General features: G+C 36.7%; 3 protein-coding genes across 9 annotated transcripts in view; all 3 read right to left on the bottom strand.

Annotated features, from left to right (window-relative positions):
• LOC139149024 (cyclic nucleotide-gated channel rod photoreceptor subunit alpha-like) overlaps positions 1 to 30,125 on the bottom strand; it is a 69,110-nt gene extending 38,985 nt beyond the window's left edge. Inside the window, exons 1-4 of one of the 5 annotated variants that reach the window (XM_070720520.1) lie at positions 29,716 to 30,125; positions 17,216 to 17,333; positions 14,731 to 14,796; positions 2,891 to 2,968 (exon numbers count right to left, since the gene is read on the bottom strand). In XM_070720520.1, the coding sequence (XP_070576621.1) occupies positions 2,891 to 2,968; positions 14,731 to 14,796; positions 17,216 to 17,333; positions 29,716 to 29,729 (276 nt within the window). In that variant the 5' untranslated portion in view covers positions 29,730 to 30,125. The remainder of the gene's footprint in view (positions 1 to 2,890; positions 2,969 to 14,730; positions 14,797 to 17,215; positions 17,334 to 29,715) is intronic. The other 4 variants (XM_070720518.1, XM_070720519.1, XM_070720517.1 and 1 more) reach the window with 4 other exon arrangements.
• Positions 30,126 to 53,809: 23,684 nt separating this feature from the next.
• LOC139149023 (cyclic nucleotide-gated channel rod photoreceptor subunit alpha-like) lies at positions 53,810 to 119,855 on the bottom strand. Of its 2 annotated transcripts, XM_070720515.1 has the most exons (27): positions 119,718 to 119,855; positions 103,792 to 103,858; positions 103,540 to 103,573; positions 76,045 to 76,070; positions 75,391 to 75,700; positions 75,078 to 75,146; positions 73,451 to 73,528; positions 72,202 to 72,309; positions 69,606 to 69,711; positions 67,053 to 67,094; positions 66,710 to 66,791; positions 66,106 to 66,205; positions 65,694 to 65,758; positions 64,837 to 64,915; positions 64,543 to 64,661; positions 62,303 to 62,395; positions 61,610 to 61,706; positions 61,388 to 61,496; positions 61,101 to 61,138; positions 60,251 to 60,360; positions 59,270 to 59,339; positions 59,112 to 59,167; positions 57,944 to 57,967; positions 57,417 to 57,568; positions 56,926 to 56,984; positions 56,453 to 56,488; positions 53,810 to 55,139 (listed from the first exon to the last, which is right to left on the bottom strand). In XM_070720515.1, the coding sequence occupies exons 1-27, from the start codon at positions 119,740 to 119,742 to the stop codon at positions 54,546 to 54,548; spliced, it is 2,748 nt and encodes a 915-aa protein (XP_070576616.1). In that variant the 5' UTR covers positions 119,743 to 119,855; the 3' UTR covers positions 53,810 to 54,545. The 2 variants fall into 2 exon arrangements, with proteins under 2 accessions (XP_070576616.1, XP_070576615.1); XM_070720514.1 differs by lacking the exons at positions 103,540 to 103,573; positions 103,792 to 103,858; positions 119,718 to 119,855 and adding an exon at positions 90,679 to 90,970.
• A 2,465-nt stretch (positions 119,856 to 122,320) lies between these two features.
• On the bottom strand, positions 122,321 to 136,463 carry LOC139148999 (glyoxylate/hydroxypyruvate reductase A-like). 2 transcript variants are annotated; one of them, XM_070720488.1, is made up of 11 exons: positions 136,298 to 136,463; positions 134,681 to 134,824; positions 132,563 to 132,731; positions 131,084 to 131,163; positions 130,470 to 130,566; positions 129,802 to 129,922; positions 126,622 to 126,666; positions 126,243 to 126,310; positions 125,916 to 126,000; positions 124,563 to 124,607; positions 122,321 to 123,531 (listed from the first exon to the last, which is right to left on the bottom strand). In XM_070720488.1, exons 1-11 carry the CDS (start codon positions 136,428 to 136,430, stop codon positions 123,445 to 123,447), a joined length of 1,074 nt encoding a protein of 357 aa, XP_070576589.1. In that variant the 5' UTR covers positions 136,431 to 136,463; the 3' UTR covers positions 122,321 to 123,444. The 2 variants fall into 2 exon arrangements, with proteins under 2 accessions (XP_070576589.1, XP_070576590.1); XM_070720489.1 differs by lacking the exon at positions 126,622 to 126,666.
• Between the last annotated feature and the right edge of the window lie 7,716 nt (positions 136,464 to 144,179).

Genomic DNA, 144,179 nt, shown 5'->3' with positions numbered 1-144,179 from the left:
AGGAAATGCATGTCGGCATTCTGGCCGACCCCTTCAAGCGCTGATGATCCATCCCTCAGAGCACTGTTTATCATGTCCGTTGATTTACATTATCAACTCTTGCAAATATGAACGTTTATCCCTTAAAACACAATAAATACTCTTTGACAAAAAAGAATAATGAAATTATTTATAAGACGCTGCAAACATCTGTATATGCACGCTATTCAAACATTGAAAATCAGAAAGTAGTAAAGTCTGCTGTTTGAAATTATATCAACATGTGGTTTTACAGTGTATCTTCAAAGTCTTTTTCTTTGACTATTATTATCAATGCATAATGCTTGCATGAATTGAATGGGTCTTACTTGAAATGAAATGAAATCAATGCACATATCTTCGATGGCACGGTGAGTGCAAGCGAACTTTAATATATTCCGTGCACAGAAGGAAGGCGACAACATAGATCATAGAGCAACGAGTCCTAAAAATAGCATCAATTTATGACGTCAGCTGATTTCGTTTCATGAAAGCATGTTTTTTAATTCACTTGCCTTTATAACGTCAGCGTTACAGACGATAATAATGCGTAATGCATAGAGGTAGATGCAATCCCATTTTGCTAATGACGTCCATTCGTTTAATCAGATTGAAAGTAATTAGCAAATAGGTCCTTACAATCAAATGAAATTTCCTGAAATACTATAAAATGGCAGACGTCGCTGATAAAGTTGATCGGGGAATCAATATTTGACAATATCTGCCGCCATCTTGAATTCTCGTTGGGATCCAAGATGGCCACTGCTATATTTTCCTGCATAGTGCCGATGGGCTACGACAAGTATTTCGAGTAATACATTTGTTTCATAAACAATCTTATGGCAATAAGAAATAATTAAAAAAATCCTATTCAAAACTTGATGAAGAATTAAATAATCATCATGATTATCGCGGGATGCATAAACATATGTTATTACTTTGTACTTGAAGTACTATAACGCTCTACTTTTAGCATCGAGCACTGTATTTTCCCAAGAGGGCACTATATACTTATATATATACATATATATATATATATATATATATATATATATATATATATATATATATAATTTATATTTATATATAATATATGCTATACACGATATATATATATATATATATATATATATATATATATATATATATATATATATATATGAAGCACGTTCATTGTGACAAAGTTGAATCGAGAATTGTTGCTTCAAGTTTTCGATTTATGCTCATATAGTTTGAAATGACACTTCTGAGAATACTGAAAAATACTTCATCTAATGAACATTAATTTCCATTGATAATACAAACCCTCATGTTCGGTATTAGAATTGCAAGCAATTTGATAGAAAAATGTCGACGAAATGCCTTAAAGAGCTGTTGAGTGCTTGGTGAGCATAATGCTTGTACCGTCACGCTGTGATGTTTTTGTGCTTTGTTCGCTGTTGATCGAGGCTAAAATAATATATAATGAAGTTCTTTACATTGCAACTCCTTAGAGCCATGCTCTAAGAAGACTACTTTCTATTCTCATCTGACATATTGATATTCTGTCGCGGCTAATGCCGTTAGCAGGGGTAAACATTTGATATGTTAGAATTTAATGACTTCATCTTTCAAAGGACTAACAAAGGTTTTGCTTTACAATTCCATGATTTTACCCAATATTTGTTACTGTATTAAGATCTGGGGGAATACATTCAGTTCTTTACTCCAACCTATCCTAATTTTACAGAAAAAGGTTGTCCGCCTTATCACATTCTCTGCTGCGCGAGCTCATACCGCCCCTCTATTTCAGCAACTGGGAATTCTCAATGTCCATAAGCAATGTGCATTTAATACTTGTACTTTTATCTTTGACCTTAAAAATAGTCATTTCTCACATTCGGTATATCGTTACCTCGATCCAGTGCCTCATAGTTATTCAACACGTCTTAAAACTGGTGAAAATTTCTATATTCCTTAGGTTAATCTTACTTTGAGCCAACATAATTTGAAATATGCTGCAACTATGCTATGGAACAAACTTCCAGATTCTATAAAAAAGTTAAGTGAAAGAAAGCATTTCAAACGCCATTTAAAAGACTGGCTACTTGCCTGTTGATACTATATTCCCCAAAAGTCGTGGGTTTTTCTGGTCACGTTGTCTTGTTGTTTTGTGATCTGTCTCATATCATTTGTTTCCCGTAATAATGATATTTTTTGATCTGTACCTGATATGAAATATAGTTTGCAATTATTGCTATAGATTTTTCTGTCCATATCCGCAGATGTACACCTTATGTTATCTATATAGTATAAATATTAGGGGCCACAACTCGACTAGTTCAGAAGAACTATATTGTGGTCCCGTCTAGGAATACCTGCTAAATTAGAGAACATAAATTTAGCAATTGTACCAATTTTTCTATCTTTATTTTTTTTCCATGTGTCTTTTGAATGAATGTAAGTTTATATTTCTAGCAAAAAATAAACTGAACTGAAACTATATATGGTACCTTATCGTGATTTGCTGACTTTGTGTTTAACCAGGAATGGTTAGTTTTACTTTCAAAATGAAAAATAATCACCACTGTAATATTATTATTACATGGTAATTTTGCGAAAAACGAATAACACCGAATATTGAATGGTTTGTATGTCCTGAGTAAGATTAATAAGGCAAGATTTAATCTGATAAGCATTTGTGAAACTGACGACGCGCTTTAGTTATTATAAACTAATCCAATCTAGCGCTTCCTAGCAACGTGTTCCTGGCGAACGATTTCAACAGGAATCGTGACTGGATCATAAACTCCGGCATCATTTTCACGACAGCAAAGATACCAGACAACGTAAAACCTGTAGCTGATTGAAATGTAAATGAAATGATACTTACATCCTCACGCATCTCTCGGTAGGCAATGCGTAAGATGATCATCCATAGGTTGTATCCAACAGCGACGGTCACTAAACCCTGTAAAGAAAAATGACGTTTACATTCTGCGATGCACTTGTTCGCTATAGATGCTAACGGAAAACTTTTTTAAGCGTATGTAATATTTCCGCGAAATGTCACCCAAATACATCATGCTTACAAATTATGAGGAAATTTTATTAAAGCCTATATGTCCTTTAGGAGTAAGCGCTAACGATAATTGTAGGGGTTAATAAAATTTTAGACGAATGAAATAACAAGCAAAATGGTGTTCAGACATTTCTTAAAGTAGAAGTATAGGTCACAGACTCACAGCAATATCCAAGATTTTCCAGTTTTTGAAAACATACCATCAACAAATCTCGTTAAATGTTCTCTGGGGCTAATGAATGTGTATGTATAATAAATATGCCAGAAAGCAAAAGAAAAAAATGCAATGTCAAGGTTCATTTCATTAAATTAAATTTCTCTTATCTATTTAGGCGGTATATTTGACGATCTTGTCAAAAATAGTATCGTAATCTCTCGGGTGAAGGATATACTAGCGCAATCTAAAAGAGGCGTTTTAGTCTATTTAAACCGTGTCCTATAGATCGGTTGATCGGGGGAAAGTTAATAAATTGAAAAACTAAAGTGACATTTGTTTTTGTGTTTGATTTCAAAAACGTATGTGTTTACCACTTTCAAAATGAAGTGGTCTATCTCGTTGACAAGACTGGATAGCAGTGAAAACAGACAATATTTCGCATGAATCAGTGAATCAAACTTAAAGTAAGGGTTGCTTAGTTAGGGTAAACGTTAAAGTATATCGCTCCTTTAGTTCGCCTCTAAAGAGTTGTGTCTGTCAATCTTCACTTGTGCCATCCAGTTCATATAACTGACTCGTGCTATTTACCATTGATGTCTAAGAAAAGGGAAGTGTTCATCGCTCGTATAAATTTAACAATTATTCTGTACATCTTGCAAATGGATATATAGTGCGTATCATACAAGAAAACTGGAAATCATGTACGAAGGCTGAATATTAATACTTGAATCTCAAACAACACACAACAGAGAAAAAAGGGAAAAAAGGAAAAAAAGGTAGATATATCAGCAGAAAGTTCTGAACGATTAGAAAGGTTTTAAAACTTTGAAGACATACTTAAATATCCGATTTAATAAGTTGTAGCTTGAAGGTCAAATGATTTCTTCCTGTGTGTACCTGGTTAGCTGTTGTTTTTAACGTTATGGTGGCACACTGTTCATGAACACACAATGCATTGATGGGCAAGGGAGAGAAGACAGCCAAAATTAATGGGCGAGGCATAGTCCATCACGTTTATGTGGGCTTCAATGCGCAAGAGCCCATAAATAAACGTTAATTGTCGGCGTAGAATCCTCAATTTATATTATCATACCGACAAATTAAAGAAAATCTCCATTTAAGACACTTCTGTGTACGAGAAAGTGATTAGTACCAGGCGCCAAATGTAAAATAATTATTTTACACATTAGAAGAACATATTCATACGAAAAGGGTGTATTTGCATGCATTTATCAATAAAAATAAACTACTATAGCATAAGTATAAATAAATCAATACAGACATAAGTAAATACATATATGAGTGAAAAAACATACATATATGTGAACCAATTCACACAAGACATGAAGACAGACATACATACATACTTGCATACGTACGTGCATACATACATACATACATACGTACGTGCACACACACACACACACACTGCTACTCGGAAAAGTTTACATGAGGGGGAACGAAATACGCATGCGTATATCTACTCGCACACACACACACTGCTCTGAAAAGTTTACATGAGGGGGAACGAAGTACGCATGCGTATATCCACTCGCACACACACACTTACACACACACACACACACACACAACAAACACAACACACACATTGCTACTCTCTCTGAGATACACACATCACTGACGCGACGATCTGCAGGCCCGGAAGTGCCACACCGGGGAGCTCACTCCTAACTCGGACTCTACGTACCTCGCGGCGTCGAAGGCTAGTGACGATGACAAAGATGTGCGACACTTTTTCTTTTCTTGCCTTTGTGTCGTGAGTCGGGTTCGTACAGGGCTTTACACAGTGGTAAAGTGGTAGCCGGCCTGAGTAATACTACACTGCTTAGAGGCCCCGTAAGGGTTTCTGACTTAATGGTACCTGCCATGCCGGCGAAGTTCTGCTGGGGTTAACGGCCCAACCCAGGCCAATAAAACACTGGGAGTTGTGTATTACAGCTCTCTGCCATTCGGCTTATATTCTTTAATGGTTAAATACAGCATTCAACAGGAACTACAGCAACAGCTTACCGGAACTAAAGCAACAGCTTTACTGCTAAACTCTCTGCTCTCTAAACTCTCTGCTTACTTTACTCAGGATCGTACGTAGCTCCACTCAGCAGGGAATGAATGTTTGGAATGCCAAGTATGCCCACTGGAACTAGACAGCAACGGAGTACGGAGAACTGGAATTTTCAAACTAATATTAAGAGTCACTGTGTATTTTCTAATAAACTCATTTTCACGCCTACGACATTTTAGTGCCTGATGTACAAGGCAGTGGTATTTTTTTACGAATTTTCATTAGTTCTACGCGTGAATTTTTTGATCGAAAAATTGATGCTTTGTAAAGTTTGGTCAAACATCAAATGTATTCACTTTTCCCCGGACGTTTTTGATGAAAGTCATATGGTCAACCCGGTCAATGTAGTATCATTCGACTCTTAATGGTACGAAATGTGTCAAACTGTCATCCGACCCCTATCGACCCCTAGCGTTTTCACGTAATGGGGGCTTTCTTTCTGCCTACTTTTAGTGATTTTCTAAAATGTGGACGCCTTATGTAACATAGCCAGGCCGTCAGGCCTGCAGTTGAGGACCGGGGCAGCAGGTCACCTCGACCCCTGTCCGTTTCGACCCAAGTAATTCACACCCTCTTGTCGTTGTTTGTGGTCAAATCAATCCCGGTGCCTTAGTCACTTCGACCTCAGTCAGTTTTCATGTTACATGTACCTGACAACGTTTTACTGAGTACATTATGCAACTTGTTTCTGTGAGAAAAACTGCTGGCTTCGCTACAACAATCCACGGGGTAGCTGTGATATCGCAGCGGTACTTGTGGCGTGTCGAACGCGCTCGGGTCATTGGTTTGGGGTCATCGCCACAGTCCCTGTGGCAATGACCCCAATGACTCGATCGCGTTCGCCACGAGTACCGCTGCGATATCACAGCTATCCACGGGGCTGAGAACACTCTGATACTTGTGGGAGGCCTGGGGTACCCCGGCCCCATTGTCATTTACTGACTGGGGAACGTGTCTCACTGAAGTACGGATGGATAAGCATGTCATTTACTGATTTTTGGAAATAAAGCATTCGTCATTATCGCAATTGCTTGCCATATGCGGCAAGATTGGATGAGCGAGGCCGGTCCGCTCGCCTTGGTGTCTTGACGCCAAATGAGCCTATTTCCGGTTTAGGCGTTGGGCTTACAGCAATGCATTATAGGATATCTTCCAGGGCGGCGTGGATCAGTGTGTGTGTGTGCGAGTAGATATACGCATGCGTATTTCGTTCCCCCTCATGTAAACTTTTCAGAGCAGTGTGTGTGTGTGTGTGCGAGTAGATATACGCATGCGTATTTCGTTCCCCCTCATGTAAACTTTTCCGAGTAGCAGTGTGTGTGTGTGCGACTGGATATACGCATGCGTACTTCGTTCCCCTCATGTAAACTTTTCGATCCTGTATGTGTGTATATGTATGTATGTATATATGTATGTATGTATGTATATGTATGTATGTATGTATGTATGTATGTATGTATGTATGTATGTATGTATGTATATGAGTGTGTGGGTTTGTGTGTATGTGCGTGCGTGCATGAGTGCATATGGGCTATGTATGTATGTATGTATGTATGTGCGTGCGTGCGTGCATGAGTGCATATGGGCTTGTGTATGTATGTATGTATGTATGTATGTATGTATGTATGTATGTATGTATGTATGTATGTATGTATGTATGTATGTGCGTGCGTGCGTGAGTGCATGTATGTATGTATGTATGAATGTATGTATGTATGTATGTATGTATGTATGTATGTATGTATGTATGTATGTATGTATGTATGTATGTATGTATGTATGTATGTATGTATGTATGTATGTATGTATGTATGCACGTACGTATGTATGTATGTATGTATGCACGTACGTATGCACGTATGTATGTATATGTCTGTCTTCATAGGTCTTGTGTGAATTGGTTCACATATATGTATGTTTTTTCACTCATATATGTATTTACTTATGTCTGTATTGATTTATTTATACTTATGCTATAGTAGTTTTTTATTGATAAATGCATGCAAATACACCCTTTTCGTATGAATATGTTCTTCTAATGTGTAAAATAATTATTTTACATTTGGCGCCTGGTAGATTAGCCCGGAATATGAACAAGCAAAAGTGAGATACACAACTGCAACGGACGCTCATGAGACTCTCTTACTGTGCAGAGTGTGTGTGCTATAAGGTTATACTCACAGCCGTTCACTTGGGTTGTCTTTTCAGTTGTACAAGCTTAGTAGTCAATGAAACACAAATAAGTTGTCAGGTCTACCGCATCTCTGACAATTGTTTAAATTGAACAAAACAATTGGCTCATGGTCAAGATATCACAGTACGCACAATGGTGAAAGCGTTGTGATTGGTACGGTGAATGTTGATGCGTTAGGTGGTATTTGGCGACTATTTGTGAATATATTACACACGTTCCAGGGCCTGAAAACGTCTAGTAGGCTAAATTGAGTACTAAATGTCAGTCAGGTGGTCCTAATTGACCAATGAAAGTGTCTAAAATTGTTAAAGTACACAGCATGGTACTGTAATGTCATCATTGCTGCTATAATAAGCCATTAACGTTTAGAAAGACTAAAACAGTCTCAGTGGACGTTTTGTATATTTAAGTTTTTCTAGTTATAGCATACACACACGTTTGCGATCAAATAATATACAGCTATCTGAAGTTTCAGAAATTCCTTGATAGTGACGATGAGTAGGAGCAGGACCGTATTGATGCCATACAAATAGCAAGAATCTCCTCTCATAATTCCTAACCTACGGTCAAAAGCAGAGCATTCGCTGAACTTCAAACCGTTTACTAGAGTTTATGTTGTTTTTCAACGAATGAGTATTATATTGCACGTAAGTGCAGGGTGAAAATGTTATTTAAGTAAATATATGTTGCCTTTCTTCAATATACGTACGGAATAGCATTCTCTACGCTTGTTTATCATTTGCCAGCTGAGCAAAGTTTCTCGATATTGTTTTGTTTTTGTTATTTTGACATTTTTGTCAGCATTTACATTTTATGGCCCATTGATGATGATGGAAAACTAACTAAGAGATGTACAGAAAAATATGAGATAATGCTACAATTGCCAATGATGCTATTACTCAAAGTCACCATAAGGACTTCATTACAATGTCAATGCAGATGTTCAGGACATTTGCATATAACTTGTAACGGAGTTTGCAAAATTCGCTTTCGTTATTGAAGTTTGAAACAGGTAGAAATTACCTCAACAACCCAAAGTAAATAGTTTGTGAGAGTTGTATGTCTGGAAGTATATGTCAACCTGTTACTTGACCGGACCTGATCTGAAATCGAAATGTTAAATTTATAACTCATTATATATAACCGAAAATGATCGATCATAATATGGCCTGTATCGACAAACAAAGCTGTCAACTTTACTTTTCACGTTCGTATAGGTTGTGGTTTGATGTACACATAACGATGATTTATACTGTGATTAGCTGTTTAAGTGTTGACACATTTTACGTGACCGAAGACTGTGCAAACCGCACATTTTCAGTCATCCTATGATTTTTATGGACGGGCTTGGATCCACTCAGAAAACAACATTTTACATATCCTGTTATCGAGCGGACCTTTCCCTCATAAATTCTTCCTTACTACTAACTCTGAAATTTATGGTGATTACACCGCCGTTCGGTTTTTAATAGCCACAGCATTTGAGTAGTGTTGGAAGAGAAAAAACGCATGTGCAGCGTGTCCGGGCTTAAAAAGAAGTAAAATATCGAAAGATATATCTCATAAGAAATTGACATTTACCATCAAAAGAAACCGAAGATAAACGGTTTGGGATACTTAAGGCTACGTTTTCATTCCAGGGATGTTTCAATCATGATATAGTCACCAATGCTCCTTTTTGTGTGCTCAATCTCGGCTATATGGTTTAGCAGAAGGACGACATATTTGTCTACACAACCAGATGTATTGAGAATACATAGCTTTTCCATTCCACATTTCTTCATACCCGAGTTTTTTAATCACGAATCACACTTTTACTGAACACTGTCGTCTTTTATTACCTCCCCGGAAGAGCTACATAGAGCTTTATAACGATCTCCAGATGTGGATATTTTATGATTTGAATAGATCCAGCAAAATAGAAGATCAAACGTTTTCCCCAAATTACAATTCGCAAGGAATCGTCTCAGGCTGTGGACGTTGATCAAGCTGAAATATTGCATTTGTACAAGATTTAGAACACAGCAAGTTGATCGAAAATATGTCAAAACATGAATCAAAGAACTCTGGTTATAGCATTTACTTTGTTTGCCATAAATTACACATAGTATTTTCCAGCTAGTTTGATATCATTATTCAGACGTGCAAAAGTCTAAGGGATTCACCATTGCATAATCTTGGGGGGGGGGGAGTAATGGGGATGAAGTTATGTAAAATTTTGACAGATTTTATGATTTCAGAAATCATGAACACAGTGTCTTTTTGATAAATTCTCACGCTTTCTTTCAAATTACATGCATTTTAATCAAGAATTTTGACACCCCACTGGAGATGCAGCCAGGCTTAAGAACAGCCTCACAGACAAATGGAGAGCCCTGGATAACAGACGTTTTGAGTTAAACTTTATCGTACCAACATCTAATTGTCTTCATAAATCGTGACTATTTTCACAAAACGGAATTGTCACTGGGGAAATCATTATATTACCAGACCCACTATTAGCGTATTCACTGCTCTCTATCTTGCAAAACCAATACATTGCAGGCTGTGGATTTTTACATGCAAAGTTGTAAATCAAACCGCTTTATCATTAATGTGTGTCGACTCGTTTTCATATATGCAATATCATACCCCCGTAACAAAAAACTCATTATTATCTATGACACTGGCAACGCAGGAGTAATACATCACGTTCACAAAACACCTGAATTTATGTCTGACTACATAGCATCGACATGATGGAGCTGATATTGTACCGGATCATACAGTGTTCGAGGACGACAGTGCATTTGCAAAGCCCACTGAGTGCTTTGCGAATGCCATTTTAACAAACAAACATGACTTCATGCCTTTGAGTTCAAAGTCAAGAGGAAAAATGAATATGAATAACTGCTTTTAGAGTAGATAGTTGGATATACAGGCTGGCCTTTGATGAGCAGAGAGACAATGATTTTGCAGTTACTGCATATGGGACCTGCCTATTCTTGATTCAACTCCTATTTATCTTTTTATGTTAAACTGCCTCGACTGTTTCGCTTGAAATGATTCATCACTTATCGTATTCTTTGTGAACTGTGTTTAGACCGCAATGTAAGCAGTTGGTAAATAAATCTGTTTAAAATATGCTAGTTTATTATTTATACCTCATAGCAAAATTCCGTGCACTAACACAAAGACTAATATGATCCTGGCCGAATTATATGAACGTACATATGTGATATCTTTGAAAACCAATACAGGGATTCAATCACCGGTGTCCATAGAGGCAAATCAGTCAATATGGTTTGGTGGCCACACTATGCAGTAAACCACCAGAAATTACAGTGCTAATAACGGTATTTGAGCATAAAAAGCTGACACACCTCTTTTACCATATGTGTATTTATGCAAATTTGTGGGGATCGACTTAGCCACAGTCCCTCTATGACTTAGCAGAGGGTGCACAGAGAACTGCTCCGTTTATTCATTCATAAAGCTGACATCGTGTCCGCCATGTTTATATGTACCGCGACGAGGAACTCTAGAAACCCGACACAATTTTGTAATAAATAGGAATCTGCATATGTCAATTAGTCCACCATTTTCTAATTTACCATCTTTCATGTGCTTTGTCAAGAGCTGACAGACAACAGATTATTAATGACACACTAGCCGGTTATCAAAACCATTCTGGTGTGTTATCCTATAGCTGCGTTGTCTACGTGACATTCTAGCTGCTTTGTCTACGTGACATTTTTTTGTATAAAGACAGTCCACATCTTGTCTTCAGATAACTCCTCGCATTACATGCCTTATGAAGGTAATTCACGGTGTGCAAGAACAGTCTGCATTACAATCATTATTATATCGACTTTGCCATAAATTCATGTATACGTGCTGTTAGTGATAATGTACCCTTGTGGAAAGTATTAAATAAGCCAGGTTATGCTCAAGTCATGATGAATTAGCCAGAGAGAAATTCGGATGTAAGGTGACTTACATTCAGCCTTAATAAAATACTATGCTGTGTGCTTCAATAATTTGAGTCAATTCCTGTCGTTCTTTATATATATTTTACATTTGCCTATTTACTTGCATTTTCTAGAGTAAACCTGTCCCTTGCACACAAATATTTTGAAAATAAAGGAGTATTTCATCGAAAGTTTTGTACTGTTATATGTGTAAAGGGCTCGTATCGTGGGTTTACGGTTGTTATCACGACACTTTTGGTCATCAGTTTGTATAAGACACTTGGCCTGCGGCCAAGTGACGAGTTGTGATAACCGACTTATACCACGACAAACACACAAATTTAGCCAGAATTGCGATGGTTGCCTTTGCCATCATTTCGAATGTCACTTCAATGACGACCGTTCATTTACATGTGAATTAGAACCAAGTACTGAATAGAGTATCTGTGTGGAAGGAAACTGTTTTCTGATTGGTTCTTTTATACAGGCTCCCTTCTTTATTTTCTAATCGTCCCTTGCAAGCCCAGGTGGTGCTGAATGGGCTATTATTTTCTGATAGGCTTATTTGTGTTTCATACGCTTAGAGATTCATGTGATTGGTTGAAATCAATTAATTGTTCATGAAGTTCTCACCACATGCACTGCCCTCGCCAAAGTTGTCAGTTTCTATTCGGCTCCTAGAGTGCAGACATGGACGCTGCTCAATATTCTGATATTTCCGACTATGACACCGATATTGAACGTTTTGTGTCACAATAATTATGATAAAGCAGATACCAACGAGAAAATAGCGGAGGAGGAAGCATTCACCCTGACAAACATACGTTTTGCAGTTTCAGTCGGCGCGGAAAATGTCGCTAAAATTCAACGTTTACGTGTGACAGAGAACACGAGGAGAGCGATTAATTGGGGTGTTACAGTCTGCGATACCTGCGGATTAGGAATGAACGTATCAGCAAATCAGGTTGTGGAAGTAGTGAAGTGTTTACATTTGTACCTGCAGTATCGTATGATATCAAAGCGAGGGAACTCAATTCTGGCTTTGTCGTTTCGTGGTTGAAGTTCGTCGAGTGGATGGGACAGAATATCATCACAAAGTTTGAGAGCTTTGTGTCGTAGCATTCAGCGGTATTTGAGTGCAGAATGTCGTCGGCGAGACCTGAATTTTGTGAACACCAATACGCACATTTTTCAGGATTTCCAACATACAATTGACGGAATTATGAAAAACATTGATAGACGTGGTATCGGGGTCGACAAAAACAGGCACAGCCGTTCACACGAGAAGAATGTAAGTTGTGAGAGAAAGTTTTCTCAGGTAATTCTGCCAAGTGGCGCTGCGTATTTCTACGTGTCTAAAGTAATCTGCAGGTTGTATACTTATTCGCATTGGACATAGTCCAAAAAAAGATGAATATCCATTTTTAGACAGTTTTTGTCAATTATATGCTTTACAAAAATTACGTGGCTTTTTGTGTTCATTGTATATGGCTCGAAAAAGATAAATATCCATTTTTAGACAGTGTCTGTCAATTATATACCTTTCAAAAATTACGTTGCTTTTTATGTTCATTGTATATGCGTATGAATGGTTGGAATCCTGAATTTTCAGGTGGTTTCTACTTGTATGCAGAATTTGTTATCAGCCACCTTTTCTTTCATATGTTGATAAGTTATCACCACCCTTTTTTGATATGTTAATTATCTCTATTCATAAAAGTGTGGTGATATCTACAATAAATGAAAAAGAAGTGTGGCCGATAATATAATCTGCATAAATGCAATAGAAACCGTGTAAGTTTACGGGAATAAATGTACTGCAAGAACAATAGGTCACATGACCTAGAGGGGTATATATATATATATATATATATATATATATATATATATATATATATATATATATATATATATATATATATATAAGGTAGGAACTTATAATGGTTATACGCACACACATCTAGTGAGCAACTAAGCAACTGAGTTTACTTAATTTTGAATCTAAATGTACTTGACCAGAGTACGATGATACGAGTATGTACAAGAAATTTGGATTTCATCCTAAAATGTCAATTCACTATGCATTGATAATTTATGGGAGCCAACCAATATTTTTTTTCAACTCAGAACTGGCTATCTGTGCATTTTTATATGTTCGACTATTGATATAATCAAAAATGACCAATGTAAAGTTTCTAGAAGTGCATAGGCGAATACCAAATTTGATATTTTAATTTATACCAAAATGTCGATAGACATGGGTGAATTGTATTGTGATGTTTTGTCTTCCCTCACCTAGATTTTGTAAATTGTTTGGCGTTTTGATCCAATTTCACCCACCATATTTCTGAAAAAAGGATATATTTTTGTCTTGAAAAGTTGCGCAGGAGGGTATCTTGGGATTTGAAAAACGAGGTTATTACCAAATATCGCCTATTCCTTGTGTTGCATCAGATGGGTGTCATTTGTGCTGCGTTCAACACTCGACTTGGTCAGGTGTCTGACGCAGCACAAATGACACTCATGCTGATAAGCCGATGTTGGGGAAACTTTGATAAAATGTCAGGCCTTGGAAGGCCATAGTCTGTTACCCACGAGCGAGGTATCCAAATGATCTATGGAGATACAGTTCACTGGTGAGATATTCTGTCCAAATGGCTACCTGGGAGGTATTTTGGATCGCTTCGCAAAATGCCTTTCTATAAATACCATGTCATTGTGTAAATCCTACTGAAGACATACAAGTATATCATGGAAACTTTTCCCGAGTGATCAACTGAAGCCAATAGGATAGATGCGTAGCTACAGATGGGCGAACGGGCAGAAGTCGTCTTTTTAGACTTCTTGTCAAGCGTGGCTTGTATTTGAATACAACAGATTATCTAAAATGTACATTGGACAGAAGCTGGTTTTACAGTGTTCCTTGACTCGGCTCTCCGAGGATTAATAAATATGGAGTAACTGTGTTTAGTGTTTACCATTGTGTTTAGTGTTCACCACTATGTGAGGCAATGGCATTTTCCTCTATTTTTACCTGTCATGATGTAAATTTAAAAACGCAAAACACGGATTTGTACCAAAGTTAAATATTTGAAAGTTTTAAGCATTTCTCAATTTGTCCGTAGACCCTGAGGAGAGACAAAAGTCTTTGATTTGTCGAAAACAAGCAAGCTGGAAACAGGGTGTGATCCTCTAACACGAACAACTGGATTTAAGCCGACGTCTAGACAAGAAGTGCGAGAATTAAGTTACTGCTTGATCACCTACCATCCAGTAGAAGAGAAACTCGCCTTCGGGATTGATAACAAAATCTGTAATATCCAGCCATCGTTTCTGTGAAGAAGAAAGTTATTTAGGTTAGCATTTACTCTGGAAACGGATACGCAGAAGATTATAAATTATTTTCGACATGAATATGTTGCTAGGATTTGTGCCTCATTGAACAGTCAGTCGCCGAACGAAGTGACATTAAATGATGTGACTTCTACAGCCAGTAATCCAACATGATACGATAAGGTCGATGACCTATGTCTTAACCAATGTGGATTATCCGAGAAATTATTCTATTATCATTATTTCAAGAGTTCGAGAAAGATATGCCTACACGTTCCACATTCCAGGGATTTAGCCATAAAAGAACCCGTTTTATTATCGGAGAACAACCCAATTCTATGAAAAGGTTCTTGGAGAACACAAGCTCTACCGAGTGACATTAATACGTGTGGGCGTCAATTCTTCAAGGGACGAAACAGACTTAGCAGGTCTCCAGTAGATCTGTTTAATAATCTCCAAATTTCGAGATAGATCAATGTCGATTATTTATGGTGAAGTCACCGAATCAAAAACGTATCTTGTTACTTCGAGTGTCGACAATATATATCATTACTTAAACAATGGAGTGTGTACCCATGAGCAAGTGACTGTTTGCCCGACGTCAGTTAAGAGAATTGTCCCTTGTTTGAGCTATAATTTTTTGGGTTTTAAAAATGGCGATCACATACTTTATTTCCATGACAGGGTCAAATCCTTAAAATTTATCACTGAACGGCGCATTAATATATTTAAATCACTGTTGTGCGGTTTATCGAATTTTAATTTTAATTATAGGTATGCTGCCCGCCACGTCATCAACAAATTACCATAGAATCCTACATTGGCTCCCGTCCTTCAATATATAAGGCATGTAATAATAGATATGTTCACCCTTGTTGAGGACGGTGACGTCAAGGTCGGAAAGAGAACGAAATCGATCTTTTCTTTCTTTTGATATTTTAAGACAAAAATAATATTGGTCACTCCATAGAATATTAATCACGGTGATCTAGTAATTAAAAGTAGTTTTCTGAGTCATGTGGTAATCGTATGGGGCATACACCAATCATGGAAGTAATTGAACAATTATTTTTGGCGAGACAGGATCTGCTATCTAGATGGTCGGTTCGAGTAAACTAACATCAAATGAAGTCATTGAAAACGTATCTTTGAAAAAACCCGATTATTTTTTCATTGTCTATAATTAAATTTTAGCGGAGCCGACTGATTTAGATATAGTCCACTTTCGCGCATCTAATTAACTTATATTTTCTGTATATGACAAAGATGTATTGCGTTCCCTCAACGCAATGCTACTCATAAATGTCGGTTTATTGAAACGGCAACTCAGATTATGAGGGGACTAATCCAAAAGCGAAAATGATCAGTGCCAGAATCTGACATGTTCGAAGATTGTTGTATTCAATTTTCAGAGTAAGGTTCACATTTGTGAAAGATGTCAAAAGATTTGTTTTTAAAAAACTGCGTCGTAACCGCGAGACAACTTGAGTCTGCGTGCAGCGAATGAAAACGCTGTCGGCTCAAAAGTTGAACCACTGAGTTTCTCAGGTAAAAGCCATCAGCAGAACAAAATATTGTTACAAAAACGAAAGTAACTATTCTTGATATAAAATTCAAGTCATTTACGACTGCCTTTACAATACCTTCGATCAATAGAAGATACATAAACTGCTATTTAATAGTCAGCAAAAAAATATGACATGTTACGATCATGTATTTTACTAGTACAAGCTGGGGAAATTCTGTGTCATTAAATAATACCACCCATTCAATAATATATAAAATGGTAATAGTATGGTGATTCTAAAATCGTAAGGTCAGTGCACTTAGGCGTATATTTAACGATAAGTATGATGGCTTTCAATGACTTATCACATACTACGATGGGATCATTTAGTACTGCTAAAGCACTCGAAAAGCAAGATCGATGGCTGTGCGCTGGCATTCAAATATCATTGCTGCCACTTTGAATACAACTTCAAACGACAGGGTTATGATTGCTTCTGTTCCAAGTAGTCTCTGCTTGGTTCTTTTTGAGCTCCATGACGTGATATGAAAACACTCCATCGCCATCTGCATCCCGATCGATGTCTTGAAAGCGGCAAGCTTACAAAAGAGCGTTCAGAGGATTCTTAAGAACTGAATTGTGTTCTTTATAAAATATTTTACGGTTTGTTTGCACTGCTGACATTGATCGCTGCATTCTAGCATAACTAGGCTGTGATTTATGACCACTGGAAGTTAAAACAATGTGTGCTGAAACATTTTATTTGAAAGAAATAGTTTACATATTAGTTCATCGGCTTCCAATGAAATGTTTAATTTGAAATCAGTGACACGTATTTTTTTTATTCCGCCGTTTGTAAAATGCATGGTTCTTTCGCAGTTAAGTCCAAACCTCCAGTGACAATAGACTTACTTTGTCAACGTTGGCGTCCTCTTCAGTATTTATGTCATTCGAGTCTTCATTTTCTGTTGATACGACATTCTCTGCACTTGATTTGCTGTCCGTTCTTTTATCATCGTTTTTGTCCATACTAACAAACAAGAACAGATGAAAATGCTTCACAAATCAAAGGTTGATTCACTTTATAGGTAGCTGTATCACGTTCTGAACAACACATTCGCTCTGTACACTGCGTCCAAACTACAGATTTAGTCAACTTCAATTTCCTACACACAAAGGTACTGCGATGATACTTAAACTCATTGTTTACGTGACTCGGAATCTAAAACAGTTTTCCACAGCAGTGTCATGCTATTCCAGGCTTTAAACGGGCAACTGTGGTACAGAAGTTATCATGATATGGATTTGGCGCAAACTACAGTTTATTTGTGGCAAAGCTCAATTTCAATACATTTGCTTGAGGCAAGGCGAATACAATTGCTCACTCTATACTCGGATTTCATATACCCTGTTTGCAGCCCACATATTCTGCTGTGCAGGCATACCAGCAAACCAAATGTGCAGATTTCCAATAAGCAATATGGACCCGCATCACTTGTTCCATTGTTCAAATGTTGTGTGCAAAATTCGTGTCGCTGAAACTCACAAATAAAGGTTAAAGAGCAATAATTCTCGTATTTGGTTCGTTTGTTCAACACACCTAGATCTGGATCGCGTAGGTTGTGACTAGTCCTTGTGTCTTCTACAACCTGTTACGGTTGGAAGAACTTCGCCTAGGTTCTGTGTTCATTTTCGAATGAAATGAGCTTGAATGGTTAGTGGCTTCGGTCTCCACCATACAAAATATTAAATTGGCACTTAACTTTTACGAGTCATTCGGCTAATTTCAGCTGTAATTCGTTCCATGTCTTACCTGGTCATGTATATTTTATGTGGTTCAGTATATGACGTTTAATAGATTTATGGCACTATAATACTATCATATACATATCCTGAAAGATAATATACCACACGGCAGAAGTCAATGAGTGGGTAATAATGAACACTGATACCTTCCCACCTTTAACACTAGTTCTACTTGACAGTATCATCTGACAGTTCATTCTGATTACCAGATGAAATATGGAGCGAATACAGCGGAGATGAGAGAGGTGATAAGTCCTGACTGCTCACAATGGGGTACGATCAATTAACTTAAAGTGAAATAAAATATCACTATGGCGCCAATTGTACGAATGAATAAGTCTATTTAGGCGATGGGGGACTAATTATGTGCCATGAAGATATGTGAAATCTACCTCTCGCAATACTAATGACAAAGAAGATAGTGTTTTCAAGTTGACAAAAGAAGTTCCATAGACAAGATTGCACCTCTTATCTTGTAGAAAAATAAATGAACAACCAGCTCTCGTGGGCTGATAAGCTTAGTCATAAACACAGGTGATAGGTAGCTCTAGACAGTCGTGTCTTCTAAGCTTCCTCGGGGGATTCAAGGTCTGTAAGACCGTCAACGTTTGTCACTGCCTGTGTAGAATGGCTAAAAATGTATGTCGGTGACAAAAAAATCTCTGAAGAGAAATAGGAAGGAAAGTTTAAGCTGCTCGGCTATATATCTCGAAAATCTACAAATCCTATCTTCGTTATCTACCATTCGGAATCTGGAATTGAGGAGTGACTGATCTAAGTTGAACGTAGATCAAACACTCGACTTCTTTGCTAATGTTGAAAGTGATATACGAACAACACGATTTGATTTATTTGGAATAATTTCTGAATATTATAAAGGTGAAAGAAATCAACGTGTTTACTTTTCCTCCTTTATTTTATTTATTTTATTATTTTTGTTTGTACAAAAATAACAATTAATTTCTTGCTTCACACAAACGTTATCGACAAACACAAATAATATTTTGAACTCCATGCCATTATATAACAACAGTTCTAAGCCAAGTGGAAACTTTCTTGGTGATCCATAAGCATATATTCCACCCGATTTCTTCCGCTTCAAGAGTTAGATTTAATATCCGTTGTACAGTTCCATTTCGGAAACCAAGCCAGTGTCTCCTTGAGTTCTATGAATACAGAGGAGCAAAGCTGACAAGGTAAAATCTCTATTGTCCCACTCAACACTGACAGTAATTTGTAAGGTATATGAACCCAAGATTGAATTATGTAAAAACGTTTGAAACCTCCCAAAATTGGTTGAGGTAATTTGGAGGTAATGCAGTCAAGAGCCAAGAACAGGATTGGGATTGCCTATGGTGGTAGAATTGCGACGAAAGTGAAAGAAATCTAAAAAAGATGCATTTACCAAGCAAAACAAGACGTTTTATCTTTACAATTACTCCGATATATAATAGATCAAACGCGCCAAAAACGTTCTAATAAATGAAGGAAATTTAAAACTCTAGGACAATCAAGTCAACTGCATAGAAAGAGTAAAACGGCATTGTAATTATATGAAATTTATTATGCATCATCGGTCGATCCCAGTGTGAATGATACTGAACACAATTATAACTGTTTTGGGATGATTGAATCGTGATGAAATATAATAAATCTAAATATTACTTTTTGTTCTTTCTTTGTTGTTGTCATACAAAGGGGTCTTTTATATTTGAACAGAGGTTATCACTTCAGCTTGGTAATTAACAGTGTTAGCAATCGACTACAACGTTTTCCATCTAATGCAATTATCCAAAAATAGTTCTAGTCGTGTTACTGGTAGACACGCACGTTTTATACACAGCCATAAATTTCCTTTTTTACTGGAAAATCGCTGTATTTTGCCATTTGGTTTTGTGAATTTTCGATATTTGAGAATTAATGGTCAGTTATTTAGCTCAGCGCCTTGCAATGCGCAGTACGAGTATTTGTCAAACAATACCTCCCGTTCCGCTTACAAGCAAGATAGACAGAGAAACGATGGCTTGATTTCAGTAGTCAACATCTGACCAAAACTGTTTATTAATGAAAAAACGACTGCTCTTAGAAAAGAAAACTGAAAACCTTGACGTATTGTACAGTGAGGTTACAACACCCATACTCATTCTATCATTCACCGATATTAGTTAATCGGTATTTCATTTTTTCTGAGCAGTGGAAAAATCCAGAATGACAACCACTTTCACTGTTCAGCAATGCTTATAAGATCAATGAAACATTCATTCTACGAGGACGACCCGACTTACGTTTCAAACCTTACGTTATATCTGACTCGATCTCGAGGACTTAGCTGTATATATATTAGTTTGTATCATTTGGTAAGTGATTTAATTATGTCGATATAAATTGCATCGACACAATTATGATATTGATAAATCTTCAAATTATACAGTTCCAATAAAGTTTCGATATACACGCCACGGTTACTACCGTAACGGTACTTCCATTAATATTAGTATAGTAAAGCAAGTCAAAAGAAAATTATGCAATTAAGCTGTGTGCATGCGTGTTGATTGGACATCCCTCGGTATGACAAATAACAGTCGGTGCACCAAATGAAAATGACCTTTGACACATGAAATTACATGCGAGCAGCTATAAAGTTCACTTTGAAGAGCTTCGGTTGTGTGAGTTCATCAAGTAGGGATGACGAAGTACCTTGAAAAACATTCCGGGACGTTTTGAACGAAAGTTCTGGACAGGTTACTGAAAATCGATAAAGTTCAGTGACAAACGCAGGAGAATGCCAACAATTTAGTGCTTTACGGGCCCTATATAGCGGAAAGGAGCTCATCATAAGGTACAATGATTTATTATTGGATACAAAAATCATAAACTACAAGGATTTATTATTGGAGACAAACAATATTAGTTTTTGTTCCTCTAAGAAATTTGAATATGTTGTAGTGCCCTCAAACAACGTTTCCAACAGCATTTATTTTCGTCCGCAAGTAATGTCGTATTCAGCGTTTAGTAGATGAATTGAAACTTCATTCGCTTAACAATAATGCCACATACTCAATTTCTACCCTGCTAATTAAGTAGTTTTTGTAAATATCCATCTGCACTAAATGAAGTATTCCATTGAAAGAAAATGGCTAAGCATTGCCTACATTGTATTGAATACCAAACTTGCCTAGAGCCCCTTACAAAGAGAGTGTTTCACAGCAAAATCCAGCAGAATGCACAACTGAACATTTGTCACAATCATTAACTGTGACTATTATCATCCATTAAAATGCGGTCTTTTTCGATATCGTGACAAAGTTTATACAGTGAACCGGGTGTGTTGAACTAAATGTGGATGCTCGAAAAGTCAAGAGATCTGCTTCATAAAACCAAATACCAGTCTATCCGTACATTTAAATTTTCCACCCTTTACAGCACCATTCCCCATGATAAACTGAAAACAAGGCTGCCATCTCTTTGTGAGGCATGCGTTCTTGCACAATATAACATGGATGTCCAACAAAAATACATCTATGATAAAAATATTGTTTAAATTATTGATTTTTTACAGTTGGTGATATAACATTACGATAGATATTGATGATGTGTTAAGCTTTAATAATCCAGCCATACCAAATCATCTAAATCATTTCTCCTGATGAGTTAGAGACAAAGGAAACAATAAGAAAACAAGGAGTATAAACTCAGCTTCATATTTGGACCTGTTGCTCCATATTGGTATAAATGGGCCACACACTAAGCTGCATGACAAGAGGGAAGGTTTTGGTTTTGAAATCATAAATGATCCTTACTTGTCTAGTGATATTCCCTCGGCGCCACCTTAAAGTGTATGTCTCTCAGCTTCTGAGATACTGCAGGGCTTGCGATTCATATGGAGATTTCCGAGTAAGTGATGCATTTATTGTAGCATCTACATCGGTGAGAGGGGGATATTCGGAAAGTACACTGATAAGATGTTTCAAAAAGAGTCTATGATAGATATGGAGATATTGTGGGACACTTCTGTCACTCAAAATGATGAGTGACAGCATACTCAAATATGACTTGATAAAGTATTCATGACATTGCATCACTCAAACATTTGAGTTTTGGAGCAATTCCGACTGGTAAGGCATGCTAGTGAGGCGATGCTTACCTATTTCGGATATTTTATACCACCAGAGACTGTTAGTGATTCAAAGTGTTTCAACTAAATGTTGTAAATGATAAATGTCTTACGGACCTGGTAATGGATATGATAATTGGACCATTTTTGAAGTCGTATTTACTTTGTGTAATTGCTTGGCTTCGTTGACGGCCGGGGTTGATTTTTTTTCCTGAAACTTTTATTTTACGACTCTGACATCGCACATAATTATTAGATCAATGCAAAAGTCACATTCAGAGAAAAAGAGGTTTGAGTTTATCCTGCTGAGAAACATCCACCAGCACATGCAGATACCGCGCAGATGCTTCATTAACATTGTGAATATGAAATGTTTCTGGGGTGATTTGATAATTGGCTGGCGGGGATATATGACTCATTCATGTATCAGATTTCTGTGCTGGATATCGCAAATGACACCGTTAAGGCCCCGTTACAAAGATTTGGCATATAAAATAAAAAAAATGATTTGATTTGGTTTTATCTTGGCTGATTTATATCAATTTCAGACAAAAATGAAATTTAATCTTAAGAATGAGCTTTAATATGTCACAATTATTGTTTATGAACACAGCAATAACAGTTAAAATAATAGAGGCAGGATTTTGGCTTCGAAAGTATTTCATACGCTGTTAAAGATATGAAAAATGCGAAGTGCAAGTCAGATTTTCTAATACAGCTAGCTGGTGACGTGTTCTCTGTACACGACGTCAATAGTAAAATGATATATGTCGGTTGAGATAGAATTGACGATTTCTGGAAATTTAGATTGCCATGCCTAGAAGATTGATAAATAGTCCTCTTCATTTGGCATTGTGACTTTTGAGTTTGCAATCGTTGCCAGCTGCGAGTCATAGTGGTTGCTAAGGATTAAAGAGGTCTGTCTCGCCAGAATAATTTGTGGTTTTTGCACAAAATCAAACTATGTTGCTTGAGATAACACTTCCCTGCAAGAGTCAGGAGTATCACAATATCAAAAGGAAATAAAATACGTTCATCACATGCTTGGTCATGAAGCTTTACCGTAACCCCGCCAGCAGGGTCGTTACCATGGGCATCAACTTGTTGTCTTGGTTTCAATCAGCTGAAGTGACATGCGCTCTCCTTGAAGCCCGCAATTAATGGCATTCTGGTATTACATGACAGTCATCTTGCTATTTCTTGTAGCAATGTTCTTGTTGCAAAATTCTTTCCACCCGACTCAGTTGTGGTACATTCAAAGCCTAATAAATTCAAAATTGGATAGATAATGACACTGAGATCGGCATAGAAGCTAAAATACGTCATATGCCATCTTTGAAAATAATAGTGCAGCAGCAAAATATCCCCACGGACAGATCTACATGTGCCCCTAACATCAAAGCGTAGACGTCTTCGGAATGATTGCTCTTTGTAGCTAGCAGCGTTGAACTCACTTTTGGTCTCATCAAAGATACGTGAGTGCTCTCCTATTATCCTCCGTGACACGTTATCTGATATGGACTCGTAATTCTAAGTCGACTTCTTGACTCACACTAAATCCACAATGAAATTGACTCTGGAGTACGTGCAGTCTGTAAAATGAAATCTTTGCTTGTGATGAACTCCTACGAAAATGTTCAACACAGCCTCATAAAAAATTCTAAAGCCAGAATTGTAAAAGAAACAAAATACTATTTTTACTCGCCGGTATGAACACATGCGAGAATTTGAGAACACTGATAATGATGTCACCTGCCAAGAAATATCGAAGTTCACGACATACATATCATAGCATTATGGAGCCATGTTTCAGACCATAATCCTAAAGAAATTTCTATCGTTTTGTTGCTTTTAGAACAGTCCGCCCTGGCACATTTAAAGTTTTTTGATTCCACGTATATGCCTTAAAATAAAATGTTTACTGTCCTCTCTTCTTTGCGCCAATTTCTTTACGATATGCCAGTGAAGACTCATATTTGAACACAATTCCATACGTGTAAAATAATTGGCTCTCAGTTTGCCGACTGGTTCGTTTTAGACATCTACAAAATGACTCTTGGCACGTATATACAATATGATTTCCAGTAATCGCAACGCAGTCTTACAACTCATTTCTACGTTAAGATATGCTAATCGTTTGTCAATGGTATCTTATTAATATGGATACACCTCATAAAACTTATTTTACCCGCCTATTCTTATCCATGCACAGAAACAAAGCACCCCCAAACAAAACTAAATCGATTAACACAGTCACCAGTATAGAATCTGCAAACGAACCAGAGAACAATTATTCTCTGTCACCAATATTTTTATGATTAAGTGGTTTTACTGAATTTTATGAGAAACTCATTTAAAAAACAAATGAACCGGTTATAATTCTCAAAGAAGGCAGCCAGGCGGAAAAATACCTGCCGTTTAACTGTTGATTGGTCATGTAGTCGTGTTCAGCTTAACTAAGAGTATACTGCAGGTGTATACTACATCGTTATGATCAATAAAAAATAAAAAATAAATTTCATATTCGGACGCAATCAACGTTTATATCGATAGAATACCGAAAGGTACACTAGAGTAAAAGCTTTACGAGAGTGACCTCTTATCAGTAGCATTAAATGTATCTTCAGGCTGATCACAACGTGTATCCTAGGATTGTCAGAGGTATGTGTACACTTTTTAGGTACAATGTAGACAGTTGAAAGATTGTGCTGGTTCGTGAAAAAAAGAATTAAAAAAATCGCTTGCCGCCTGTGTAGTTTGCCAAAAAATTTGAGTAACAATACTTATTCCATGATTATCTCTGCAATATAAGTAACCTCGTGACCATTAAAACATATTTTGTGGATATTCTTTTGTTTTTGCTGTGGGTGTTGATGATCATGAGAGGCACATTTTACAGCATTCTCTATAATCCTTATGTAGCAATGTTGACGAGGCTAAATAACTAGGGTGATGCGAGGTTCAAATCTTATTTTGCAGTCTCGAATGACGTAGGTGTCGCTGATGATAAGGTTGTAGCATCGCATGCATGGCATCACTTTTAAGACGTTTCTCACGTAAGTCATGGCACTTGTATGCTCAGCTTGGTAAGACTATAACATTTCAAAAACCTTCGCGTGAAGCGTGTTGACTCCATCCGTAAAACGTCCACATTGTTTGAATTACATACCTGACAGGGGTCAATTATAAAGCCAGTTTGGTGAAACAGATTAGAATATTTTTAAAACAAACAGCATGGTTAGTTTTCTAATCTTAACCATAAACATTGAGTTCTTTTAGGAAAAGTGTCAGAAACCATACAATTGTTATCATAATTCCAACATGGGCAAATTTAGCTTTCCTTCTGTTGATATCGTCACTAAACTATTACAAAGGATTGAAACGTCTCCAGATAATGGTGACAAAAGACGATTTTTTTCTATTCGATATTCGATTAATGTGCAATTTTCATGAACTATTCAAAATGTTCTTATCGTCTTCCCTCCGGCCGATATCTGATTGATCCAAAGATAAAAGTCATTGACACTGGACTAGTATTATTCAGCTCGGTGTACGCTGAATTTGATTCGAACACGTATCCGACTTAAGAAAGATAGATAAGATAAATCATTCACTATCACCACCTTCAAAGCAATTTTCAAATTGAATGATCTCCCATCTTATGGTAGTCGAGGATGTCTATTTAGTCTACGGGGACATCAATAAACTTTGAGTGTTTGACAAAGCACTATAGGCGTGCGGTATAAGGGTCAATATCTGGCTTGACCCAGGCTCAACGAAGCACCGGTCATAGACTGGTACTTGCCACGTAAAATGAAAGGAACGATAAAGGAAGGCATCGCACTGAAATGTCTGTAAACTGAAGGAAGTTTACAACGCGAAGTTATAGCATCAAATGGGTCTATTTCTATTGGGGGAAAAACCCGTGAATCACACCGAACCATCCGAGTCAATCAAAGGACTCGCTTGCTTCCTCAACCTAGCGTATCCATATGTGAACTGATTTAAATAAGTGTTTTTTCACTTTTAAGTATCATTTACATATACACACGTGTCTTATCAGCTTGATCGGCTGGATGTGGCAACTAGTCATTGGAAACAATGTTATGTATTTGTACCTAGGATAAGTCCACATAGGACACTTGATAATATAGACAACAAAAAACAAAAACAACAACAATGACAGTGACTAATCAGTCAAGATACACAATCTTTTAAATTATTTCTTATCAGATCATAGGCTTGGAGACTTTATTTTGAGTACTAGGCGTCGAACGTCAATAAAATATATAATGCTGTCAAATTTAAGCTTGGATGTTTAGGCCATACAGTATTTAAATAAGAAGGTAATAAAAGTATTCCATGATACTCAGTAAAATCTTCGTTTTGATTTTCACCCAGGTCTCCAAAGCTGTACATGACACTTAACGTCAACACACTTTTACTATTTCATGTAAATAATGGAAGTTTGAAATTCATAGATGACACACTGGCAGATATGAAGGAGAACACAATGTTGACAATCCATGGCTAGCAAGATTTATGACATCTGATTTATATAGTTTTCCTGTCAATATCTTGTTCGTCTCTACTATTGTACACATGGAGAGTATTTGCCCACTTGTTAATATAGCGATAATGCAGTACATTGAGATAATTATGCACAATAGCATCGTCGTGTGTCACCGATAGTACCAAAACGACTGGCATTTACCAGGGTCGTGAAGACACGCCACAGATTCATCCTCTACTTTTCTTCACGTTTGGTGCTAAGACGTGGCTGATGTCTTTTAAAAGTGCAATGTCGGTTCCGTAACTTCCCGAGAAGTGTCGCCAAGCTAGATTAGATGTCACATTTAATCAAAGCGATCGCCACTTATTTCCCTGAAGGCCAGCGCAAAAATGACAGTGGTGTCGAAAGCGACGCGTCGCCATAGAAACGGCAAGTTGAAGAAAATTGATATTCAACTGACACTAGGTTTGGAGGTGACTAGCAGGGTAATTTGACTCTGCTTAAAAGCGAAGTGAACATCGCCGTCGCAATGGAAAGCATTCAGCTGAGATGTGCATACTGTCTGCCCGCTGCTTTCATTACTCCATTAACCCAGTCCGTTTTCCCATCGATGAAAATAAGTGTAAGATCGCAAATCCTGATTTCGGGAGAACGGACCGTCGATTTCCTTGATTTTTTTATGATTGTATCGTTAACTATTGACGACGGATAACGTATTTTAACAAGAAAATTACAAAACATTTATTGTGGCATGATAAGACAAATTACAAGATTAGCAATCCATCCGAACCACCAAGCTAGATTGAAAACCAGGTCCTATGGTAAACGTTCTAAGGCAAAGAACTTGATCATAGGTAGCGTAGGTGTACGTAAAACTGTTATATGCAGTGTCATTTCAGTTTGCTTTGATAGACTAAATGTCGCATCAGACACAAAGGGCTGATAAGGAATTGAAAGGTGAATTCGCACTCTGTGACGAAAGCAGTGTATTTAAGCCTTGTCTGAGTCAGGGCGTTGCTGCAATCCCTTTTTAAAGTTAAAATTTACACAATAAATAACTGACGATGACTGAATTAAAAAGGAAACACGCCGATCTCACATCAAGATATGAACCTAATATGACTTGACTTGGTGGCAGTTCCAACTCGCCATTACCAGACTTCTACAAACGCTGACTGCATTGTGATGCCGGCGACATTTGCCCGGAACAAAACTGAATGCATCACTAGGCTGACAAGGGCATTAAAATAGAAGGAAAGGGTGACTTAATGAAATTTTCTAGCTGTTCATGGCCCCATGTTTCCCGTTCAGAGAACTCAGGCCAATTACCGTCGCTAGGCAACTGGGTAAACAGCTTTCACGTGAGAGAATATGTAGTTATCGCGCATGGCGAAGCTCTCCGTCTTGTTCTACACTTATACACAGCGCAGTGCTTGGAGGAAAGGTAACACAACCTCTGTGCACTGTAGTGTCTGCAATGCGCTAAAATTGAATCAAATCTGTAACGGAAAATCCAACCATAATGAGACTACACGAATATAGTAGGATGAATTATTTATTGAAGCCTCGTAATGAATTATATTGCTGGAGCTATTCTCACGCACATACATTCGAACAGTATTACTTCACGTGCCGGGCAACGATGTTTTAACCGTGTACACTTGTGATCCTGAGGGTTATATGCTACTCTTTCACCCTGCAGTAAGGGTGCCACCGAATCTACAGTAAGATATCAACATGTAACGATTTCAGGATACTACACTGGGTGTAGCACCATGCTGACGTACATTTCAATATCTGGATATGTGAGATAATATTACGTAAGCTTTTAAAATACCTCAAACCTTATGTGAGTCCGCGAGCCTCGCTAAGACGACGACCTTCCATTGTGAATAAAATTCTACTCCAAAACGACTGAACTGTACTTTAGGTTGCGATAGCCAAGTGACGACAAAACTGAAATATTTGCCGCCTTGCATTGGGTTTCATACAAGGCTCATATGCATTGCTCGAAGGTACGAAGTTTGGATTAAGTTTAGATCGTTTGGATTTTCTGAGAAAGCACTGAAAGTGACGCTAGTTCACGAAGGCATAACAGATAAACGTATGTACACATGGTTGCAGGTTTCGTCATCGTTGGTGAACAAGGAACTGTTAAGCAACCTCAACATGTGGTTTTCTCTTTGTAATGATCGCCGGTTTTACTTCGCGGCAATATGAAATACTTTCTTCCCTAAAGTGATCGCAGATGATAACAATGCCTTGTGGTTCTGGCATTTGCATGCGCTGAGGAGCAAGACTTAATCCCGGATTAAAAACATGAAAATCCACTAAATATGAAATCTGACAATTTCTGCATTACCACGGCTTGTGCAAGGTCATTTTATTGACAAACGAGGCAATCATGATATCGGCAATGTTCCGTTTGAAATGGCGGTTTGGTATTTGATGTAGCCATGACATTCGCATTTTGAACCTTGAAAGGTTAGATCTTCTAATCCATATTCTATTTTTTACAAACGAGCGTTAGACACAAAAACGTCCATGACTTAGTATAATATTGTTGGTTCAGAAACTCCAAAAGATTAACATATTCTTTATATTTTGAAAACCATCACAATCCTTTCAGATCCTCGCTTGAATATTGGCTTCCACATTACAATAAAATTCGTCGAACGAACGAGAACAGTCGAGTCATATTTCGTACATCGGGACAATTTTCGCAGAAGCCTCGCGTATGCATGCACCAGGACTTGACGAGGCAAAATTTTGTCATGATAACTCCGTAACTGATATAAAATAACGATTGCATGCGCAGTTATTTTGAAGAGGGGGATTTTCCTTGAGAATCTATTTCACGACACTATACAGCATCGGTAATTATTCAACGGAGTCGCTCTGCAGATTGGGTAAGATGTTTTACGTTCTGGTGAGTACGGCGCTAATTGCCTACACAACGCAGTTCCAAATTTTCCTTACCTGTTTACTCTCATGCTTGCAAATTTTAAGACTCTCTCAGCTACATTATGAAGAGGCGAACGACAGGCATGGTCAATGATATGCAACCATCTCACCAGGATCGTAGATGCAATACACGCACCGGTTCATTTTCGTGACATAATTTCAAAGATGAATGACTCGGGTTTGCCGCTTGCCTGAATATCCGTGTACTCGCCGACACAACAAGAATCCACATGCATCTGAGGCAATATGAAAAGGCCGCTCTCAAAGAGCTTGACATGCTCCGTAGATTGCTGGGTTTTTAGTGTACCACGTGATCAAACTGCCGACCTCTCTCTTGTGCATGCAAATAAGAACATGTTTATCTTCAGTCAGAAAGTAAACTCGGTCTACTCGTGGTGCCGGTCTGTAATGACGATAGCTAGCATAATACAAGGCATCATGGGACAAATATATATGTGTCGCGCGTTGACCCGTGTCATGAACAATGAGTTCACCCGCGTTATTTGATTGGACGTTGACTGTGAAATGTCCCGAAATTTAATTTTTGCTGTGAAGAGAGAATGTGCAGGGACAGTCAATTTTCGCCTTGACATCAATTATGATTCGATTCTAAAATGTAAATTGTGTGATAAACATCAATGAGTCTGATGATTGCCATACGGGGTTTGTTAATCCTAAGAATTGAGTCGTTATAAGACAGAGCCATTTGCCTGCTATCTGTCTTAAGAGGGATGTAACTTGACCATTTTGAATTATTGCTCCTGAAAGATCGCAAGACGTGTGAAATTAAAAAATTATCTCATCGCCTAAAAGGAATATATTTAAATCGCATCCTCATCGTCACCTATGTTATCTTTCTCTTTTCTCTCCTGATTGCAATCATATGTCGCCGACAAACCAATGGTATGATTAGGCACCTATCAAGCTCTTTCAGAATATGGAAAAAGAACAGAGTGTGAGAGAATAAGAATTGTTCAGGCAACGTGACAATCAACCCCTAATGACATCCGTGACAATTGTTTATTAGATTTCGAGTCGCTGATATCGTTATTTTAATTTATTAATAGGTGAAATGCAATCGATTTTGATTTGTGGCTAAGGCCTTTCACATGGGTTTATTGGATGTATTGCGGTATAAAATGACAAGCTTTGTGACATTGTCATCTACCGTACAGCACATGAAAAAAAGGCAAAACACGTCAGGTATTGAAAACACTTCAAGCTCTTTCAGAATGTGGAATAAAGAACAGAGTGTGAAAGAAGGAGACGCAACGTGCGTTAAACATATGCCAACATATTGCATTGGACATGTCATTTACAAATCATCGACATTTGTTGGGGCAATTACTTGTAATGTTTTTCTTAGGCAGGAAGATGTTAAGACTTTACAAATAATTCAACTGAAGTGTAACATTTACGTTTCTGCCGCAAACCTTGACATGTTTTATTCGGATTAAAACTCAATTAAGATGTAATCTTAAGTGTTGCTATCTGACGACGTTATACATCAGGGATGCTTCGGTAAAAGCTAAGCGAAAAGGCAAACCATGGACTGGCATGATTATCAATTGAATACAAAAACATTGCGAATAAAAACCACAAAAATCAACTCGAAAAAGTGGGAGTAAATAGTGACACAGTATGTATGGAAGCGTTTTTATTCAGAGCAGATTCAGTGATTTTATGCAATAAATATGCATATTATATAGTTCACAAATACCAAAGCCTTTGTCTATTGATGCTATCAGACTATTTAAACATCTAAACTCTCAGCACAATTTCTCAAAGTGACCTGGTACATTAATGTAAACGAAGATAAGGAGACTTAACGCATGTATCTATGGTAACAGGTAGAGAGACGCCTGTAGACGAAGACATTTCAATTTGTTATGCACAAGATATTTGTGCGAGGAACGTATTCCATGTTGAAAGTCATGAGACGTTTGCGCGTCATTGTATTCGCACGTTCTTCTCATTCGCCCATTTTCCAAGGCCAATTATGTAATGTTAACAAAAAATTGTGAGGAGAAGTAACGGTCCACACACTGATTTGACGTCATGATAGAAAACTTGTTTCTTACTGTGTTGAGTCAGTTTCATTTTTCCTGATGTATTTTCTTTTCCGGTGGTTGCGCTGTGACGTCTTTGAGTTTCTTTGTGCACAGGCATCTCCATGTAGACATCCTTCGCTAAGTGCGTGGTGAATGCTTTGATTTGTTTTAGTTCTACTTTTTCTTAACGGCACAGTGTCTGAGATAGCTGGCCATCTATGTGAACATAATTGCATTTGAACAATATTGATAGCGCATCTACGCAACGTTTAAAAAGTAGTTATTTGTTTTCATCAGTTGGAAGTTGGTAAGCCGATCACGAGCATTAATTATTTTCCGGGGCATCGCTTGGTCGCCAATGCTATGAAATTCATCATCAACACAGTGATGTTAAATCCAGTTTGTGAGATTGTACAGGTCAAAAATACTAACTAGTCAATGTGAATAAAAAAAATGAGAGTAATTTGTTTCCAAAGCAGGAGAGCTTTGACCAACGAATAGAGTTGAGCACAACTAGATTCTTCTATTACATAATTAATTTTGCCTTTCCTTCACCTATTGGTTGATATTCGCTTCCGAATCTTCCCTGAGACAGAAATTTGACAGCGGTATCAGGTTTGGCAAGTTAATCAGTCCATGATCATTTAATCTTGTCGAGTTCGATCTTCAACTGTCTAATTATAGCAACCTAAACAAGCATGTCGTGTATATTTATTCATATATAGAAAAGGCGTGCACCCTCAAGATTGTCAAACTCGGTTACGTCTTAAAACTGTTTTGTAGCTATAGTATGTCAAGGATCAGTCTGTCTCAGCACTTACATTAAACGAACTGAGACAGTTGCTCATAGATTTTGAAAATGCGCTCATATACCCATGCACTCAAGCGAACACCTGTACTCTGCCTGTGTGGGGCTGAGTTGCCATGACAACCGCCATCCCACAACATGCCTGTTCATACTGTGAAACACGATGCCAGGTACGTTGTGTCACCTGTTGGTTTGAGTCGCTGTAGTTCAACACAGCGGGGCCGGGATATACGACGAGATCAATGTACAGAAAATATGCAAAGTGTGACGACGAAGTGGACAGTTCTCCTGCAAGGACATCTTCACCTAATATGCAAATTAGCGACGATGAAAGGCGTGCATAAGAGAACATGCCAGTGTAATACGTGCTTCAGGTACGGTATGCCCGTTTCCGCCTGTGAAGCCCAAACTATGTTTGCGCATAGGATATTTACCATACGACCTGCCATTACAAGGCGCCCAGCGCATAGTGAAGCATGGTTAATGCATATTATAAGCATAAAAGGAATGGAGTGTTTCGTGACTCTTTGGAGAAGGCAATGTATGGTAAATGACGTCCACAATTAATGTTTCACATTGTTGCTCTTTTGTTAGTGACTTTTATATTTTAAGAAACAGATTCCGAATAAGTTAATGGAATATGACACCTCTTTTGTGAAAATGCCATGCCAAACAAATTACTGATTAATTTGGCGCAAAATATAGAATCCAAACAAACTGTTGCAAAATCTTGCCTATGATTATCAGACAAATGATAAAGGTAGACAAAGATGCCTTTGTATCAACAGATATTCACACAAAACACTTCAAATCATTCAAGTCGCTAGGTATATCAGCTCTTTGCATAGGAATATCAGTGAAAGAAAGGTTGCAGACATACCTGAAAAAAGACACAAATCTTGATTTTCCCGACATCTTTGGCGACTACGCATTCACAACTAAGACGTCGAAAATAATGTAAACTTCGTCAATGAGGTTTTCTCCAGTTTCAAAGCAAGCATTTGTCGCTGTCAGAGCTTTTCCATTGTGCCCTCACGTCCTCGCAAATTAGATGAACACTAAGAATAACTTGTGCACGTTACTTTTCAGTCGTAGAATGAACAGCTGTAATAACCTTTGGCATATAACTCGCACAAACAATGAATACGTATCCTTTTTGCAACGGATTCCTTAAAAATGTGTGCCCAATGGAGACCTGTCAATCATTTTCCCCGCTCTCTATAACCTCAGCATATACACCATCTCATTTGACATGTGTTTCCCTTGCTGTCTTGTCTGCCTGACTATTGCCTAGGCTGTTCTGAACGCAGTTCTTCTATGCTTCCAGTGATATCATCTGCATTGATCTACTTTTTTGGAATAAATGAAGCTTTTGATTAATGAATGCGTGTGCTGTGACTATTCAACGCTATGCATAATTAATCAATCTGCAGAACGCACCGAAAGAAACTTTGACATCAATTTTAAACTGCTTAGCGATTTATGTACCAATCAAGAAAAATGGTGCCGTATTTGTTTGGTTGCAATGGAAAGATGCACATTTTCTGAGGACATTAAACTTTTTAGCATGGGACAAATTACAAAAAATCATAACCTATATCCCGTACTCTCCGGTCAAATGACAAGGATCTTCTTCATGTACCACAATGCAGACTGAAAACTTATGGTGAACGTGCCTTCTCGCGTGCTGCTCCACTTAACTGGAATAATTTACCCTTAGAAATACGGCAGTCTTCCAGTCTGGACAATTTCAAGAAGAGCATCAAGACCCATCTCTTCGAAAGAGCCTACTGACACCTTGCCATATCTTTGTACAGCGCCATTGAACACTACTTCGTAGTGGATACTGGCGCTCTATAAATTCTTCTGATTGATTGATTGATTGAACGACGTAAAATTTCCTTTACTGACGGTTATCTTTTATGGCAGAAGTTAATCAATTGTCTCTTGCCAGTATTTGTGACAGAGTCAGAGGTAATTTGCGGATGGCTTGAAGATGGTTTATACGTATGAAATATAAACCGCCAGTCTTCTTATTGCGCAGGAACAGTAACACTGGTGCATCCATTCGAAAAACGGGTTTTATAAATTCTTCGGTTGCGAGTCGATGTCATGCTTAAAGCTAATAACACCATTGGTTGTCAACAAAAATAAACAGTTTGGTTGATTGGATATTTCCTTAAGCACGAACATGCTGACACTGCAACCCTGCAATCTAGATTAAAGTCGTTAAATATTCACAAGGTTGATAGGTTCAGTAATTCCAAACACAACACACCCTATGACAATTATTGAACAGTTTACATGATAAGGCAAACTGACTATACATGTCCGTTCACCATTCTGTGTCGTTAAATTGATCGTGAAAAGATAACGATGACGCTGCTTAGATTGTCATATTTGGGGGATCAATATACTTTAGGAAAGTTAATTCATTCCAACACAATATAACGACATGTCAAAAGACCATTGATGCGTTTCAAGTCGTCACTGTTTAGTCAGCTAGTTGTTGCTGTGCACACAACGTTTTTAGAAAATGCAAACAATGCACGCACTGAACATTGCCACTAGGGAAGACAAGATCTGTCACAGTACAAACATAACAGTAGCTGCGTATATTACTCAATGATATATGCACCTCGAAAATGAAAGACCTTAAGTTTTGCTCAGATTTTTTGTCAATGCAACCTTCACTCGTTCTCTTACCAAATCAATAAAATAGGGGGGTCACAGTGCAAAGTTTGGAAACAGCGAAACAAATTACTCAACATTTTGCGATATTTGAAATTCAAAATGGCCGCCATCCCTGTGTTAACTCTATGGATGGGAAATAAAATTTTGGGTTTTCGAAAAAGTGAGACAATGAAAGTTTTTTCTTTCTCCAAGAGCTTTAAAATGAGCCCCACAAGTGGTAGATCAGGAAAGAATTGTAGAAATTTGAGAGTCCGAATATCTGTCCACGAGGCGCGATCTATCTGGAGAAACGGTAAGTCTGAATCATAGACATCCTCCAGAGACTGGCACCTTTGCTATTTTTTGTACTCATAAATACGAACTAATATACCTGTTTTTCGCAGAGCTCACTAAACCTACTGATCAGGTGATATTACTTTAGGAGTTTGTATGTTAACGTTAGACAATATCTCTTATCAACCACTTTCACATCTTTCCTGTGTGTAGTACCTTTCAAAGGAGAATGCCCCTGGGTCAGAGGTTTACGAACTCCCAGTCTCAAACACAAGTCCATTCTGGATTCAATTTGAAACATGTACAGAAAGTAAGGTTTCGACCTTCCTGCTTTTGTGAAATCGAAAATACATTTCTCCTCATAGTTTTAAAACAAAAAAACTCTGAGAGAAATTCTGCCGTTGAATGTTGTTCGGCTCTCACCTTTATAGTTATACCGTTTCAATGATACAGGAATCAATTCAAACTAAATTTTCCGACAGGGAAATCGTGCCATTACCCACCTCGTATCACTACACTGCAGAATTATTGCAGAAAAATACCATCGAAAGGCACTTGTCAATTAAATTCAGCTCAAACACAAGACCATCCGGACCTGATCTAATCATAAATCTCAAAGACGTACAACTGGCTGATGAAAAGTGAAGTGCTGGTAATAAAAATGACAGTCACGTCTACAGCTTTACAAACTGCGATCAACGTCTTATCAAGCATTGAAATATATGAAAATGAAAAAGGTTTATTACTTCACATATTTCGTTTCAATTCCGGGAACGTGCAACTGAGTCATATTTTTTATTAAAGCACATAAAATTCGTAAACTAACTGCAAACCCGCCAACTGGTTATGGCATGTAGACCAGTCCATCAAGACAAGTAAAAACGACCAACGGATGACCTGGTCGAAGAAGGAGCTGAGCTATTGACTGCTAGAGTAGTAAGACGAAAACTTTTCGAGAAATGGTCAAACTCAAGCTGCTGCAAACACCACACCAAAGTTTTGTTTTCCAAGCGTAAACCTGCATTATGGATCTCACACACACAAATCTAGTAACAGTTTGTCATTACTCTCCTGTCTTATTTTCACGTATTCCAACTTAGGAATTTCATGTGCATTTTGTCCTCGTGGACAGACAATCACGTAAACAGGCCGTTTGAAGAGCATTAAGGGTCGTACAGAACATTGGGTACATCAATTCTCATTTCGCCCTATGTACAGGAAAACGCATTTTTGTTGTCTTAAAGGGCATCCATAGTGGTACCCCCTAGGATTTTGGTGATTTTTAAAATTGTCTTGTTTCGACCCAGTATTATTCAATCTTGCTAATTAAGACTCGGTTATAGACAAAGTCTTTCAATAAAACTTAAATGGACCCAACTGTTAACTGTTTGAACCCGACGTCTATCCCTAAAAATCATATGTATCCAAATCCAAAGTCAAGAGCAAATGAGATTTGATGTACAAAAATGTAGGTGCACGCGTATGATAAGACGTATTTCACCGTGAACAAGGTTGGCTGGCGGAGTGAACTACACATTTCACCAATTCTGTGAACACAATCTGAAAGTACATTCTGCTTGTCCTTTCACCACCTCCTTGACGTTTTATTATATTAATTAGTCTAGATAAAATAGTTGAATTATTCAATCAACGAGATTTAGGATTTCTGTTCTAACTTTAGTCGAATGGCAAGAACAAAATTGTTGTGGACATTAAAATCTTTAAATATTTCGTCTTTTTAAAGAAAAAATGACGATAAGAAAATACTATTTATTGCAAGATGTCTACTGCTAATTATCTCGATGGTGTTTACTCATTAAAATGTAAACACCGCAGAATAAAAAAAATATTTTCCATTCAACCGTCGCATGTATATTAATATAAAGTAAAGGTATCTGCATTATACATTTCATTATTTGAACGGAAAGCGGCCTCGTGCAAAAATTATGATCGTGTCCACTTGTTTAAATTTTATAAAAGGCGTCACGGGAAACATAATGAAAACTATCACTAAAGGCACATTTACAAATGTCTGGAGGATGAACAAGATCCTAAATTTTTGAAGCCGGGTGAATTCTATAGGCCGTAGGGAATATCGATGCCTCTAAAGGACAGAAAGTCCAGCACTTGTAGCGATATCATTCTGTTATAGGCAGGCTGCGCCTTCCATAATTGATAAATGAAATGCACCTCTCGGGACACTGATAAAATGTAGGTAAGACAAATGTTTTCATATGTCTTCCCAGGGAGCTTTTAACTCATGTTTAAGTTTTTAGCTCCGCTGTCAGCGACGCGGAGCTTATCAAATAGGTTGATTTTCGTAGTCGTCCGTCGTCGTCGTCGTCGTCGTCGTCGTCGTCGTCGTCGTCGTCGTCGTCGTCCGTCGTCCGTCAACAATTACCTTCTCCTCTTAAACCGCAAGTCCAATTGCTTTGAAATTTTATATGCAGTTCACTTGGGGTGACCACACTTAAGTTTGTTCAAATCGTGGTTAAATTTGCATATTTGTATTTTTGGGGCATTTTTTGGTGTTTTTGGTAAAAAAATCTTCTTCTCTGAAACAGCTTGTCCGATTGCTTTGAAATGTGATATACAGTTTACTTAGGGTGACTTCAGTCAGATTTGTTCAAATCGTGGTGAAATTTGCATATTTGTATTTTTAAGGCAATTTTTGTCATTTTTGGTAAAAAAATCTTTAAAAATCTTCTTCAAAACTACCAGTCAGATAGCTTTGATATGTAGTACATATGTCCCTAGGGATGATCTTTTTCAGATTTGTTCAAATTGTGCAGAAATATCCAAATTTGCATTTTAAAGGCAATTTTGGCCATTTTTGGTCAAAAAATGTATTTCTCAAAAAGTACTGGTCTGATAGCTTTGAATTTGGTATGCAGGTTTCTACAGATCAGTTAAGTAATATGTATTGAATTTCTGGTGAAATCTGTAATTTTGTATTTTTGGGGCAATTTTAGCCATTTTTGGTCAAAATTATGTGTTTCTCAAAAAGTACTGGTCTAACAGCTATGAAATTTGGTATACGGGTTTCTATAGATGAACTAAATTTGGTCGTTTGAAATAATGATGAAATCTGCAATTTTTATTCTTGGACAATTGTTGCTATTTTTGGTCAGAAAATTTTATTCTCAAAAAACTACTCATCAGAGAGCTTTGGTTGACATGTTAACGTTCTTTAGGGATGATCCGATGTGATGTATTCAAAGTATGATGAAATCTTCAATTGTGTATTTTTGCAGCTTTTTTAGCCACATTTTTCTGGCCACTGCATTGAGCTATCAAATATTTCCACCTTCTTCATCAACATGTGTCAAAAATAGTTATTCTCTACATAAACACAGCGGAGCTATATCGGCCGCTAGGTCGCTTGTTTTTATATAGCTAGGGCCCAACCTTTATCGTGTACTGAGATTCGAACTTGTCAGCTTATCGATGGTAATAGCATGTGCGAATATCTTTTCCCTTCATAGGCTGCCTGCAGAGTGATGCGACAGTTGCCAAAATATCACTTTCATATCCAATATTGCCCATTTCAAGTAAAGTGAAGTAAAATAAAATTATAATTAAATTACCATGAAATAAATATTATAGCTCCTTTCATTCCCAGGTTTGACAATTGATTTACTGAATGTTCTGAAAACCTTTTTCTCGTCTTTTTGCTAGATTTTTCCATTACTCCTGAAACGCTGGCGATTTTATTTGAGGTGTGAAAAATAGTTGACAAGACCCATCTGCTACTATACAATAGATGTTTATTCTTCCTAACGTTTCGGACGTAGACGGATGACCTTCATCAGAGGCTATACACACACAACGGAGAAAAGGGAACGAAAATTACATTTTGTTCTACTCGGTCAATGAATACGACAACAAATACGTAGATATTTAGCGTATATTAGGCACTGTAGAAATGTTTTGGTAGCATGTAAAGTCTATGGTAGAAATGTGACTACTGTAAAGAAGGAACAAACAAAAAAAAAGAATAGCTGAAAACGGCAATGAAGTTGAGAAGGGAAATTGAATAATGCAATGTATTGAAAGGTGGATACTGTTAATTCCTATAAGAAACCAGAAATGAACTTACAAGTTTGTGGAACACGTCTGTTCGGTTTGAGCTGTGACAGTGAACAAAGAAAAACGAAAAGTGGGCTCCCTATGTTTCCTATGTTTCCGATGAATGGTGGGACCCCTTAGCAGGGGTCGAAGTGAACTACCAATCTTTTTTGTTAATTCCCAAAGGATGAATGGTGCCCATATTATAGATATATTTTATTTCCATTTTTTTTCTGATTTTTGTTTGTGTTGATGATATTTTGCAGATTCCAAACATTGTGAAATTGTTAATATATTGTTTGTATAGCCTCTGATGAAGGTTGTCCGTGTACGTCCGAAACGTTAGGAAGAATAAACATCAATTGTATAGTAGCAGATGGGTCTTGTCAACTATTTTTCACACCTCATGTATCCATTATCTACAAGTACCCGCTGCAAACTTCACATATTGACTATGGTTGGACTGACCCACTTGATATTCACCACTATGATTTTATTTGTTAATGAAAACAAATGCATCATGGAAGCGGTTATCGATTACGAAATAGGTGTAATGTCATTTATGATAAAGAATACAGTGTCATAAAATAGAGTCTGCGTGTATCAAAGGTGTTCGCAAGCAACGCGTAAATGTGTAAATCAGTCTGTTTACATCTGTAATAGCACGTCAACTCAGTTTGTTGTAGCCGTTGACAACTGTGTCGGCTTACCTAATTCTCTTAACCCGTACTGCTGACGTCAGGACAATCCGTGTTTACGTCATTCATTTTTTGTGAAATCAAGTGTCCTAAGGATGGAACGATGGAACAGACAATGGTAATAAAAAACTATAAATGAATTGGAGACCAATTCGAGGACAAAAGTCTTTCCGTGGACGTTGGTATCCACGCTGATCACAAACATTCAAATACTGAACAAGTTACAAATCTGTGGTCTGAATCCAGTCCACTGAAATACTACTTTCTGTTAAATGACAGCCTATGAAAGACACCTAAGGCAATAACCTGAACAGCTTTTCAATAAACTCGTTAATACGAAGTAATGTGAAGGGGTACACTCTTAATTAGTCATGGAGATTCGAGTGTACGAATGGCATAAAAACTGTGCAGAATCGTAAAGAGAGATGCAGTTTTTTAGCACTTTACGCTGCAATGTGTACGATGCTCGATTATCGTTGACTTTGAACGTTCGAATTTCAGAAAAATAGATAATTAATATAAATCATTACTTGTGAATGATATATCCATGGGTTATGTATCAACACAGTATCTGAGGACATCAAAATGTAGAAATATAAACAAGATTACACAGTCTGTCAAACATCAGTTTCTATATCCTTGTCTTCTATACCCGTGGGCTTATGGCATTACTCCATTCGTATGTCCGGAGTCATTATTCAGACACAGGAACCTATCTTTCTTGGCGAAATAGGCACTGTGCTATGGGGTACATACACGCGTTGATGGTTTCCCGATGCAATCCAATTTGCCATCGGATGGTTATTTTGTCACAAATTATCATGTCTAAAGTCATCTATCAGACACCGTCAACTTATTTTTAAGTTGCTACATAGCAACACGATAAAATTGCTTGTCTGCAGCTTTTATAATTTGATTCAATGTCTTCAATTCATATTTAGCCTATTTATCACGCCCGTTACAATCACTCATACGTCTAAAACAAATTTCTCAAAATTCACTTGAACCCAGATACTTTCAATTGCGACCAGGAACTATGTCATCGATATAACTATAGCGCGGTTGCGATTGATATGAGAGAGAGAGAGAGAGAGAGAGAGAGAGAGAGAGAGAGAGAGAGAGAGAGAGAGAGAGAGAGAGAGAGAGAGAGTGTGTGGGGGAGGGGGTAAAAGTTACGCAAGCATTCTTTACAGTCCATTGTTTGTCCCTTACAAACACGACACACGATGAAAGATAACTATAGTAAATGGTAAATGTGCACAAAAAACTGGTTGGTGACATATTCGTACTGTAAAGAAGCCATTTTGATAAAATGTCTGTTTGCATAACAGACATGCTGCTAAAAATGTGCCCAGGCATACATTAAAAGAGAAATACGACAAATCGTAAGGAGTATATACACAAATCAAAATGACCAGTAGAGGTAACAAGTTTGCTAAGTCAAAGATTATTATCCGTATGTTCATGGAGCAAACTTTTGGCACAAATCTCTGACTATGGATTCTGCGGTCTAAAAACAACAGGTTGGATTATGTACACCATGCAATGAAGGAATATTGTCCGTTGACTTAAGAGAGTTTCGTCAAAAACGTGAAAAACATATTAGGGCCTATATTGTTCCCTCAAGTATACACTTTTGATGAATTTTATGATTGCTGTTTTCTGATCAGTCGACTAATTGATAGCGTAGTGTTTCCACTTATTTATACACTTTTATTGAGCGGCCGAATTAGTTTACAGTAATTTTCATCGGGGCTCTTTCGTTAAAGAAAAAAAAAACCAGCATATCACAGACATGCGTACAAGAGACAATTACTTACCCGCAACCGTGCAATGTAGACCAATGTTCTGGTTCTTCCACAGACTATGCAATGTGTGTTGATCTATGACAGGCTGCTCAAAGTCAGAGAGGTGTCATGCTGTTACATGCTGGCTATCTGCTGATCAAACGCAGCATGTTTCGATCTTACAATAATAAATAAATGCATTTTGAAGGCTATTCCTATTGTTCGGTACAATAAAAAGGAGTTATGAAACACTGCGTGTCTGGATGGCAACCGTGTCTTTTTTCGTTTTATAATCCAATAAGTTGTGATTGAAAACATGATTAAAGTAGACCTAGAAATTATCTTTTGACCTTTTCGCCTCAACACATGTAATCATAGACAAAGTCCAAAATATTAGAATGCGCCCAAGGGACAGGTATTCCGACTCTCAAACTTTTTACAATTCGCAGTTTGGTCTACCATTTGCGGGAGTTCATTTTGGAGCCTATGACTTATATAAAGTTTTCAATTGCTTATTTTCGTGAAAATCGGAAATTTCATTTTCTCCATATAGAGTTAACACTTCGATGAGGGCCATTTTGAATTTCAAGCGTCGGGAAATATTTGGTAATATGTTTCTCTGGTACCAAAGTTTGCACGATAACCTCTGATTTGTATTCTTCCTATCGATAGGAAGTGGTTAAATGTTTCTTTACGACAGCTTTGAGCAAAAGTCTATGACTTTCAATTTCGAGATGCATGCTACCTTGAGAGAAGGAGGAGTGCTTGCATGCATTTTTTCGGGGTTTTAATTTTACCAGTCTCCCCCGGATTTTGCCTTTTGTTTGTATTTTTATCCAATATTTCCCCACGGTTAAGGCAATCATTACTTTAATTTTGATGCTTTGCCCAATTTAAAGAATTTCGAAAAAGTCAGTGTTCTGACTGCATTCTGATCATTTTCAGGACCACTATAGATGTAGACTACGTGAAGACTTATTTTCACTGAGGATCCGTCATGTTATGGAAGTGGTTGTTGACTGTTTCGCCATATGGGAGTTGCAGTTTATTTCCTTCTGCTTCACAACTAGCCAGCCCTAACCTAACAAAGTCTTTATATCACCGAGAAAGTAAGAGGGATTTTACGCTTCCATTGCTTGCAAAGTAGCGGTATTTTGAACCACAGAGTATCATAGACAGAGTGGCAACACCTATTGTTTAAGGCGTGAAGCGGTTACGTAAGCAATCCATGTTTGCCTCGCCTCACGAAGCTCTTGGCTCTCTTTTCCGAAGAGTGCCGACCATGCAACCTTCGGTAATTTTCGGATTTTCACCAATTGTTAAGCGAAAGTATGTTCGACAAAGTTTGTGTTGTTGTTGTCGTGTGGTGCTGATCGGAATTGATGTGCTGGCAAAAACGGGAGTGTTTTGAGCTTCAGGAAAGTGGGTTTTACCGTTTTAAAAATTCCTCTCATATTTTTATGAATATATAATGAGTGTGTTTGAACCAAATTTGAAAGTCTTTTATCGATACTGTCTGGTTTTACTCAATGGTTTACGGTCAGTCATACCGTCTTTGACACGTGCGTCAAGAAAGGACATGTTTATGAAACTGCTGGCGTGTTATGTTTTGATTGGCGTGAAGCAGTGTTTCTGGCCTGAGAGCTCACAAAGTAACTATGGTTGCTACGCGACTGGCAGTACGATGCCATCTCGTCGTATGTTTCGCATAATCTCGTGTAATTATCAACCACAAACAAAGCCTCCAAAAAGTTTAACACCTTTGAAGCTCATTTTAATATAAAAAGCCAATAGTCTACCGAGACGACCATGGAACAAAAGGCATGCAAGTGTTGCCACTCTGTGTATATTACTCTGTGTTTGAACACAAATGAACAGTAACCCTCTGCGTTGTCTAATCGTTTTGTACTCTCTTCGTCAAAACATGAGGGGATTTGCACACTTAAAGGAAACACGTTTGATCAAAACACACGATATATTCACCATCTCACCCGACAGAGTATCGATTTAATACAAATCTGTTTTCAAGATCTCCGCTATGACTTCTACCGGCCGTCAGTGATTCGAATACAACCCCACTACTAAATACCATTAAAATTCTTCAACCGAAACCAATTTCCTATCGCGGTTGGCTTTTGCTTCTTTCGGGCGAAATAATGCATCAATTTAACTGTGCGCATCACCGACAATATTACCCTGGAGTTACCTGAATCTTTCATTTGACTCACATGATGGCACAGACCGACGACACCCGTCACGTAAATACGCTAACATCGTTTAATCTTACGCGTTTCCTACCGCCAGTTATTAACCAAGGGCCGTCGATTTATCAAAAGCTCCGCTACGGTTAAGGAAGCAGCATATTGCTCCTGAAGAGATGACGAAAGCAATTTGCGATATTGGTTCTGACCCAAGTCACCGTTACACGTGCCTCATGCCAATTTTGCATGAAAAAATAAGATCTGTGCTTCGATGATGAAACTCTGGAAGTTCCAAAAAACAGACACGCGTTTTGTTATATCTTCAGCTGGATAGATAAGCGACATAAAACTGTATTGTGTGTGCATGGGTAATAAGTCAAGTATTTACTAGTCATAAAACATGACTTTCCATCTTAGAGTGTCAGCTGCAGATTTTGTCGACAAATACAGAGTCTTCTTTATTCGTTGACAAATAATATGAATGGCAGCTGACTTTAACAACAATGTCTCATACGTTGCAATTTGTACATTGTGAACAGATTTTTCCATAAAGCCATCATCGCATACCACTTAAGTATTTGACTCCCCATATTTGCACTGGCCTATACCGTGCAATGTAGACACTGATTGTTTGTCCGAATCTTTACAGCCCCTGCCATTTCCCAGACACTCATGGAAGCATTTCAAATGTTATCTAATGAACATAATCAACTGCTTAATAGCCAGAACAAAAATTAATCAGCTGGAAAGCATAGTGTATCCATTATAATTTTACCACCCATCCATGCTAATTCCGGGCTATATTTCACACTTACATCCCACACAACGTTTACAATCTTCAAATGTCGCCAATATCCTATGAATCACTCTTTCGATGTACGTCCTGCAAGTTACAAAATTTGGTGTGGTGACTCAACGTTTTGATCTCTTTGCTTGAGACACAGTGATGACGTACTGTGTTATTTCTGGTTATGTTCCAATATTATTCGTCCTAGTTTGTGATTTAATCTCCCGCGCAGCCAGCTTCCCATTTCATATCACTCTTCGTCTACATAGTTAAACCCATTTATTTGATGCTTGATGTTGCTGATTTCCATGGATGATTTGGTGTCTCTGTCTTAGTTTTCAATGCTGGGCCACAAATTCACTTTGAACGGGATCAAATGTCAATGTGAAGGGTTTTTTAAACATCGTCTGAATGATATAGTGATTACTCGGTGGTGCAAGACCAAAAGGGCAATCAATAAACACAAGCTTGAGTACAATGCGACCTCACTTTAAGTATCAGGTCTACATGGCATGACATGACATAACGTGAATAGGGAGGCCCGAGCAATAAAAGCAAAACATGATAAATCGCAATATTTACTGCAATACATGAAAGTTATTTGTTTCATTACAAAAGTGTTATTTTTTTGCAAAATTTCACAGTTAATATAACACAATGTCTCCCAAAATACCTGTATATTTGAGTCAAAATTATTAGTTTTAGCTTTTTAGATTATATGAAGATAACAGTTGAGCGTCTTATCATTTGAATAGAGTAATTTTGTACGGTATACAAATCTTGACAGCGTATTGTGATATTGAGATATTTCCAACGCCAGGTTGTTTAAAGTTTTTGCTGTTCTTATAGGGTATTAAAATCGTTCTTTAATATTGTGAATCAGTGAAATTAAGTAAGATGCCTGTTATACTTTGACAGAAGTCTGTGTTCCTTGGAATAAAATTCTAGCTCTTAAGAGAAGAAAAGTCTCATTTTTGTGAAAATCGAGTATTTAATTTTTACCCATAGAGGTTAAAATACGGATTGATGTCATTTTAAATTTCTATTATCCGCAAATTATGGTAATCGTTTCCCACAGTACCAAAATTTAAACGGTTATACCTTTGCTCTGTTTTAGCTTTTGAAAGACAATGTTTGAAAGTTTCCTTGAGGACAATTTGGGCAACTTTGTAAGTCATTCAATTTCGAGGCGAATTCTACCTTAATATGCAGATAATTAAATATGTGGAACATTTTGATCAAATTTGTTCAGCTCTGTTGGTGTCATCCATGATTTCATTTAAGTAATGGGTACATCAAATACACAGAGGTCGAGCAATAAACACTTCATGCCGCCCAATCGTGCAATTTGCTCATTTGATAGTCGACCAGTAACACTCAAATGTATTACCTTGAAGCAATAATTATCATAGATTAATATGACGACACAATTGCTAAGAGAACGCACAAATCCGCATTGGACAACCAGAGGCAAAATCAATTAAGGTGGAGCTGCATGTTGCCAACACAGTTTTTTTCAAAGGAATATTTCTCATCTTAGATGACAAGGAAACCCCTCATCCTGATTTATAAAGCAAGCTTCGCTTACGAAATTAATTACTTCTAGCCATTTTCTTAATACATCTAGCCACCAAGTGCCATATGATTATATGCTCTTTGGTCTCCGCTGGCAAATGCAGACATAGACAGGCACACGGGTAGACATACAGAGAAACAGACAGCAGCCAACGCTAGAGGTCAAAAGGACTAAACATGCATGGGATGGGATGTTGCTGAAATAAAACTTTTTTTCGTACTGTGTTGCTAAATAATAGATCTAAAGAACTGATGAATGTCAAAAGACAAATTTTGCCTTTTAATGTAAAAATATTACAAAAATCAGTGTAAAAATTTATTGAAAGCGAGGTTGAATGTAAGTTATTATTTGTGGATTGAAAACTAAACTGGATTGAATGAGGAGACGGAGAGGTTATTTAATTTTCGTTTGAGTAATTGACATAAAGTAGGGCAAAGACAGTTAAATTGGGCGTATTTCATTAAATATTTCAAACTTTTGGCCTAACATTGGACGATGTTTTCATTATTTGTGCGTGTATTTTGTTCTCAAGATTTTGTATTAAGGTAATCGCTACGCTGAAAGAGCTTTTGTCGATTGAATAAAAGACATACATGTTGACGTGAGTTTGTGTCAGTTTTCCTGCAACAAAGGGAAACTACAAGAAAAGCTTCGCATATTATGGACATATGAATGGAGTCGGCATCCACAAGACTGTTCCGTTTGCTTTTGGGGGGATTTATAAAGCAACAGTTGAAAATATGAAATCCTTCTTCAGAAGATGCCGAACTGTGATTACCAATGTTCTAAGAAGCCGATTGCTGTTGATGGATTTCTTTAGTCTGTAGAAGCCTTGAGCTTAAGTCACGTGACTGCGATTTTGTTTCTTTTATATGTCGCTTGAAAGGTACGTTATGTAGCCATGGGGCAATCTTTGATGTGAAGATGCACACGTATTCAACAACAATACTGTTGTCTTCCAGAGTTCATCACAAACAATAAATCTTAACTACAGTCCATTATTCCATGTGTTTTTTACTACCGTCTGAACAAACATACATAAATAATACACACCTACGCAAAAGAGGCATTGACATTCAAGTGCTGTGGAATCGTTTAAAACAGTCGAATCTTCCACTTTGAATGCCACATTGCTTCAACAATCTTCGGTTCATTTTAATTAAGGGATAATCTGTTTCATCAATCATTTTTTTGTGATATATATAATTGGTGCTCGTTTTAAACGTCACTGTCGCCTGGACGATTCATAGGATGTCAAAGTGAAATTGACTTTTACTGACAGGCGAAATATTCTGTAATATATTCTCTACCGGCTGACCTCTGAGACATTATACGAGGAATGTTTCCATGGTTAAACCGCAGCGCCGCTTTGATTACGTGATAACGTAACATGGCAAGACTGCAGCATCACCAGACGCCGCGGTCATGATTAACCTCAAGTCAAACACTCATCATGTCAGATCAGACTGTCGTCAACCAACTTATTATATTGTCATCAACCAACTTATCAAGATATTAAACAAAGAAGTCGCTAAAAGCTCAGTTTTATCATCATGTGGATTTAACATAGGGAAACATAGACACTGTGCGTCAAGTAACCGCTCTGATACAAATGTAATCTTAACCATGGGCAAGAAATGCGGATGTGCTGGGGAAAACATATAACCAAGTAATGCATTAATATACCTCCCCGCATTGAAGGGCGGATGTCGACGGGGTGCATTATCATGCCTATTTGTGAACGATTTCACGTATCTCTTGCAATGCAATTTGAATGTGTAAAATGTCAATAGAGTCGCGAATTTCTAGAGCTGCTACTTGCCGAAAGATGACAAAACGTGAGCCATGACAAGAATAGGGCAAGGGTGCATGGCTTTAATCATATTTTAATTTACACATGGCATAAATAGGTAATGTTTTCTTTCCGCCAAACCTGGAGAAATGTCATGGTCAAACTGCGAATAAAATTTCACTTGCCGTTTATCAAGTTACCGGCGTAAGGCCGTTGAAACGGCATGTTGATCAATATCTCTACGGAAGCTTGTTTCAATGGAAAAATGAACAATCATGTATTGCTCTCTTGAAGAATTCAACAATCACAACTATAACACCAAGCAATTTTGACTTTGTTTTGTCTGCAAGAATTTGGGTCAGCGACATGCACTCCAACCAAGCAAAATATATTGAAGTTTGGAACTCTGTGCTATGTTGTTTACATTGACCGTCTTCATTTTCACATTTAAGAAGCCTTCGCGCTGATAAAAATGCTGGCATTTCAGTATATGAGGCTAAACTGTACTCCTTTGTAATTTGTGTATGAAATTAAACATTTAAATAAACTAAGTGGCTAAATCGATCTTCCATTAATTTCAGGATTCGTTTAAAGGCTACATCTTCCTCCTGTAAACTGAAGACAAAAATGCGCGTGCTCCTGCATACGGGGTCAGTTACCTAGAGCTTGTTTAACGACAGCAGTTCCAACGTGCCGTTTCCATGATTGAAACAGTATGTATATTAACGAAACACAATTTTCCTTTCCTGTGGGTTATTGATGTAAATTTTATAAAAAACAACTATTTTCTCTCGATATAAAATTAAAGAGACTTTTTCTCCCTTGAGTATCAGATAACGCCATTAAAGCGTAAAGATATATCTGAGATACATTATTAATAATTTCTGTAGGCTGCGAATGATTCGTCACGATGAAGATTTCTGCCAGTTCCTTCTAACCTGCAAATGAACTTTGCTGATTTTGCAAACATATAGAGTGATGAATCATGCACTATTCAGGGAGTTGTCGTCTGGCTAAATCCGTTGTTAATCAACGAAATAATCATGGAACCTCGGCGACAACATAAAAGAAAGAGAAGTGTAAAATTCATCGGTTTTCTTGTAATTCCGAGGATTAAAATCTTTGTGAACAGACATAAAAGAATGGAACATTGATTCAATGGAAAAAATGACTCCTTCTACATCAAAGGTACCGGAATGGTAAAATCCTGTATTACTTGTGCGACAAAGATACTCTACAGAGGAATAAGGGTGATGGGATAAGGCCGGAGGGCACACGCTTTCACAGTCTTGAGATTTAATTGCTCGCCATTTGTTTCCTCACCGTTAGAAGCATCAACCTACACACTGTAAAATCAGTACGGTGGGTAAGCACATCTATGCCTTGTATTCAATCCCTGTGACGTCAGAATTTTCGTATCTCATACGCGGATGATTTACACATAGCTAAAGTGTATGCTGTTCAATAAAATAGCCTCACCCCTCTGAATTGAATTTGCATTGAGCGCGATCTCTAACAGTCTTTATCATTACATATCACATGAGACGTTAAAAATTAAGATGTATTAGTAACAGCTTTAAGTGATCGCACGTGATAACTCTTACCTTTATGTACTCACTAAGAAATCTGCCATTTGAGAATTGATCCGCGTCGTTGGTTTTTTCAGTAGCACACCATCTACACCGTTTGTTTTAGTGGGAAGGTATCACTGTAACAGGCGCACCTCTCCAAATATTTTACTGTGAGTCTTTTTTTGAAGTCTTTTTCTTGTACAAAGTACATATTTTTGCATCGACAAGCAGACAGACTAAAGTTTACATATCTGCCATAGGGGGTTGTAGGAATGTCCGTCCCCAGGGGTAGGGGTAGAGGTGTCTTGGTCTTAGCACAGGTTTCTTCCTGATATAGTTTATTTTATTTTAATACGTTTGACTATGATATGTATTGCCAATAAACATTTATATTGCCAACCTTTGGTGTCTGTTATGTTAGCACTGGTTTTGTACTTTTTTCTCCGTCCGCGGTCGCTGTGTCACTTACGCGAAGTTTTGTCACTGTGCTAGCGCTGCGCCTATTACCTGATGCGTTTGATTGCCTAATGCGCCAAAGCAAGCAAGGGTAAATTACTAATCTGTGGACGCTGTCACCAGATTATCTCAGGATTAACTTTGACAAAGTCAATAACGAACGCACCAGCAAGGGTATACCTTGCTGGTGCGTTCGTTGTTGACTTTGTCAAAGTTAATCCGGTGATAATCTGGTGACAGCGTCCACAGATTAGTAATTTACCTTTGCTTGCTTTGGCGCATTAGGCAATCAAACGCATCAGATAATAGACGCAGCACAGTGACAAAACTTCGCGTAAGATTGTCAAAGGACAAATACGTGACACAGCGAACGCGGACGGAGAAAAAACGTTACAAAACCAGTGCTAACATAAGACCAAGGCACCAAAGGTTGGCAGTTTAAATGTTTATTGGCAATACATATCATAGTCAAACGTATTAAAATAAAATAAACTATATCAAGAAGAAACCTGTGCTGAGACCAAGGCACCCCTACCCCTGCCCCTAACCCTGGGGACGGACATTTCTACAATCCCCTATGTATCTGCTTACGGTTTTGGACACGAAAGATATACCACTTGTTACGTAATAGAACCTTTACTTTGCCGATTCATTAATAACCGCAAAACACCGCTCTAGGTCATACTAACTTATGTAAATGTGTCTGACCTATAAGGACACACGCAGTCACTATGGACATGGACATTTGAATCCCTGCACACACGGGGGTCTCCTAATACTATTTGAATCCCTGCACAAACGGGGGTCTCTGAATACTATTTGAAGCGCTGCACACACGGGGGTCTCTGAATACTGTTTGTGTAATATGTATCTGTACGTTCAATTTCCATTAGAGCAAAATTAAGGAAACGTGACTAGATTCGATTTTGATTCTTTGATGACGTGGTTTGTATAATGAAAGTAAATCGACATGATTTATGTTTTTCAGAAACAAAAAGGGTGACATTTAAAAAATAGCAGTACCTAATTTGACGAAAGCTGATAGAAATATTGCATATAAAATCTCCACAACAGATGGCCTTGGCAAGTTAAAGATTCGGTTATCTGCATAATTACGTTACAATAAAAAGTTAATAAATCAATCGAATCTAGTTTCTTTCATCCTTGTGGACGTTTCTGTGTACCCTTACTTAACTTTCATAGACAGCCTAAAAGCGCCTTTGATGTCTAAAGTATTTTGGGGTCATATTCTGTTATTGCTCGAATGCATAATAACATCAATGCACCTACCTATTCTTTTCACATTTGATAATGTTCAATATCAATATACTTTATCGAATCAAATATATAATTCTATGCCTATGTGTTGAAAAATGCGATTGTTTTGTCTAGTGATAAACGTGAACACGTGACTGGTGTTGCTTTTTCAATGCATGGCGCTGAATAATATTAGAAACGCATAGAATAAAAAATGATAAAATGCAGGTTGCAGTGTGTCGGTATACATACAAAACAGTAGCCTAGGCTATAACTGTGATTGAAAACAAACAAGTGTCGTCTTCATTAGGAGGTTTCCTCTGACAAACTGCAGATGTGGAATGCCTATCAGAGAATGAGGGCGCCCATTGAACTTCCCAGAGATTCTACGTGGAGACCTAGTTATCCAAATTGAAATTCCTATTTCACACGTCTCATTGTAATACATTGTTTCAAGGTGAATACTCATTTAATCATTTTGTTAATGATTCATTTTTTCTATACCCAAAATACACTTTGTTTTAGCGTTTCTTCGAGGACATCAATATCACCATATGCGGACGACAACTTTTGACTCAGTTTTGTAATTCCCTCAGTAATTCCGTGATCCGGAAAAGCTTGGCATTTTTTATATGGGAGCCATATCAATGATGGCCGAACCTCAGATGCCTCCAATTTGCAGTCATGTTACGCTGTGTGTGGGAGCGGAAAACACAGTGCTATACCTTGGAATAGAGTCTGTGAATATTATGTCAAATACACGAAAGTTGGTATGTTTACCATAAGGGGCGGGCATAACTTGATAATGAGTGTTCATCCATTAACAAAAAGCTGGTAGTCAACTTCTTATATCACAGTTTGATTCCAAAATCTCACCTGCCTTTCATATCCTGGTAACACAGAGAATAATTTATGGCACAAATTTACTTCCATAATGATATTTAACATCCGTCTTCGTTAGCACTGACCTTGCCCCTGGGAACATGAATCTCGCAACTGTCGGCGGAACTCCTCGAAGATCGTAACGAGTTTGTCCACATTCAAGTGCTGCTTACAGGTGCATGCTACCAGTTGCATTAAGGTAGTATGCACCTAGAAAGACTTAAACCTTTGCTCAAATTTTCCAAAAGGAATCTTTCAACCATACTCTTTCAAAATCAAGATTAAAAGTCGATGGTCAGAGTGCAAACTTTGATAATAGAGAAACAAATTACCCAAGATTTACCGATTTTTAAATTCAAAATGATCGCCACCCCTTCCTTAATTCTATGACGAAAAATAAAATTTTCGATTTTCAAACAACTACTATGGTTAAAGTTTTTCTTACTCAAAGAGCTTCAAAATGAAGCCGCACGAGTGGTAGATCAGAAAAGAATTGAAAAAAATTGAGAGTCCAAATACGTGTCCCCGAGGCGCATTCTACCTAAAATACGGATGTAAAATGGCAACTATGTGCATATATCAAGCCTTTGTTGCGGGCCCCTTCTGTCCTGTATTGTGAGAGAATTTGAACAAACGTTATCGCATTACGAGTGTAGTAAATTGAATCACATTCTATTTCGTTAAATTGTTTCGTATGTTCTGCGTGGACGATGCCAAAAAATTGTGTATTTCATCCATTCTTCGGGATTACGAAACACAATTGACAATTGTTTTATAATTTCCCTCCTTGTCGTCTACGACCCTCATTGTACAGTCTGTTTCATATGAGGGCTTCTTGATAATATTAGTATGATCCCACGTGCAGACTAATGATATAACGCTATTTCAAGCCATTCATTGTCTCTACAAGTTAAGTCACTTCCATTGGATTTCTGACTGTCTTTTGACGCCAAGATGGTTGTCTGTCATATCATTAAGTCTTACGATGACAACTCTGTCTGTTCGTCCTTCCATTACATGTAGTTCCTCTCTGTCTTTCTTCTGCGGTCGAGTAGGCAAGCAAGCTTATTTGCTTGGTTGTTCCATAGACCTTACAGTCTATGGCTGTCTTTTCTAGGGTCTATGGTTGTGTCTTCTCTTAAAGACAGTGGTCTTTTCGACTGTTATTTTAATGGTATTAAAAAAAAAAAAACAAAATGACACAGAATAATGCACGATTTTGTTTTATTTCATGGAGAAATGTAAATGTTTTAAGTTGTCAGTTGAAACCTAAAATCATTTGGTACAGGGTGATGCATTGTTTTTCAAGAATAATTAAAAAGGTTACCTTGGAACTTATTGAAACGGGTGTAAACGACGGGATGGTTAGAAGACAGGAGTTTTGATTGAAATGAAACCTGACAAATCAGTGGTGTTTCACGTAATAATACTGAGGATGACCAGATGTTTTTGAAACTTGGAGGGCCGGTCACAAGCAGTGGTAGTCCTTTCAAATAAAAATAAGAGTTTGGCATTTTCTTTATGAGATCACCGATGGTTGAAAGTAAATTCAATGGATACTGAACTGTCCTGATATAACTTTCGGTTCTCGGTGGATATCACGATACCAGAGAAATACCACACAACCTTGGCAAGTTTGAGTGATGTTATCGGTAATAAGTAATTAACACAAAGTTACACCTACACACTGTATGTAGCAACGTAAGTGAAAACGTTGGTCAATAAAACATTGAACGGCTGTTGAAAGGCGAAGGCATTGCAATAACACTGTAATTGCAGTCTTAATACTGTTTTATGCTTCACTGAACGAAGGGAATTGCTCATAATTTATGAGTTTAAAGTTCAATTTGTGATATGGATATTGTACAATTTCGAACTTGTCATGAAAACATACAAAATTGATGTGGTTTTGTCTGTTTTACTTTCTATGTCACCAATCAGAATCTACCTGAAATCAAAATCACTGTCATCAAATTCACTGGTGAAATCACTAGTGTAATTGGTACTGTCACTCGCCCTTCGCTTCGTTCTCCCGGTTAAAAAATGTGATAAAATAGCTTCCTGGTGTTGAACTACTTGTCCATCCATAAAAACAAAGTTTGTGTCGTATCCTGGACTAGAAGGCGTATCCGGAGTTGAAGGTCGCGACGAATCCGATAAATAAGTATTTTCAATTGCAACATTTGTTGGTTCCTGCTCGATTATTCCATTTACGCATATTCCAGGAACATTGACCTGGCATGATGCTGTCTCCTGCCGCCTTTGGCGGTCACGTGATCTACTACACTCCCGCGAGTCTATGTGCAAGTACCTTCCATCCTTCGAGGGGAGTTTGTCATTGCGTGAGGAGTTATTTTCATTTCCTTGGTAGCTATTCCTGACAATTCTGTCAGTAATCAAGGAACATTCCTTTGCTATTCTCTTGTTCTGAGTGACATGTCGCTCTGATTCAAGAATTTTCTCAAGCTGCAGGATTCTACACATCGCTGTCCGCAGTTCCACGTCCCTGCGCCGAAGTTGGCTTTTCAGGTCATCCACCTTTACAGAATCAATCAAAACCAATCTTATGTCATCCCAATAAGTTGAATCAGTCAAATAGTTGTGTCGTAATTGCCACAGAAATGGCGTCCATTACTAAAATTGTAATCATGCATATGTGCATATTTATATTCAACACAAGTACCCCGATTTCTCCGTTCAAAGAATATTCAGAACACAGTTGATAACAACAAGCCCTGACGAATCTGTTACAAAAGGGCGTTTACAGTGCAACTTTCATCAGAGGTCGTCTGGCTTTTCGTGGGAAGTCTCGAGTGTTAAGTCATCAAACTTTTCACTGAATTTAATATTCCTTTACGTGTAATTTGTCAGTTTTTTCCTCAGGACACTGACTATACCAGGGAGTTGCAATACTCGAGTATAATGCATAGTTTTCAAATAAACATGGTTCATTTCAGGTTGCATTGCACTTAAATTACACACTTTTTAAAGCAATATTTATCATCTAAGAAGACATGAAACCGCCTAGCGCCTCACACTGTATATTTTCAATAGCAGACAATCTAAAGTTTTGTATGGAAGCAATATTGTACTCGAAGGATGAATTGTACATATTGGGGGAACTCAATAGTGGTATTGACAACAACAATTAATGTATGTCAAAAAGTTGATACTACTACATGAAGGATAATATCTCACGTAAAACTAAAGTTTATGTAGAAAAGAACTTAAGAAAATTTTTGTTGTGCATTAATATTATCATTTTTAAATGGCAGGATTTGAAAGATTGACATTCAAATCAATGTTCAAAATCATGATGTTAGGCAAAATTGAAATGACTCTAATTCCAAATATAGGAAATTTACTGCCAAACAAAGTTTCCTTTTGTTGTATAGTATTAATTAAAAGAATATTAAAATAATATTATAATAATATTATAATATTAAAAGAATAGAATATAAAAGATTTCACAAGATTTGACGAAGCCAGAGAGGAGCTACATTCTTTTGAAATGTTCAAAACGGAATAAGATTTGCATACATTTGCATAAAATATCTCTTCTTTCTTACCCAACTTTCCACTGCTTGGGCAAAGAAATTACTGACAATTTCAATGAATCTTTGCTTGATATTGATTTTGAGCAAAATACGCCGTGTTACATGTATTGCTCCTTAATGTTTACTTAGCACATGGCTGAATTTGTTATCGCAATTTAAATTGCATCGAATATGAATGCCGTGTCACTTGATATAAGATCGTAAGGTTTTATCTGTCTTTCTTTTGGGTTTTCATATTTAACATGACGTAACGAGAAGTGAAGACTTTATCGAAAAGTTATATTGGCAACTTACCCTTTCTGCCAAACGGCTTATTTTCTGCATTGTTGCCTGGAAAGAAAAAAAATCTCATTATAGGCTTTCACTGAGAGGGTTTTTGAAGTCAAGAGCAAAGATTTATCGGCGCTTTTTCTAGACATGCGCAACATCGCAGTCTTGTAAGAGAAATACCGTTACTCTGTTTTGAAAATCGCAGGATATCTCTTTCTGGTCGTTTTGCGTTACGTCTTCGTTTTATCTTTTCTAATAATAGTAAACATGGTTTGCGTCGTCTTGAATTCTGTCATCATGGATAAACATGCAGCTGCTGAACAAAAGAAAACATCGCTTTCACAAACTGTCGCCTCATTTCACATTTTCCTATAAACCCGATATCACTTAGAGTTTAGATATTACAGTACAGCCAAGTAGACCATGGTTTAGACAAAATTAAATGCAATATTTTGCTCGGAAAAATGTAATATGATGAAATGTGCAACATAACTTACATGGCTTTCCTCGTTCTTGATGGAGTGGAGTAGTTTAACAATTTCACTGAGCTCCTTTGCTGTAATTAATTGCATATTGAATGTAATTAGGACTCCATACGTATGTATGTACAAAATACATTTTTACACAGAGGCACGGAGAGACGGGGGACAGAAACACAGACACAAGGATAAACACACACCCAGAGAAAAAAGTGCTAGCAATAAATTTGATTTACACTATTAACAGAAACATGAGGAATTCAAATACCGCGATTTGTAACCTTTATCTTTTTACTAAAGCAAGAAAACAAGTGATTGATGGCCAGATCAATACGTCTTAATTGTTAAAATGTAAACTGTCCAATACAAGTGTATTTGGAAAAAAGATAAACCCATTAAGCAATTAATAAGTAAAATAGGTAACGACTTTGTTAAAAACCTCTAGCTCTGAAGAGTTGAGCTCAAATTTTCAGTGACATCGCAGTCTATTAAATTAAATCACTTCCTACCTTTTGTGTCAAAGAGTTTCTTGGCATCATCGTGTCTCATGATAGTGTATGGTGACCCTTTATGTTGTCGGATTATCGTTGCTGGCGCCATTTTACTTGCTTCTTCAGCAGCTTGCAAAGCCTCTTCTGCCTTCTCTTCAGACTGTGTTTTCCTGTTACAAATAGAAGATAAACTCGTCTTTTCGACATCCGTCTCCAAAGGTTTAGAAATTAATAACGATTGCTATGAGCTGTATCAAGCGACTATTTTCCTTTACCAGAACGATGAATAATGATTCGCGGAACCTTTCACGAGATCGGGAAAATATTTGACGACAAACAAAATTTTATGTACATAGCGTAATATCTGATCAATGTAAGCCTTATAAGCGAAAACTACCATTTGGCGCAAGAACATTCTGATTGAAGCTCAACCTATTAATATGTGAAGCAATCAAAACTGCTTAAGGGGGAGTCCTCTATTTCGACAGATTGTGCCTTATATAGCTGAAAATGAATCAGAAGAACGGATACATTTTACATCTCACCTGACCTCTTTGCTTCGTTCCATTCTGCAATGAGTGGAAGCAACAACAGAAAACAACAACAACATTATCATCATTATCATAATCATAATCGTCGTTGTCTTCGTCGTCGTCTTCGTCATTGTCATTTTAGTCGCCGTTGTCATCATCACGATCATGATCGTCATGATGATCATGATCATCATCACTTTGTCATTGTTGTCATTGTCACCGTCACTATCACTGTCATTGTTGTGGTCATCATTATGCATCGTATGGTATTATAATCAGCAATTAATCTAAACATTCTGAGTATGGCGTAATGCTTCACTGAACAAAAAAAAAAACGCCAGGACACTATTTTCAAATACAAACGAGAAGAAAATTTGTCGCTTAAACATGTAAAACTGATTGATTCGTTCGCTATAAATTTTTAACTTTCACCGATAACTATGCGATGCGGTGTGTACATAAATGTGATCGTTAGCTTCACGTTACCATCTTAATGCATTAAGTTTCTTGCAATATTCATGAAACCATTATTTCTCATGAATATTGTAAAATACTAACTGCGTTACCAGGTTTTCTGTAATTTTCATTTGGTTTCTTAAGAGTATTTACGATTTTATTAGAACTGATAATCTGCCGATCAACAGCTGACGAACGTAAAATCCTAAAGTTAAGTTAATCATTATGTTTACTTAGGAGACGGTGATAAAGGAAATGGACATCAAATAAATTTCTCTGACAAGTACATACATTCCCTTAGTGGTATCGCCAGTTGAACCTTGGCAGTCTCTCATCTATTGTTACCGTATCATATCGATTCAACTTCTTAATGCAAGTTTAACAGCTTGTAAGAAAAGTGATCTATTGTGCTTCTCGAGCAGAGAATCAGTTTATCTTTGATTGATACAGGCTTTGAAGGGTGAGGAAACCATGAAGGATTTCGAAAACAGGAAAAAGTTCAAGGCCAATGCATTTTTCAAAACTGTTCAGTTGATTGCCTCATCAGACGGTATACGATGCAGATAGTAAGTCCGCTTTACGCCCTCATGCTGTTACTACCCTGATACCATTTAACCATATTACACGTTTCTATATATATATATTCACGTACTGAGAGACGCGTACAAGAAAAAATAAGATAACGACAGCACAATATCTGCAGTTAACGTTTTCTAACACTTACCTAGCCCTTCCTTGGGCTTCTAAAACCTTCTTTGCATCCGGGTACTCGACCAACGCCTAATAGAATAATATTGAACAGGGAAACCAGTCTTTAGAGTTTGAAATAACCGTCTTAAACCCAGTGATGGTGATCTGACAAAATTAATGTGTGACACTTACACTCATGAGATCCTTCCTGGAAAGCACTAAGAGTTCAGAGTAGCCTACAGACCTGACATCAGCTGTGCGTCTGTAAAGGTCAAAAAGGCAGAAGATAGAAGGGAGCAGGTAGCAGGTAGATAGCAACCAGGAGAAGGGTCATCACCTAGTACCTGGCAATATGTATAATCATTGTATAAGAAATAAATGGTGTTAAAGTTTCCAACTTTTAAAGAGCTTGCTCTATATACCCGAATTCTCCACCATGTATTACTTATCACCGTCTCCCTCCGGGGATTAGCTAGCGAGAGGACGTCGGGATACAGAAACAGTGTATAGGCTCGTAGTCTTCAAAGATAACACCGTTTATTTCTTTTACAAAAGATGTTAAATACTGCAAAGTGCTGTCCCTTCTTTTGTCTAGTGTCTATCTGCTCCCTCTACCTTCTGTGCCTGTGGTCGTAAAGACTCTTTCTATATACAATCTGAACAATCTGTTTAGTGGTTATTTACACACATTTATCATCTCATTATTAGTGTCCTTCCCTAGCAATGACGTATTTATCACCAAGGTTCATATCAACGGCCAAGACCATAAACACGAGAACAATTATTTACTTGTTTGATTTCTCACATCCGAGGCCAAGACCATAAACACGAGAGCAAATATTTACTTGTTTGATTTCTCACATCCGTATCGCTATCGTGCATCGTTCATAATTCTGAACCTGACCATTGATTGACCTTTGTGCAGAATTGATGCAAAAGTGTAAAAGAGAATGGCCTCTGTAACAGTATTACATAAATAAGGCAGCACTTTCTTTCGCTGACTCGCTAGATGACAAGATTTTAAGGTGTTGATATCATGCCTGTCCCGGATTGTTGGCCAGACAATGTAAGGCTGCCGGATTACAATTAGTCTCATAATGTATTGACTCATTTTTAATGCTAACCCAATAAGTGTCATAAAACTGGACACCATATCATGTTAACTATACTTACTTATTGCAGCCGGCATCGAGCTTCAATAAACTGATTTCACCGAAATAGTTTCCCTCACTCATTGTAGCTACGACCATCTTTCCGCCAGTCGCCTCATCGGTAATCACAACCTGAGAAGCGAGCGGAACCGAGAAGAACTAGAACAAGATAGACGGGGAAAGTGCCGGGCAGCGTCGGGGAAACAACGTGCTGACCACTGCCTGCATGGTTCAGAGTAGTTTCTTATAGTGATACATCATAGGTCACTGATGTGTAAGTCGCAGGGTAGATTTCCTTCTGTCGCAAGGATTCCCGCTGCTGTCTCTTATTTTACGTAACTTGACAGAAGTGTACAAGGGAAACTGCACTCAAAAGCCGTATGGTACCGATGCGACACATTATAAACACTGTTTCCGAGCCACGTAGGCGAATGACGAAATTTAAAACATGCGTGTGATAAAAGACATACCTGTGATAATGTAAATAGTAAAATTTAAGTATTGTCGCTATGTTGACGTGATGCATCTAGATATTGTGCATGAAATATATTGTTTGTAAACAAGAAAGTTGCACAGGCACATTTCCTCCTCCTCCTCCTTTAACATAAAAAATTACTTAATGGCAATTCCTATGCCACACAGTAAATATTTTAGAATTCCTGTAACAACTTGATGCAGCCTCACGTCTTTACAAACATCCGAAAACGGTTTGAAGATGGACCGGATATAAATGTCGGTAATTTACTGTTAGAGAAATAATCGAGGTCATTGTTCGACTGCAATATGTCATACAACCTCCACCATCACAGAGAACCTCGAAAAGTCTCAGGCTGTAGAAAAATAGTGAAGCGAAGGTCTGTGACATTACTCACCTCAACTTTGCCGTGGTTTATTATATACATTTCTCTACCTGCAGGGTAAAATAGACGAGCTGTAAAATTCTGTGCAACGAACCACATTAAGCTTTCATGATTATAGCACAACGTTTACAGCAAGTACACAAGTACACAAATACACAAGTACACAAATCTTCAAGATTTGTGTACTTTTTTCGCAGTTGCTAAGTATAAAGAGTGAAACATCCGCTTTGCTATGAAACTCTTGTACATATGATCTATCAAAAGAAAAATTACTAATAAAGAAAACATAATAAACTGACCTATTTCGCCGGTTCTGCAAATGTAGTCACCCGGTGAATAAATCAAAGACTTTAACTTCAAAACTAATTCACACAGAAGGCCGTGTTCGCATCCTTCGAAGATATTAACCTTCGTAATCGAGGAGTACACGTGTAATGGAAAAGAACAACAGATGATTAAATAGGAGAATTCATAAAAGTGTTCACATGACATCTATATTCCGATCCTAAGGATTTCCTTACCTTTTTTAATGTCTCGAGGTGAACGTGTATGGCTATCTCCGCTCGAAGCCTTTCCGGAAGCATTTCAAGAAGATTTGATTCATCGATCATTTGGGTCCTAATGAGTGACACAAATCAAACAAACAGACTCGTTAGGGATTTCTGAACTGGCGACCACAACGTGGATGCCAGTGGTACTATAATTTGCTGGTCGTTGCTGTCTGCAGCCTGGATGAATCACAACAATGGCCAACCTCCAAATCGATATCATAAAATTGGTTTTGGTCGTGGAATTGGCAGTATCGTAAAAGAAAATATCGGCTGCTGTCAATTTCGATATTATTTTGGTGTAAACACGATCAAGACGATAGTTAATGACATTTGATAATAGTTCCATTGCCAAACTTTTACTTTAAAAATATTCAAATTTTGTTGAATGTCCAGCAATTTAGATAGGCTGCGGCCAAATGATCTATTTACTTGTTTTGCAAGAATAATAATTGTAAGTTTGTTTACAAAGTATAGAGTAGCGGCAATTATATTCAATGACTGACATGTTTGCATCTTGGATCAAGCGGATTTCTTTGCTGTCGTTTTGAAAGTTTGAAAATTTGCCTAAATTAGTAAGTCAGGCAACAGAACCTAGAAACTAAGGTCTATGGTTAAGCTCGGAAAAGACTCTTGGTAGCTATAGTTTCCTGTGTAATGACTAACCTGTGCCAAGAATAGTCTGACCACTTTTTCACTCGCTTTTGTAAATGTTCGGGCACTTTCCTGTGGTTCATGTATACTTTAATGGCATCCATCCTGGAGACAAGAAAACATCGCTGACGACGTCATTTTATTATAACTGGATGATTAATATTAAAAGTAAATTGCAATTTAAGTATAGAACAGATAACTTTACCATATTGAAGTCTTACAAATGAGATTGTCTGTCATCGCTCACTGATTGGTCGTTATAGTGGTACCCGGAGGCTATTTGAACGTGGCTGATCAGACACAGAAATGTCTAATGGTATAAAATTGATTGTGCCAAAAATGTTATCTGGAGAAGCTCTGTCGGCGAGCCGATATGTGCCTATCTATTTATCTTCAGTGGACGCAAATGAAAGTTGATTCTATCAAAGAATTTTTGCGCGATTTCAAATAAGATAACATCCGTCACAGATATTGGAAACCGCAGATAATACGGAAGATATCGCATATATTTAATTGCTACAAGACACTTAAAAAGATAACACTCAATTTGCACGGCATAAAATATCAATTATTTTCTCAGATGTTTTTCAGTACTAGCGTTTCACTTTCCTACCGCTACAAGTAAAACTGTTTAAATGCATGCAAATGAGCGATTTTGCGTCAACTAGGAGAAAACTCTAGAGAGACGTAAGTGCGATAAGTGGAGAAAACACAGCACAATATACAGTAATATACGGCGTATTAGTATGTCAACAGTCTTATTGGTCCATTACTCGATTCTTTCATCAATTTGTTAAACAAGCTCTTGCTAAACAAGCTTTCCTGCATAAAAATGGCAGTAGAAGGTACCAATACATTACCATCAAACAAAGGTCAGATTATTTCAGTAACAACATAGATGCCCAGCACAAATACACAGGCGAAGAAATTATTAAAATGCTTAATTTCTTAATCGACAACATATTTATTAAGTTTGGCGGTATGACATTTCAACAATCTATCAGCATACCAATGGGTACAAATTGTGCACCCCTTCTTGCAGACTTATTTCTGTATTCATATGAAGCAGAGTTCCTACAATCTCTCTACAAAGCAAGGTCTAAAAAACTTGCAAGGCGTTTTAACAACACGCACAGATATATCGATGATCTGATTAGTCTAGACAATCCAGACATATCAAATTACTTACGTCATATTTACCCTGGTGAGTTGGAAATCAAAGAAACAACAGAGGGTAGGAACTCTGCTTCATATCTTGATCTGTTCCTACAAGTGGGTACTAATGGGCTACACACTAAGTTGTATGACAAAAGGGATGATTTCGATTTTGAAATCATAAATTATCCCCACTTGTCAAGTAATATTCCGTCTGCACCTGCATATGGTGTGTACGTGTCTCAACTTCTCAGGTATTGTAGGGCTTGTGATTCCTACACTGATTTTCAACTGAGACACAGCTCATTGGTATCAAAATTACTGAGACAAGGATACACAACAAAAAGACTCGTTAGGACTTTCAAAAAGTTCTACGGTCGATATGACGACATTGTGGCCAAATATGACACCTCGGTCACTCAAATGATTAACGACAGCATTCCCGGCTTTGACTTATTACAGTGATTCATATCCTGTATCTTTTCATACAACATTTAGACAATTTTGGGACCAATCCTGACGGGTGTAGCATGCTAGCAGGGTACGCTTACCCATTCCGGACACCTGGTACCACCACTAACTATCAGTGGTTCAGGATGGTCCTACTTAAATTTGTAAATCACAAATGTCCCATAGATCTGGTAATGTATTACCTTGAATGGAAATCATTATTGGACCAGTTTAATGTCATATTTCATCAATTTGTTGAGGTTCAAGTTTAAGAGAGTGTGTTTAGCTAGAAGACAGGGGTCTTAAAATGGACACATCCTTTCTCGCCACGTTTCCATGTTAAACGGATGTGAGTTCAGACTTGATTGTGGCAGCTCAAGTACATGAAATTTCAGCTGTGAATTCGCTATCTCCTGAAAACTCAACGTTTTTGATATACATAAACTAAAAGGCGATAACCGTGATATCACAGTAGTAACATCGCAATGGTTTAGGTATACCCGAACTTGGTTTCGGCTCGTTGATATTTCCTTGAAAGTGTGCACGATTCATTTTGCAACAAAGCTAAGGCATTTTCTTTTTCGTTGCATCGGAGCATGTAAGAAAGCTTCTAGTCCCATTCATGGAATGAATTGACGTCAGTTTACCTGGACTGAAATTCCGCCCTCGCGGCGTTCATATTGCTTATGACGTCACCAACGTTTCCAACCACCGCAGCGAAGACGAAAACACCGATCAAAAACGTTACGCCTGTAAACATGTACTCCTGGAAAAAAGGAAAACAGCATGCGCAAAATATGTGAATGGCATATTTATAGAAAATCAAAGAAAACACATCGACAGCTTAATGGTACTATAAGGGACTATTTTACTCAACTTAAATAAGGCGTTTACGTGTACTTAAATTTAAATAGGTGGTCAAGGACTGCTTGTTTACTCACCATATTTGTCTCAGGATTCGCTGTTCCACCAATTGTTGTCAAGGTAACCAAAGACCAATAAAATGAACGGATGTATTTACTGAAAAATGAATGATTACTCAACGTCAGTTAGAACACTAAAGTATACATGCAAAGCTGTTTTCTTTTAATATTCGGAAGTGAAGCAATTTCCTTCCTACAATATGTCATTAATAAATGTCTTTCGGAGGTTTGAATATAATTTGCAGTTCTTCGTTAGGACTGAAATCGATGCATCTATTCACTAATCTCGGACAGGAAACGTGTTAGTGTGACTGCATAATTTTATTTCTTATGTTGAATAAAGCATAACAAGATTCTTCAAAACTTATAATCACTTCTCCGTCCATAATATTGCCCCTTTATCACTTGCATACGTAACACCCGTAATACGGCGTTCTTGACTGGTGTTGATGTTGCTATTAGCTTTATAGCGATGTTGACATCTATTAGTTTTATAGCACGAATTTATAACATTTTAATCAGTCACGGTTTCTTTTGACTATTTCATTGAAAATGTAATTTTGAAATGATTTAATTCACAGCATTTCCAATTTTATTGATAGTAACGAGATGAATTACTGCATTAAAAATAAACCCCCATTGCAGGGTAGTACACATGATAGGCCAAGCTCGTGCCAGTGACAGGTATGCCAGGTTGGTGGAACTGTAACAACGCCCTCATCGGGTTAAGAGAATGTTAATATGGTTCCACACGCCAATACACAGCCCGGAACATTGTATGAATATGAACGGTGAACATGAATGGAATAGACTGGACGCCTAGAGGTCACAAGTTCCGGGTAGAGTGTACAGAGATAGTAACGAGTGATCCTTACCATGTAAATGATTGGTGTCTTTTCGATAGCGGATATACCCATTCATTGCTGCCAAATCCTTCGTGCTTCAAAAAATATCATCGTGTTATTAAGAATAGAGAATGTCAAGAAACTGAAGGAGATGTATTGAAAAAATGAGGCTAGCAATGCTAGTTCAGCTCATCAATGCGAGAAGATAACGACATAGAAACATGATTTCCAAAATGCCGATGAACTAGGAGCTTTGTATATACTAATAGATGTACTGGGGAACCCTAGGCTAATTGTATGAGCTTTGATATTAATGGACCTTTAACATCGTTGATAGGTCAAACTGACAAAAAAGAAGCTCGAAACCAAAAATGGCCATGGAGTGCAGTAAAAAGCTGACGTTAACGTTGTAAACCGGTTTTTCTAATAAGGACATCCTTACCTCTGAAATCATGTAATAAAAGCAGCCAATCCAATGGATTATCACACCGAGATACAGAGAAAGCTTAAATGCACGGACGGTATTGGGATTATTTGTGCGACTGAAAAACAGAAAAGGTTGTACGTTTCATCGGCAATGAAATCCTTTTGCAGGAAGTTCATACTGGAAAAGACGTCTGTAGCTATCGCAAAAGTATAGAATTCGTTGTCGAAAGCGTAAAACTCGACAAATTTTCACAATGCATTCTCCTTAAAGTCATAGGCATCATCGCTGGTTCTTATTCATGTGCGTACAAAAGTCCTGACAGACAATGCCTAAAATTGACAGAGCGACCGACGTTTTCTTCTAGCTTGCAACAAGGAAGGTAGAATAATACATGAAATCACATAGCAGCACGTACGGTTGTAGGCATTAACGTCATCTGTGTGCTCCTACGCTGACGGGTAAAATGAACACAATGACATGCATGCTTCGTTTACTTCAGTAAGCTGCATAGCCACTTTTGGCAGAAATCAGCTATCACTTGAGGTGTTATTTGACTTTTAACGAAGCAGTGCTAAAGACTCACGTAGACTTACTTCAGGTACTCAATGGGAAATTTTACCTGTCTGTTGTCTGAAAAAACTTGGACATCGTATGAAATTTTAACAATCTTGGTAGTCTACATGCGTGCGCAGAAAGGCTGGCTGTAAAATAAAGATTACAAAAGTGTTATTGTTGATAATTTGATCGAATGGTTACTAATCAACGAATTATCTATAAGCCAGCATCTATAAAATCAAGTCATATAGACTTAATAATACAGTTCACTTACAGAGCAATTGAATTATCTGACTCATTATTTTTCTTTTATTTTGGAAATCTCAATTCCTTTTAAATTTCGAAACAAATTTAATATTGGTAGTGCATATCAATTGTTTTTAATGAAGGACTTTGAGTTTAATTACCTTCTGATACGTACGCTTGGAATCCATCAAGTGGGATGATGCCTAGCAAGAAACAATGTTTTAACTCAGTAAAGACATTAAAGTATAGAAAATGTTTTGTTGTTCAATTAGTACTATATCAAAACGTTTGGGAAATAAAGGATTCAAACTTTCTATCTAAAATACTAAGTCTTGATGTGAATTACTAAAGTTCTAAGACCACTGCAGGAACATTTGAAGTGCGGTTGAAGTGCGATAGATAATGATACTTATGGCACATTGGGCAGAGTCAACGGATCTTGAATGTTGACTTGATTTCTTTACGAACATAATCGTACGTGCTTGGAAGCACCGATTATTCATATGCAAATTTATGACGTCACAGCCTCTTGCAGGGGAAGGACTTATGAACTCGCAGATGGGAAAAGGTTCAGTGGAGGCCTCCGGCAATCTTTGACTCATGAACTGCTTTGCAAATGTTAGCGTTCTATGCTGACTCAGAATGGATAGAGTACAGTTGGTTGAAGGGACATTTGAAAAGACTTATGGAAAGGTCACGTCATGAAGGCACTTATTCAACGGTCGTTCCTTTTTCTCAAAGTACAGCGTCTACGTGGTTCCATATCGAGAACATTGATATTCATATCAAGTCATCATATCGGGATTTCATGAAGCAGACAGGAAAGCAATGTCAATCATGCGGTCTGCGGGATAAAAATATGACAGGATGTTGGCTCACACTCACTGTCGTCAGCGTGCGGCGTACGTTTCTCCGGGTACAAGGATTGAATTATTTACATTAACATTTTCAATAAACTAGATTGGTTTGTAGTTGTCATCATTGCACGATAAATTAATAGCAATTTCCACAAATGAGGTTTCTCCAGACAGAATGGTAATGTACTAGGGTCACGACCTGCATAAAACAGGGATTAATGTGATAGCGAGGGTATTCTTCCGAAGGCGAAATATAAAATACCGTACATTGCATGCAAGGAAGTTACACTTCGTTGCTGTAGTCACTAAATTATCTAAGACGGCGTATTTCAAGTACAAGGATAATTATTCAACCAACAGTAAATGTTTACGAGCAGGTAAAGATTTTTAGTTTTGGCTGAATCAATTCACATAATTGGTCCATGAATCAAACGTATTGCAAGAAAACCTTTCCAAGCCAACGCTAACAAAGCGGTAGCTGGTAATGGCATCCTGTAAGATGAATACAATGCCAAAATGGAATGTACACTTTATTAGCTGACAGGTCAAGAGAATCGTAGCTGCTTGATCAAACTGCAGTAACGACTGTAATACCAGCTTGACTACGTCATCAGAGTAAGTAATAGATGTAAAATCCAAGGATGACACATTTTCCCTGCTTATATACAGACTTAGTGTACCTATCTACCTGTCTTGACTGATAAAAATGTGACCAGAACCAGATAAAACCACCCAGAGCAGACCAATTTCAGGTAACTAAATTTTTACACATGGACAACCCGTAGACAGACAGACAGACGACCAGTACATGTGTCTGACAGTCAGCTGAGTGGTTCAGTATTAACACATTGACCTGTAGATTGGCTAAGTAGAAGAGAATTAACATCAGACCCATGGAATATTAGCTGCTTTGGGAATAAAACTTGGACTCCCACACAGCCTCACTGACAAAGTACTGACACCGATCGGATTTCACAGAGCTTAGCACTCAGCGTTTAAACGTGTTTGTGAGGGAGCTAGGGTTCGTCGCCAGTGGCCTTTAGAAATTCTCGACAAAGCTAAACACATTACAACAAATGGCGGCATCAAGGATGTGAAGGAGCTGGAAACTGCCGACGAAAGTACCGTGGAGTGTGGACAGGAAGCGTACATTTATTCAGTGTTCTCCAAATACATCATTTGACTCTCACAGAGAGTTGGCAGTTGTCACTGCCTTGCAGTGGATTTCAAGGTTTTATATACTACGATCATGTTAATTGTGCATTTCGAAAACCAAATTTTCTATAATTTTCCAACTGACTCTGATATCCTAGGTTGTTAATTTTGACAAAGGTATAAGAATTGTAAGCCTTGCAGGAGACCAAATTTGAATAGGATGGAGGGATTTTCAATTAAAACGTACATGTTTTGGAAAAGGCATCCTAAGAAATGTCAATAATCATTTCTGGATAGTGAAAAAGTAAATGTTTTAGAAACGATAAACGCGGATTTACAAATCTTTGCTATTCTTTTTGAAAATTTGATAGCTACCAGGTTTCTTCCAAAAACTGGATATGTATTACGCCTCGATCAACCAATACCCTTAATAAGATTCACATGTCACGGTTCACAGTGCAACATTAATTTACTACAATGTACTCGATGCCACTTCAATCAGATTATCCCGCTACTAAAGTCACTACGACATTACAGAAGTATATTCCCCATACCCCTGTTATTCAAATTACAACTAACAATCAAGAATTTGAACCTTTTGTAGTTACAGATGTTTTTCTCTTTTTACCTAGCAACTAAATCTGTAACCGGCCGGTTTGACAGACTAGGGAAACAACCACACGATTGACAAAAACGACTTACTGTTGAAAAACTGAACTATGCATCCCAGGGGAAACACTGACAATACATCGCGACGACATTCTTTCTTCCGTCGGTAATTAGAGCTGAGTTTTCCAGGGTCCGAAACCTGAGAACAGAAAAGTAAGCCTAGTCTTGACAACATGTTAGGGTGTAGTAAGTTAACGGACAAATATTACGTTATTCGAATGTGCTTTACATCAATCAATACAAATGCCTAATCTGTGAATTGAGATAGTCGCTGTTGTAGTTTTAGTAAATCCATGTGGCCGGCATGATTTTTAGAGGCAACCAACAATGTCGGTCGCGAATAATCAAGCAATGAAAGGCATGTCCATTATTGAGGCTGGTTTTGTATGTAGCTTCTGAATTTTGTTCATTAGGTGTTATTTTCATTTTTGGAACTCTCTAGTGACGATGAAGATGTTGTTGTTGATGTTGTTGTTATTTTTGTTGTTGTCGTAGATGATGATAATGATGATGATGACGATGATGATGATGATCCGTGTTGGTGGGCTATCAGTTTTTTGTTCCACGTTGGTGGCCTTTTTTTCTGTTCGACGTTGGTGGTCTGCCAGTAATCGACAATCCTATCACGGTGGTTTTCCAAGCAACACCGCTGATGTTGACAACCCCGTTGATGGTAAAAATTATGACGTCTCACATTTACATACCATGTTTACCAAATTGCAAAATAAAAGCGCTTTAAGGCCACTGTTATCTTGTTTTACTGTTACAAGTGACATCGTGATGTTACAGTTTGCATGCATTATTTTATTAATATCAAGCTTCTGTCTTTTTTTCATGTACCTTTCTAACAATAGTTTTCTCTTCAAAGACATTGCGAACGGTTAAAAGAGGTCTTCCACCATCTATCTCATCACGTACGGCCAAACAAGATATCGGTTGATACTAAGTGCAGCATATTGATTAGCTGAGAAGGACTCTTCTGTCGGTGTTTAATGTTGCTTTCAAAGTTTTCAGATGTTATCATAGCCTTGTCGAGAATTTGTTACTACTCTCAACCGAACAATTCTTTAAAGGTGAGAACAAGTTCAAGCCCTAGCATATATTGTCAAAGATAAGCTCGAAAATGTATATTCAAAAACACATGAATATTTCAAGGGCGTTTAAGCGAATCTTTTGGATATTTTCTGCAGGATTACATTTCTTTTTATCGCCATATGTTCAATATTCTGACACGCCAATCGACCGAAAACTACCCTTTGCAATGGACATACGATGAAAATGTAAGAATTGATACTTTAAAACGATATCCTTGGCCTTGTTGATACTTTGATATACGCTTAGGAATACACCATTATTACTCATTTCGTGAGCCTTAACAATTGCATCTGACAAATACAATTTCGTTATTCCGCTGCTAATGACTACATTAAATTTGGAATAGCGTAATTTCTCAGTGTAAAAGTACGATTATTTCAACAATAGTTTGTAAACGTAAAGCAAATCTTCTCATCGACATCTGTTGACCTGACTTTGTTGCGAAATCAAGTCAATATTTGAATTGTAATAGATAGTCCACATGAAAATGCAATTACTGAATATGGACCGCGTGTCTTATGGGGCTGTAAGAATATCCGAGGCGGCCCCTTCCACTTTGTCTAGATTGCATTATTGTATCAGATACACAATATGGAAACGACGTCACCATAACTGGTGACAAAGCAATGCGCTGCTGCAAAATCTGATTTAACCGGAGATTGGATTGGATCGGGTTTACAAATCCACCGCGTTAAATTGAAAGACTACGCCATTTGATGTGATCGGTTTGGACTCGGGCTAGGCAACAGGAAGTTGAAAACAAGTCTGATAATATGAGTAGATTACAGCGACGGTGACTATCTAACGACAGCTTTTTAGAAAACTTGAAACTCAGATGTAAAACCAGATCTAATATTTAACAGACATTTAACCTCGGAGTAATAACGTTTGAGGGCTATAGTTAGTAAAATGAAAACAAAATGCTTGTGATATATGGTCAAAGGCTCATGAAAAGAAAATGAATAGATCTACCGATATCGCAAGCTACATGCACGTCCTATCCTTTTACAATATGCACGTAAGTATCTGAACTCTGGTACGCGTTGACCACGTTTCTGAGTTGCTGTGAAGATCACTAGTATGTGAACATACAGTCTGAACAGCATGATTAACACTGCTGCTCAAGAGCCTCTAATTGCTCTCAATCGGTTTTGAAAAACCAACCTTTTTTCTTTGAACTAATGACATCATACATCTTTCCCCAAACTGATTACTTGATCTGCAACGAATTCGGTGTTGTTGACCATTGATAAACGATTCTGCGGTTGTTTGTACTACTCTTAGGCCAGGTTATTGTTGTTTTCACTCTCCCTTTATAGATTTTCTGATTTTAAGCCTTATGCCTTTCCCTTAATTCAAACATGCAGGTAGTGCTTTAACGATTTAACGCTCAACAACGAACGCTCAATATTTACATAGTCAAAGCAAAGCGATCAACGAGTGTACCTAGAGAATAACAATAAATCAGGACCGTAGACGTTGCATAGATATAGCCCTGAAGTCTTAATGCTCAAAAAACAATAAATAAACTCACCAAAATGCCGTGTTCTAGATAGGCAGTTCTTAACTGCACTACAACATCAAGCACGAATATGGAGTCGCTTAAAACGTCCATATAAGTGAATATCGTCTGGTAGACAGCCTGTAATAGAAACCCGCCAACCTTGATTACTGCTGTGCATAACTAGAAGAGGAATAAGCTTATGTATGAACCATGTCAAACTGTACAGTGTCTCACAACATGGCAGTGCGATGGAAATTTTGGATAGGAAAGATTAAAGGGACTGTAATTAAAATTACATAGATTGTAAGTGATGGAGAAATTTCCGACTGGAGTCTGGAGAGTGCAAAACGTCATATTGCATTCCGCGTTCCATTAAAGGAGTCGGGTAAAAACAACTCAATGCACGCTTTGACGATACAGCGAATTGAATGTTAATGAACACGGTGTCATGTCACCAACTGATGTTTGTGTCTGTCAACATCTACGGCGCACAAGTTCCACTGTCAATCACACGATCAAAAGAAAATAAGTACCTTTACCAAACTTGATTAAGTGAAGCGATTACTCTCTCCGAAAATTGTCTTGTGATTTAATTTCAATGTAGGAAAGTGTAGTCTTACAGAAAAATGACTAACTCGGCGAAGGTAGTCATGAACCTTGATTTATTAAATTGCTGTGATGTCCAAGTGTACTGAACAGGGCATATTACCATTATTATTTATTTTATGAGCCATGAGAATGTACAGCCACAGCTTTGAATTGTTGTCCCTTTCGAGGCAATATTAAATAACTACCAAGAAAAAGAGTTGGATACTTATACAGTAACTCTATTTTGCAAAATATTGAATTCAGACACGAGATATATTCTTTGGTGTTAATTTGGAATATTAAACAAAAGTAGAAACATTTTTTCCTACATCAGATTTGAAACTCACTCCAAGAAACCTTTGTATGGCAAAGCAAAGACAACAATCGTCATGATGTTTACAAGCATGTGTTTGACGTAAAAGGGTGCAGATGGCGCCGGTTTTTACTGTATACTTAGATATGGTATTACTTCCTCAGCAAAGCTTCAGTACGTGGTAGTAATTCATCACAAATATTTTGTTACACGTTACTATGAACAAAATAAGCATGACACTATCATGGTATGTGTTCGGTGTATGGTTAAGTTAGTACCCTTTACTGTTTCTGTGAAAATACTGATCTCTTCCGAGAGACACGTTGTTTATTTCCAAGTAAGGAGAGCACATCAAATAACTAGTGAATATTTATGTACCTCTTCCCGCATTTCGGAAAACGCTATCCTGAGAATAATGACCCAGTAATTGTAAATGACTACCGACGTTACAGTTCCCTGCGAATAAACAATAGAAACAATGAGCTAATATTAATGACAACAAGAGGAAAAGGATTGTAATCAGCAAGAAGCCATGTAATGTAAGTCTAACTTCCTAGTCACATGGAAATGAAACATAATTTTGGCACACTACCTAGCTTCATGAAGAAAAGGCCACCCAAAGTGCATGTACTAGTTGAATATGTGGTTTCAGCTCTCTAATGAACGAAACACTTATCATTCTGTTAGAATGTCTTGCGGCTGTGATATTGCAGCAGCGATTACACTTTCATCCAAGGAATGTTCGTCACTCGTACATTTGAGCACGCTCATTCGCGTTGGGAAAGACCCATTCACGCATTAACAATGTATGCTAAAAACCATATGCGTTCTATCGCAATAATGGTGGTCTGTGTATTCATTTGTACGTTGAAATATTCATTCTCTAGGGAATGTGCTAGACACGTCGTTATCTCAGACATATCGATAACTACGATCTTTAGGCACACTATTGCAACTTGCAAGTAAAAGGAGAAGTAACAAACAATATTTTTCATTTTCACCCTTTAAATTTTATCGGGAAGCCAGCAGATGGAGTAGTGAATATTGGCCAGTTTTACCTTTGTGTTAGCAAGTAAAATTTACGATAAATATCTCCGAACCCGACCCTTTTATATCCATCGGTAACACACATCCACAGTAGTGAAAGCTAAGGTTACAGGATTTCAAAGGTGTAACAGTACATGTACAGTTCGAAATTATCGGTAATTGGAAATAGAATTATCATCCAATTACAACGATTGGTCTCCAATTATCTCTCTCCACTGTACGAGGTTTGTTTTCACCAAAAAATTATTTTCGATCATGAATTTGCATTGCTATCAACTATAAGCTTAGGTTATTTTTTTGGACTATTTCCTGAGGTTCCTCTCTTCCTACCCTTTATCTCGCCTTTGGTTGCCTATTGTAATGTTTGTCTCATGTGGTTTGCGGAAATGTATATAAGAGTAAAACTAACCATTTCCTAATTGTGAATTGGATTAACGCAAAAATTTTGGTCTCATGTAAAACCTATTTGCACGGTCTTGCGATCTTTACATGCACATACGCGCATAGTGAGAATGTCTATAAGCTTAGGAGGTGATCGTAATTATTGAGAAGTCTGGAACTGAAAACGACATCACAGATTCGTAGAAATGGATTTGATGGATGCCAATTCACATCACTGCGCTTCTTTTCATCCCTGTCTACCTAGGAACAGTCATCGAAATGTATTAAGACTATTTGTGATCCTATTTAGCCGTTTTAGATTATTTTGCATTGCAACCAATTGTCAGAAGCGAACACCCACGCGGATATTCCGAAGAGACCCTGCCGCAAAAACACGTCATCAGCTGGTGGAGAGACTGACTACCTCACGGTGAAGATTGAAAATGTAAGCCAGGCTATCTCTTAATCGGACTATTGTATATCATCGAGTATGTCACATTCAACGGTTTTGATGAGCATAGGCACATGTGTGTATAATGAGGCGACTAATCGGTGTGCAATGCAAGGTATTACTCACCATCCAATAATACGCTACATCACCATCTGGGTCCAGTACAAAATCGCTCTTCTTGATATCTTGGTTCTTCTGTCGATTGTATGACAAAACAGAGAACAGTTTGGTGTCAAGGTTGTTTTTTTTCGCTTTTAATAAAGGATAAAAAATGTTCTTTGTCCAGTTCAATCCCACACAGCAAAATAAACATTATTTTGAAACATCAACTTATTGCCTTATCAAAGTGCCCTTTTATATCATAAAGTATTCAGGTAATTCCGTTACAGAAAAACTTCACAGTTCTGACACAGATTTTGTTTATGTCCTGATGCGTTACCTTACTCGCTGGAAGTTCGTCTTCTAGTTCCAATGTCCTGACTTTTCGGTCTTCCAGCCTCTCTTCACTCTCTTCTTTACTGAACGTTCTTTCTCTTTTCAGAGACCCAGAAGCGCCATGACTGCCAGGGCCCGCCGTCTCTGTGTCCATTTCTGTCGGATATTCGGCCAAATGCTCTTCTGGAGACGACATGTCAGCATCCTCACGTTCGTCATCTGCGCATGCGTTATCATCGAATTCGTCGCTAACGTCACTTGCCGAGTCGGGGCTACCCGGAACACAGGATTCAGTCGTTGTCAAACCATCTCGGCTACCAAAATCGACGTAAAACATTAAAAAGGGATGTTCTTACAATTTTAGACAGATGATAATAGTTTTCATCACATCATTTCAAATACTGTCTTATTCGATGTGCATCTATTTATGAACTTTGAGCACTGAACGAGAGACAGTAAAGCGTTGCGAATTTTAACATCTCCAGTTCCTCAACTTACAAGAATAAAAATCTCACAAATACGTTGATAATTCCTTCGGTCGTGTTTTGCCCAAGTAATAGTTTGCTGATCATAAAGCAATAGGCGAGTATTAATAACAGAATTGGAACTAGAACGACAAAATGAAGTCGACTACTAAAACATATACATGTATACTTACTGTGCATTGCTCGACTTTTCTCTTTCCTGAAATACAAAGGATAGGTAATTGAAAATTGCATTGGATGGTAACGCTGTGTTTATGTTCAGATTATCACTTCTTTTGTTTGTTTGGTTTGTGCAAAACATACTTAAGATCTCGCACGATCTCAAAAATAACGAGACTCGTGCCTTGGAACTGGTTTCTCTTCAACATTAGTGGAATGAAGAATTTTACATTTACAAATTTACAAATAATTGGCATACCCCGTGTGAAAACATTTCCTGGTCGACGATGACATAAATTGCATGTGAAAATATTTGTCCATGTTTTCTTTAATGTTCAGCGGCCCAGTATTTTAGGTAATAATGGTAACGGTTTCCCGCTTTCTATACCATACTATAATATCCATCTTTCGTCGATGAAACCATCTTGACTGAAGAAAATGTCCTTTCAAACAAACTACTACTAACATGAGCATATTGCGTGCTTGCCATTCCGTGAAATGCATTATTTCCGGCATTGTTCGAGCGACAACCTATGCGTCCTGAAAGCGCAAGTTTGTATCCCTGATGTATTGGACACATTTTGCACGAACCAAACAAATGGATGAAATGGCGAGGATTTTGATCAACACGGCTGTTTTAAGTCAATCATTCATCACTAGGTCGCTATTTGTTAAATAAGCTCATTCCTCGGCGCCAATCCAAGAGGTGCAAGGCTTTCCTTTACTAATGCACTGCTGGCGTGACGTGAATTGATGAGCCATGTATTTTACATGGTTATTGAATCGACATAGCAGCTCGTAAACAGGTATTCCAACGAAATGGGAACGTGACTTATACGGTTAATAACACTGACTTGCTGTGCAGGCATTTCTCGCTATGCACGGCATAATGCCCGAGCCATGGATAGACATTATGGCCCCAACCAGGAATGACGGCTAACCTAGGCTACTTGAATTAACAGTGTTAATCTCTGTATATGACGGATTTTACTATCAGCGTTGTAAACACGTATATTATTGAAAACAAGTACATAACGTCAATTAATCACTGGTGATATAAGAAAATTGATATGTTGAAGTACCTACAACAGGAGCTTGTACAGTGATGAGCCTATGCATATGTTGACCCAAAGAATAAGTCTATACATCTGTACACACTCAAACAAAAACGTGTCCAGGCAACCCCTAGAACTGGAAGCCGTCATCTGCTTAGGCTTAACGATGATAAAATAGTCAGGTTAGCAAAGGTAGCCACATCAGAATATATGTCACGTGTTATCTGGTTTTATTTCACACCAAACGAACCAGGAGACAGTCCAGATTTATTACCAGGTTTACAATTGACAAAGATTACATGATCAATCAGAATTTGCACGGTTTTTTTAGTAAATTCTACGTATTAATTTGAGGTAGATTAGCACGAGTTATTTGAAATCCATTTTCTGAAAGTGATTGTATACTATGAATACAGGAGGGAAATTTCTAGCCTCCATGCTTGACAGACAGATTTACTGTAGCGATCAAAATGCTCAGAATGAAACCAAACATTTGCCAGATGATATATTCGGGTCTGATTTTATGCTTTTAAGAAATTTAATCAGATATTGTCACATATAAAAGTGTAGACGTTTTTGTACACTTTTTAATTGACAAGCTTTATTTATTTCTGGAAGCATTGCGATCGTTTACAAAACTGAATTTCAATATGTCGCCACACATGAAACGGAAGTTCAGTATTTGATGAACGACCATTTTTCAATCATTTCACAAAAATATAAAAAATGAACTTTGTACGAAAGCACTTCCTCCCATTATTTTTAATAGAAGAGAGATACACGTACATTGTTGCACGGTCATAGTATGTGCACAAGTGAGCAAGATAACGATAATTTATAGTAATTTGAAGATATCGATGATTTTAATGTTCTATAGAAAGATAATATTTATGGTCATCTACGTAGTGTTAAGCTTTGACTAAAGTCAAAATCCTGATGACAAAAACTTGGATGCTTTCTACGCATTTGACAACCAGGTTATGCAACTTAGCGGATGCTGTTAGATTTTTAAGTTACGCGGTCTCTTAAATACACTTCGTCACCTAGTTACGAACAGGAAATGCGTTTCCTTCATGGCTTTTTCTGGTTTTAAACAGAGTTGCCAAGTTTCAATGGTCAAAAAATTTGTGTAATTTTCCGATTGCATCTTACTTATTCTATTTGCATGAATTGTTTTGTTGAGTTTAAGAGAACGATTAGGGAATCCACGCACGTTAGGTAGCATTGCAAGGGATATATTGACAGAGTCCAAACTAGCTACGCACGCTTCGTGCTCGTGCAAAATAGGAAATACTCATCAAATTGCTTAGATACGCCGTTTTATTAATAGTGTAAACAAAGGTATTATATTTTGAAAATATAATTCGCGAATTGATGGGCCCAGTAGCATATAAGCTTCCGGTCAAATCAATCCGTGAATTATATCAATGTGCCCGTTTTCCCCTCATAAGTATACTTATGAAAGAAAAACGGTCACAATGAAGCATGAACCATTTTGCAGAAAAATAAATTCCAGATTTGATTGAACGTCTCTTTAACTCCATTGTGTTGCCATCGTTTGATAATTTCCTTTCTTTTGGTAGAAGTTAATTCAGTATAAATAGCTAAAGTCAAAGCTAACAAACACAGCCCATTGATGTAGTAGTAACCGTTTCTTCCTAAGAGATTATATATGCTACTCGTCTTTGAGAATTCAATATAACATTGTATTTCTGACATTCTAAGGAGAGTTTCTCGAGAAAAAAATACGAGCATTTGATTTCACAAAAGGTAATTGTCAGGCAAAAATATACCACAGCAGCAAAACGTTCATATAAACGATAACATACACTAATGTCTGCTAAATAAATTGTTTGTTATCTTTTTATTACTAAAAGTCCTCGTTCATAGCGATTAATATAGCTTTCTGCGTAAACATTCATTTGTGTACCAGGCTGACACAGAATCGAAGATCATGTAATTTCAATTATAATCATATGTTTAAATGAGTTTAAAGATAACCTCCCCTAGCACGATATGGTTTATGTAGTTCCTTTTTCATCCAAGGCAATTTTCTGCGTTTTACTGGCACAGAGATAGCATTCCACGCTTCACGTCAGTGAAGTAATCAATTTTCAAAAGCAATTAAAGAGAAACAATTGCACCATTAGCCAAAGTTTTGTCGGATCAAGACCAATTAAAGTCTTTATGATGAACGATCTCAGAGCGGTTTTATATATCACAAGACGCATGTGGTGTTCTAGTAGATTGCTTGGATAACTATCAAGTAAGGAAAAAGGGTTGCTTGTTCTTTCCAATATACAGTTCTCCTTATGTACCATCTGCTTGCACACGTCTTTCTTTTTCTTGTTTGATTGCATTTCAGAATTTAAAAACGACTAATGTACATATAAGCCTTATGTAAAAATATGTAGGAGTTTGTGTAGAAAATAGTAATGGATAACAAAATGATTGTGTACTCTTCCAGTTTGAAATTCACAAATTGATGCGTGTTATACGTCATTTCTCAGTGTGATACAGTTTCTATCGTCGCCAAAATCACGCGCGCAACAGCCAGAGTCGAGACTAGAGTTTTGTATTTTGCAAATAACAGGAAATGCAGGGTCTTGGTGACTAGAACGATGTCTTTTGTGTCGTGCACAGAGGTTGGAAAATACAAATCAAATACCAGAGTTTCACCCCATGATTTATTTCCGTAAACAGGACGCGAAGAGGGCAGTAGCAATTGTGGTGATTTTAGCATCAGATGTTGTTGTATAACGTCAGCAGCTTTGGAACAATTTGCCATGTGCCCGATATTTTAGCACCTTTGTTAAATGATCAAATATTCTAGGTAGAAGGATAAGGGGTACAAACTATCTTACAGAGTTTCTCGAATTCCATTTGGTAAAGAGATTGCAGGATACTGGCTGTGTCTAATTAGCATTAATGTAAATGTATATACGACATGAAAATCAACTGTCATTTAATTTGCACATTAGATTGATTCTTGTAACTAACAATTGACGTAAGATGGTAAATATATCACTATGGCATTACTATCAGTAATCTTAAAAATTATATACAATTCGATAGCAGACGAGTTAAACTTGTAGAATAAAATATGCTCAGTCGTCTCCGAACACTTTACATCACAGTGCCATCTTCTATTCTGAACATTTCAATATCTTCCTTTCATGGAATATATCACCATTGATGGCTTGCTTTCTTGGAAGAGTCATTTGATGTCAATTTTGATTTTCACTGTCAGATAAATATGCAAACTTACGTTATCATGATTAAGATTTGTGATTGCAAGTGCTTTGATATTCAGTTTAGCTAGTTAATGTTAAGTCCTGAAAGTTAAATTCAAGTGTTGATGATGCGGAACCTCTGATTATTGTCTATTAATTATGGTAATTTTCACTAAAGGCCGGAGTATTAGCCCTACCAACACGATGAACAGCTACCTATGTGTTGTTGTTGAGAAATGTTTATTTGTCTGTGCGAAATTCCATTGACAACAATAACATAAGACAGATACATGCTATATCGATACTTTGAACACCATGCGTTCTGACATGAGTTTTGGAAGCCGAAAGACAAGAAAGTGCAAGACAAATCTTGGACTATATATCAAAAGCTTACAAATAATGAACCTTTAATTTGAAATTATTTTGTACAGGAAACGACTCAACAATTTACCAAATTATTTAAAGATTTAAAATGTTTAGTTTTATCCTTGAAATACTTGAAAATCTGACTTTTAGCCTCGTTCGTTAAAGGGCAATTATACGTAACCTTTGACTTCAAAATCAAGCACCCTCGTTTGCCCGATAGGCACAGAAATGTGCAATGCTGAATATAAGGTTATCGTACAAAGATGTCCATGTTCCACCCTGAGCTTCTAATATCCCAAATATTTAACCCTTCTTCATTAGGTACACCTCAATCAATGATCTCGAACTGTCCACTGCAATTTATTATTCTTTTGTCATCCGAGGATGCAAGGAGTTCCGATCTTTAAAGTGGACAGTTCGATATCATTGAGCTGTGGACCCAATTAAGAAGAAGGGCTCAGTCTCTTCGAAACATTTGGGAATATCTCTGAGTGGAATTCGCGATTGAGACTACAATGTTGTTCATATCGTTTGTGCTATCAATGACACTCCAATCTAAATTTCCCGTTATCTTCACACTTCACTGACGATTTCAAAACGAAACATTTCTAAACTGCAACGAAGCGACAACAAAAAATCAACCATGACGATAGCAATCAAACATTCCAACGTAAACATTTTAGTCGCCATTGGTCCGAAATAATGGATATCGATAAAATACAGTTAGGGCTAAACTCCTACTGAGTCGATCTTTTGAAAAGTTACATAGCTATCTAATCACGTGATACCAGTTACCATCGAACTCAAAATAAAGTGTGACATAAATATTTTCACACACGGTCGTATTAGATCCCATGAAATTAGAACAAAACCAATATAGTCTTCTTTAAGATGGATCTTTATGATGAAACGCAACTCATTTGTACAAATATGTACATACAATTTTAATAACATCTTACATTTTTCATAATCCCCAGAAACGGGAAACTCAGCCTCAGGTAATAAACTTAATCCGACGATGATCAAGTACGCGTGTCCTTACTTATTTGATTTAGACTATAAGGGTTGACGTGAAGTATATTTATTTCATACAGACCCGAATGTTTTAGAGGATCATGATCCAGTCAACTAAAGCAGGTCAAAATTTTACATCGGAGCGGTAAAAAATCTCCTTACTCTTGTTCATGACATTTAAATTTGCTGAGTCCGCCTCCTTCTACCTTAATAGGCGTATAAACAGGAGGGTGAGTAGCTAGAATTGTTTTGTTTTCGTCTTCATCGTCTTCATAAAATTATTTTTATAGTCTGATCGGCCGCCAACGTTCATTATGAGTTAATGGACGCTATGCTGGATAAACTTTCATGTTGCTTTATTGGAGTGTTTTCGAAACGAAATTCAACCTGTACCAGCTGACAGAACAATAACTTAATACTAGGAAACTTCAAGAAAATATACAAAATGTATGGTCCCTGAATGAATTAGGCCGCGTTCAAAAAAATGGTGAGGGGGATTCACAAATTTTAGGGGTAGTCGAGGGGGGGGACTTGAAAGTTTTACTCTGCCTATATGAATGCCAGTAAATTGTCGTAAAAACGACAAGTTGGCCTTGTAATGGGGCAGATGCTGCAACTGTTGATAATGATTTCAATATTTCTATGCAATGTATCAAACACACTTTCATGGTGTCTCTCTACAGCATGCTGAAAAACACAATATTCAGATTGTCAACAAAGCCCGTTTGTCTAAATATTGGTGATAATTGAATTAGAGTTCAGACTGAAAATTATTTGTCAATGATACAAATGCACGGTACAAGTAGGCTGTGTTGGCAAGCTGAATACTGGACAGCTCAACATTCTGTAGGGAGTAGAACAAGAGCACAATTGTATAAACTGAACAAAAATGTTGTCACAAAACAAAGTTAATACAGCTACTGTCCTACTACTACATACTGGCAGTGACAGTGATAGCTCTGACCCTGATATAGTTAAGAAGAGTTTCGGTCATAGGACACTCAATTGACAATGAAACATACATGTGCACAAGATCCGGCCAGACAGCAACACATACCCCGGTAGAAGAATAGGGGACTAGCAGTTACCATGGATTTTTGAATTCTGGCATGTGAGAACAATCAAATATTAGAGAAAAAAGATGGGGTCACCATTCTTGATCTTATAAAAATGTACTATGAAAAGTCACAGTGCTTCTAAAATCACTTAAAATCAACAAGTTCATGCAGTGAATGAAATTTTCACATCTCATCGTACAATAACACAAAAGTAAAACTTTGAACAGTAAAGACTCTAATGTAAATGAAAAATGTGTGACTAAATAGAATCATTTATTTTTTACCAAATTTGCCATTATTACACCCACAATTTCTGAGATTAAAACATTAATTTGATGGAATATTTTAACCTTCCAGTATTATCAATTTTGTAAAACATTTATAAGTAGCATCTAAGTTGTATGTCTTGTACTTTTGAAAAAAATATTTTTTCGGTAGGTCACTGTGCTCAGTTTTTCACAATTTGGTAAAATGTAACCAGGAATACACAATTTTCATACTCTTTCATGATTGTCATTTATGTGTTTTTCAGCTGGTGCCACTGACCTGGCCAGATTTGGATAAACTCAAGTCAGTTTTATAGACTGATAAATCCAAAATGTCCACTGATGCATTTAAAATTGAATCAATTTAAGCACTTGCCCACCCTGCTGATAAGAGGTAGTGTTGAACATCTGCGTGCAGAACTACGCAATACGTGTTTGTTTTTATTCCGCGTGCGTTCCTAATAAATATGCGGCTATATGGTAATGTTTTTGGGGGACTTGAAAATTTTTGATCATATAAACGGGGGACTTGAAAATGTTGAGGGTATTGAGGGGGATTTGAAAAAAATAAGATTTCAATTGCGATTCCTCCAGCACCCCCTCAGCATTTTTTTAAACGCAGCCTTATAAGATTTTTATAAACATAATATATTTTAAACAAAGAAATTTCATTTCGTGAAGCGAATGTTTAGTATGTTACAGTAATACCACTAATCGAATGTAGAACCGGATGTCCTCAACTTCGATATTCCGTACCTCACTTAACATTTAAATCCTGGCATGAATGCAACCTGCGTGTAACTTCGAATATTAATAACACCTGCTGAAATACTTGTAGGACATTTTACCATAGAGTGGTTTGTGTACAGGTGATTACTTGGTGGTGATAGATTCACACGACAATAACCCAAACCGAAACAGTGATTTGCATATTACGTGTGTATTCCAACTGATACTGTCGTTCTGGTGAGTGGTGGAAAGCCTGCTGATGAATTATGTTGGTATGGTTTTATGCACGCACATGTTATGCTGGCTAATCAGCTATATGGATTTATCATTCGACCTCTGTGACAACATGACCTTTATTTCAGAAAGGATACACCAGACCGATTGATGAGTGTCGAGATATTTTGTACAACCTTTTCCGAGCAGCAAATCAGGCTACTTCTCGTACACAGCCTCGGCGGTTAACGGATTTGCAACTTTTGCAGAGCAATCTCAAACTGCTAATGTTCATTGTATCATATGTTATTTTTGCTGTGATGAATACAGCCATCTTGTCAGCATAAAGGCCACCGTTCGGTAGTAGTATTAAAAACATTTAAAGACCTTACCATGAAATATACGTCCATATTGCAGCACATGTAGTGAACTTTCTCATTGTAATGATATTAGCTTGTTCCAAAAACACCACTCTATACATTTTCCGTCCTCCGAAATATTAAGACAGACAATTCTATTATTTAATAAAGCGATCAACCAATTCGATATACAGCGTGTCAAACTCAATTGCGAAATACCATGTAATGGCGATTCACGAAGACAACTACGTGTTTGTATGTCAAACAGTCGCAATACATTGGTAACTCTGATCAAAATACATTACACAAACACACTAAGAACTCGGGATGGCTTTCGCTTGAGTTCACACACTGGAACGATAATCAGGCAGGCAGATATTCCCTTTTATCAACTTTCAAACAACTGTTATTTACACTTATATTTGTACAAGTTTAGTAGAGGGTAGGAAAAATATAGTATATTTGCTATGCTAGACAAATAATCTCATATTTTATTAATGAGATCAGTATATAAAGTGTGACAACTTTCCATTATGACGTTAGATTGATATACGCCAAGTGTCACTTTGCTGTCGTGATGACTAACACCTCCGCTTAGCTCATTTATAGTTGTATATTCGATTTCATCTATTGTAATAAATCAAGGTGAAACTTAGACCAAACAAACAACTATAAAAAAAGCGGGCAATAATTTACATATCTCATACAATGGCGGCATTCATTAAGTTACACTTTCGGAATACTATCGTAAATTAATCAGCCACTATCGACAACAACAGATATTATTAAAAATGCCTGCCCATAAATTTCCAGCTTGTTTATGAAAACAATTAAGCGTATGTCTAGATTTTATGTAGATTAGCTGACACTTAGGTGTTTATTTACCATCAACTTTGTGTTGTTTGTCGCTGTTTTCTATTAACATATAACTGTCTGAATTAATGAATTCAGCTTACGGAAAATGTATTGAAGGTTTAAATATATCAACCTTTGTAGAAGACAGTGTGTTGACGGTTTATATAAAATACATCAACCTTTGTAGAAGACAATGTATTGATGGTTTATATAAAATATATCAACCTGTGTAGAAGACAATGTATTGACGGCTTATATAAAATATATCAACCTCTGTAGAAGACAACGTATTGACTGCTTATGTAAAATATATCAACCTTTGTAGAAGACAATGTATTGACGGCTTATATAAAATATATCAACCTTTGTAGAAGACAATGTATTGACGGCTTATGTAAAATATATCAACCTTTGCAGAAGACAATTTGATTCACGACATTAACAAAAGACGAGGGTTCCCCCCAACATAGCGGCAGTATCTGCCATTTAACGTCTGATCGAGTCATCTATCTCTTGTGTCACACATATATGCACTCAACCAACTTTGTGGCCGCTGTAACCTCCACAAATGTAATAATCTCCACAAATGTAATGTTAACCACAATTGTAATAAAATGCACCCATAAATGTAATATCGCCCATAAATGTAACAAAAATCAACCATAAATGTAATAAAAACACCAACCACAATTGTAATAAATGGTAACCATAAATGTAATAAAAAAATCACCCATAAATGTAATACTTATCAACCATAAATGTAATAAATCTATTTTGTCGTTGCAATTGAGGAATTAGCCCTTAAATATTGATCTATGTAATAAGTAAAGCAACTCCACACATTATTCATTTCTTAATTGTTTGCGTTTATTGTGTTTTGCATATTTGAAAGTGTATTTTACGTTGTTTTGTGTACAGAAGTGATTGGCTATGGCTAGACACAGCTGTAATCTGAACGTCAGTGCAGTCTCTACTCCAGAGTGGGGAAGACTGTATAACACTACGATCCTTTAACGCCGTTTTTTCGAAAATTGCCGTACTTTCTTAATCGATCGCCTCAAATTCGTCTTCAGTGGATAAATTGTGTGGAATAATCGATAGATTGTCTGTATTCCTATGTTGTCCCACTTGAAGTTTGTTCCTTCACTAGGGATGCCAGGATGTCTAATTTTGTTCTACTGTGTTCAAGGTAGTGTTCGTATTGTTTTTTACTAGATTGAAATATATGTTCTCGTCAACATGTTTTGTGTCGTAAGTTTCTGTTATAAGGTTTTATATTTCTCTGTTATTTGTTCTGAGTCATCTGTCATAAACTTTGTGTGGTATCACTGGTTGACGAGTTATTTTGACGCTTCCTTATTATGTAATTATCAGCGTCTAGAACTGCTGTTCCGCTTCCATTACCTAACGGTTTGATCAGTACCTCGCCGTTTTCTGATAGTATTCTCAAAGTATTCTATTCTGTGTTTCGGAAAGGAAACCTAGTTTGAGGAAAGTATGCAATAACATTACACTAGTCTTATTAAAGTTATTATTTACTCAGGGCATTGATAAAAAAATGATCACATATGCAAGTTCAAGTTTATTACATTTATGGTTAAGTTTTATTACATTTATGGTTAATTTGTTTATTACATTTGTGGTTGCGGGTTGTTACATTAATGGTTGACTATTTTATTACATTTGTGGTTGATTTTATTACAATTGTGGTTGATATTACATTTGTGGAGATTAGTACATTTGTGGAGGTTACAGCCGCTACTTGAGCAGGTCGAGGAGTCGACGTGATGGACTCACGCCACGCACGCAATAAACGACGTCCACTGTGGCAGCGGCAATGAACTCTTTTCCCTCCTCCTTAATATAGCCTACTGATGAACTTAAACGTTAGCTAAATCTTTTGTTGATGCTCAAAATTCCATCAGTTGCTTGACGGCATTATTTGTTGATTTTAGTATATTTGATTCGCGCTGTTCGGTGAGATATTCTTCAATTTCGACAGCGACTCGGCGATTTACAGCTTGGTAGACGAGGTGGCTGGCTCTTGCTGTAGCAGACGACAGTGAACGCTACCGATTTTTTATCACATTGAGAAAAGAGGAACTGCCACTATCATCGTTATCAATATTTGCAGATTTTCCTATGCTAACGGCTGTCTGATTTGGCGAAAATTCTTCAGAAACAATTCCATTTAATTTACATCTACGCGATAAGGCCGACAAAACCTTCGTTAACCCTCCAGTAGAAAAAGTGCCGACCGTATTACCTTACTTCTGATGTCAGAGGTAGGGGAATATGAAAATCCTGTATTACTACAGTGTGAGAATGACTGGGTCTACCTATGTATGTGATATTGATACAATATCTCTGATTGTTCCGAACGAGTTTAACGTCATCAAAGACGACGGTTTCCCTAACACAGCAGCAGTATCCTCGAAGGGATACTTGGGAAACATGGATCTTCAGTGACGTCACACAAGTGAGGAATACTGGGAGATTATATCTCTATCGCATGCATAGACGCAATTAATTTTTATTCTGAATAAAACAACACTTTTCCATGCGATATAATTTAGACTTTTATTGTCCCAGCGTGGAGGATTAAGTTGTCCGGTTCCAGCTGATTCGGGTCATGGGACGCACTCTATCACTCAGAGTACTGAAGTTTTTTTTCAAAACGATCTTTCTCTGTTGGATATTCTCGCAAAAATTTGAATGGATATAGCCGTCACCATCGAGGATACGTGAAAGGGCGATGATCATGTACCGTAAGATGCAACATTTGTTTGATACCGATAAAAATGCTTCGAAGTTTATACTTGCTATTGCCAGTCGCGCATTGCTCTACCGTAGTTATTCTGTCTAGCACAATAAAACCTTTCCCCTTTGTCTACTGATACGCTTGCTCTTCTTTTGTGCGGTGCCACTCTGTCTAATAGCAGTGTATGTTGACACCGTAATCGTTTAGTTCACTTATTTGGAAAGGTCATTTAATGGGAAAACCTAAGGAGATATATTGTTAAAGATTTCACCCAACTGAATAGTGGTGCCTTGCGTTGACTTTTAAAAATCTAAAGAGTGACTCTCAGGCCTACTTTGTCTTATGTTAATACGAGCTCTTTCTTTATCCCGTCGTTATATTATTGATGAGATGATTCTTCGGGGTTTTTCACACCATGAGATAATCAATACATGACCCGGATAATGTTTTCGGAAGATTCGCTTGAGTGACGTCTCCGAGCTTTTACGGAGGTTAACTCACAAACCCAACACAGGCAACAACGTATGCATAAGCCAATCAACCCTTGAAACATTTTCATCACACCTTTCATTGGCACCAAGAAGGATCAGGCAATTATGTTGGTCACGGATGAGAGACTGACGAGAGACGCGCAGAGCAGTCTGGGTAACCGAGACTAATGTCGTCAAGGAATGTTGCAATTTTGTGTACTAAAACTTTGATAAAGATTTGCAAGCAAGAAAGTCAATAAGTTACGAAGATATCTTTACAATTTACAACTGAATACAAAAAGCACAAGCATTTTTATTAAGGATAAAATATAATAACATCGAGAGTAGCCGTCATGACATTGTGTCAAGGGTCACGGTCATGGAGCAGAAGTACACGGAGTAGCTTGGCTCAGCCAGCTGCCATATGCGTAGCCAGCAAGGCCATCAACACTTAAGAGGAAGAAATCTTGTATTCTTACAAAGTATTTTTATCAAAAAACCCAACTACCACCAACAGTGAACTGCCACGTTCAATTGAAATAACATTTTCAATCCTTCTATGCGCAGCTGCGCAAGCTATGGGCTCAGCTCTTATGTGATATTATAATAATTGTATTTCATTATCAAATTAGATTGTAAATAAGTGCTTTTTACATATTCATTTTTATTGACGACAGGTGCTGACAATTCCATTAATGCTGTGACAGAATATATTTGTGACCATCACACGTTACTCCCTTTACGCATACAACGAGAAGAAAAAGCTAGAACAAAGCAACTCGCCTTGAGGTTACGTCACATCACAGACAACTTGTCTTCTTAGGGCAAATGTGTACTATGGACTTGTTGCCACCTTTCAAATACAGTGACGTGACTTTCTGTGAAAGTAAGTGTACTGTCAAAATGAAGGAAGACCGAAAATAATTTCAAACCATTTGTTCAAGCTCTCAGATCACGCGCCGGATTCATGCACAAGCGCAGTTGACCCTTTGAATACAAAAGGGGCAAATAAAATCCTTATGAAACCCTATTTCGAAAATTAATGAAACCCATAATGATCGACGAAAACTAACTCTAGAATTATAGTTTAGTTGCAATAAAAACTAAGTAGTATTATTCCGATTGTGATGTATATCATTAGTATTGTTGTTGTTGTTGTTGTTGCTTTGTTGTCATTGTTTGTTGTTTGTCATTACCTTTTGGCTTGTAAATGAGAGACTACTATGATGCTCGTTGAACGAAATAATTGGTTGCTCTTTTCGTATTTCTAGTGATATAGATGTTACTTTTATCGTATTAGAATAGCTTGCCTAATTGATATGTCTAAAAGGAAGCTAAAAAGTGACCATGTGCTCAGCCTGGTAACTTACAAAATGCGCTTTTAATGGCCTGCGTATTCGACAGGTACTAATTCAAATCATATCATCAAATCTGATTGAAATTTCAATGTGATTATGTGTCAAAGTATTCATGAAACGACAAAGTGCATGTACCCTTAAATGTTCGTCCCATAAATGGCAAATTAAGTTCCTCTTTATATACTGAGCGGACACTGATTCTATTGCCTCAGAAATATACGATGCACTGTCGATTTCATGATGACTTCTTCAGTGGGATATTTTAATGAGATGGCTATGAGAAATGATATAGCTGTTGCAATGTCTGTTTTACAGGGCTGAAAATTCGTAACGACAAATCCCACCTTTGCTAAAGAATTATAAATAAACATCACACATGAAAAGTGCTAATTGCAAAGCTTCTTATATTTATATACAATCGTGGATTTTCTGTCAATCGTCTACAAAAGCAACTTAAATTTGCATTTGAGAGCTTTTCATTTCGTATCTTTTTCCAAATACCATTTCATTTCACCTTTGGCCAATCTGCGCTGTTTGGTGGTAGAAAAGAGGCACTGCAAAGGTCAGCGAGGAGTTGGATGGTATGACATGATATGGCAGTAGTTCTCTGTCTGTGCAGCCTTCAACGTCGTATTTTGTGTGTGATTCTTATCAGAGGATAACGACCGGTCAGTATTGTCAGCAATCTCTGTGACATTACTATAGGATGGATGATGGAGGTAAAGTACATGCCGGTACATTATACACAAAATGTTTAACGGGCTTTTAGATCCATGTACACGTTCACCGATTGAAAGTCGATGTTTACGGCAAGTAAATACTCGCAGAAAGTTCATTATTTGCTCGAGTCGAGCAAAAACTCATTCAGACAGCATTTTAAGATCTTTATGAGATTTATAGAAATAACTCACGGTACATGAAGTCGATAAGGTGTTATTCTCGTTGGTTTGGACGGTACTTTCGCATCGACCGTTGCCATCGTCTTGTTTCGGTGCTAGCTCGGATTCACTGTCTGTCGTTATGGTTAGCGCGTTGCCTTTTGTCAACTGGCGTATTCTTCGTGACCGCAAATGCTGATAATGACATACGTTTGCCTCACGCTCCTGTCTGTCTTCCATGCTGCTCGTCAACAAGCGATGGCTGGGTGTCTGACGATGTTTTGATTCAGAGCCTTCCTATTTGAATTTCGCTTGGCTCCGTCATTACAGAAAGGTCCAATTAATTACAACGGGGGTTGTATCTTTTGCAGAATAACTGTGCGCATGCTCAGACGGAAACCGTCACGGCATCTCGTAATAATGTTTACAGATTCGACGACCAGCGTGAAAGTGTTCCGTGGTTTTGTCAGTTGGAGTCTATGAAATCTTGCACTTTGGAAAAATAAGGGAAGCTCACCCTCTTTCTTTCGAAATCAAATCAATTAAATAAACTAATCATCGTTTATTTCACCGTGCTATGCTTGTCTAAGAGTTCTTTTCCTCTTCTTTAAAATGCAAAATGAATCGAAGGTGCTGTCTTTGATCGAATGTGCTTGTATCCAAACACATTCGAACACATATCCGACATATGTTTACGCAAAAAAACAGATCTCCTTGTGAAAAGAATTACGCTTTTTCCAATGAATGCCTTGTGCATCTTTTAGACGCTAACAGCGAGGCTGTCAGTACGAACAGTTGTGTATATGAAGAAACTTGTATCAAATATTCAAAGTCTGTCATATAACGATGGCTCCATTAAAATTTATGATATCGATGGAGTACAGATGGTGTGTGCTCAATTTTCCTTAACCTGAAATTCAACGACACTAGGAAAATAAGTTTCGCGAGCAGCCTTGGGTTTATTGGCTCGTTTCAACTTTAGAATCTTTAGGACATTTTACCTTCCGTTCTGTCTTCTTCTACCCAACTAGGTCTACGACGAAGGCCTGACGTCAGGCACAATATGATATCATAGTCTTGAAGCGGTTGAATATTTTACCCTGATAATCAATAGAACCTTATCACGAACGATTATAATGCTTTTCTAAGAAACGAGGGGGAGTTTCTGTACCTCACAAACGCACCCCATGTAATAATACACCACCAATACACGTCCTACATGACGCACGTAAATCTGTTTTGTTAGCAAGCACGGTGATGGAGAATGCCCGCAGAATCTTCTCCATTTTACGTGTGGGAGTCGTGTTGATGATGCTAAAGGGATGAGTGACGGCCTAAAAGTGTGTCCCATAGGGGATCGAAAACATGAATTTCGAGTTTTGTTAAGAATGATAAAAGGTTTGTAACAGCCTAAAAGTGTGTTCAATATTGAATATTAAAATATGACGTCACACAATTTGTGTACTTTTTAGAAGACAGCCAGATATCACACAGTTGTAATAAATTCAATATGGCATTTGACATCAATATTTCATTACGATAATGGGGTTGTTGATTCTAAGAATAATTTTATTTTTGTTGTCTTGTAAGATATCTGGTATGATACTTTACGTCTTGAGCCATTAGTGAGCAATGTGACGACAGACAAGTACATATTCTACATATTCTGAAAATCAATTATTCTAAAGTTATAAGAAGCAGACCGCTTTATAAAATTGTCCTTCGATAAATCAGACTTCTGAGGTTTCACGTTTCTGTCCAATTTTTCTTAGATATATGATTTGATTGATATTTAGACTTACTCATCATGGACAAATAAATGAAATGATAAAAAGAAATCATCCCAACAATACGATAATGTAACCTGCTCGTATTTTTAATGCTAGTAATATGCCTTGTCTTCGGTAAATGTAAATGATATACATTAAAGCCATAACAAGGGACTGTGTACCTGAGGGTAGGTGACCGTGTGCCCGACGTAAGGAGGCTAAATGGTCTCCTGCCTCGAGGGTACATAGTCCCTTGTTTTGCTGTTTCACTACATTCCTCTCTTACACAGTTTTCATTCCAAATTTTTGGGTTTATTTGCAAATGACAACCATATGTTTTATTTCCATGTTAGACGAAAATCCGTTAAAAACAGAACGAGTTTCATCGTCGAATGGCGCATTGATATATTTGAATTTTTCACTCATGATTTCTAAAAACCTGGAGCTTGAACATTTTTAAATTCCAAAGTTGTCAACTCGCCTCTTAATTTCAAGAAAACAATAAACTTTGGCACTGTCCCAATAGTGTCGAACGTGCATATTGAAATATGAATTTCTCGATGTGGTTACTCTTTGAATGCTTTGTCATATTACAAAGCTATAGTAGTCGGGGGATAACAGCATTCTACCGGGGATCTCACACATTAAGCAATCAGAATAGGACCGTTCTCCCGAAGATCAGTTTTACATTCCCATGGTAACAGCCCGAGCCATCTCTATTTCTCGTTTTTTCATGGTCTGCTTGTAAAGGTCGCGATCCATAATATATAGATATTGGAAAATCCATACCTCATTTAATTAATGAATCTGGTTTTTTATCGCACGTCAGTTTATATTTAATATGAATTTCAAAATAATTACACGAAGAGTCATCATCCTCAGCATCGTATAGTCAGTACACTTGTGTTACATCGTATTACTGTACGATACAATCGTTTTGAATTTACTGTGCGGATAACCTTACAGTTGACATCACCAGCAGAGAGCCCAGCGGGATGATAAAACTAATACCATCAGCATTGGTCTGTGGCTCTGTGCCCCGAGTAATATTGGCAATAGTAGGTCAATAAAGCTTCTCGTGGCAACGAATGCCCATCTTCGTATTCTGTACTTGCTTTCCTTTCAAAGGGAAAATTTCAAATAAGACTTGAGAAGCGCAAAGGCTAAGATATCGCTAGGTTCAGCGTGAGTATATCCTATATCAGTAATTTGAATTTCCTATGCTGGGCGTTTTTTTATCGTCGTTGTGTTGTTAAAATGTGTTATCATTAAATATTGAGTATATCTGCAAGCTGTGCAAGAGATATTGCCGGACAAAAAGAAAACAGTTGTTAATTGCTGAATTTATAAGAAAGTTGGTGATTAGGAGACCTTGACAACTGGGTGTTTTTAAATGGGCAGTAACGTTCGAATGAATGCATGAACTATCTGGCATATATTTCCTTATATGATTTCTACGGCAAACCAAGTGTTTCAAATTCGTGAAAACTATTTTTATGTTCATAAAAAACATTTTTGTGTTCATGAATTCCATGTTTATGTTCATCAAAACCATTTTTGTGTTCATGAATTTTATGTTTATGTTAATCAAAACCATTTTTATGTTCGTGAACTTTATGTTTATGTTCATAAAAATCATTTTGTGTTCATGAATTTTATGTTTATGTTCATCAAAACCATTTTTGTGTTCATGTATTTTATGTTTATGTTCATCAAAACCATTTTTATGTTCATGAGACTATTTTTGTGTTCATCAAAACCATTTTTGTGTTCATGAATTTTATGTTTATGTTCATCAAAACCATTTTTGTGTTCATGAAATCCACGTTAATGTTCATAAAAAACTAAAATTTGCTCCACTGCCACCTAAAAATATGTCCCCTGCCCCAGTAAAATTTCCCGGCCCTCAAAAATGCTTCCGGAATAGCTTTTTCGATGAATAGCTCCGTTGGCTGCACCTGTAATCTCCGCGGTCTCTTGGTGATACGAGACTGCAACAGCAAAACGGGACGAACAAACCTGGCAGCCGGGCAATCGGCGACCTGTACTCGCAGATATATAAAATTATAACACGCCACATGCTCATTCCGTGTCGCGATTCGCCAGAATAAGTCATGTGACGAGAAAATAGATACGTCTAGTCCCAACCAAATCGACAAAAGTGGCGTCAGAGGGTATTTTTTGAAAAGCTATTTCCCTAGGGAAATAGTTCTTACCAAATTTGGAAAAGTGTCCGGTCACGTGACCGTAGTGTCGTCTGCAGCTTTGCAACAATGGCGGGTGACTAGAACATGATGTGCGTCCGGGATAGGTGACGACACATTCTCTAAAACAGATTTTCCAACATTTTCCAACATTCCAACAGCGTAGGAACTTGAATAGCTCATCGACGGAAAAGATTAAGGTGCAACTAAGGAAAGGATGTTGCGGTCGCTAGGTATGCTTAGAATATTTTTTGAAAGAAAGTACCACGGGTACAACTGAAATCGCTGTAGAAACATCGCCCAGTAAACTTGTCACAATGGATTGTTGCCGTGCAAAATATCGAAACACATTAAAAACTATATAACAATACAACATGAGCATGTGGAGTGTTATAAAACACCTATAGCCTGGTCTTTATTCGGGCTATAGCGCTCGTCTATTACCCCTCGTGGCCGTGTGTTACCAGAAACACATCGCTATACCCCTCGGCCTACGGCCTCGGGGAATAGCGATGTGTTTCTGGTAACACACGGCCCCTCGGGGTAATAGACGGTCGCTATAGCCCTCATGACCAGGCAATAGGTGTTTACTTTCCACCGTGCAAATCGTTTGAAATCACGTGACGGAGTAATTACCAGTCCGTAACTAACACGCGGTTTCTCCTCGGAATAAACGTCGCGTTAGATCTGATGACATAGCTCTGCATGGCAGGGATGTGTGTTACCGGCGTTATACAGCCTCCCACCACATAACGCCGGTAACACACAGCCCTGCGCGATTTCCGCCTTTATACGGATCTGTTCTCGAGAAAATGGTTCATCATCGCGTCATTTTAGGATTTTGGGATATGCTGCGCGGACGGTGTTGTGGGCTGGGTGTTCGGGGGTGAAGGGGTAAAAACACTGCGGCCACAAACAGTCTGTCACGGCCACCTCTGAGAACTGCAGAGCGCCACCTAGCGCTGAAAAAGTGCATGCATATAAACATGTTTTTTTAGAATGCAAACATGATTTTAAGAAAAAACATATGGTTAATACAAGTAAACGTGAAATCTATGAACACAAATTGTTTTTCGTGAACAAAAACATAAAATCTATGAACAAACGAATGTTTTTCAATGAACATAAACATAGAATTCATGATAATAATTTGATTTCATGAACATAAACATAAAATTCATGAACATAAAAATTGTTTTCATGAACATAAACTTGGAATTCATGAACATAAACATGGTTGTCATGAACATAAACATGGTTTTCATGAACATAAAAATTGTTTTTATGAACATAAACATGAAATTCATCGACACAAAAATGTATTTCATGAACACAAAAATGTATTTTATGAACACAAAAATGGTTTTCATGAATATAAACATGGTTTTTATGAACACAAAAATGCTTTTTATGAGCATAAACATAAAATTCACGAATTTTGCAACACTTGGCTTGCCATAGATTTCTGAATAGAGTTCACGATTAAGTAGGAAATGTTTGTAGGGATTGCTAACTGCATTGCATTTAAAAGGCAGAATTAGTGAAGGCCGACTCGTTTGCGGCATCGAGCAAGCGTGACATTTTTTACATCAATTCCGCACATCAAGATCAGTACAGCTATCGATATAACAATAGAGGTATCAACAGAACGATCATTCCATTTACAACGTGACATCCAAATTGGTTATGAAATTATCTGTCATGCAAATCTTGTCAAAGAAACATCAACAGATTGCAATAGTACCTTAGATGTCAATAGAAACCCTTCATTTATTACATTAACTGTGATCGTACATGTTCTTGAACGAGTAGACAAGATGTAGGCTTTGAAAGGATTCGGAAAGGTTGTTCCACCGGATATTAAATATGACAAAGGCGACTTAATTACTGGAAAATTTCACGGCAGCATTGAAAGCTACATCACCAGTGTAATTCAATCTTTCCAAGCCAATTAGATTTCGACAGGTTAAAAACCACAGAAGGCAAAATGTAGCAAAATAATTAATTTTAAGAAAAATAGGAAAATGATATACATGTGCTTTCAAATTAATTAAAAATCATTTTAATTTAATTGCAGTTTCTTCATTAAAACATCGATGACAATGCTATATCTAATTATTATTATAGTTTCCATATCAAATTAATCAATAATTGTGATCGATTTGAAAATAGACGCGCATCGGACCTAACTAATGTTTGATTGTTATGTCTATGAATATGATACATGTTTAATATTGGTTCATTGAATTACTAGGTCCGGAAAATAACGATCAAGACAAAAAAGAAGGTTTCAGTTTGACTTTCTTAACTATGAGGAGCGTTTGCCAAATATCATGAAATGTTATTTGACGTCATAAGCAATTATTTTAGATGGAATAGATCACATTCATCCCACGATGACTGCCTCCCAGTACGACTTACAGATCAACGAAATGTTGCAGCTTTAACACTAGCCAACGTATGGAAATTATGTAAAAATGTGTAATGATAGCCTGAACGTCGCGATAAGACATTTACGATATGATGTGTAAGAAACAGGATAAATATTACAGTGTTTCACCTCATATTAAAGGGACAAAGTCGGCCATTTTTCCATGAATTTTATTTGATACGAGATACTATTTATATTGTTTGACATGTTGAAAGATACTGAATGAATGGGTGACCATGCGTGTATTCGACCAAGGTTTGAAACACGATACATGAAACCATCGCGAAAATGCAATGGTCATGACCATTAATTCATTTTCGCAATGGTTTCATTTAACTTGTATAAAACCGGGGTCGAATATATGCATGGTCACCCATTCATTCAGTATCTTTCAACATATCAAACAATATAAATAGTATCTCATATCAAACAAAATTCATGAAAAAATGACCGACTTTGTCCCTTTAAGTATAGGCATGGTTATTTAATTCAGTTATTAGCGTTCCTGTTTTTACGTGTCGCAAAATTCTGAACGCCGAGCCGACTTTTACATTTCATCCTCTAAAACGAAGATAACATGATAGTAATATTCCAATTCGACCAAAAAACTGCGTAAATGTATATCAGAATCACAAATGTGGAAAAAAATATTCTGACCAGATATTTCTATGTGACTATGGTAGGTCCACAGTATCCTGACATGCATTTCATTCAGATACAAGGATAGGATGAGCCAAGCCCTAAAGGAAGGCAAAATTGCTTCAATAATTTATCAACGTTCAACACAACATCGTTTGGATGCTGGCGCCTTGTACTTGCTGGAGAGTGCTTGGTTACAAAACCCTCAACCGTGCCTATTGGCGCGAACAAGACATTAAAAGATCTACCGCCGGGACAGACAACATGTGCCGAAAGGCGGCATGTAAGATTTGTTCATTCAAATCACCAGAGATTTGTGAGATGTTCAGAAAGAGTAAAGGGCAACTCGAAAAGCAGAGAGTAATGTAACGCCGTCCTCGATAATGCATGATAATGCCTGATTTGAAAATGTCATCGCTTCTTATGTTCAGGAAGATGTTGAATTTACGGATCATCCTTTTTTATTTTCCTTGCATCAAGTGTGAATCTTCACTAGATTCGATTCTGTGTTGATGGCAAGGTCTAAACCTGGAATAGACTGTATCAAAACAAAGCTATATATCTATTAGGAAGTAACAGTTTAATCAAATGTGTTTGACCACGCAGTTAAGAAAGTTTTTCAGTGGTTCATAACTTTTATCGCCTCCAAATTATGGATCAGTCTTGAGGCGTGCGAAACTTAACCTTCTACATCGTCCTTTCGTTTGTTTCTGACAAGAAGTATCCCAATATAATTTGGACACTGACTTAATTCTGCTCGCAAAAAGTAAGTTGACTACAAGGTTACGCAGAAAATCTATCCACTGTCAGATTTTGAAATAATCCCTAGCGAATATAAAAATAGCCCACAGTAAAATATAAAAACATTACCCTATGACTGAGGGTACTTGATTGTGAAAACGTGGTGACAAGGATGACGTTTCACAACAAATCCATTAAGGCGAGTATTTGATGACTCCGAACAAACACAGATGTGACAATTGCATTTATTTGATTATTATTTTTCACCTCTCTCTCTACACTACTCACGTTAATCCGTTATGCTACGCATGATGGCAAATGTTAATGATGTGTAAATGACTAAATTTTATTCTGTGAAAGGACATCTCTGTAACCTCCACAAATGTAATAATCTCCACAAATGTAATATCAACCACAATTGTAATAAAATCAACCACAAATGTAATAAAACAGTCAACCATTAATGTAACAACCCGCAACCACAAATGTAATAAACAAATTAACCATAAATGTAATAAAACACAACCATAAATGTAATAAACTTGAACTCGCAGATATGATCATTTGTTCATCAATGTCCTGAGTAAATAATAACTTTAATAAGACTAGTGTAATGTTATTGCACACTTTTCTGAAACTAGGTTTCCTTTCCGAAGCACAGAATAGAATACTTTGAGAACACTATCAGAAAACGGCGAGGTACCGATCAAACCGTTTAGTTAGACAATGGAAGTGGAACAGCAGTTCTAGACACTGATAATTACACAATAAGGAAGTGTCAAAATAACTCGTCAACCAGTGATACCACACAAAGTTTATGACAGATGACTCAGAACAAATAAGAGAGAAATATACAACCTTATAACAGAAACTTACGACACAAAACATGTTGACGAGAACAATGTATCCATATTTAAATCTAGTAAAAACAATACGAACACTAGTATACCTTGAACACAGTAGAACAAAATTAGACGTCCCAACATCCCCTGTGACTTCAAGTACGACAACATAGGAATACAGAAAAGCTATCGAACATTCTACACAGTTTATCCACTAAAGATGAATTTGAGGCGACTGATTAAGAAAGTACGGCAAATTTCGAAAATGGCGCTAAAGAATCGTAGTGTTATACAGTCTCCTCCACTCTGGAGTAGAGACTGCACTGACGTTCAGATTACAGCTGTGTCTCGCCATTGCCAATCAGTTTTGTACACACAATATGGAAACGTAAAATACAGTTTCAAATATACAAAACACACTAAACGCAAACAATTAAGATATGAATAATGTGTGGAGTTGCTTTCCTTATTACAAAGATAAATATTTAAGGGCTAATTCCTCAATTGTAACGACAAAATAGATTTATTACATTTATGGTTGACAAGTATTACATTTATGGGTGATTTTTTTATTACATTTATGGTTACCGTTTATTACAATTGTGGTTGGTGATTTTATTACATTTATGGTTGATTTTTGTTACATTTATGGGCGATATTACATTTATGGGTGCATTTTATTACAATTGTGGTTGATATTACATTTGTGGAGATTATTACATTTGTGGAGGTTACAATCTCAACTCTCTCCGAACAACATAGGTATTTTATTTTGAGATCAATCTCCAAGCAAAGAAGCGTCTTTGCAGACAAACACTTTAAACATGTGTGTTCCTATAACAAGACATAAAGGGTGGCTACCTCGGAAACGCATTTATTTTAGGGAGCTAGATCAAATGAAGGGTGCACAATTTTGTATAAACCTCCCTTTTTCCAAATCTTGTCCATTATGTGAGGACATGTTCAGACAAAGTAAACGGGTTGCCGAAAAAATGTTCTTATTGAATATTTTCATATATGGGCGATTTATGTATCGTTTTGATCCAGATGTTTTCACAGAAGCATCAAGTACTAAGTAAAAGTTCAAAAATGTTCTTGAAGATGTTGGTATTGTGAGATCTCAAACCAGCCACGATGATACCATGGGGATGAGAAGAATAACAACATAACCGATACCATTCTCACTTAACGTCTCGTCAACCTTGAACTTGAACTTAAACTGCAGCGTTTCTCATCCTTTACTAAATATCCACGTAGACAGGCGCAGTATGTAAAATTGAACTAAACACTTCTTATTAACATGCTTCGCCAGATACGCAGTCCCTGACACATATACGATACTTTGTCCCGATGACTGAAGTAAATGCGTATCAGAAGTGCACTAATTGAATTCGCTTCACTATAACAGTATTTCAAGCCTGAATAATCTTCAGTTACCCGTTTTGAAGATGTTAGCGATTCCTGATGCAAAAAAGAGATGATGTGTAAGGACGTACCAGGGTATCTTCAGATGTCTTTATAATTGGTTCAGTTGAAACGCCTAGCGTCTCTTACGTCATAGGCAGAAATGCTACCTATAGTCTTTCATTTGTAAGGACGACATTGTTATCCAACAGTTACATCTTGTTGTGTGTCTTCACTGTAATAATTATAAGATTTTCAGTCGTGAAAAATAATATTGTTTCCTAATACTTTGTCCACTAAGTGATGAAGATAGAACAGATATAATACAATTAAGATATCGTCAGTTTCAAACGCAAGAAAAATTGCTTAGTTTTCTTAAGGTCTGGGAATATACACTATTTGTCGACGAGTCTTATAAAAAGGAATTAGAAATGCAGCAGGTTTAATGTGATTTTAGAAGCAATGAAAAGGCGTAAGTGGGGAGTTTGGTCACTAGAATCCACCATATAAACTTCAAAGTGACTCGGACAACATGAGAATATAACTTTACTGATAATTTTTAGTGATTTGACTGGAATGAAGAGTAACTTTTGCGCATCCGACATAATTATACATTTAGCAGTTTCTCTAGCATGTCATAATGTGGTTTAGATGAACTAAGACGATTTGTTATGGGTAACTCATGATATCTACAGAAATATCACTGATGAATTTGATGACGAACATGTGAATCTTGTTCTAGAATCTTTGATCTACCTTGTGAGGAGTTCCTTCGCTGTGGAGGGACTATAAATGTGATTCCCACTCGCACGCACACGTGTTCCTGACCGTTTCAAATCATTCCTTCAAACACAGACTCTGCGATTTTTTTAGGGAGGGACCACAACCCTATGTACTTGTTAACCAGGTTCACCATTGACCTGCAAACAATCTGACTTGACGATTATGTGAAAACCCTCTTACATGTAATGGCCCCAGGGATCATACAGACCATGCCAGCTCCTATAACCCTCAGTAAATAATCACCGATGTAATTTTGGGAATACATACCATCAATCAGGGTGAGCTTACATTAATCAAAGCCGAACAAAGCACGAAGCTATCCTAATGTACCATTCAATCTATTTGTCCTTTCTCAGAGCATCAGCGCTCCTGGCGAATGACAAGTCAGAAATACACATTAGGAAAAGTGTAGTATTACAAAGATAGCTTATGAGGTTGTGATAATTTTCCTGCATACATCAAGTTCTCATGTAACGTTATGCATCAAAGCCATTAAAATCAAACTTAAATATCGTCTTTCCTACCACTAATATATCCTTGTCGATACCGTCTCCTTCCAAGACTTATATAAAAGAATACGTCGTTTCCTAAATACGCATTATCCATCTAACTAAGATGAAACCTCTACACAAACCCTCTCCTTCTGGCCCATGTCAGGGAAATGCTTACTGCCGCATCCTTGACAAACTGACAGAACGATATTGCTCTTTTATGTAGTTTGTTGACAAAGGCGACAGTTTGACGTCATCGTTAAATGGCTACCGTTTGTCTGCTTGGCAAGGTGACATTACTCAACACCTATTGGAAGGGTTTTAGTCCACGCATGTGGAAATGAATGTGAAATTGAAAACGCCATTCAAACGTAAAGATGAGACTCTCTAAATTTCCATTACCGAGAACCATGGCCTGCATGTTCCAGTGTGTTTGTTACATTGTTCTTTAATTACGGTTGTTTCTAAACTAAGATCGCATCCACAACTAGGAATACAAAACTAAAATGTAGTCAGTTACCGAAGACAAAGGAATTATCCATCAATTAAACCACCAGGGTCTATAATTAAACAAGATATTATATTTTGTTCAGAGAATATAATATGAATCCTACATTTCCACTGCAAATGCAACGCAAACAGTTTTCAGAATGTCACCGTCCACGGTTTTTGAATAATTTCAATTTCAAAGTCCTTTAAACCATAAACCCTCGAGAAAAACGAGGGTCTATGTTTAAACATAGCTTATACCTGTATCTTAGCAAATACAAAAATTCAATTGTCTAGGCTTTGATGTGTCTTCTCGCTGTTTCATTGTGTACTTCACTTACATTGAACTAGCAGTGAGTCATATGTCAAAACACAAACACTCTGTCTCTCTGTCTGTCTGTCTGCCTGTCTGTCTGCCTATCTGTCTGTCTGTCTCTCTCTCTCTGAAGATACGAAGATACAAACAAAGCGTTATATCTCATCTTTAGATGATCAAATCTATACGTTACAAGTTTTTTGAATTATCTTCTCACTGTGCTTGAATCTATTTTACAAACATAACGAAATGGTCAAGTCATAAGTTACCATGGTGATCGCTGGAACATTCAACCATGAGAATGCCGAGAAGAAATCTCTTACAGCAATATGTCCACTCTCAGCGTCGTAGTAATGATTTTCCTAACAGATTCGACGAGTACAATGGAACGAGGAATACAATACTTGTGGTAAAAACTGTCATTATGCATGATGTCCCTTACATTGGAGTCATCTTACACACATTAAAAACACATCAACGCGTAGCCTCGACTGTGCCGGAAATATATAATACCGAGCTTTGAGATGTTGCGTAGCAATGGTTAGAGAGTAGGATATAACATCTTAGTACTAGTAATCAGGGAGTTAATCCAAATAGTGCCGATGGGGCAGGGAATGAACTTCGTAAACCTAAAATTAAAAAAAATCACTAAATGATGTGTGAATCTGGCACTGCTTTTTTTGTTCCTGATAGAGTCATTTTTGTGTATTTTGTGCCGCACACTCTCAATCCATCCTTCATGTTCGATTAGCATACACAGATAATGTCGTGTAGTTTGGACTTACCTCTTTTGTGATAAAACGCACTGACCTTTTCCTCCTGAAATAAAATCGAATAATTGAAGCGGTACATAAATAGAAAAGGACAAAAATGATTAAAAGACAATCTACATTCGATTCCTACTGGTCGATGAAGAGAATTTTATTTCAGCCTCCGATTAATTAATGTATACTGAGCAATTCTTGTCCAAAATAATCATAAAAAGGAAAAGAGAAGAAAGCAGAGAGTCTGGTAAATCCATCAAGTTAATAACCAACCTACGACGTTTTCTGACAGGGCTTCGATTTCTCTGTAGGCCTCGATGAGCTGATTTATTCGTAACCGCTGGTGAGAGAGAGAGAGAGAGAGAGAGAGAGAGAGAGAGAGAGAGAGAGAGAGAGAGAGAGAGAGAGAGAGAGAGAGAGAGAGAGAGAGAGAGAGAGAGAGGAGAGAGAGAGAGAGTAAGTGAGAGAGAGAGTGAGAGAGAGTGAGAGAGAGGGGAGAGGGGAGGGACAGACAGACAGACAGAGGGTCAGAGACAGACAGAGGGTCAGAGACAGAGAGAGATAATAATTGAGATTATTTTCAAATGTAATGTTCCATTTCAAAATCATTCTCCCTGATAGGAGACTGAATGAATTTGTAAGTGAACCTCCGAGTTTTAAACACTTGCATAGGTCTTGGCAGGGTGACTGTGCATTGTGAAATATATGCATGTAAAATCGTTGATTTTGCGTATGGCAAATCCTGTGATTAAACGCCCACTGTGAGGAAGATAAAATCATTTAAGGATGTATTACTGGGTCAATGCCTTTCTTTACTGTCTTCTCTAAAAGTTTTCTTTACTTGGAAATAGCGAGCTCTTTACTTCAAAATAATCAAATCGATCAAACTGTAACAAGGCGACAATTGACGTGTATTTTAAATCGCGTTAACCATCACAAAGTATAATAACTTGTTCCTGAAATTCTTAAAAACTGTTTTCGAATAATCATGTAGCCCTGATCGATTTTGGCAGAGAGGAAAAAGTTGATGATAAATCATGACGTCACACATTTGCACCTCGTTAGGCGTGTTTACTTCAAACACAGCTGAACTCATTACATAAAGTACTCATTTTGAATCATACATTAAAAAACTATTACGGCTGTTGTCATCATTGTTAAAACAATGTTGTCCCGGGGAAATATAACAAATTACCTAACCCTGGGTTCTGACTGAAATAAGTTTCCAATTTAAAGATGTAGTCTGTCACTGCGTTTACACAGATATCGGTCGGCTGAGCAGAAGTTTCTTAAACATTTAGCATACCAGTATCAGTGCTTATATACAGAACATCATTTATTCACGTTGAACTATTTTCACGGACAACATGACAGCGAAATCTATAACAATTTGCATCAGCCACTTATTTCTTCAAACTTTACATGATGGGATTATGAAAAGCTAATTGTATATCAATGTCATATGCTCATTTCTGGTCCGTAAATATGATATGCTTTCGTAAATGGAGGACAGAGACCTTTGAGATTCCATAATTAAACAAGCTACGACTTAGTTGTGAGTAAAACTTGAACTTGTCGCAACCGTCTGCAGTTGCAGCTGCAATTATCCCCACTTGGTGAAATTTCCGATACATTATGCGAAGTTTGGATTTAGGGTGCATGCGACCAAGTATAAGAACCGTTGTCAACAATTTCGCCCCAGGGTCCATGTTGTAACATTATTAAATAGTATTATGCGCGGCCAAATTTACAACTATAAGTAGTGAACTATGTGGAAGAATATCCCCTATGAAGCCTTCCCTTCTCTTCAAGGACTTGGAATTAGCTACAAACACGTGAATCTCGACTTTATCTGACAATTATACAGATTTCACTAGTTCATCAAAACTCCATAATACCTCCCATTACTGTGACGACAGAGGGCAGTAGATATAAGGGCACTCAAACATTTCCCGTCCAACCTGAAATATGGAGTCATCATAACAATGTCTGAAAGTTTGACTTCCTTCTTTAAAATTCGCCAATCAATTGTTATACAGGTGGCCTTTTCTTGACAGAACTGTGTTCAGTCCAGCACTGTAGTAAAAGAATTCGAGAAAAAATCTCAAATATATCTTATGTTAAGTTTCTGTCATGATACAGCACCAGAATTTTTCTCTTCGTTCTGGGTTCCCCAATCCTTGTTCTGACAGCATTCAGCTACATGCACTCTAGTACCTATAATAACTCGTGTTGTTGAGTCGGCACGAAGTGTTGAATGAAAAGGGTTATTATAGTCAGGTGGCTTAACAAAAATATCGTTACACGGATGACAAAAGTGCCAAATTTGCTACAGAGGTTCGCATACATGTGTAGATCAAAATTAGCTATTGCTCCAAAAATGTTGGCCACCGGAAAGGCTCGATGACGTCATAAATTCAAAATGGCCGCCGTGATATTGCTTAAAATGGTAAAATACTGCTAATTCAGGCAGTTTTCAATATTATTTTGAATAAACTGTCACAACATCCCAAATTACAAATATAACATAATATTGATGCAAATCAATTATTGTGATGACGTCATAAAGCCAAAATGGCCGACCAAATTCAAAATATCCGCCATGATATCGTGTGATAACGTTCAATTACTGTTGATGAAGCCTGTGTCAAGCATTTTAGTGCCTGAACTGAAATTAACACTCCAAATTACAGACAAAACATACAATTGATGCAAATTTATTATTGTGATGACGTCATGAAAACAAAATTGCAACCGAAAATTACAAAACGGCCTATTATGAAGTTCACTATGCTTAGTACAATAGCCCTTTTATGTGACAAAATGATAGTTTCAAGATAATGTACAATTTCTCTTGATGATTCGTAAACTCAGAATAAATGATAAATGTACAAAACTTAGCCAATAAGCTCAACACAAGCGGCAAACTATGATGAAATTATTGATTATTTAACAATGGCCTCAGTCTGAAAAAGTGAATCAATTTAAAGGAAATGAGGGCAACTTTACATATCGGTTCTACCTTTGGAAGTGTTACGATATAATGAGTAGATCAATAGTAGTGTGATTTCATGATAACAAAAAACATGGCGAGAAACCGGTGAATAGATCATGCCTTGAGCCTGGTCATGTGACCTTAGCCCCCGAAAAAAGGTTTTGTGTTGTGAGTTTGGTCTTTTGCTTCCTTTGTTGAATTTTCTGGGTTTTTTTATGTCTTGATGTGTGGTGACAAACACATAATTTGTGCTGCAATAGTTCTCTTTCTTAAGGATGTGCTGGCCTAAAAAAGACAGTTTCGTCAGGGCTTTATGAACAAAGAGAAGACTTTGTTGACTTTTGAAGCTAGCTCACCTTGCTTTTTTTGCAGCGTTCGTGGATTTTATGAAAAGCGTCTTTGCCTTTCGTTTTTGGTATCGTTTTGCTGTTTTGAAACCAAAAGAATAAAAAACGCCAGGAAGAACATAAACAAAAATTCGATGATTAAACAAAAGCAAGAACTCAGAAAGATTCTCAGATTCATCAAAAATCTTGCAAATCAAACCTTACCAAATGTTGAAATCAAAGCATCAAGCACAAACTTGAAATTTATTCCCATTCCTAAGTGCCTATACAGAAAAATTGTCCTATCAGATATCAGCAAATCTATTCGCATCATAAGATTGTGCAATATCATGAGAAACAAACGATCAATTCATCAATCAATCAGACATATGTTCTAAGATAAATCCAACGTCGACACTGCTAACAGCGGAAAACCCAAAATTGTAAAACTGTCTCGAAGCAACTTAGATCGATAGAGGAAATTCCATTCGCAACCCACATCAGAAAGAACATAAGTCTAGCAGGAAAGACTGCTCTGAACAATCTGTCTAAAAACAAATAAATCACAATAAAACCCATCGATAAAGTAAGAGGCACAGCAATTTTGAATACGACAAATGACATTAAAGAAAGTTATAGACAGCTGCGAAATGTACACTATTATTGTACATTAAGGCAAGACTTGGCGACATTAACTATAAGGTGGAAATTGTATATGATATCGTTTATCTGCGACAAGAAGATCATTGACGAGGTGATTTACAGTTTCCCCATTCCCATAAGTAGAATAATTTGTACACCACGATGTTTTCCCCTGCCAAAATATACAGAACCCAAGCAGAAGGAACAATCATTATCCAACGTCTCAATAGAAATGGCTGCTCGAGCCCAATAAACCAATTAATTAAATATCGGAATTTCTAGACTTTGTCATAAACCATGCGAAGACGACTTACATATATCAGGGACACAAAAACTTCATTAACTAGTTAGAATCAATAAAAATACAAGCAAACTCTATTCTGGTAACATTAGAAGTGTTATCAATGTAGTAAAATATGACAAAAATGAAGCCATAAATACAGCAATCGCAGCGTTGGACTCTGAAACATTACCAGTCCACTGATATGATACAAAACCCCACCAACAACGTAAATGAAAGCCTGTCGATTATTCTGAAACGCAACATATTTTAATTCAACTGAGAAAAATACAAACAAATCTATGGCTGAAGCATGGGCTCACCAGAAATAGCTAATATAACATACCATGAAACGGAGAAAACTATATTAAATCCCAAATCCGGTCAAATATTCTTATGGAAACGTTTAAAAAGGTATAATTTTCATGATTTACTCAGGAACAGAAAATAAACTTATAACATTCAGAACATTTGCCGAGGAGTGCAACACCCTGTACCATACGTTCAACTTGGGAATTCATAATTGAACATTTTATCGACAAAATCTCATACCTCGACCTTGTGGTCTTCAAATGCCAGAGACGCAATCGAGAGAGATGGCTCCACTGTAAAACCAACACAGAACCATCTGATATATTTATCTGCCACCAACCTTCAAATGCTTCATTAAAGGTGAATTACTCGGATATGTTCGCACATGCAACAACAATATGGACTTCATAAAATGGTCACTTTCTCAACGCAAAAACTTGAACAACGAGATTACAAAAAGAAAGACATAACTTGTATCAAAAAGAAGTTAATGTAACAAAACGTCAGCCATCCTTCATCAACAAAAGTAAGAGTAATGATGTAACAAAAACCTTGTCAGCACAACCTCATCATAACCAGCCCAATCAAACTATATGATAAGAAACTGGAAAATAATGAAGGATGATTATACGCTGGCCATGATATTCCAGAAAACCTATAATAACGTATAAAAGAAAGAAAAACATACAAGATATCCTCCTTCAAGCAAAATTCAAACACAAGGAGAGTACAAATGAACGACCTGAGCTACAATTCACGCAACAATCATAGTAGAACATAATTATCTTAGCATCTCTCTTTGATGGCTACCATCAAACTAAACATGTTGGAATACAAGACCATTCAAGTGACTGAAGAAGGGACCTCACTTTGGCCGAAATGCCGGTAGGAGGAATCACCAACATAAAACCTTTTTTCTGGGACCAAGGTCACATTACGAGGGTCAAACATTATCGATTCATTGGTTTCTCACCATGTTCCCTTTCACGAAACCAAATTGATCTACTCACTATATATAATACCGTATCATAAACAAGGTTGAACCTGTGTGTGAGGTTGCCTTAATTTCCTTTTATATCGATTCGATTTTCAAACACAGATTATTGTTTAATAATAAATAATCTCATAAGAGTCTGCTACTTTTGTTGAACTTATTGGCTAAGTTTTGGTACATTTATCTTTTATTTTGAGTTTATGGAATATTAATACATATTGTACATTACCTTGAAACTATCATCTTGTCACGTATAGGGGCTATGGTACCAAGCATAGTGAACTTCTTCCATTTTGTAATTTTCGGTTGCCATTTTGGTTTTATGACGTCATCACAATAATTATTTGCATCAATTATATGTTTTGTCTGTAATTTGGGGTGTTAATTTCAGTTCAGGCGATAAAATGCTGAAACATGCTTAATTAAGAGTGCTTTAACATTTTAAACAATGTTACGGAAGACATTTTGAATTTGGTCGGCCATTTTGGCTTTATGACGTCATCATAATAATTTATTTGCGTCAATTTAATGTTTTATTTATAATTGAGAATGTTTGTGTCAGTTTATTCAAAAAAAATATTGAAAACTAGCCGAATAAACCGTATTTTACCATTTTTAAGCAATATAATGGCGGCCATTTTGAATTTATGACGTCATCGAGCCTTTCCGGTGGCCCAAATTTTTGGAGCAATAGCTAATTTTGATCTACATATATATGTGAACCTCTGTAGCAAATTTGGCACTTTTGTCATCCGTGTAACGATCTTGCTGTTTTTTGTTGCTAAGCCACCTGACAAGGGTTATTAGAATTTTACTGTATTCGGCTTGGTCTAGAAAAAAGACATATCCTCATTTATACAATTTCAAATGAGGGGCAATGAAAGTGTGTACAAGCCTCTTTTTGGAATTCGTTCGTCGTCTGTAGATTTCTTACCGTTAACCATTAATCTATTTCATTGCAAATGTTCAAGTAATGATTGCAACGTGAAACCATTTTACATTCACCTGGGCCATAGGCTAAGGAGAGGCGGTTCTGTTGGCAATCAGCAGGTATTTTCAGTACCCATATAACACTATATGAACACTTTCATGACAGATATTAGGACAATAGCGCCCTCTTTCACTTTCCTTATATACGAATAATACAGGTTTGTCAATGATACACATTGTAGCGACTGTCAAGTTTTACCTTGACGTGTAATTGTTCGTTACGGTGTGCAATGTGCGGGCGTCAAGCTTATTACCATTTTTTACGGTACATAATATTATGTTCTTCTTAATCCGTTAAGTAAGTGAGTAAGCTCAGCTGAAGGCATGTTTTGTCGACAAACTTTCTAGATGCTAAAAATTTAATACTATCGATCTCTAATAAATAATGCCAAAAGACAGCGAACTTTTCCCTTAACGATTTCATTTTTGGGTCACGTTTTCGACTACATTTTGCTCCCTGCAAGTTGGGTATGCATGCTGCAATTGCATGGTTACCATATGCGAACACGTACTATCTGACACTTACATTAGTTCTGTCTAATAAAATTGCCACGAAAACCCTTTAAAAACGCTGTATTTCGAGCCTTAATATTTTCGTCTCGGAGTACAGATACCTATATTTCAACATAAATTAAAGAACTGCAACATAAAATAGACAAAATGATGGCAAACACCCTATATATGCATACACACTCATGCAACCCTCGAAGTCACGGCATGTTACTATTCTAATCGGCGGCAGGTGAAACCGTAAATTGAAATTACCAGAGCAGAAAGAGTTCATCGCTTGCCACTGTAATGGAATTTGCTAGTAATACGATAACGATACTGACCTTGGGAAGTTAGAATCAGAAAAGACAGCAATTCACTATATCTCAACTGAATCCCTATTCTCCACCGTCCCGTGGACTGACGCATATCTCATGCCTACACTTTTTTGTCGTGGATTCTTTCCAACTTGTACAAGCCTTCGGGGCCAGTTAGAGAAGACGACTCCTAGAACGGTTTTCCAAATGATTGCTTTCAGAGTTAAAGTTGAGTCACATTCTGAAAAACATCCACGAGCGTTAAGCTGCTATCTGATTTTTAGCTTTTGTAATGTGGAGACTGGTTCAAGTCATCTCTTGTCCAAGTATCAGGCAACATATATTTGCATGATGTCAAACGCTACTGAACCGGGAAAAATTACGAAACACTAGGTTTAAATGCAAGAATAAACATTTGTACAAGACGTATGTTCGTGGTATAAGCCTATCTGCCTTGAATTTTGATTTACCGTATACAGAGTCGAGTAGAAAAAAACGGAAAGATTTTAAGTGTTCGTAAAGGGGATACAGTCTAAAATTTTCACAGACTTAATCGTTATGTCTTCAATAAATGACCGTGAACAAAAATTTGGGCAAGCAAAGTGTAGATATCCAGATTTGAACTTGAACGAGATCTTTCTCGAAAGATGACAACTGAAAGACTACTGACATTCACTGACAAGGTAAACAAGATCTTTAATTGGCTATTGCTGAACTTCAGTATTATTCTCCAGAACACGTTCGCAGCACTGTTGAGAAAAGCAATTACCCAGTTGAAATGAGGTAGGAATGTTTCACAGCACAGCTAAATTTCGGTTGCTGCCGGTAAAGACACGATCATTTGGAAAATTGATATTTTTAATCTTCTTATTTACATTAACAACCGTAAGCCTGCTGTCGGCGTCACACGCTACTTGCTCCTTTCACCTCATATGATGCTTTTGCTTGGAAATTTGTAGTTTGCATGGATAGCAGATGGAGATTGTCGTCAGGAGATATGTGAAGTGATTTGAAAATTCAAGGCAACGTTACCAGAGGGAATACACTTCTTTCTTGATTAGTGTTTTGCCTTGTTGATGTCATCGAACTGCGACCATTATAGGCGAGCGGCAGACTCACTTAATTTTCACACTTAATGTACCCACCTTACATACGGCCACATCATACGTCATTTGAAAGCTTATTATCTCTACTTCAAGAAAATTGACGATGTGGAGCTGCCAAGTAGGGCCATACCCCCCTAATTTGCATAATTCACAAGGGCATCTAATTTGCATAAACACGATATAAAATAGAAATTTTATTGTTATCTACTGTAAACATACTTTTAAACTATCGAGTGATATATCAAATGAAAGGTATATGCATGTCGAGTACAACATGGATATCCAAAGAGATATTTAAAATGATTTCACTGAAATATATTCATATTTATCGTGAAAAAATTATTTTCCCCTTTTGAATAACAATATTTTAAAATTCTTAACACATGCAGCCACATCATACAGCCACATCATACGTCATTTGAAAGCTAATTATCTCTACTTTTTGAAAATGGACAATGTTGAGCTGTCAAGTAGGGCCACAGCCCCTAATTTACATAATTTACACGGGTACCCAATTAGCATAAATGCGATGTGAAATCAGAAATTTACTGTTAACTACTCTAAACATACTTTTCAACTATCGAATGATATATCAAATGAAAGGTATTTGGTTGTAGAATACAACTTTGATACCCAAAGACATATTTAAATAGATTTCACTGAAATATTTTCATATTTATATTTAAAAAATATTTTCCCCTTTTGATAAACAAGATTTTAAAAATTTAAACACATACAGCCACATCATACAGCCACATCAGACGAAATTTGAAAGCTTATTATCTTTACTTCAAGAAAATTGACAATGTCGAGATGTCAAATTTGGCCATAGCTCCTACTTTGCATAATTCACAAAGATACGCAAATTACAGAAATGTGATATAAAATTAGGAATTTATTAAGTACTCTGAGCATACTTTAAACTATCGAGTGATATATCAAATGAAAGGTATTTGCATCTAGAATACAAAATAGATACCCAAAGAGATATTAAAATGATTTTCTTGAAAGTTTTTCATAATTATATCGAAAAATATATTTTCCCTTTTTGAATAACGATATTTTAATAATTTTAACACATACAACTACATTATGCAGCCACATTATACGTCACTTGAAAGCCTACTACCTCTGCTTCACGAAAATTGACGATATGCAGCTGCAAAATAGAGCCGTAATTCTTTAATTTGCATAATGCACACGGGTACCTAATTTGCATGAGTCCGATATGAAATTATAAAAATCCATTGTTATGTACTCTACACTTGCTTTTAAACTATTGAGTGATATATCAAGTGAAAGGTATTGGCATGTGGAATAGAGCTATGACTTCCAAACACGTAGCTAAATTTTTTTTATTGAATATTTTTATTTAAATCGCTAATATCTTGACTTATTTTTAATATTCATAAAATTGTGCAGTAAATACGAATAATGCCCAAATTATATAAAATAAGAATAAAATATATACAAAATAAGAATAATTCAGCAACATAGAGAACAAATATCGCTCTGACTCATATTCTGAGACAATATATGATTTTCATTGGAACGCAACACGAGCTTAATAAATTCATATCAAACATAAAAAATGCATCCTACTCTGGAATTTTCGAAAGCTCTTCCCAAAAAATCACACCTTTATACCTCATAATCTGTAAAGGTCATCGATCCAACAAATTAACATTCTCGACTTAAGAACACACACAAAACCAACAGATACCAGATTCCAATTTATGCAATCAAACGGCAACATTCAAGGATTTGTTGAAGGCGAAACATTACGATACATTAGAACAATTATGTCACAACAATACGATAGAAAATACAAGATTTTTTCGAGATAAAAGTATAATGAAGTAAAAATAAAAAGTAAAAGTAATTCTAGATCTTGTTTGATTATTACTAACTTTAGAACAATCGGATGACATTTGATTGTTATTCGATTTTCATCATTATTATTGCCTTCGAGACCTTGGAATCGCAAAAAGTAAAAGGGAACCAAAACATTTTCAGGTCCCCTATAGGCAGATCAAAACTTTCAAGTGCTCCTCTACTATCCCTCAAAATTTCGATTTCACCCTAAATTCCTCCGCCCCTCACCATCATTATTTGTGAACGTAGCCTAATCACATACATATGAAACAGAAATACAAGCGTTACATCTATGCCAAACAAAACCTACAACAGCTCGATTTCCGATTCACATTTGCATCAACAAACACAACCAGACTGAAACAGTAGACATTCTGTATCCTTACTTGAACAAACTTAACTTCAGTGAAACAACGTGGTCAAGTAGTGCACACGTTTCACCAACCGAAAATGAATTTTAAGCGACTGATGAAGACAACTCTATTCTGGAAAGGTAGCATCAAAGGATCGCAGTGTCACAGTAGTCTTTCCACTCGAGTGCAGGTTCAGGGCAGGATACGTAGATTAGGGGTACGTCTCGCCATGGCAAATCAAAACTTTACACAAAACAGCCAAATATAACATACACAAAATCCAAACCGCTATAAGATATGAACGATGTGTTGAGTTTGCTGTCTCTTATTACATGTCACCAGATGTGTCTGCTGTGAAATTAATCTTCCATGCACAAGACAACGATAACTGTGGCAACCCTTTTACTTATGACAAAACTGTTTACGAAGAGGGTGATGAACTTGTAGAATTACTAGATGTACTGGAAATGCATGACAATGTATCGCCATGATATATGTATGTATGTATACTTGTGTAACATTAAAAGGTTTTCATATGCTGTGAATGGGTATATTATACTCAATACAAAGGGCATGTTTGGAAAAACACTCTCTGACCTATAAAAACTAGACATCGGTATCGCATAATAATGCAGACAAGAAGAGCTATTCATGTGTTTTGAAACATACATTAAACACACAAAATATTCATTTCCAGACCTCATTTCAGCTGTTTGTTCCCCGTGTTCTATGCACTTTTTGCAAATCATGATGAATGTGGTTTCATTTATTCCGCTGTTAAAATGGTTAAAATACTGTTATTCAAACTGGAAAATAACTTTTTCACTACAAATATGAAAATATTTCAGTAAAGTCACTTTGTATATCTCTTTGGAAGTCAATTTGTTTTTAAAATGCAAATACTTTTCATTTGATATATCACTAAATAGCTTAGAAGTATGTTAATGAATTTGCTAATTTAAATTGCATTTATGCAAACTGCTTACCTGTGTGAATTATGCAAATTTAGGGATACGGCCTTACTTGATAGTTCAACATTGTTAATTTTCTTGAATTAGATATAATAAGCTTTAAAATGACATATGGTGTGGCTGTATGATGTGGCTGTATGTGATGAAATATTTATAATATTTATATTCAAAAGGGGAAAATATTTTTTCAATATATTTTGAAAATATTGAAGTGAAACCACTTTATATATCTCTTTCGATATCCTTTTCGTATTCTACAACCAAATACCTTTCATTTGATATATCACTCGATAGTTTAAAAGTATGTTTAGAGTAGTGAACAATGAATTTGTAATTTTATATTGCATTTATGCTAATTGGATACCCTTGTAAATTATGCAAATTAGGGGCTATGGCCGTACTTGACAGTTCGACATTGTCAATTTCCTTGTGGTAGAGATAATTAGCTTTCAAATGATGTATGATGTAGCTGTATGTTGTAGCTGTATGTGTTAAAATTTTTAAAATATTGTTATTCAAGAGAGGAAAATATTATTTTAAATATAAATATGAAAGTATTTCAGTGAAATCTATTTAAATATGTCTTTGGATATCAAATTTGTATTCTACATGCAAATACCTTTCATTTGATATATCATTCGATAGTTTAAAAGTATGCTTACAGTAGTTAACAATGAATTTTCTAATTTTATATCGCACTTATGCAAATTGGGTACCCGTGTGAATTATGCAAATTAAGGGGGTATGGCCCTAATTGGCAGCCTCACATCGTCAATATTCTTAAAGTAGAGATAATAAGCTCTCAAATGACGTATGATGTGGCCGTATGTAAGATGGGTACATTAAACTCCTAAAATAAGGCCCTTTTTGTTGTTTCGCCGCTCGCCTATTAGCATCGGAAGATTCTGTTTCTGCGTTTTCAACGGGACGCTGTGTATTTTAATTCCAAAACGATAGGTCTGGCATCCACTGCAGTCGAACAAGGTGAAATCTAATGCATTGCTCCTCGGGATGCGGTGACTTGGAATAACGATGAGTTATTACTCATCTTTTCGAAAACTGCTGGACCTCAATATTATTTAATCAGCGGCGAATTAATGTGCAGTTTGTGATGGAGCACATATGTGGGTATTTAGGGGTTATTTTGAAGCAATTTCTCACACTCATCTCATGAGTTATCCTCTAATTATCACGATGTGGTCTGTTGCGTTTCACTAGTGTTCAAGAAGATTAATGTATTCTGAAAATTCAACATGTTTTGTTGATTGTGGTTGTTACTGATTGATATTCTTAAGTGATACAATTATTTACATAAACTGCGACAGTTTGTAAAGTAAAGGTTAATGTCATGGATGGAATCCATCATATAATTAGAAAATTTAATCAAAAGTTCCTACATGGGAATTAAGTCCTAATATAAAACGACTTCAATTTGAAAGTCAAAGACAGAATTCGATTGACCGTGTGAATTTTGATGTGCTTTGAGGAATGCGCTGGTCGAGTTAGGCATGGATTGCATCGATAGCCTGCCTGTCATTTACCATGCTAAAACGATCAACTCATCTCTTTGGGTTTTACGCATTGAGTCTTTGCTGAGTCTTTCACCATTTAAGTTTGACTGAAAAAGAAATCGAATCTACGACAGTGTTAAACAGGACAATGTTTTATATTGTAACAGTGTTAAGTCTACTATGAGATCATTTTTCAGTTTTTTTCTGCAATCTAATTTCGACTCAGCTTACTCAGCGAAAATGCTAAAAAACAGAACCCCTTAAAAATAAAATAAAAAGCTATTGAGCCATAGTATTAAATATTTAATGGGCACTATTACTTGTTTTTCAGTAAATTTACCGATGTTTTTAACACTGCACAGATGATATCAAGGCCGAGCCTAAATCTGAAAGATGCATGACGAGTGTTGTCATGACAACGGACCCATATTTACAAATTGTCTAACGTAACTCTGTCCTCATCAGCATTAGTCTATATTGTGTCGTTGCGATTTCGTGCCGTGTAGTGTATTTAATGATCGGACAGATTTCAGAAATTGCGACACTATTTAACAATATTAAAATTGATGAATTGTTTAAAGTTTAATAAACATGGCTAATTTTAAGCAATGAGATAAAAAGGGAAACTTTTCGTGCCAAATAATCAAGCCAGCCAAGCGGTTTGTTTTACAGAGAGGCAACTTGTGTACATAAACCCATCCCAAGTGATATGATACTGTATTTTCCTGCACATTGAAAAAACAAAGAATCCGACAATTATTATATCAGAGATTATCATGTATGATTCCCCAAATTTTCAACCCCGTTTATGCAGTAATTAGTATTCTACGGTGATGTGATTCACCGAAGCGACAAATCGAACTTTTGAATCGACCGATAGACAGACTAGTGCTGGACTCAATTTCCCATACGTCAAGGTTCCAATCCGTCGTGTAAGCGAATGTGCAGTTGCTGTATTTGAAGTAGTTTGAGCTCTGCTGTCTAGCCATCGTATCTGAACCCATCGTTTCATGGATCACTTCGTTTTATAGCCACGGCTGTCGGGCAAAAATGTCGATTGAACCGTCTGTCTTATGGCGCTCGTGATGATGGACCATCAGTTCAGACTTAAACATTTGAAAAGCTAACTGATCTAGGATGGCACGCTCGAATAAACCGAACATAGTTGACCCAACAGAATAGAGTATTTTTCGACTATTTTACCCTAGACCTGCAAAGAATTATAGCTACTGTACGTATGAACTGATTAAATTGGCGTTTGTTTGCATAGCTTACATTCATACAATGTGCCAAATTTTCAATACCATGCAGTAACATATGAGGAAAGTTGGCTCATTCTTGCAATAGTCATATAATTCGATTATATGACAATCCATCTATGTGTCGCCATGACTACCAACTTTCAGACAACGCTTGTTCATAGTGATGAAAGCCTATTGCACCTTTTAATTTATCTCTTTATCAAAGATAATCACGATGACTCTCTTTCAGGTCGAATGTAAGCGGAGAGAGAACGGTGTAAAACTCTCGAATATGATATCTAAGGTGCTCTTTCAAATTAAAGCTCTCTGATTTTATATTTTATGTATTTATGTGCCTTTAACAGCGTCATCTACTCATCACAGACGAGGAAGGAAGTAAATAAATAGTGACATTAAAATAGAGACTGTCGTTAGGAATAAATTGCGAAAACTTCAACATTGCATGTTGCCAAATGTGGGAAAATATTCTGACGCTCTTAAACGTGTTGAAAGGGTCATTAAAACATCGTAGTCATAATTTCATCGTCATGGAATGATAAATGTTATAACAAGTATTCGATTCTTCGGTATCGTTGTATAATTGAAACAGTGTAAATTGAATTATACGTCCAGATTGTCAGGCAACTATAGCTCTTTCTGCAGAAACGCAGTCAAGAAATAGACAGACCTTGAAAATGTCCCTTTTTGGCAACTGTATCTTTTAGGAATTAAACCTTGGGGACTATTATAGAAGCTAGGGCTATATTACACGAAATCTTTTTTATTAAGTCCAATGCCCGCACGGCATGGGGTTTTAATATTCTGTTATTGCGCTGCTGGATAGAGAGAGATTCAAAAGCGAACCTCACCTTACAGAAAACCTTTACGTCGACGTGGCAAGGTTCTTATCTTGATGGAACAGTTTAGGGCAATGTTCACATTACCGATGGGAGAGCAATTCGCTGATCCATCTATTTGTCCTCGTAAAAGGCATATCATTATATAGTTACTATTTAACTATTTAATGGATTATATCGTGAAGTTTTGGTCACGTTACCAGCTTGTGGCGTGCCGAGGCACTGGCTTTAAATTAAGGTCATGACTGATTCTATAGTTAACAGGCCTTTTCTGCGCTAGTTTTCTGCCTAAAATTTGTTGTTTGAAAATGAAGCTATAAACCTGCCATGTGACTAGATCATATTTTGGGTACTAGGTTTCAATGTCAATGTCTGCTTGCATTGTATACACTTGTCGAGGATTCATGAACACTAGGCTAAGTGTTCCCATAGCGACAAACGGAGAAATTATGATGACACACCGTGCTCGTGTGAATTAATTAGTAAGGGTGCTAAAAATAAATAAGAGTAATGCTATGCTGTAGGCACCGTAGACACCTGCCAGCAACATCCCTTTACTGAAAGTCATGTGTATATTTTAAGTCTCCAACCTAAGAGAGAGTCGACAATGTGATTAGCATTTGCAAAGGCATTTTATCCCTTTCTGCTCCCGTAGAAATACCGGGTCCAATCATGGCATATACGCTGTAAATTTCAACGTGAAGGAGCAAGAAAACATAAATATTTAGTACACCTGAACAGTACTACGTTTTGAACGCCTACCTGAACGGCGAAGAAGAAACGCAGCCCTTCGCAATTGTGTCTCGAAATGTATACTTGAAGAAGAAAAAACAATGATCTATACCTGATTTCTAAAATTACGGGACACTCGTTACGTATTGTTTCGAATACCATGCCCCGTAAGTTTAGCGAATCCGGTGGTTCGAATGCTTAGACGTACCTTTAAACAGCGCCCGTAGAAGCATTCTGCAGGACGGCACTTAAAATTATTGTTACTCGCTTTCTTGGGAACCCGCTCGATAAAATCCCGATACTATCGCTCACGCATATGCGTTCTTTAACCTTAACGATGCCAATCAGTCTAACGTCTCCAAAGCTCCACTCCACTGGGAGGTGGTTTGAGGTTTCTAAATATGCAAATGAAATGTGATATCTTGACGAGTAAGAAAGGAGCTTTCATCGTGATGAGTTTTTTCAAGAGATCTGTTGAATACTGATACTGACTTACTTCGATCCCTTTTCATTCCGTATCTATGCCGACGTCTGCCCCGCTCATTCCCGTGCATACATCGTTCAATTTAAAAAATTCATCCCACCACATAATACGAATGGAACACTGCTTTGAAAAAAATATTACCAGCGTATTAATAAATAGACAAGAAATTAATATGACAGAAATTTGACCTAAGACCTTCAATTGTGTACATTGTTATCAGTTTCGATTAAAACCTTGTTAGCTAAAGTCTGATATTATATGAGTCGTCAAGCTAAACATTTCATGGTACATTAAACAGGCAAATGTTTCTAATTAAACATGAAACACGAAAGAGAGTCAACCCCAAAATACATGAAATATTGAACGCTTCATAGAAAACATTGTTGTTTCCTGAAATGCCATGTCAGGTTTGTGTTCTTACATGGACAACGTTATATTTATATGTATCCATGTATATATATATATAATATATATATATATATATATATATATATATATATATATATATATATATATATATATATATATATATATATATGAAATTTTTGAGTGCACACGCAGACAGCTATGCATAGACATGCCAATTCATCAATACTACTGTAAAGATGTACAGTGAAATGTTCATGTATACATATATGTGGACAAATTCGTGCTACATACAGCAGGAGTACGATCAGTGAATCCGGGTCGGTGTAAGAGAGTCGGGCATAGGAAAATATTAGTGGACACGGACTTTTTTGATGAAAGCTTGCCAACTTTAAATCACGGACCTAAATGACACTTGGCTTAATTTTTGTTATGAAAACTATTGGTCTTTCTTAGGGGTCTCCTATAGTTTCCAACTGGACCAGCTAGGATAAAGTTGATTCGCAAAATAGTATGTGGGCACCCTATTCTTCAGTCTTATTGCAAAGACAGCATGGATCTGGGTGATATCTGGATATCAGGGAATAAGAAAAAGAAATATAATAGATGGATTACGATTACAAGGTGTTATTTGTTTATAAATGAGAAGTAAGAATCACTCAAACTCATTTATGAAAAGTTTTTTTTTCCCGCAAACATTGCATTCAACTGCTTACATTTATTGCAATTTTCGTGAAATTCTTTTTTGTAATCTTATAATTCGGACCACCACCTAACAAAAGTATCGTCAATCCACCGAAGATGGCGTTATACGAGTAGAAATGACTACTTACTCTCTGGTCATTTTCCAACGTACTTGCTGAGTTGTGACGGTGCTAATTTGTTTCTTGCAGAGCTGTTTTACTATTTTTACATAACAAAACCTACATATTGAATACTCGAGGGTAACATAAATAAAATCAGTTTTTTAAAGTATTGATGGTAAATATCTCTGTCAGGCTCTTTAAAATACACACTTATCTACTAACATAGTTTGTAATGAGTTGGCAATACCAAACTCAGAGGAGGTAACTGTTTTGGGATCTACGTCCTTGACAGCAGTGTCAATCCCATCAAAGGGTACATAGCGCTGGTTCACAGAAACCCTTTAAGCTTGTATCCAAAGGCTTGTATTTACTAGTCCCTTACCCATAAGGCCTCTTTGCGGTGTCAGGACTCAAAGCTGAAATGTTTTCAGCACAATTCTCATGAAATTAAATTTTCGTGCGGTATTTTCATCACCATCTTTCTTTAGAAATTACACGGTTTCTAATTCATTGCAGTGGGGCTTAATCATTCAGGAAAGTTTGCGTATGATAGATATCGCAGCGTGTTGTCTTTTATTGAATTGCTTGCTTCACTTAGCTATACTGGATGCGACGTTGACACAGCATGGAGTTGTATAGCAGCACGTCACTGAGCGAAGTCATGTCCGCGTTCTATATCGTGAAATCAAACACGTTACTATAATAGAGGAAATGACTGAACATTTGTTATTTTTCCATTCATTATTGCGTCTCTGGGAAGTCGATTTTATAAAACTCATAGCAGAGGATAATCCTGATATCGAATGGATAGTGATGTCTACAAAACGACGATAGTAAAAGGATAAGTGCTCTTCCTACGCTATTATGCAGCAATGTGTTCCTGTTTTGTCGAACTGTTACGGGTGCCTGTATTGTCACCGGACTCCACATGTCTGCTCGTCACTGTCCGTCAGTGGGACGTTGGGGTACAGGAAATCCTTTTCCCTTTGAATTAAAACGTATCGCAAATTCATACGCAGATTAGTGTGACCTTGTTAAAAAATACCTAACACGGTACTGGGAATCCTTAAGTATCAAGTCAGAGCTGTATTAATTTTTCACACCCCTCAATCTGTAAATTTCATGATGCTTACATAAGAGTCTAAGGTTCCTCAGTACTATAGTAGGGTTTGTGGATCCATTCCAGTATTGCACTCTCCCTTGTCTTTACTAAAATACAGTGATTATGACAAAAAGTATGCTATCAGCAGAGAAAGTTACAAGTTCAAAATAGATCTTTATTTGAATCACGGGGAAAACTTGACTGATAATTACGATATTGTTTTTCGTTTAAAGAGCTGACACATTTTCGATAAAATGTTCCGGCAACAGGATACTCGTTGCATCTTTAATCATTAGTTTTCGATCAATTGAAAATATATCCATAAATCGACAAACAGAAAGAAGTCATACGAATATTCTACTTAATTGCAATTACTAATGTCAGTTATTTACGCCTCACTGCGGATTTCCTATATCTACTCAGTAAAATAAATTAGTTCGCGCACCATTGTCTTCCTGGCGGAGTAAGCATTTTATGGTGATTAAATTTCAGCATATTGTTATATTGTCATTACAAATTAGTAACTGGTCTTTACAGTGTTATGGGCAACTATGTAAATGACTTCCAATTATCGAGTTGTGCTCAGGTGCATTATTATGCATTTGTTAATTATCAATTTGGAGTGAAAAGTGTACAAATTATAACTTAACCGCCCTCAACGTAAATTTATGCGGAAAAGTTATAGTATCGAAAACATTGGTATAAAATGCATAGCTGAAAGTTCCCCGCACCACCATAGGGTTTTCAGTATTTCACATTACATCCTGTTTGCGATGCTTCAAGAATGATCAAATAGGCATTTACTCTTGTGTAAACATATATCATATGTATTTTTTTCACCTGCTTAATCTTCCACATCAGGCAACGGCGTGGCCTTATGGGTATATTAATATCACATCACCCAATCGGGTGCGAGTACTGAGATAAAGGACAACAACGAAGTTAGAGCTGTTTCAGTACAATATCAAAATACCCTCAGTGGTTTCTGTTTATGTAAAAGAAGATGGACATTTTTTGTAAGTATACCGAGTTTGAACTGTACCGTGTATTACGATACAACACTTTATTCAGCACGTAGAGCTGATTATGATTAATTTTATGGTGTCTATGGAGTGTAAAGAATGAAACATTTATCGTTTATTTTATAGTTATACACTAGACATAAAAAACTCTTCTGCTAGTATTCACTTTGCCATGAAACCACATGGTTCATTTCTTCACCGCGAACAAACTTCTGGTAGTTGTCTTTAAACCGCTGACATATCTGGAGCAAATGACAAACGAAAAGTTACATGAATAGAGCGTACACTTTTGAACCAGGCGTTCTTCAAGATGTTAGCACTCGTTTTGAAGATTTATTTACATTATAAGTGATGATATTGATACTGTGTTGGATAATGCTCCTTGATACATTACATCGTGTTTCATAATGGCTTCGAAATATTCACTTGCAGACTAGTTTTCACCAAATTACCTTAAATTCAACCGAACATTGTAAAGACACGAACTGTAAACTGTCAATCAATCAGTGAGCCAGCAAATTTTTGTTGTAACAAAAGGCATGATTTGTCGTCATAGTGTATATATGTAACACCAATGGCCATCGAATAGAGATTGAAAAAACTGCTGAGCAAGTAATCAGGTTTATGTCCAATAACCAAATATACAATAAATTATAGTGATGAATGATCTTAGAAATATGAATATAACGCAATCTTATATATCATGAATAAAGTATCTGGATGAGCTGAAGCCCTAAAACTTTTAATCAATCAATCAATCAATTAATCGATGCGATCGATCGATCAATCAGTAATCAATCAATTAATCAATAGTCAATAAATCAGTCAAACAAGAAATGAAGAGTAACTTTGTAGTCTAGTATAATTAAATGCGTCCGAATGTGTTATCCTAATTCTTGTATACAGGGTAAATGTAATTTAGTGAAATTTTCGAGACTGCTACCATTGCCTTGCCAAAAAGTTAGTAAATTGTTATGGCAGTACTAAATTTCATGTAATTCATGTAGGTGAAACACATCGGGAGTAAGTTTAAGCAAATGTTAAAAGAGAGTCAGTTATCTCCCTGATAAATCACAAAAGTAACGTACGGAAACGAAACCTGAATAAATATGTGATACGCTTTGACCCCGGAAAAAACCTTGATATAGATGCAAATATATGGCCATGCCCACTTAATTTGGGACAATGCGCAAATACACATTTAATATTGCGAAAAAAAGGACTGTGCAAAGTAGGGCTAATGTTGTGAACTTTTTAAATTTAATGTACTTACAAAGGGTACATGAAAGCAAGTAGCCATGTGTGGAGTGATTGTAACCTGTAAACGAAACAAAACTTTTATGTTTAGAAAAATAAGCCAATGTAATAGATATAGAAATGCGTGCTACACAACATATTTAACATTCTAAACATGTTCACCATCTCTTTTTCAGGAATGGATATTTCTTCCATTTTGTTAGACCCCGGTTAGTTCTGCAAATTAAACATTTCCAATGTTAAACTAGTTGCCTATAGACCAGGTTCTGAAACCCTCCCCTAGGGAATTTTGCAAACATTCATTTCTGGAAGGCCTACCTATCAAGCTAGCAGAATCAGGTTGTCTGCAATTCTAATAATGCTGGTTGTGGCCGTGAGCGACTATTGTCATGATTACCACAGCGTTTTTAGGGGTGCTCGTACAATGAACAAATTGAATATCCCTGCCTTCGAGAAAGGTATAGAAAAAACATTGAATAAGTAGAGTTTCTCATTAGGGTATGGACCTAAGTTTGGTACTATTACATACAAGAGCAAAGGTGAAGGTCACCTTGAAAACGATGGGTAAAGGTGAACATTTTGTGATTTTGCGTAGAGATCACCTACATTTTCCGTCAACTGAAGGTAGATAACCTCTTGAGTCTGTGAATCGATCCACATATAGTGCTTTATATTATATTTGAGGATTTCAGGTTTGATTTACTCTTGAAATTGTTAATATGAAAATTCTGTCACCATAGCAAATGGTTTGAAGTAATGTACAAATCTCTGAAATATGAATGCATTTATAGTCCTTAAGTTAGTGTTTGATGCAATTCAAGTATCATTAGAAAGTTTCAGGCCCAGATTGTAAAATGATAACTTTACTATTAGAGTTTATGGTCAAGGTCAGCAGCAAACTCGAGGTCATTACAGAAAACTTGAAATTTTGCACGAAACAGAATGTCGATTTATAAACCACCATTGATATAATTATAGACCAGTCGATTCAAACAGCTTGATATATAGTCTTTCCGATAGTGTCTGCCAAGTCCCAAGGTAGTTTCGGTCCCTGGTCCATGAACTATAATAGATAAATATAATGATCCTTTATCTTTTCCAACTCATTTGGTAACAATGTATCTTGTAAAACTATACCTCATTTATCATACCCATATAAAAATACAACATCGGAAACATAATACCGAATTTAGGGATGTGAACTGTATTCAGACATTGCACAAAAGTCAAACCTTGAACATGAATATGAATTTACGGTTACGTAGATTACTTCTGAATGGGATATACAAATACTGTTGCACGTCAAAATTATCAGCAATATAACTGTCCATACGAAAACAAAATTGACATTGGTTTTCTCGAAAGCTACCTCTGGCATCTTCCAAAGCTGACTGGTTGCTGGCAACGGTTCAACTGGTAAAACATCTAATATGGCAGCTGAAATCCATCCATTTCTACCAGAAAAAAATAATCAGAATTGAAATAACACATTCGCTAAAATTTCTTTTTGTTGTACATTTGCACATTTTCTGATGCAACTGCCGTGAAGTATCGAACAAATTAACGAGAAATATATGTTTACAATGCATTGTACAAATTTAACAGTTGGTCACGAAATATAACATCAACAGCTTCGGATATACGATGTAAAGGTTCACATCAGGAAGCGCACAGCTTGGAAAGACAATATTTGTACCTTATCGCAGAGACTATGCTTTCTTCATCTATTATATCTCCTCTACCAATATTTATGAAAACTGATTTCTGAAATGATTAAAAACAATATTGTTTATTAATATAGACATTCTTATATTTGTCCAAAGAGAACTTTTGGCCAAAACATATGTGGAACAAACCAACACTTATCACTGAAGATGCAAATTATTTACAAGACTTTACAATATTGAAGGAGTTGTAACAGAAACTACTGAGTCTTACGTCATGATCAAGTATACACGTATGATGCTACTATACTTTCAAATTGTACTGAAGGAGACATACTACAGAGTCAATGAGTTACAAAAGAAAATGAAAACGAGTTGTTACAAATTTCACAGTTATTTAATCAAATTTACCTCAATCAAATAATCTTGCCCCGTCTTCTCTGATAGTTTTTCGACCTGTGTTGAATTGAGTATACTTGCTGATGAACAAGTGTAAATGGAAATCATAACTGTAAAAGTTTTAGTTACTTTAATTTTAGTTTAAGTTACTACGTTTGAGAAAAAAGTTCAATTCTTTCTTTTTTCGTGCTTTTGTCTCAACTGTTTTAGTTATTTTTGTGATAACATTATAAATGTGATTTTCCTCAATGAATATTGTTGGGGCTGAAACCTAATTTCGAGTTTAAGTTTTTAAAACAATATAAATACAAACAAGTCATTGACAATGACATAGTCCCCACTTGTAATAGGAGTATAAGTCTTGATGGGGGAGGGAAATGTGGTCATTAAGAAGTATCACTGGAGTGTATATGTTCAGATGAATGGGCACATAGGACTATGTCATTGTTCCCAATTTGAAACAAGAGGCATGTCTAAGTTATGGTTCTAAATCGGGAAAAAAGATCAGACCTCTAGCTGTATTGGCCAGCCAAGAAATACATATGCGCATAATAAATGAGGTACAAGATGTTACATCTTAAGGTCTATTATCCTATCAAAATTGAAGCGTAAAGAACTTGTGGTTACTGAGTTATGCATATATATGCATAATCAAGGTCAAAGGTCATCAAGGTTACGTGACATTTTGAAAAAAAAAATTGTATTGCTAATTAATCCATATGTGCCAAAATTCAGACCTCAAGCTCTGTTGGCTTGCCCACAATTATATATGTACATAATTAATGAGGTAAAGCATGTGTTGTCATAAGGTCTCCCATCCTACTAAATATAAGGACATAGCACTTGTGATTACTTATTTATTGACATAATCGTGTATATTAGGTAAAAGGTTATCGAGGTCACATGACATTTTGTCAAACAATGTCTATCCTTTAGTCTATCCCTAAATACCAAAAATCATACATCTAGCTCTATTGGCTCGCTCAAAATTAGATATGCACATAATTAATGAGGTACAATATGTGGCGTCATAAGGTGTCCCATCATACCAAATATGAAGGGTGTAGCACTTGTGGTTCCTGAGTTATGGACAATTATGTATATTTGAGGTCAAAGGTCACCGAGGTCACGTGACATTTTGTCAAAAATATTGTCTTGATAAGTTATCCCTATATACCATAAATCAGACATCTAGCTCTATTGGCTCGCTCAAAATTAGATATGCACATAATTAATGAGGTACAATATGTGGCGTCATAAGGTGTCCCATCATACCATATATGAAGGGTGTAGCACTTGTGGTTACTGAGTTATGCACGAATATGTATATTTGAGGTCAAAGGTCACTGAGGTCACATGACATTTAAAAAAAAAATTGTATTGCTAAGTTATCCCTATATACCAAAAATCAGACCTCTAGGTCTATTGGCTCGCTCAAAATTAGATATGTGCATAATTAATGAGGTACAATATGTGGCTTCATAAGGTGTCCCATCATACCAAATATGAAGGATGTAGCATTTGTGGTTACTGAGTTACGGACAAATATGTATATTTGAGGTCAAAGGTCACCAAAGTCACGTGACATTTTGTCAAAAAATTGTATTGCTTAGTTATCCCTATATACTAAAAATCAGACCTCTAGCTCTATTGGCTCGCTCAAATTTAGATAGGTTCATAATTAATGAGGTACAATATGTGACGTCATGTCCCATCATACCAAATATGAAGAGTGTAGCACTTGTGGTTACTGAGTTTCGGACAAATATGTATATTTGAGGTCAAAGGTCATTGAGGTCACGTGACATTTTGTCAAAACAATTGTATTGCTAAGTTATCCCTACATACCAAAAATCAGACCTTTGGCTCTATTGGCATGCTCAAAATTAGATAGGTGCATAATTAATGAGGTACAATATGTGGCGTCATATCCCATCATACCAAATATGAAGAGTGTAGCACTTGTGGTTACTGAGTTATTGCACAAATATGTATATTTGAGGTCAAAGGTCATTGAGGTCACGTGACATTTTGTCAACAAAATTGTATTGCTAAGTTATCCCTACATACCAAAAATCAGACCTTTGGCTCTATTGGCATGCTCAAAATTAGATATGCACATAATTAATGAGGTACAATATGTGGTGTCATAAGGTGTCCCATCATACCAAATATGAAGGGTGTAGCACTTGTGGTTACTGAGTTATGGACAAATATGTATATTTGAGGTCAAAGGTCACCAAGGTCACATGACACTTTGTCAAAAAATTGTAGTGCTAAGTTATCCATATATACCAAAAATCAGACCTCTAAGTCTATTGGCTTGCTCAAAAATTAGATAGGTGCATAATTAATGTGAGGTACAATATGTGGCGTCATAGGGTGTCCCATCATACCATATACGAAAGGTTTAGCACTTGTGGTTACTGAGTTACGGACAAATATGTATATTCAAGGTCAAAGGTCACCAAGGTCACGTCACATTTTGTCAAAGTGTCTGAGATATCTGTGTGAACGGATGGACTCACGAATGGACATGACCCAATCTATAAGCCCCCTGGACTTTATCTGTGGGCACTTAAAACTCTGTCACTGCATCCTTTTTGCAATATGAATACGATGAGAAACTAAATTTTTATTTTTCTTGGCCTTATACATGGGAGTCTATGGACTGCCTTATACATAGGAGTCTATGGACTGCCTTATACATGGGTGTCTATGGACTGCCTTATACATGGGAGTCTATGGACTGCCTTATACATGGGAGTCTATGGAGACTGCCTTATACATGGGAGTCAATGGAGGGGAAAACTAAAAAGTCCTCTAACACGGTCAAATTTGATCGCATTGTGAAACAAATCGACGTGCATCTGTATGAGGTAGGTTACTATCCTTGTACCAAGTTTGAACGAAATCGCTCCAGGCGTCTCTGAGATATCTGGGTGAACGGACGGACGCACGCACGCACACACGGACGCACGGACGGACGCACGGACATGACCAAACCTATAAGTCCCCCCGGACGGTGTCCGTGGGGACTAAAAACTGCAGTCATCATTACAATGTGTAACTTTTACAATAATCTGTACTCTTGGAAGTTTCGCTTACCTTGACCCGCTTTGCCATTGATCTTATACTCAGCCAAAGAACGAGATATTGAGGATCAAAATTTGCTAATCGAGACTTGCTTACCTTCTTAGCACAGGCTGATAACATCTTCCCGGACAGAAGTCCCCTTGTCGAAGAAGTACTTGGCAGGACATTGCATATGTAATCACACTCTGCTAGAAGCTGTTCAAGCTCTGCAGAAAATCTGTATAATATGGAAGTCGGAGTATTGTAAGAAAAGTTTGACGTTAACGAGTTATTTTTTATTTCGTTTCATTCTTTTTCACGTTTCACATAACATGATCGTAAAATTGTTGATTTAAAACCGGGATTTAGGAAAAATATACGATTTTGAAAATGGCGTTTATTTCTTGATATCACCGAAAGGTCGGACAAAAATATTTTTCTTGTTATGACCGTCTTCCTTATAGAAACTCGCCGATTGAATTCCTTATTTATTGTTGACGCATCAGTGTTAAAGTTTCCTTAATAATGTTACTAAACTCAACGACAAGTCCACGCACATACATATCGCGTTGTTTTAGAACTATGCATGTTTGCATGCTCACGTCACCTAAGCTATATGGTCCAAAATGGCAATGGTTAACGCACGCATCGCAAGTTGCGTACCAGATATACATGAATTATTCTTGCTGTTTGGACAGTTAAATATTTACATCGAGGTAAGATATGTAGACTTATTTAAATCTTTGGCCTACATGGGGCAAAGATGTATGGTTTGGCGTACTCACTTGTACACATCAACGTGAGACGTTCTCTCTCTGATTAAATGTTCATGCTTCACCAATCCCCACACAGTCATACCGTGGTTCTTGCACTGTTTAGCAACTAAAACACACAAAGAAAGCAGTATCAATGCATCTTCAGCAACATTATTTACAATATTTTTTCTGTTTTGGTAACAATGATCTGTCGTATTAATATCCATGATATTATTCTAAATCCATTTTGAATGATCTCATATATTTCTATGTTTTTTCTTCTGTGCAAGTAAATATGTTTCTCAACAAATAAATTATTCTGACTAGTTAATCATTGAAATACATCAAAGTTCGCTGGATTGATTCTCGTCTCTAGAATAAAAACTTGCCGACGCGTGCATATGTATGCCACAGTGTACAATCCTTGTACCAACTTCAAAAGAAATTGGCACTGGCATGTTTGAGATATCTGCATGGACGCACGCACGCACGGAGCCCTATCTATAGGTCCCATGGGCGACCAAAAGGGTAGAACAGTTGTAGTACCAATGAAACAGACAAACTTACAAAAGATTAACGTGATTATGACCATGAAAGCGTCTACCATCAAAAATGTTTATTGTGTGAAAAATTCAGAGACTTACTTTGTGATCCGATATCTCCAACACCAAGTATTCCTATGGTTAACTCTGACACGCGTCTAAAATTACAAAATTCTGTATTCCTACAGAAATGAAAGACGTAAAACTTTGTGTGAGAGAACTTAGACAGAATAGCTATCAGTCATTTAATATCCTCTGTTTGATTTAAAGTTTAACGCCTTCAGAAAATACATTGGCAGTATATGAAATTTTGATTATTCTGATTGTCACTGCAGTTACTTTGGAAAATCTGTGATTAATTATCCTTAGCTCCGATATTGATGATTATTGAACTTGCACCCGCTTAAAGTATTGATAAAACTTAAGGCGATTGGTCCCTTTATCGGAAAATTTGCTCGATGAAAATTCGTAGTTACAGTGTGGTTTGTATTGAGAGTCTTGTACAACCTTAAGCGGCAGCACTATTCTAAAGAACTTAGTAGAGTTGTAAAATTTAACATTAAGAAATATCGATGCGATTATTCAGAGTTTAGAGCAATTTAATATATAATTTAATTCTTTGAAAGAATAAATGTAATTGAGGATCGTTACGCCAATTTGGTTTATATCGCGTTATATTCGAACATTTATATTTGACTTTCCTCTCACACTTTCCTTTCGCGGGAAGCCCTTTATTCGTCCTGTAATACCAACAAATCTAAGCAAATCCAGATTTGTAATGGATATCTTGGATGCAAGACACTGGCGTTACATTGAACACTGACAGGCAAAAGTGAAATATACATTTCGAGTCATTACCATTGATCGGGCCCCGCATGCTATGGTGCTATTGGACTAAATGTTACTGAATGAAAGTACTGATCAAAATGTGAGAATTCACAGTGTATTATCCTCAACAAACCTGGCCATACTTAGCTGCCTCACAAAAGCTAGAAATGCACGTACGACATACCGATAGGGTGTTTTCCTTGTATCAGTTATGAAAGAAATTACTTACTGTGTTATGAACTGGACATGTAAAAAAGTGCAACAGAACAAAATATAATCGCCATGCACGTGTATGACATGGGGCAATGTCCTTGTACCAAGTTTGAAACAAGTTGTTGTTGGAGTGCTTTTTATCTCTCCCTTATTCGTAAATAAAGGTTATGGTTATTGTGTCTCCCAGTATTCCTCATTATATTATAGCATTGTCAATACCAGTGAAATTTGTGACGTCATAACCTCAGATTGTTACTGATAATGTATCCGATGTGACCCAATATGTTTTCTATAATAGCAATAAAGTAGCCCACTCAAGAAAACTTTGCACTCCATAATGTACTCGGCTCCGCCCCGTACATTATGTCATGCAAAGTTTGCTTTCGTCCATTATGGTCCGGAGGGGATAAATTGCATAAATAATGATACAGATTTATCAAGTATGACGCACATGGTAGTTGACGTCCGACATTAAAATTATAGAAAAACAACGAAAATATCTTGCTATTTCGGTCATTTTGCTGCCTCAACCAAACTTACCAGATACAGTCCTCTTGACATCTTGCCATCTCCTTGAACTTTCTCTCTCTGGCAATGACGTGGCCGATGACGTAGTCTGCCATTTCGATGCCGGAGAAACCGGGAGATCTCGTAATAATGAAATGAGGAGGACATTCTCCTTCCCAAGCCTTAAAGATACTATCGATGCCTAAATTAAGAAAGTAAGTATCAAATGAGGAAAAGTTTAATGCCTGACATTTCAAAAGGCAGTACGCGGTTCATTACCAGCATCGGTGGCAAAGGTGGCTAATAGTAAAGAAAAAGTGTTATGTATGAGTTATATTTGTGTCCACACAAAGATGCTTCAGATAAAACAACATTCGATTGATAATAAAATTTGGTGTGAACTGTGAACACAGCATATAGCCGCAGATTGCAAGGGGCATAAAACTTCAGCAACAGATATTATTACATTATACTTGTACCGGTTTGTGGATTGTAAAGGGGCTATGTCATGGTGGTAGGCATATTTTATCCATTTAATAAGCATTATATCTCCTGTTCGGTGTTATTAAATATTGGGTTGAGTTTTATTACACATCGGGGTAGTGTTACATATTGGGTTGGGTTTATTGCATATTGAGTTGATATCATATATCATTATCACCCATTTTCCAAATTAATTTATGTGAACCATACGGCATAGTAAGTTTTGGTAAATTTCTGATACTTAATACAATTCAATCACCACAATGTGTCTATTACATATGTACTATGTATTATTTGCGATACATTCCACAAGTTTAATAAGGTGTATTAATGAACGTTTAAATGGTGCCCAAAGTTTTCATATAGCAGAAGATAGCCATGCACACACTTATTCCTTTTCATGATTTAGTGATAATTTCCTGATGGGAATTCTGTTTGGTGGTCGTTAAAGTTATGAGTAGAGGTTAAATGTTCTACTCATTTCTATATAGTGCATTAAACGATCAACAGCAACATTCTTCTGGTGTGAGAATGATGATATTTGGAAAATGTTTCGGTGCAGATTCTGCCATTGTTGTAGTTATTTGCATTTTTCGTTTATTTGTTAATCAAACAATAGTGACAATTGTGTTTTCTTTTACAAAATACCCTAATTGTTTGGTGGTTGCTAAGGACAGATAACAGTGGCCGTGCATATTTACATTCATTTTGTGTATTATATGAACACGGATTCTTAAGCTCATTTGAAATTCAATCGCTTGATTGCTGAAGGTGTGCTTCTGGTTAATGGGCATTCTTAGTAATTTATCAAGTTTGCTGAACTAAATAATTATAACCATCTTCACTCACATCAAAACTTTTGAGGGGTTATTGGTTAAGCGTGATCATGGTTGCAAGGCGTATCTTTGTCTCATTTTGCTTTGTACTATAGCCCGCGTTTAATGTTATTGCATGTAGGTTTAAATGTCATCACATGATATTGGGTTACTATTACATATTCGGTTATGTTTCATTACATATTGGGCTAGTATTATATATTGAGTTCATTATTGATCGAGTTAATATAACATAAGCAAGCAATGTAATCTTTTTTATGTCAGAAAAGCTACAGATCATCAATGCTGACAAATCTAAGCTTTTAAACTAACGATCGTTGTTGGTCTCAAAGTGTCGTTACCAAAACAAATATTATTTATCGAATTTTTCAAATCACGTAGACCTACAGTACAATGGTAGATCCCTATAGAAGGCAAACATCCTAAGGGTAGAAATGATTGCAAGATGCATGAAACTTTAGTAAGAGATATTATTACTTTGTACTTGATGGAATTTGTGTTAAACACACACACACACACACACACACACACACACACACACACACATATATATATATATATATATATATATATATATATAATCAATTGATATATCAAATATATATATATATATATATATATATATATATATATATATAATCAAATGATATATATCAAGTGTTATATCAAATATTGTATGTGTGTCAACATCTATATGTACACATTCACATCACATAGCTATATAATTTCATTCTACCAAATATATCATACGACACATTCAAAATACGCATATTCGGCCTGACGTACCTGCTATTGTATCAATACTACACGTATATCAATATCAACACCTTACCCGCCACATTATAGTGCATCCATTTCAACTTCGGGACATATTTCACAAAGGATGGAAACAATCTGACAAACGTATTTTCACACACCAGAACTTCTGTCTCTCGTAGGATTTGAATATCTGCTTCTTGTAGCTGAACGAGTTCTCCTTATAAGATATAGACAAGATGGTATAATGAATGCACATTCTGCAAGAAACCTGAAAACGTCATTTGCAGCCAAAATATTCACAGTTTTCATCAGTAAATTTAACTATCTAGGTGTATATACGAAATACTCATTTTCATTGAAGCTCTAGTTGGTATTAAATTTTGTCGTGTTTTCCATCTATTTTGTTCTGTTTGTTAATTACAATTTCTTTTATCTAATTCAAAGTATTGTCGAAATATCTTATATTCAACTTTTCAAAGCGGATTATGGTTGTTTTAATGTTCGATGGTATTGTTAAAGGCTGAATTCTACTCTCCAGTTTAAATGCGTTTGTCCACTGAATGAAATTGTGTGCAATTGCGTGATATGAACAAAGGTGATATGTTGTCGTTAGTCCCGTTGCGATAGCAATCGTAACTCAGCGAACTTTGCTTGCGGGAATTTCAATACACGATAGCTTTTCTTTGTTATTCGAATCCAAACACAAACAATGCGACAATAAATGATTTCAAAACAATATAATCTTTTTAAAATGTAAATTATATATCGTATAATGATCCTAAATAAATCAAACTATGTATTGCAAAGTAATGACAGCTTAATTGCCTGTCATGTGATGTGTTCCAATTGGCAAAATTGCGTTTTTAAAGGATTTGTCATCAATCACCAAACCATTGACATGTTGAATTTCTTCAAGTACAGATTACATGGACTGAATTCATCGCTTAGGCCCTGTTTAGCAAACCATTAAAACTGGCCAGGACGTTGTTTCAATATTTGAATAAGCTTATCTATATTCGGTTATATCTTAAAACCAATATTGGTAATTCTAAAAAGTGTATTTCTAACTTTTAATCGCTGCACGACTTTTTGATGAAGTGAAGAATGACTCCCACTTTAGCATAATTTTTGTCGAGGACTTTCGTGTAGCTACATCAGGAGTTGCTTAAGAAAAGCAAATTGAAGGTTTTACCAAGGTGTGAAAGATTACGAACATAAATAAAGTGCCAGCGCGTGAGTAATTATAGTAAATAATAAACTGCCTCCCCTGTTCCGACTAATTTTGCGAGCATGGTGTGTGTTTTTTATCATTCACTTTGCTAAATTTGCAAATATTGAACTCACGTCGATACACGGTCTCCTGGCAGGCGCCGGTCGATTCTACCAATAAAAGTGCGAACCCAGGGGTTCTCTAGCTAAAGGTCGTTCTTATCAGAATCCGGCTTTCCGCGGACCCCTCTCTTATTTGTGGTCGGCCATTGGTTTCGATAGCCATGTAGTACAATGTGTACAGGACAACCAGCCATCTCATTACTCTTGAACCGATGGACACGGTGACTGCGCTTTCCGCAAATATAAAATCTACTGAGGAAGGAACATTTGTATTAACAGGGGAACACAGCGGACACTATAGGATCCATACATTCGAGTGACCTTGACGTAGACTGTTAATGTTGTCTTAATCACCTACCGCTAGACTTGGGACGAGTAAAATGCACTTGTCTGAAAACAGTGTCGTGACATTCAGCCGCTAGTGTTTCGCTCAGTCTGGCTACTTTAGTTGCAAGAGTAACCGCCGGCGACTTCCGCGCATCTTCCTGCATGTCGTAGCAATCTGCCACCAACTGACCCGTTCCACTTATCAGTTATGTTTATAGACACAAGAGGACCGGGTCACATTCATATCAAAGTGAACTCCCTAAGTTAGCTTTTTTTTCCTGGACACGGGTCCTCTGAAGTTATATTTTGTATGGCGATGGTCACTCCTTTGTGCAATGGCCATGGGTACTCCATATAGGCCGTGGGCTAGAGGGGGTCTACGTGCACCCTCCCCCCCCACAGGATAACAAACCTGTATTTTTCAGAAGCCTTGGGATCCCTAGAATACGAAATGGAATTTTAACAGAAAAAATATAGGGATGGAATAGCTGTTATGGTCATGTTTTGAAGGGTACCGCAAAATCACGATTTTCCAAGCCAAATGCATTTTCGTCAAATCTGTCTTCTTGTAAGTCATGTGCTGAGCTCATTTTTTAATATAACCTCTTTTGTTTGGTATCATTAGAAAGGGAATTTATTCTTCTTTAAGATGACATATTGTAACATGCAATATCTTCTACAGTTTTTGTCAAATATAACCAAAACTTACCCCTTACCCCAAAATTTAACATTGCAAATTACAGTAAATCTCAAATTCTACCAATTTTTTAGCTAGGCATAATAAAAAATGTAATGTTTTGTCTGAAATCTGTTTTATTTGATACAGGGACATGTACGAAATATGAAATAGACTTTTAACAGAAAAAATATTGGGAATCTACAGCTGTAACAGTCATATTTTGAAGGGTACCGCAAAATAACAGTGTTGCAAATTTGCATGAATTTTTGTTAAAACTGTCTTTCTATAAGTTATCTGCTGAGCTTGTTTTTGAATATAACCTGGCTTGTTAAATATCATTAGAAAGATAATTTACTAGTCTTTAGAATAACATATTGTAACATGCAATATCTTCTATAGGTTTCATGATATATAACCAAAACTTACCCCATACCCAAAAGCTTACATTGAAAATTTCAGTCATAGCTAAAACCAAATTCTACAATTTTTTTAGCTTGACACAAAACGTCTGGCCGTTTTTGCCATTAAATCTATTTTATTTAGTACAGGGACATGTGAGAAATATGAAATAGACTTTTAACAGAAAAAATATTAGGAATCTACAGCTGTAACAGTCATATTTTGAAGGGTACTGCAAAATCACAGTGTTGCAGATTTGCATGCATTTTTGTAAATCTGTCTTTTTATAAGTCATCTGCTTGGCTTGTTTTTGAATATAACCTGGCTTGTTAGGTATCATTAGAAAGATAATTTACCAATCTTTAGAATGACATATTGTAACATGTAATATCTTGCATAGTTTTCATGAAATATGACCAAAACCTACCCCATACCCCAAAATTTACATTGAAAATTGCAGTCATAGCTAAAATCAAATTCTACAATTTTTTTAGCTTGACACAAAAAGTCTGGCCGTTTTTGCTATTAAATCTGTTTTATTTGGTACAGGAACATGTCAGAAATATGAAATAGACTTTTAACAGAAAAAATATTAGGAATCTACAGCTGTAACAGTCAGATTTTGAAGGGTACAGCAAAATCTCAGTATTCCTGACTTGCGTGCATTTTTGTTGAATCTATCGTCTTGTAAGTCATCTGCTGAGCTTCTTAAAGAATATAATGTAAGTTGTTAGGTATCATTAGTAAGATTATTTACTAGTCTTTAAAATGACATATTGTAACATGCAATATCTTGTACAGATTTTTATGAAATATGACAAAACTTACCCCATACCCCAAAATTTACATCGAAAACTACTGTCATAGCTAATGTCAAATTCAAGCAATTTTTTTACGCAGACATAAAAAATTAGGCAATTTTTGGTATGAAATCTGTTTTATTTTGTACTTGGCTATATCAAAAATATGAAATGAACTTTTAACAGAAAAAATATTGGGATTCTATAGCTGTAACAGCTGTATTTTTAAGGGTACAGCAAAATCTCAGTATTCCTGATTCGCATGCGTTTTTGTTAAATCTGTCATCTTATAAGTCGTCTACTGAGCTTGTTATTGATTATAACCGGGTTTGTTTAGTATCATTGGAAAGGTAATTAACTGGTATTTACAATTAAATATTGTAACAGGCAATATCTTGTATAGTTTTCATGGAATATGACCAAAACGTACCCCATACCCAAAGGTTTATATTGAAAGTACTGTCATAGATTTAACGTGATCAATTTCCGTGAATTTTTAGCTAGACATGATATAAAAATAGCTCTGTTGCGGTATTAAATCTGTTGTATATGGTACTGGGTCATGTCAGAAATGTGAAATAGACTTTTAACAGAAAACATATTTGGACTGTATAGTTGTAACAGCCATATTTTGAAGGGAAATGCAAAATCGCAGTACCGCAAACTGGCACCTTTTTTGTTAAATTCTTCTTCTTGTAAGTCATCTGCTGAACTTATTTTGTGACACAACCTGGCTTGTGAGGTATCATTAGTAGGGCACTTTATTCTTCTTTAAGATGACATATTGTAATATACAATGTCATTCATAGTTTTCCTGGAATATGGTCAAACTTTACCCCATACCCAAAAAGTTCAAATCGCAAATTACGGCTCATCTTAAATTCTACCATTTTTTGCTGCACATAATACAAACGGCAATTCTTATTTAAAATCTGATTTATTTGTTACAAAAGTATGTCACAAGTATAAAATTAACTTTTAACGGGAAGATGATACAATTTAGTAGCCACTTGGATCATTTTTGGAGGGGGAACCCATATATTGCAAATGTATGTGTTTCAGCAAATTTGCCCTGATACCTGGGTACCCTTCCAAATATGATCCAAAAGGCTACAAAATCATATTATGTTCCTGTTAAAAGTTAATTTCATATTTGTAAAATAATTTTTTTTCAAAAACACAGATTTCATAGATTGCATACAAGCATTGCCTTTGGTATGTAAAGTTAATAAATTGTAAAAAAAGGTAGAGTTTCAGATTTGCAGTAATTTGCTGTGTAAACCTTGGGTATGGGGTAAGCTTTGGTCCTATTTCATGACACCTAAACAAGACATTCCATATTACAATATGTCATTTTAAAGACTAGTAAATTACCTTTCTATTGATTTCTAACAAGCCAGGTTATGTCAAAAATCAAGCTCAGCAGATGACTTATAAGAAGACAGATTTAACAAAAAAGCAAGCGAGTTTTCAATACTGTGATTTTGCGAGACCCTTCAAAATATGACTCTTACAGCTGTAGAGTCCCAATATATTTTCTGTTAAAAGTCTATTTCATATTTCTGACATTCCCCAGTACCAAATAAAAAGATTTTATATAAAGCATTGGCTTATTTGTTATGTCTAGCTAGAAAATTGGTAGAATTTGACGATAGCTACGAAAGTAATTTTCGACATAAACTTTGTCGTATTGGGTAAGTTTTCGTCATATTCCATGAAAACTATATAAGATATGGCATATAACAATATGTCATTTAAAAAAGTAGTAAAAGAGCTTTACAATGGTACCAAATAAACATGGTTACGTAAAGTTAACATAAACACATATTGAGTCTGCACTGCTGTGATTTTGCAGTACTCCACAGAATATGCCTGTTACAGCCATAGAATCCCAATATTCTTTCTGTTAAAAGTCTATTTCATATTTCTGACATGTTCTTATACCAAATAAAACAGATTTAATAGCAAAAACGGGCAGATTTTATATGTCTACGTAAAAAAATGGTAGAATTTGGTTTTAGCTATGACTGAAATTTTCAATGTAAACTTTGGGGTATGGGGTAAGTTTTGGTTATATATCATGAAAACTATAGAAGATATTGCATGTTACAATACGTCATTCTGAAGATTTGTAAATTATCTTTCTAATGATACCTAACAAGCCAGGTTATATTCAAAAACAAACCCAGCAGATAACTTATAGGAAGACAGTTTTAACAAAAATGCATGCAAATCTGCAATACTGTTATTTTGCGGTACCCTTCAAAATATGACTGTTACAGCTGTAGATTCCTAATATTTTTCTGTTAAAAGTCTATTTCATATTTCTCATATGTCCCTGTACTAAATAAAACAGATTTAATAGCAAAAACGGCCAGACTTTTTGTTTCTAGCTAAAAAAATTGTAGAATTTGGTTTTGCTATGACTGAAATTTTCAATGTAAACTTTGGGGTAAGGGGTAGGTTTTGGTTATATATCATGAAAACTATACAAGATATTGCATGTTACAATATGTTATTCTAAAGATTAGTAAATTATCTTTCTAATGATACCTAACAAGCGAGGTTATATTCAAAAACAAGCCAAGCAGATAACTTATAAGAAGACAGTTTTAACAAAAATGCATGCAAATCTGCAATACTGTGATTTTGCAGTACCCTTCAAAATATGACTGTTACAGCTGTGGATTCCCAATATTTTTTCTGTTAAAAGTCTATTTCATATTTCTCACATGTCCCTGTACTAAATAAAATAGATTTAATGGCAAAAACGGCCAGATTTTTTGTGTCAAGCTAAAAAAATTGTAGAATTTGGTTTTAGCTATGACTGAAATTTTCAATGTAAACTTTGGGGTAAGGGGTAAGTTTTGGTTATATATCATGAAAACTATTGAAGATATTGCATGTTACAATATATCATTCTGAAGATTTGTAAATTATCTTTCTAATGATACCTAACAAGCCAGGTTATATTCAAAAACAAGCTCAGCAGATAACTTACAGGAAGACAGTTTAACAAAAATGCATGCATATCTGTAACGCTGTTATTTTGCCGTACCCTTCAAAATATGACTGTTACAGCTGTAGATTCCTAATATTTTTTCTGTTAAAAGTCTATTTCATATTTCTGACATGTCCCTGTACTAAATAAAACAGATTTAATAGCAAAAAGGGCCAGACTTTTGTGTCAAGCTAAAAAAATTGTAGAATTTGGTTTTAGCTATGACTGAAATTTTCAATGTAAGCTTTGGGGTAAGGGGTAAGTTTTGGTTATATATCATGAAAACTATTGAAGATATTGCATGTTACAATATATCATTCTAAAGATTGGTAAATTATCTTTCTAATGATACCTAACAAGCCAGGTTATATTCAAAAACAAGCTCAGCAGATAACTTATAGGAAGACAGTTTTAACAAAAATGCATGCAAATCTGCAACACTGTTATTTTGCGGTACCCTTCAAAATATGACTGTTACAGCTGTAGATTCCCAATATTTTTTCTGTTAAAAGTCTATTTCATATTTCATACATGTCCCTGTATCAAATAAAACAGATTTCAGACAAAACATTACATTTTTTATTATGCCTAGCTAAAAAATTGGTAGAATTTGAGATTTACTGTAATTTGCAATGTTAAATTTTGGGGTAAGGGGTAAGTTTTGGTTATATTTGACAAAAACTGTAGAAGATATTGCATGTTACAATATGTCATCGTAAAGAAGAATAAATTCCCTTTCTAATGATACCAAACAAGTGAGGTTATGTTAAAGAATGAGCTCAGCACATGACTTACAAGAAGACAGATTTGACGAAAATGCATTTGGCTTGGAAAATCGTGATTTTGCGGTACCCTTCAAAACATGACCATAACAGCTATTCCATCCCTATATTTTTTCTGTTAAAATTCCATTTCGTATTCTAGGGATCCCAAGGCTTCTGAAAAATACAGGTTTGTTATCCTTTGGGGGGTGCACGTAGACCCCCTCTAGCCCACGGACTAATATTTTATCATCGTCGAAGTACTTGATCTTGAATGTTTTATTTTAAAGTACAGAATAAACCAAAACACGAGGACTCTTCTTCAATACAAAGGTCAGATCTCACTTTTAAACATCAAGGCTGCAGTACGGCGCGCAAAATGTTTCAAAAATAGTTATCGATTCAGTGCAAAAATAAACTGTCTTTCTTGATTGAAATAAAATTTCGGTGCCATTACTAAAGGAAATAAGTAAGAAAAGTATAATTAAAAAAAAACAAAAGCACCTTTTGACAATGCCTTGAATGATTTGGCATGCAATTACATGCCATATATGAACAAATCGGGCCAGACAGAACATGTAATGATTTCATTGTATGATGAAAATTGTAAAATACAATTCACCGACAGGGGAATGTACTTGATACCTTTACACTGACACACACTTCACCTTTTTCAGATTTTCGCGTTAAGTGCTTTAGTTGAGAGTTGGTGTATCTGAAATTTACGAGGACAGCGTTCAGCTTTGTGTAAATGATGCATGTCTACCTTACCGCTTCTGACTCCACCAACCGTTGTAGAGTCCCGACTTATCGCAAAGTTTCTCCTGACAGCGAAAGTCAGTGTTACAAATGTATATAGTACTTTGCGGATGTAGACACGTGTAGCTTATCCGAACTTTGGTCTTCCTTTAGGCTAAAACAGTACCAAAATGTTAGAGGTCGTGTATTTGAGCTCCGATGGAGTAGTCATTTTTTGTGTTCCCTGATTTTCGTCAAATGTTGCATGACACATGAAATAAAGGTCAGATATTCGTTTCGCAGGACTGGGGAAGTGTAGACCTGTCTAACTAGTAAATGTTTGTTGTTATCGGAGATTTTTATGGTAGGGAATGTAAACTTATATTGTCGATACCTAGCAAGAGTTTTGTGTAGCGTTTATGGCTAAATGTACACTGTTTTTATCGTCTGGTTTTTCCCGTTGGCTTCGGCTAGAATCGAAAATGTGATCTTCATCGATACCAAAACATTCACCATGACTAGTATCAAAAAAACCCCTCAAATTCTCTGTGTCATTACTCGGAACGTGCCATGCAAAGTGTACATATTCAGAACGTCAGTTTGATCGTTAATGAGATTCAGTGTTAAGTAGAAGTATTGTTGTTGGGGACCGCTTGGCAAATAAACTTTAACATATTCCAAGATAGATCGCACAAAGAAACCTCAGCAGTTGCCTGTCCCGTTTTTCTCGAGGGTCTATGCTAGAACGAACAAGTTTTTTCCGCTCTGAACATAGTCCTCATTTGCATATCGTTTTTTCCCCACACAACGATCTAACAAGCATACGGTTTTGTCGCACTAGAACGATTTGATCAGCATATATTTTGTTTTGTACTGAAGCAGAACGTACTCGAGCAGCCAAATCGTACATTTCAGTGGTAACAGACTTTATGCGACTACACACAGAGAGGGACTGTGGACTACAGTATAGTTTGTCGCAGCTTGTAGTTTTTCCGCAACGTATGTAAGCTGTAAATTTTGTCGCACCGCAACGTGAGCATATAGAGTTTCCGCAACGGCTTGACATTGCCAGCATCTACATTTGGATAATGAGCGAGTAGAGATTTTGTTGCTGCAAGAGACGATAAGATTCGCGATGGCAGGCAGTTCAGTGCGGAAACGTTAGCGTTGAGTTTCTGCGCCTGTCCGTTGGTTATGAGCAGCTATGGAGATTTCACGTCCGCACCTCACAGTAAGGCATTCACAGCCATCGTTATAGTTCAACATCACACCAAGTACCTCATAGATTGTTACCGCTGCGAACAGTTTTCATCCAAGGTCAATTTGCGTAGTGTTAAAAACGTTGACGCTGAGTGATATTTTGTGGCTGTATAAAAACGTGGTTTCACTTTAGTTGTTGTTGTCGCATTTGAAGATGACGGTGCCGCTAAAAGTTATGTTCTAGCCGGGTATATTTTTGGTATATTTCGACGGAAAACTTTTTTTGTTTTCTGCCTATGCATTTTCAATAGGGAAAGTTTTCGCCGAGGGGTCTC

Source organism: Ptychodera flava, chromosome 14, assembly GCF_041260155.1.
Source record: "Ptychodera flava strain L36383 chromosome 14, AS_Pfla_20210202, whole genome shotgun sequence".
Lineage (NCBI taxonomy): Eukaryota > Metazoa > Hemichordata > Enteropneusta > Ptychoderidae > Ptychodera > Ptychodera flava.
The sequence above is the reverse complement of the archived record's forward strand: the minus strand, read 5'-3'. Positions and strand labels throughout refer to the sequence as shown.

Coding starts and splice junctions, on each gene's coding strand:
- LOC139149023 (XM_070720514.1), bottom strand. CDS start 90,885: ATGGAAGACAGACAGGAGCGTGAGGCAAACGTATGTCATTATCAGCAT. Junction 62,396..64,542: donor AGGGCGGAATTTCAGTCCAG/GTAAACTGACGT, acceptor TCTTGTCTCCAG/GATGGATGCCATTAAAGTAT. Junction 59,340..60,250: donor CTCGATGCCGGCTGCAATAA/GTAAGTATAGTT, acceptor TGACCTTTACAG/ACGCACAGCTGATGTCAGGT.
- LOC139148999 (XM_070720488.1), bottom strand. CDS start 136,430: ATGCAGGAAGATGCGCGGAAGTCGCCGGCGGTTACTCTTGCAACTAAA. Junction 130,567..131,083: donor TGGAGATATCGGATCACAAA/GTAAGTCTCTGA, acceptor TGTGTGTTTTAG/TTGCTAAACAGTGCAAGAAC. Junction 124,608..125,915: donor AGCTTTGGAAGATGCCAGAG/GTAGCTTTCGAG, acceptor TTTCGTTTACAG/GTTACAATCACTCCACACAT.